Source organism: Rhinatrema bivittatum, chromosome 4 (genome assembly GCF_901001135.1).
Source record: "Rhinatrema bivittatum chromosome 4, aRhiBiv1.1, whole genome shotgun sequence".
In the NCBI taxonomy this organism is placed as follows: Eukaryota; Metazoa; Chordata; class Amphibia; order Gymnophiona; family Rhinatrematidae; genus Rhinatrema; species Rhinatrema bivittatum.
The window spans coordinates 45,550,598-45,694,776 of record NC_042618.1 but is presented as its reverse complement, the minus strand read 5'-3'; the positions used below and the strand labels follow the sequence as shown (position 1 = coordinate 45,694,776).

Genomic DNA, 144,179 nt, shown 5'->3' with positions numbered 1-144,179 from the left:
TGAGAACGTTTATAAACTTGTAAAATTGGATTGTTATCCTTAATAATTGTTTATGTATCAACCTACGGGTAATGTTATGATTACTATGTTGTATTCTTCAAGGAACGCAATACAAACCATAAATTCTTTTCTTTACCTTCCTACGCCAAGTTCTATTTACCTTCCTACGCCAAGTTCTATTATCCCTGTTACATGTAACTGCTTTTTCTGCACTGTTGTTTAAGTTTAAGTTTAAGTTTAATTTGCACTCCTGTTCTATGTGAACCAGCATGATGGGACTACCAGTCTTGAATGCCGGTATATAAAAAAAAAAACTTAAATAAATAAAGAAAGAAAGAAAGAAAAAAAAAAAGAAAAAAAAAAAAAGAAAAGAACTGCATTCTGTTTTTAGATTGGATTACTCTGGCTGTTTTGATTTTTTTATCTTCTGAATTTTGTAATTTTCAGTAAACTTTTCTTCTTATGTGGAATGGATTTTTATGGATGGGGAATAAGTTCTCAGTGAAGCTGCAGATGTACTCTGTCCCCGCTTCACAGAATTCACATCCTCTAACTCTGCAATGAGTGGGTCAGTGCTCAGCAGGGTTGGGATGAATGACCACCTCCCCAGTGGGAAGGGGAGGGGGTTGCAGTAGTATGGCTTTGTAAAAGGGAATTGTGGGTAACGTAGTCTCACAAAGCCTAGGAGCCAGGTAAATATTAATGAGGGTGTGGCAAGTGGAAAAGGCAAAAAGCCAACCGTAGAGACAGAAGCTGGAGAGAGAGCAGGGCTTGGAAAAGTCAGGCCCCTGCTACTCTGAATGAAAGGCAGTGCATCCAGAGAAGGAGAGGGTGGTCAGGGAGGACCTTAGAAGCTTAAGGTTGTCGCTCCAGGTGAACGTAAGCTAGAGAGGGTATTTATGTGCAGACCTTGAGGGCTGTAAACAAGTCAAGTTTTTTGGATATCCCTAATGAATATACAAGAGATAGATTTGCATGCACGCTGCCTACAATGTATGAAAATCTATCTCATGCATATTCATGAGGGATATCCTGAAAAGCTGATCTGTTTTGTGGCCCTTGAGGACTCAGAGTCAATACCACTGCTGAAAAAGTTAGGGGACCAAGAGCTAAAGACTGGCTCAGGGAAAAGGGAATCAATCACAAAAAAATGTTTGTTTTTCCCACGTTGGATGTAAAAATGGAGAACCAAAACTGCTATGTGACATCATCAGAAAGCACTGGAGTATTTTGTCAGAGTACAAAGTACTCCAGTGCTTTAGAGAAAACCCCATGTTGGTTTTTTCCTGCAGTTCCAATATCCGTGAGTGTGTGGCGAAATCAGCTCTGCTCGGCAGTTCCAGTGACGGCACTGAAATGCCCATGGCAGGAGGTACTGACCCTTGTGGAAAATGCAGCATGCGCTCCTTGACTTGGGGCGTGAATCAGGAAAGCGGTTTTGATTTAAAGGACAAGTTGCTTGGGATTCTACACATGGGGTGTTAGCTGATTGCTTGTCCATGCCACTAATTTTACATGGCAAAAGGACATGGATGATCCCTATTAGCCCAATTGAACATACGAGTTGTCTTAAAACTGGCAAGAAGGAGGCCCCCCTAGCGGAGCATTTTCTTCAGAATCATCTTGAATAGCACCTGACCCACATGGCGGGGATAGACAGCTGATTTTGTCTTGATGTGAGCAAAATTGGATTTTTAAATTTCAAACAGTATCTCCTTTGGGGCTGAATTGTGAAACTGAATGGGGCGTATAGCTGTAAATAAAAGATTTTGTTTACTGATTTTGTTTACTGTTTACTGATTCTGTTTACTGTTTCCGGATGAATGAATGACAATGAGTATAGGATGAAAATTAAACATCATTAAGTTGGTTTATGTTATGATGACATTTTCACAGCTAATTGGCCATAAGCTTCTTAAATCTGATTATTTGCGTCTCTCACTTTCTATGTAATTTTCTTGAGATGGAAGTTTGTGAACCAGTAATATGGACAGCAGAAAACACTTTGAAGTTTATAGCAGTGTAGACCACCAAACGTGATCATTTCGGGTAAGCAGAAAAGGACCTGATATTTGCACAAGGGAAGTACTGTTTTTTTTATTGCATTAAAACATTAAAAACAAAACATATTTTGGACTAAAATCAAGAGAACCCATTAAATGGCATTAAGATATTTAGTACTGAGCACCTATGATTGTATATAGTTAGCTTTAGCTAAAGGGCAGTACAATAATCTTGGCCTCTTGCTAACGCGTGTGAAGGTCCTTTTCTATATACATTTTTGTATTAGATATAAATATGGTGGAGGTTTGGTAATGAGTTTGCTTTGGATGTTCTTTTGAATTTTCAGGGGAAAGGGTGCCAGACAGCTTTAAAGAGGATTGAATATTATTGCTTAGCACAGTGTTTCCCAGCCCTCCTCTCCTGGAGGCACACCTAGCCAGTTGGCTTTGCAGGTTTGCCACAAGGAATATGCATGAGCTAGATTTGCATACACTGGTTCTCCAATGTATGCAAATCGATCGCATGCATATTTAATGTTGATATCCTGAAAACCCAATTAAGAGAGCCCCCACCAGCAGAGAGCTGGCAAACATTGGCTTAACAATTTGTGCAAGCCCGAGCGTAAGGCCTAATTCCAAAGATGAAACTGGATTGTGATATTTCCAGTCTGAGCAAGGGAAATAAAAAAAAAAAACCCCAAACCCCACAGTTCATGAAAGTTTGCCTGGATGGCGGCTTTTCTGGTGCTTTCTGACAACTACGGATCTGCATTTGTCGGTAAACGAAACAGAAGATTTCAACAATTTTCCGTTTTATTTCATTTTGTTTTTTAAAATGAAAAAGCAAACAAAAATAAAATAAAAAAATAGGGCCGTTATTGCTACAACCCCCCCCCCCCCCCCAACTCCCGGGCCCTCCCCAATCCAACTCTCGGATCATGTTACACAATTCTTCTTGGTGCAGGAGCGACCTCTAGGCCTCATTTACTTAAGCATTTTCTCCATAGACCCAGAATGGGAGAAAAGCTTAGTAAATCCGGCCCTCTGGTTGTTCCTATTAAAAACGATGCCAGCAGACTGAGGCTTGTGCCATTGAAACTTTTTGCCATACCAAATTGTGCTGGCCAAGCTCAGGCCCAGGCTGGTGCCATTTTGTTTGGCAAAAATGTACAATGGGACTGGCCTTGGCCTGCAGGCGCTGTTTGCCTCTGTGGCAGCTGCGGGGCAGGAGTGACTGGGGATTGCACCTACCCCATGAAGGCATTTTCAACAAGAGGGTCTGAGGGGAAGGGGTCAGGGGAGGATCGGGAAGGGACCGGGAGTGTAGTTTTTTGGCTCTAGATCCAAAATATTTGACTTTTTCATTTTTTAAATTTCTTTTTATGTTTTAAAAAATGAAAAGAAATGAAACCAATAAAACGAAAAAAAACCCCAAAAAACCAAACAACAAAAACCCCAAATGAAATACAAAATGAAATAAAATCAGTATCTGTGTGTGCACCTGCTAACAACAGGCTAGGGCAGGACATGAGCAGTGTTTTATCCCACGCTGTTATGCTTGGCTGTCCACGGGCTTCTCCCGCGAGCTGCTGCACTCACCCCCTCAGTCCAGGCCACTGCTGTCAACTCCTGATGCTGCCGAGCTTCCTCTCTCATCCGCTTGACAAGATGCCGCACTTCGATGGGGCAGGACGCTATTGATGTGCTTCGTGGCAGGACGCTGCTGACACTCAGCCAGGCCTCCCCTAGGTTCGTGCACGCTGACATCGTGATGCTTAAAGGGCCCACGGCGGGAAATCCCCTGCAGCACCCACTGATGACCTCACAGGCTCAGGCCTATAAAAGGCCTTCCCTCTCTCTACCTCGCTTCCTCAGCAACAGGTCTCCCTATTCCAGTAGTAGTGCATATTGCTCCGATGTCCTGTCTCCTGTTCCAGCGTTTCTGTCTTCAGTTCCACTGTCCCAGTCTTCAGTTCTTCACTTCCAGTGTCGGTGTCTTCAGTTCCTCAGTTCTTCTGCGTCTCACTCGCTGCCGGCCTGTTCTTCTCCTCGCCTTCCTGCTCTGCCTATCCATCCCGCCATTCCCTTCAGAATGATATCTGGTGTTGACCTCGGCCTGACTTCTGGATACTCTTGACTACCGCCTGCCACTGACCATTGCCTGCCTGACCTATGTCTACTCTGAGCCAGCTACCTTGACAGATCTCTCCGCCATCAACAGAGGCCCCCACCTAAGACCTGAGGGCCCCGGCACCCAAAGGCTCAACCTGAGCGGAATGTGGGCTGGTAAAGGTGAAGCTACAGCTGGGCCTGTGCTTTGTCTGGGTCCGCCTGCTGAAGTGGGGGCCTGCAGGGCTTCTCCCTGCAGGTTGCGTCAACCCTGCCTCAGCCTAAGGGTCCTCGAACACAACACATGCCTCTACTTCTAAACCTGCTGTTTCTGCTATCTGTAACCTCAGACTGCCTCAAGATTCAGACTCTGCCTTGTATTGACCTTCAATATTACTAAGTTGTAGTACTAAAGAGTGCTGGGCCCAGTGATTGGTTGCTTTTGTCCTCACCTAAATGTTGAGGTATGAAGCAACATACACTATAGAGCTACATGACGTACACAGCACTGAACAAAAAACACATAAAAAGGCAGTCCCTACTCAATAGAACTTATAATCTAACAATACAAACATAGAGGGCAAGAGATTTGAGGCATTTCATACAGTAAAACAATGGTTAAAAAAAAATGTTTATTAATGAGGCTAAAAGCAGACAATCAGGCCTAAGATTTAAAATCAGCCTTAACAAGGTGGGTCTTTAAATGGGATTCAAACAAGGAGAGAGAGTGAGAATGCCGCCCCAGCTCAGGAAGTCTATTCCAAGCACATGGTGCAGTCAGGTGGAAAGCACGGAACTGGGATAGAGGAGAAGGGCATAGATAGGAGTGACTTGTCTGATGAGGGGAGAGCACGAGGAGGGGTGTAGCGAGAGATAAGAGGGAGTGAGGAGCTGCAGAGTGAAGGCACTTGTAGGTGAGAAGGAGGAAGGCGGGAGCGGATAGGGAGCCAGTGCTGTTTCAGAAGAGGGGTTTTATGGGTGTAGCAACTTTGGTGAAAGATACATCACGCAGTTGAATTTAGGGTGGATTGTAGGGGCGAGAGGTGGCTCACTGGAAGACCCGTGAGGAGCAGGCTGCAATAGTCTAAGTGGGAGGAGATGAGAGAGTGGATAAGGATTCTAGTAGTGTGTTTAGAAAGGAAGGGATGGATTTTGGTGATGTTATAGAGAAGGAAATGGCACGTTTTAGCAGAGTTTTGGATATGTGTAGAGAAGGAGAGAGAGGAGTCAAAGATGACTCCTAGGTTACGGGCTGAGGAGACTGGGTGGATGACCGTATTATACGGAGAAACAGAGAAAAGAGGAAGAGGGGAGGTGAGCTTGGGGGGAAAGATAGGGTGAGGTGCGTTTATTGAACAGAAGAAATAATATCAACTGTGAAATAAAGAGGTAAATTGAATCTGCCAGGGAATTAGGTAGTACAGTTTCAGATCACAAATACTTTCCCGAAAAAGACTGAAATCTTAAAAATGTGATTTATTTAGGTATATTTTACTTAGAAATTAAAATGAAATTTAGTAGAAATAGAAAATATTGAAATAGCATCAACATTTGTCACAATATTATTGTAACAATGCAAAAGATCTAAGAAATGTACAAACTGTACTGTACTGAACAGTAGCACTGTTTGCACTGTTTCTTGATTCATATTTCTGATGATAGAAAAAAAAATAAACAACTTACTGTACATGGCAGACCTTTCTCTTCAGACTGGTAACAGAACTCAGGCATGCCTGGACTGGATTGGATTCCTGAATACCTATGAGGGATCCTGGAGAATTACCAATGTCCCTTGTCAAATGTGATTGGTTGTTGCCAATGACTATAAATCCAAGGCAAGAATAAATGCCTACACATTCGTAATGCAGAACAAATAGTCCAACAAGCAGCTGGGAAAAAAACCCTACATTTAATCTGGACGGCGCTAGTTCATCAATGTCTCCTCAAGATGGGAAAACCTCAGTGGAAAATTACACCCCTGATCGTCTAGTAACTGGTTGAGGTTTGCCACTCATTTTTCCTTCTAATAGAAGAAAAAGTATACAAACATCTCAGGATGGAGATAAATCTGCTTTCTTTTTCCTCTACACTGTGAATCTGTATTTTGTCTATAATGGAGTTTCATTTTTTTGCATTGGACTAGTAGAATGAACATGCAACTATGAAAGCATTTAAATATATAGAGGCCTCTGCATAAACTTGAATGTGCATGCTAAAAATAGCATGTTATGCAATAAAACCCTAACATGCATGTTAACATGGTCTGGAAAGCTATTAGCATGAGCAAGCTAAAATTCGAATGCCCAGTCATTTACATAAAGGAACATTTTATGCAACAGAGGGTTTAGAATGTTTAAAGCAAGTAATAAGTAAACAATGTTTTGTGCTATTTGCCAAGTGTTCACTAGTGGCACAATATTTCATGCCTGCCTCTGACCAGGTGATAACTTGCCAACATGTATTGTATGCTATTAAGAGGGCTCAGCTTACTGCAAACAGGAGGCCTGAAAAAAATGAAGGGCATGTACAGAAGATGGCACTGTAAATGTTACCCTTAATGATGACTACATCTGACCGCTCTTCTCTTTGCCAAACCAAAACACAGGCATTTTAAAGCACACATACACATATACACCCCAAATATTTCTTCTCATACAAAACAAAACTTCACAATGTACAAGGCAAAGAGGTTGCACCGTCTCCAAAGTATCAGCCTGATTTTTCCTGACCATTGCTGTCCTTTTCTGTAGCTTATTTATTTGATTTATATTCCACCTTTCTGCACTTTCAAAGTGGACTGCATTCCAGGTATTATAAGTATTTCTCTATCCTCAGAGGTCTGAGTTATTTACTGTACTGTGGTATTTTATGACGGGAAAGAAAAAGGTACCATGGGCTGCAGGAAAACACTGCGGAGGCATTCCCACAGTATCCCCCCCCCCCCCCCGCTGTGAAAAGAATCAGGGAGGAAAAGTACCATGGGGAAAGGAAAAGAAATCCATGCAATGGCGGCCTCACTTCTCCCGAGGCCACCATCTTTATAAAGGGGCAGCAGTGACCCTATAGCACTCCCCTCTCAATGTGGCAAAGCCTCCCCTGCCCACCCCATCACCACCTATAGAGGTGGCCCAAAAGTAAAATAACTGTAAAATATAGGGCCCAATATTCAAAATTAAATGTTTATTTAAGTTAAGCAGATAAGACTTATCTGGTTAATTTAAGTGGGATATTCAGCAGCACGGCGTCGGCTATGCTGCTGGATATCCGTGTATGAGCCTCTACGTAGCCGGATAAGTTATATCCTGCTCTGTAACAGATCTAACCTATCTGGATAACTTAACCAGATGAGTCTGAATATCAGCACTTATCTGGTTAAGTTAATTTGATAATGATAGGTGGTGCTTCCTCAATCCGCCCATTCTCCGCCTATTGACTATCCTGCTATCTACTTGGCTGGAAAAGTGTCTTGTTCGGCTAAGTGATGCTTGCTGAACATAGCCAGATATTCGGCAGCCACCATTAGCTGGATAAGTCCGACTTATCTGACTAAGTAGTGTTTCAATATTGGCCTCATAAACTTCTAAGCTCCGCAGTGACATCCCAGTCCCCCTACCCCAACTTCCCTGAGCTCAATAAAGCTCCTCCTCCCAGGCATAAGGCTGCCAACCTCTTCCGGACTCCCTACCCACCTTAGCCACCTCTCCAACAATACCTCATAGTATACTCTAGTAGGGCCCGGAGCGTGACTTTAGACCTTTATTTTCTGGACCATCTCTAGTGGCAGAGAGGGAGCGGGCAGGGTTCTCAGCCCACTGGGGAGAGCTTTGACACATTAGGAGGGGTGCTTTAGGGCCGCTGCTGGCTCTTTGAAGAAGCATCCCAGAGACATCGGGATGTGTATTAGCATCTCCCTGCCTCCAGGAAAAGTTAACCACGGCTTCCACAGTCTCTACGAATGACTGAGGATATTAAACTTTTTCGAAAGCAGTTGAAGGCCCATCTTTTTATTGAAGCATTTGGACCTAATTAAGCCATGGATGTTCACGTTATCTATTGTGTACTGTTTTGTTTTAGCTTGTGTATTTTAAATTGATGTTGATGTTATTATGCTCGCCACTTAGAACAATAGATTTATAATTTGCAGTTTTTAAAATGTATAAATAAATAAAATAAATAAAAGAGCTGTATGTGATGGGGGTGAAAGGCTGATGTGCAGGAGCCAAGAGAGGGATCTCAGGGTGATAGTGTCTGGCGATCTGAAGACGGTGAAGTAATCTGACAAGGTGATAGCTAAAGCCAGAAGAATGCTGGGCTGCATAGAGAGAGAGGAATAACCAGTAAGAGAAAGGAGATGATAATGACCTTGTACAGCTCCTTGGTGAAACTTCACCTCGAGTACTATGTTCAGTTCTGGTGCCCTTATTTCAAAAAGGATAAGGTCAGGATGGAAGCGGTCCAGAGAAAGGCGACCAAAATGGTGTGGGGTCAGTATTGGAAGACATGAGTAGAGGCGGAAGGATCTGAATATGTATACCCTGGCAGAGAGGAGGTGCAGGGGAGATATGATTCTTACCTTCAGATACCTGAAAGTTTTTAATGAAGAACAAATGTCAAATCTTTTCTGTTGGAAAGAAATCAGTAGAACTGATGAAACTTCAGGGAGGAAGACTCAGAACCAACATCAGGAAATATTTCTTCACAGAGAGGGTGGTGGATGCCTGGAATGCCCTTCCGGAGGAGGTGGTGGAGATGAAAACAGTGAAAGAATTCAAAGGGGCATGGGATAAGCACTCTGGATCCCTAAATGCCAGAGGATGGACATGAAGAAAAAGGTGCATGGGGGTAACATACTGGTGTGGCAGTTAACCCTTAACCAATAAGCCTTTCTACTTTTGATGCAACTCCAAAATTGCTCTCTGCTTCAACAGCAGGGGGAAAAGGGGACTTTGATTCAGACAGCAACCAACAAGGGTCCTGACATTTACAGTTTGGGAAACTGATAAGCATGGGGATAACCTGCACAGAGCAGCAGTTATTACCCTTAGCAGAAGGCATGAGATTACTACCCTTAACCAATAAGCCTTCGTGCTTTTGATGCAACTGCAACTTCACTTTCTGTTTCGATGGAGGGGGTGGCAAAAGAGAGGAATTTGGATTCGGAAACAACCAACAAGAGCCATGTCTTTTTTTACAGTCTGGGGTACTGATGTGCAGTCATTTAGGGAAAGAAAACACAGGACTTCTTCTATGGCGAAATCCATAAGCAAAGTATGTCAAGCAGCACTGACTGATACATGGGGGTAACCTGCCCAGTGCGGCAGACACCTCCATGGGAAGCTTGCTGGGCAGACTGGATGGACCATTTGGTTCTTTGCTTCCATCATTTCTGTGTTTCTATGTAAATACATAATTTCTGTGTGGTAGCTAACTTTTCAGAAAATAATGTGACTTACATAGAAACATAGAAACATAGAAATGACGGCAGAAGAAGACCAAATGGCCCATCCAGTCTGCCCAGCAAGCTTCACACACTTTTTTCTCTCATACTTATCTGTTTCTCTTAGCTCTTGGTTCTATTTCCTTTCCACCCCCACCATTAATGTAGAAAGCAGTGATGGAGCTGCATCCAAGTGAATATCTAGCTGATAAGTTAGGGGTAGTAGGGGTAGTAACCGCCGCAATAAGCAAGCTACACCCATGCTTATTTGTCTTACTCAGACTATGTTATACAGCCCTTATTGGTTGTTTATCTTCTCCCCTGCCGTTGAAGCAGGGAGCTATGCTGGATATGCTTGAGGTATTAGTTTATTCTTCTCCCATGCTGTTGAAGCAGAGAGCCATGTTGGATATGCATCGAAAGTGAAGTATCAGGCACATTTGGTTTGGGGTAGTAACCGCCGTAACAAGCCAGCTACTCCCCGCTTTGTGAGTGTGAACCCTTTTTTCTTCTCCCCTGCCGTTGAAGCAGGGAGCTATGCTGGATATGCGTGAAGTATCAGTTTTTTCTTCTCCCCTGCCGTTGAAGCAGAGAACTATGCTGTATATGCATAGAAATAGAAGTAACAGGCTTATTTGGTTTGGGGTAGTAACCGCCGTAACAAGCCAGCTACTCCCCCCTTTGTGAGTGCAGATCCTTTATTCCACATTTCCTCTTGCTGTTGAAGCTAGAACGATGTTGGAGTCACAGTAAGCATGTGTACGTTTATTGAATAAGGGTATTGTCTCCAGGCAGTAGCCATCATTCTGGTGAGTCACCCACTCTTCATTGGCGGCCTCTTGACTTTATGGATCCACAGTGTTTATCCCACGCCCCTTTGAAGTCCTTCATAGTTCTGGTCTTCACCACATCCTCCGGAAGGGCATTCCAGGCATCTACCACCCTCTCCGTGAAGAAATACTTCCTAACATTGGTTCTGAATCTTCCTCCCTGGAGCTTCAAATCGTGACCCCTGGTTCTGCTGATTTTTTCCTACGGAAAAGGTTTGTCGTTGTCTTTGGATCATTAAAACCTTTCAAGTATCTGAAAGTCTGTATCATATCGCCTCTGCTCCTCCTTTCCTCCAGGGTGTACATATTTAGATTCTTCAATCTCTCCTCGTACGTCATCCGATGAAGATCCTCCACCTTCCTGGTCGCCCTTCTCTGTACCGCTTCCATCTTGTCTTTGTCTTTTTGTAGATACGGTCTCCAGAACTGAACACAGTACTCCAGGTGAGGCCTCACCAAGGACCTGTACAAGGGAATAATCACTTCCCTTTTCTTACTCGATATTCCTCTCTCTATGCAGCCCAGCATTCTTCTGGCTTTTGCTATAGCCTTGTCGCATTGTTTCGCAGACTTCATATCATTAGAAACTATCACCCCAAGGTCCCTCTCCTGCTCCGTGCACATCAGCCTTTCCCCCCCCATCGAATACAGTTCATTCGGGTTTCCACTCCCCATATGCATGACTTTGCACTTCTTGGCATTGAATCTCAGCTGCCATATCTTCGACCACTCTTCCAGTTTCCTTAGATCCCGTCTCATTCTCTCCACTCCTTCCGGCGTGTCCACTCTGTTGCAGATCTTAGTGTCATCCGCGAAAAGACAAACCTTGCCTTCTATCCTGTCCGCAATGTCGCTCACAAAGATATTGAACAGGACCGGTCCCAACACCGATCCTTGCGGTACACCACTTAAAACCGCTCTCTCTTCAGAGAAGGTTCCATTTACCATCACACATTGTCTTCTGTCCGTCAACCAATTTGCAATCCAGGTCACCACCTCGGCACTCACTCCCAAGCTTCTCGTTTTATTCACCAGTCTCCTGTGCGGAACCGTGTCAAAAGCTTTGCTGAAATCCAAGTATATGATATCGAGCGCTCTTCCTCGATCCAATTCCTTGGTTACCCAGTCAAAAAAGTCAATCAGATTTGTCTGACAGGATCTTCCCCTGGTGAATCCATGTTGCCTCTGGTCCATCAATTCTCCAGACTGTAGATAGTTCACTATTCTCTCTTTCAGCAGTGACTCCATTACTTTTCCCACCACCGAAGTGAGGCTGACCGGTCTGTAGTTGCCAGCCTCCTCCTTGTTCCCACTCTTGTGAAGCGGGACCACCACCGCTCTTCTTCAATCACTCGGCACCACTCCCGTTTCTAGGGATCTATTGAACAGGTCACACAGCGGAGCCGCCAGAACATCTCTGAGCTCCCTCAATATCCTTGGATGAATCCCATCAGGCCCCATGGCTTTGTCCACTTTCAGGTTCTTTAGCTCTTCCCACACATTTTCTACTGTAAAAGGATTTTCATCTATTCCACTTCCCACCAGTTTTTTGTTGTGTAGAGATGGTCCTTCTCCAGGGTCTTCTTTAGTGAACACAGAGCTGAAGTATTCGTTTAATATTTCTGCCATTTCTTCGTCTCCCTCCACACATTGATCATTACCACCTTTCAATTTCACTATACCACTTTGGATCTTTCTCTTTTCGCTGATGTATCTGAAAAATGTTTTGTCTCCATTTTTTATCTCCTTGGCAATCCTCTCTTCCGCTTGACTTTTTGCCAACTTGATTAATTTCTTTGTCTCCCTCAGTTGAATCAGATATTCTTCTTTGTGTTCCTCCCTTTGGGATCTTTTATATATCTTGAATGCTGTTCTTTTAGCTTTAATTTTGTCAGCCACCTCCTTTGAGAACCAGATAGGTTTCAATTTTCTTTTGCTTTTCTTTACATTTCTAACGTATAGAGCAGTTGCCTTGGTGATTGCTCCTTTTAGATTGGTCCACTGCTGATCCACATCTCTCTCGTTCTCCCATCCTTTAAGTTCTTCCTCCAGGTACTTCCCCATTTCCTCAAAGTCTGTGTTTTTGAACTGTAAAACTCGGGTCTTTGTGGTTTTTTTCCCTATTCTTTTAGTGATATTAAACCATACCGTTTGATGATCACTGCTGCTGAGGTGGGCACCCACCTGGACATCTGAGACATTATCTGCATTAGTGAGCACTAAGTCGAGTATAGCTCCTTCTCTGGTGGGTTCCAACACCATTTGTTTGAACAAAGATACTTGCATGCCATCCACTATCGCTCTACTATTTTTAGTTTCTGCAGATGGGATTTTCCAGTCTACATCTGGCATATTAAAGTCACCCACGATCACCACTTCTCCCTTCTTACCTATCTTATGGATATCTTCAACCAGGTCTCTGTCCAGCTCTTCCTTTTGGTTTGGAGGCCTGTAAACCTCTCCAATATAAATGGATGCTCCGTCATCTTTTTTTAGGTCGAGCCATAGAGCTTCTTCCTTACCCCAACTTCCTTGTAGCTCAGATGCTTGGATGTTGTTTCTGACATAAAGAGCCACACCTCCCCCTTTTCTATCCTCTCTGTCCTTCCTTAACAAGTTATAGCCTGGTATTGTTGTATCCCAATCATGAGATTCTGTGAACCATGTCTCTGTGATAGCAACAATGTCCAATTGTGCCTCAGCCATTAGGGCCTGCAGATCTGGGATTTTATTTCCCAAACTATGAGCATTTGTGGTCATAGCCTTCCAGGTACTCTCTTTAAGGTTATTGCTTTTCCTGGACTCCTTATAAGATATTAGTTGAGATTTGCTATTCACTTCACTCTCTCTTTTTTTAGTTGTGCCACTGTTGACAGAGTTATTCATCTGAATTAGATTTTTCTTTTGGTTATGGATCATGAAATACTGCATGCATTGTGTCAAACAGTTAAGCCTGGTACAAGCTGGGTTAAGCAGGGCACTTCTGGATGGCTCCTTGCTTTTGGCCAATTGTTTTAAAAAACAGTCTTTATGCCCCAATTTTTGTTTGACCAACTTATTTATGCCAGCTAATTTCAAAACAGAGAGACTTAAACAGTTTACAAGCTGGAGAGCGATTTGGTATGGGGGGTGGGGTTTTTGTTTTTGGTTTTTTTTCTTTTTTCAACTTATGCAGCAGACAACAAAATTAACTTACTAGAGTAATATCTTACTATCAAGAACTGAAACACACACTATAATTAAAATTAAAACACACAGGAATTAAGAACAGAAGCTTTCTACACAAATTCTAAGCAACAGCAGATATACTTAGCTCAATGCAATAATCACTGCCTCCAAGAGAACACACTCTAACGTGTGCCCAGGACCACAATGGCTCTCCTTGCATTATTTGAGGCAAGCCATGATATTTTATTTACATAAACTAACGTATATATGAGCTGCTTTGCATGTATTTGCAATGTTTATGCATGCAAAGCAGCTCATTAAATACATGCATCTTTTTGGCAAAAATATTGCATGATATAGAAAATATCACATGACATCGCCATGACAATCATATCACATGATAAACAACGTTTTTCACACGTTGAACCCTTATTGCGGCTTTGTAAATATACCCCTAAATATGTACCTGAGAAAATGGTGGGGAAGTTAGAATAGAGAATAAGCACTGCAGGCATTCATGGGCTTGATCATGAACAGCAGTTTCTGTGGGGGTAGAGTGTACCAGCCCTCCTTCCTGGCTATTCAAGAACCCAGGAGGCCTTCTTCCAGGGGAGTTCCCCTCATTGACAAAGGGCAAGCCAGTGGAATTTTCACAGCCCACAAACAGGGCGGATAAGACATGGAAGAGAGAGAGAAAATGACAGAGCGAGGAGGCGGAGTCAGGCGAAGCACAGCCATGCAACCTTGAGCACTCCAAAAATACATCCTCCTTCATTTACAGAAGGCAGCTGTCTTTCCAAGGAATAGTTTACTGGAGGACAATGGTCTTTGTTTTCATGGACACTGTTAGTGTGGCCAAAGACCACTGTAGGCATTCAGATGCTTGAGGGGGAACAGCAGTATAGCCTCAAAAGTTCCATTGTTTTGGTTTGAGTGCAAAACGTTGAGCTTCTTTAAGGCGCTAGCAGACTGTGGTGGAACCATCGTAGTGCCTACCCTCCAGGGAGGTTGTAGAGGAGGAATTGACAGATGCTGGTGAGTCAGTGCAGCCAGATTCGTCCCTGGGTGAACCCCTTCCATGCTTCTTTCTGTTCCCAGCCATCTCCTTTCACACCTCTCTCTGAAGATCTTTACTGACACACAAGGCAGATTGTTCTAATATCATGTAATCGTGTCACTTTCCTACACTTCTGGAGCTCTGCTTTTCTTTCATCTCCTCTTTTGGAGTGCAGTAGTTCGTCCCTCTGCACTGATAAATAACACCAATGTGCCAGGCTTATTTGTCTACTCTTTGGAAGCAAGCCAAGGAGGAGCTAGGAGGAAAATAGGCCCTGGCTTCAATGAGGGCCTCAGCAACAGGTCCAGCTCCTGGTGAGTGCTTGTTGTCTTCGTCCTGATCCCACATTCCTGTGGTTCTCCTGCCTCCTGCTCCAGATCCTGCTTCTGCTCCAGCCCCAGTCGTAATTCCAGTTCCTGCTTCTGTCCAGCTCTTCCTCGTCCCTGCTTCCTTGGATTGATCTTCTGGCTCCAATCCTGCTTATCTCCTGGTTTCTGCTTGTCCACCGCCTGCCCTGATCTTCAGCCTGGTTCTTCATCTCTGCTTGTATGCTGCCTGCCCTGACCTTGGCCTGGCCTCCACCTTGTTTAGCCTGCTACCTGCCTTGACCCTTGGAACATCTGACCTGTCTCCTGCCTGCCGTCTGAGAGACCCGCGCCTAAGTCTTGCTGGCCCCGTCACCCAAAGGCTCAACCAGCGGGGAATGTGGGCTGGTATAGGTGAAGGTCCTGTTGGGTTCTCTCTCCCGGAACTGCCTCCCGACGTCGAAGACCACCAGGGACCTCCCCTTGGTGGTGGCAACAACCTCGTCTCGGCTCAAGGGTCCACCTTCCTTACATTTAGCATGGTAATGTTATTTAATTTAATTTAATTTAATACATGGCTTATATTTCACAATGCAGGGGGAAAAGCTTCCCTCTCAGTAAGTAACATGCTTATGCTATATAGCCAATGCATTTTTTAGTTTCTGTGTATGATAATAGCGTGACCACACTATCACTGCATTACACGGGAAATAGCATTTTTACATGCACATTTTATTTTTTACAAGGACATGCTAAATTTCTTTTAGCATGAGATTAATTGCATTAGGCACCACTTATTAATCCTGATTGAAATTAGGTACTGCGCTGATCTTATAGTATTAAGATAAAACATGTTCTTTTTGGCTAGCATTTTTATTTAGATTTTTTTATATTCTGTTTTTCAGAATACAGGTACTATAGATATTTCCCTATCCCCATGGGCTTACAATCTAATTTTGTACCTGAGGCAGCAGAGACTTGAGTTAAGTGCCTTGCCCAAGGTTACAAGGACCGACAGTGGGATTTGAACGCTGGTTTCCCCGGGGTTATAGCCCACTGTTCTAACCATTAGGCTACTCCTCCACTCCTATCTGTAAAAGAAGCAGCACGTTTAGAATTTTCTGCCAGCACAATTAAGAACTATTTGTAGATCTCTTTATCCTAAACCGCTCTGTGTGGGTCATTAGCAGAGAAATCATTGATTTGACACCTGACCATGCACTCTCTGGTGTTTCTCATTGGCTCTGAGTTCCCCCTTTTCATGCATCGCCTATAACATTTACCATTTGTTAACGAATATGCAACGCTTACAAAAGATAAATGACAGCTTGGGGGTCCACAGACAGAATGCATATTAATCACTGGTAGAGGACAGAGAAAATAAATCTGCCTTGCAAAGGTAGTAATTGTTCCTGTCTGAAAATGTTGAAGAAATGCACATATCTATAGCAGAAAACCATCTCATTAGTAAATCTGCTGCTAGAGATATATCCTGGTGGGAGCGCAGAGGCACAGAAAAAGAATATTAAAATGTTTATGAGCTTTATCATGGGGAGGATTTGTGGAAAATCCACCTATAAAATTGTGGATATTTTGCTTTGATTCCTGTGGACTTCATTCTTTTTTATATTTTTGAGACCCACCAGAGTCCCCCATGTACACTATGTCCATGTAAATTGGTACAAGTCTGATTGCATTTATTTGCAGACTTTGATTCTGAAGACTCTCAACTTGAGGATAAACCATAAATCTTGCTTATCAGGCCCTAATGGCATTAATGTTGTTGTATCTATAAAAATTTGTGACTGCCATAAAACTATGAAAAAATGATCTTTAGTAGAACGCAAGTACTATAAAGTATCCTGCAACACCTGTTCTGCAGAAGAGGACACTCTCTGTATCTTTACATAATAACATAGTAGATGATGATAAATAGAGACCAACTGGCCCATCCAGCCTGCCCAGTTATGTACCTCAGCTGCTTGGCTGCTTGTAGGATATCAAAGTCAGCTTTGCTATTTTCCTCTTTGGGTTTCTATCATCCTGAGCAGATGAGCATATAAATTCCTTTATTTAATCCAATACCCAGTATCTCCCCCCCCAGTCTTTTATTTAAAAGTTTTGTGATAATCACAACAGTTATCAAATGAGTGAAGCAGATGCCTGAACATCTGGGTGCCTACATGCTGGCTGCCAGAATCGACCCTGCTGGTTGGTTTCTGGGTAGTTGGAGGCTATTAGTATCAACCCGGTTACTCCATCCTAGCCTGCAGGGATGCTAGAACTGTGGCAACACAGCCTCCAAATACAGTAAGCATGGCCAGTCATATGAAGAGCATGCAGCAGGTCTGTGTAAGGTAGTAAAAAGGTACTGGAAACTGCTAGTTCCTTACACAAAGATAGCTAAGTGTATTCCCAAGACTCTTAACGTCAGAGCCAGGGGTATTTTACTTAAAAAATAAATATTGGCCTTTAACAGATAGTGAAAACATACACTTTAGCTGACTTTCATTTTGAACTACTGATGAGTATTTCACAAGAAAAATGTAGCAACAGACCTTAGGTTTACATCTCGTCTTTGTGTCCATTCAGGAACAAAGTTTAAGAGTTGGCACACATCAATTTCAGGAGGGAGATTTATCAAGCTGCGATATTTCCCCTCCCAGAGTCCTGTGGGTGCGCAGCTCAGCAGGATGCACACATGTGTCCGCACGTGTGTACACACCCCACTGGTCACTCACAGACACCCCACCCCCCCCCGAATGACTCAAGCATATTATAGATAGATTTTTTTTTTTTTACATGCCATTATCAAATATAGTAGTTCATTTCTGTTTAAAAATCATTTTAATATTACATCTACAGTTAAAACAGAATGATGGTACATACAGCCCTGCAATTTTAAATATTGTTCTCCCCCCACCCATGAAAAAACAGATGTAGCTGGGGTAAGGGGTTAAAGCTAACACCAGTGCCTGCTGCAAGAAGAAAATAATGAGCATGACAAATCCAGCAGTATAATTCATACAGCTATGCAAATAGGGCCAGTGAAATTTGCATAAATATTGTTTGTATGCAGCAATTAGCACTTGGTTAATATGCAGCTAAGTGGCAACATGCACATTTCCCAGAAACAATTTCCTTTTCCCGTACGTGCAAACTTGGTAGATGGCAAACGATGATAATAAAAAGTCTTCCTGCTGCAATGTTTTATTTCCTAGCAGGGCATACAAATACAGAACAGAAATGTAAAAGAAAATCGTGTGTAGCTTCCCGTGTGCTGGATTGTGTTGTCTTTGAAATAGCAGATGCATGCTTTGGTCCATATCTGTCCAATTTTAAATGCCTTTTTTGAACTGAGTATTCTGCCAGGGAAGCATAATTCAGATAAAATGTACTTTATCTCCATCACAGGACTCTGCAGCTCAGTTTGATGTTAACCATTTGCCAGACAGACAGTACATGGATTATAAAAGAAGCAAACAATAACAGCATAACTAGAAAATAAATTGTGTGATTATCTTTTTTTTCTTACGCTGTCTGACCTTTTAGAAGCAGAAAGGTTAAAAATAAGTACATGTACACAGCACTTCTTCAAAGGAAGAAGTGCTGCTCTTATATCCAAGTCTGCCAGAAGCCGAGTATGTGTGCTGGCGTAGTAAACTCCAAAATGATCTATTTGTTCTTATTTTGATTAATAAGAAAATGCACTAGCAAATTTATATGATATAAGGCAGTGACAGTAAATTCTTAGATGTAACAGGCTAGACATAAATTAATGCACATTTAGCAGAGCAATTTGCAGATGTTGGAGTACAGATGTGTAAAGTCCCAGCTCCCATTTGCAGATGTTGGAGTACAGCTGTGTAAAGTCCCAGTTCCCATTTGCATTAGAAGCGAACCCTAGTTTGAGTAAAATAGATAATAAAAATTAAATACAAGTAAATGCTGATCTAATGCTGATTCATAGACTTGGAGTGGCCTCTGGGCTGGTGCAAGGATATTAGATGCCGTGAGTGAACCATCAGCCATATGGGCTCCCCCATCCCACCCCCTGGCTTCCCAAACTGGATGATAAGTGCTGGCGCTGACAGCAACCGCTGACATGGCTGCTGTTAAACGTTAAGTTCTGTGTTCACCAGATAACATGGAACACTTCCCCTAGCAAGTGTGTACCAGAAACACCAACATTGAAAACATCATTCCAACCCTAGCACATGTCACACTATTCCACATAACTACAAAGACAACACCCAGATTCTGTTGAACATTAACATACATTCACCATCCTCACCACCACATTGTCTCTCATCAAGCATATTCATTCTTCCCGTCAAACTGTCAGTCATCACCTGACACATCCCACTTCCCCCCTTCCAGTCTGTCACCAGGTCAGGCGAAGATGCTGACACACTGAGATAACAATTCCAACACAGTCATCCAGAAACAACAAATCTCATCACCATATCGACTCCAATTGACAACAAACTCAAACACTTCTCCTACACGCTCACCATCCTCTTCACAGATAACCAATCCCAAGAAAGCACGCAGTTCCACCTTAACAATCCTGTTCCACCTGTCATTTTTGATGGGCTTTTCCATTAGTACTCAACAATAACAAAATAAAATAAAACATCATTCAAGCAAACTACATAAATATAATCCAGCAAACAGGCAAAGCACTTAGGGGCGGATTTTCAGAGCCCTGCTCGCGTAAATCCGCCCAAAACCGGGCGGATTTACGCGAGCAGGGCTCTGCGCGCCGAGAAGCCTATTTTACATAGGCCTCCCGGCGCGCGCAGAGCCCTGGGGCTCGCGTAAGTCCCGGGGTTCTCCGAGGGGGGCGTGTCGGGGGCGTGTCGGGGGCGGGCCCGGTCGTCGCGGCGTTTCGGGGGCGTGTCGGCAGCATTTTGGGGGCGGGTACAGGGGCGTGGCTACGGCCCGGGGCGGGGCGGTCCGGGGGCGTGGCCGCGCCCTCCGTACCCGCCCCCAGGTCGTGGCCCGGGATGCAGGAGGCCCGCTGGCGCGCGGGGATTTACGCCTCCCTCCGGGAGGCGTAAATCCCCCGACAAAGGTAAGGGGGGGGTTTAGACAGGGCCGGGCGGGTGGGTTAGGTAGGGGAAGGGAGGGGAAGGTGAGGGGAGGGCAAAGGAAAGTTCCCTCCAAGGCCGCTCCGATTTCGGAGCGGCCTTGGAGGGAACGGGGGTAGGCTGCGTGGCTCGGCGCGGCTCGGCTATACAAAATCCATAGCCTTGCGCGCGCCGATCCAGGTTTTTAGCAGATACGCGCGGCTCCGCGCGTATCTACTAAATTCCAGCGTACTTTTGTTTGCGCCTGGAGCGCAAACAAAAGTAGGCTATTCGCGCGCCTTTTAAAATCCGCCCCTTAAAGCGTAGCTCAGAAAAGCTTTACAGAAAAGCCAAACAGCAGCTTTGGCACATTATTTTCTCCTTTGGCAGTAGCAGCTCCATCATCACATCCATTGCTCTCTCTCCCCTCACCTTCTGTTCAGCACCCCATCTTTCTATTTCCCTTCCCTGCCCAGTATTCTCCTCCATCTCCCTTTCCCACCACAGAAACATTATCCTCTGTCTCTCTCTGCCTCCCTAGCATCCAGATCCCCCCTCATTACCTCCCTATCACAGCAGCATCATAGATTTTTTTTTGGCTTTTGCTGTTGCCTTATCCACTTATTTGGCCACCTTAAGATCATCAGATATGATCACCCTCAGATTCCACTCTTGTTTCATGTTTTCTTCTTTATTATGGAGCAAACTCTATTCGCTGTTGTAGCTGGAGGTGCTAGAGTAGGTCTTATGGAAAAGTTATATAAGGCAGAAAAAAAGATCCAGTGAGTATGAAGACGCCACCTAACATGTATAATTACAGTATGTACACTCTTCCTTTTTGTAGGAGACCAGCCAGGTGATAACCCTGATGCCCTTCATCCCAAAGGGCAAGGTGGTGCTCTTGGATACTGCCGCCTAGCCTGGAAGAGGACACCGAGGAAGAGGAATGAACAGCAGAGGAGCAATAAGTGACACTGCGTGGATACCTGAAGAAGGAGGAGAACCAGAGTACTTTCACTCAGTCACACATGCCAATGCTCTGGTGGCATGTAGCTGGGCTGGAGGATGGCAGTTCAGCTGAGAAGCATCTTGGCTTTCAGAAGGAAGAGGAGATACAGGCCACTCCAGCAGAGATGAGTGTAATAGACTTGAAATCTCGAGTGATGGAGGAGAATGGTGTCCTCAGGCATGATCTGCACGGCCTGTGGGATGTGGTAAAAAAAGAGATGCAGGGTATGTGGCAGGAGATGGTGAATGTATGGCAGGAGCTAAGGGGTGTTTGTGAATAAATGAAGGCAAGACAGATAGAGATGCTTCAAAGGAGCCCTGCTGCCTGCCTCTATGGTTGCAGCCCTCATTAGCTGTGGCAGTACCACTTCCCTGGATGGAGCTTCCCCGGGCCAGAGTGCCACCTGCCCTCTGGCCTGCTCCAACTATTCCTCCACCACTGCCCATAGTGGTTGTACCTCCACTTCTGCCTCCACCATCTGTAGCAAGGCAACCAGCAGCATCACCACCTTCATGACCTTAACCACCACCAGAGAGAGAGTTGTTTCCCCTTCTCTGAGGCCACAGGTGGCAGAAGAGGATAGGCCCACCACTGCTGCCAGCCGATCTTCACAGCTGCCTCTAGACCCCGCCAGCAATTATCTTGATGACTCACTGCTCCCAGGACCCAGGCCCTCCGAGGGTAGCATAAGCTGTAATAGAATCCTGCTGTGCAGGAGCACAAGACTTGGGCAGACCAAGACACAGAGCTTCCCCCACCATGAAAAAGAGGCTGGCCAAGTGAGGCCAGAAGTCTTTGAATTTATTCAGTAATGCATCTTCACTGCCTAAAATGACTCTGTGTCAGAGTGTTCCTTTCTTGTATTCCCTGCTGTTGAGTCTGGTGATGTATCTCCTGCAGTTCCTCCTGACTCAAGTTGTGTGCTTCTCATCCTTCTCCTCTTCATCTAGATGATCATCTAGTCCCTCTGGAGGAGGTAGGCTTCTGACTTTGTTCAGATTATGAAGCATGCAGCAGGCTAGAATTATCTCGCAGACCATAGGGGGCTGTTGAGAAGGCATCCTCTAGATCTGTCCAGGCACCGAAAACACGTTTTGAGTAGGCCAAAAGGTTTTCTCGATGACAGCCCTGGTCGGCCAGTGGACCCTATTGTAATGAGTCTCTGAAGCAGTCTATGGGTTAGCTAGTGGCATCATGAGCCAGGTTTTGAGTGGATATTTTGTATTATCTGACACTTGTAGGGGAGATCACAGAGAAGAGTTAGATATCCTTTAGTGTTAGGCAGGGGGCTAGTTCCCAGGTCAAGGTGGGAGTGGTCTTCTAGAGCTAATTTTGTAAGTCCATCTAAATATCAGGGAGGCCAACAGAAGAGGTTAGTTGCAGTGTAGTGGTAGTGGTAAATACATTCCTACCTAAAAGCCAGCTCCCAGTGATGTGGCCTTCTTGGAAGCAGTCATGAATTCCTGACTGAGAGAGGATGTAAGCATTGTGACTGTATCCCGAAAATCTGGGCATTACATACAGGATGATGCCCTTGGCATTGCCGACTACCTGTATATTGAGGGAGTGGAAGCCCTCTGCATTTGTGAAAGTTGACCTTGTCTCCCCTTATTGTCCTTATAGGGACCTGAGTGCAATCGATAGCCCCCAAGAAAGAGGGAAAGTGTCTAATGAAGTGAGAAATCAGTTATTATTTGTTGTTTTTGCTATCTGCTCTGAGGAAAAGATATATATTGGTTTTCTGAGAAATGCAGCCAGAAAGTGCTCTATACATATGGAGGTGGGAGACTGGATTAATCCAGCTGTGACCCCTAGAGAGATCTGGAAGGTACTGGTGGCCAAAAATACCAAGACGGTAGTGAGCTTGATGTGTACTGGCAAGGTTTGGATCCTGCAGGTGGAAAGGTGCAGGTCCTGCTCTAACTGTTGGCATAGATAAAGTATGGGTTCCTTGTTAAATCTGAACTGAATCAAGACTTACTCCTCTAACTGATTCTAAAACTATGCACTTCTCCTCTGTTCAGTCTGTCCCAGTTAACTCCCAGTACAGGCCTGTCTGTTCTAGGTACTCACTACTACACCCAGCCTGTTGCCATGTCCACTCACCCAGAAAAACCAGCCCGCCAAACATCAAGCGATAAATCACAACATGAAAGTTTGAAGTTGTATGTGTAAATGAGTATTAGTAAATGTACTAGCGTAGTTCTGATGATGTTCACATGTAAGTCTCTTTTAAAATAGCACGAGAGCCGTGGATTTGCTTACTGTCCCCCTTCCAGTCATTAATTCAAATTTGATCATATTATGATCACTATTGCCAAGCGGCCCCACCACCATTACCTCTCTCTCCAAATCCTGTGCTCCACTGAGAATTAGATCTAAAATTGCTCCCTGTCCTGAACCAATTGCTCCATAAAAATGTCATTTATTCCATCCAGGAACTTTATATCTCTAGCATGTACTGATGATAGATTTACCCAGTCAATATTGGGGTAATTGAAGACTCCCATTGTTACCGCACTACCAATTTGATTAGCTTTCCTAATTTCTCTTAGCATTTCACTGTCAGTCTCACCATCTTGACCAGGTGGATGGTAGTATACTCTTATCACTATAGTCTTCCCCGACACACAAGGGATTTCTACCCATAAAGATTCAATTGTGCAATTAGTCTCGTGCAGGATGTTTATCTGTTGGACTCTATGCCATCCCGGACATAAAGTGCCACACTGCCTCCAGGGTGCTCCTCTCTGTCATTGCAATATAATTTGTACCCCGGTATAGCACTGTCCCATTGGTTGTCTTCCTTCCACCATGTCTCTGAGATGCCAATTAAGGGCCAGATATTATAACATGCGTGCGGGCGTAGATTTGTTCGCGCAACCCGGCGCAAACAAATCTATGCCAGATTTTATAACATGTGTGCGCTGCCGTTTGCATGTTATAAAAGCCAGGGTCGGCGTGCGCAGGGGGGTGCAAAATTGTGCAACCTGCGCGCGCCGCGCCGAGCAGCCTGCCTCCGTTCCCTCCAAGGCCGCTTCGAAATCGGAGCAGCCTCGGAGGGAACTTTCCTTCCACCCCCCCGCACCTTCCCCTCCCTTCCCCTATCTAACTCACCCCCCAGTCCTAACTAAACCCCCCCCCTGACCTTTATTGATGAAGTTACGCCTGTCTCCAGGCAGGCGTAACCTGCGCACGCCAGCTCTCCATCCCCCGGCCCGGTGGCTGTTCCGGAGGCCTCGGTCCCGCCCCCGGAATGCCCCCGGGCCAGCACCCCGCCCACGGCCCTGCCCCCGGAACGCCCATGTTTTCAAGCCCCGGGTCTTACGTGCGTCCCGGGGCTTGCGCGCGCCGCTGAGCCTATGCAAGATAGGCTCAGTGCGCGCCACGGGAGGCAGGGGTAGGTTTTCGGGGGTTGAGCGCATATCTTATGCGCATGGTTCAGAGAGAAGTATCTTCAAAGGATACTAATGATGCATTAGAATTAGGGCATTCCGACAGTGAGGTTCCAATAATAAGAAAAGTAGTCCAAGTGCCTGTAACTAAAAACTCACCTGAGCTAAAAAATTCTAACTTATCCCTATCTATTAAAAAGCAGAATGAAAATACAAACAAAAAACAAACTTTGAAATGTTTGTATGCTAATACCAGGAGTCTAAGAAGTAAGATGGGAGAATTAGAATGTATAGCAGTGAATGATGACATAGACTAGGGGGTATCTTATGCGCGCAACCCTTTGAAAATCTACCCCCTAGACTATTGGAACCTCACTGTCGGGATGCCCTAATTCTAATGCATCATTAGTATCCTTTGAAGATACCTCTCTCTGAACCATGCGCTGCTGAGCGACTGTCAGCTTTCCCCTTTGTTCTAGTTTAAATGCTGCTCTATCTCATTTTTAAAGGTTAGCGCCAGCAGTCTGGTTCCACCCTGGTTAAGGTGGCGACCATCCCTTCGGAAGACACTCCTTCCCCAAAAGGTTCCCCAGTTCCTAACAAAACTGAATCCCTCTTCCTTGCACCATCGTCTCATCCACGCATTGAGAATCCGGAGCTCTGCCTGACTCTGGTGAACTGCGCGTGGAACAGGAAGCATTTCAGAGAATGCTACCCTGGATGTTCTGGATTTAAGCTTTCTACCTAAGAGCCTAAATTTGGCTTCCAGAACCTCCCTCCCACATTTTCCTATGTCGTTGGTGCCCACATGTAGCACGACAGCCGGCTCCTCCCCAGCACTGTATAAAATCCTTTCAAGGTGACGTGTGAGGTCCGCCACCTTCGCACCAGGTAGGCATGTTACCAGGCGATCCTCACGCCCACCAGCCACCCAGCTATCTACATTCCCTTATTGCCTTCTGTTTCTCAGGGCCCCAGACAGCACTTATCACTGGTGGATGACTGGACTGATACAGCATGTGTACCACTGTGGACCTTTCTCAGTGTAGTCCTCAAATTCTCCTAATTTAGGAGACTGCTTAGTTTGCTTTGTGCTTGGGCTGGCCTTGGCCTGTGACTTAGGAGACTTGAATTTTTTGTCTTAGGAGTTTAGACACGCCAGGAGGTGATATGCTTTATTCAGGGGAGGGAGGGAAATTGGTGGTCACTAGGGTATCAGTCCTTGCTGACAAAAGGGATGGTGCTCATGGCAAGCCTTAACTGACTTCCCTCCTGACTGGTGAGGGCACATTTGTTGCCTGGACATGCCAACTGGGGGGGGGGGGGGGGGGGAGGAAGAATCTAATAAAGCATAAAAAATGATCATACATTTCAAATACTAAAATAAATTCAATATTGATGAAATATCAATATTGCAACCCTTTTAACATTATCAAATTTCATAAAGGAAAGCTTCTGCTGGGATACTTGGTCATCCATGGATTTAATTAGGGAGCTCATTTTGATGGGGACACAAAAGTTATATGCATTCCAGGATCCTCAGTAGAAATGCAAACTAGGTTGTCAATGCAATCATAGTAGGGACTCTGATATCAATGCTATCATCCATCTGGGGACCAATGACCTTGCTAGAAATTGTATCCAAGCAGTACAGAAAGATTTCCAAAATTTAGGGAAGATGATTTAAATACATGGTAAAGACTATTGTCTTTTCTGAAGTATCATCTGCTCATGGAATGGGGAAAGGAAAGGCTAAGCCATATAGATAATTTCAATATATGGCTCAAAAAATGATGTAAAGAAAGTGGCTTTGGATACATTGGAGGCTGATGGCTGTGTTTGGAGCAGTAAAAGGCAGTAAGGTAAGGATGGCCTACATTTGACAAGAAATTCAGGACATATATTATCAGGCATTTAAACTAGAGGATGAGGGTGGCAGGAGATAACCAATGAAATTGCCATGTTTCCCCCAAGCAATACAGGAAGTGGGAGGAATAAATAACAAAATCAATTAGCTCAATATTTCACAACTTAGCAGAAGAGCAGAAAAGTGAATAGGAAGAGGAGCAAGGCAAAGGAAAAAATTAGAAAGCTATGACTTGAAATGCTTGCAGTCTGGGCAATAAAATCTCAGATCTGCAGGCCCTAACGATGGAGATGGACATTGTTACTATTACAGAGACATAATTTAGTGAGTCTCATGATTGGGCTATGGCCATACTGGGCTATAACCTGTTAAAGAAGGAGAGAGCATACAGAAAAGGGTGAGAAGTAGCTCTTCATGTCAAAAACAATATCCAAGCAACTGAAATGCAAGGGACATGGGGTATGGAAGAAGTGCTATGGACTGTCTTAAAAATAGAAGATGGTGCTTCCATTAACACTGGAGTGGTCTACAGGCCTCCAACTCAAATAGAAAAACTGGACAGAAATCTGGTCGAAGACATCTAAACGGTGGGAAAGAAAGGAGAAGTGTTGCTTGTTGGAGATTTCAATTTGCTAGATGTGCAAGAAGTAGAGAGATTGTGGATACTCTTCAAGGAGCTCTGCTCAAACAAATAGTGATGGAACCCATAAGGGAGGGAGTAATACTCAACTAGTTCTCACAATTGTATTTATTTAACAAATTTCTTGACCACCTGTCAACATTTACAAATGGGGATAATATCTCTAATGTTCAAACAGGTGCTCACCTGAGCATCAGTGATCAGATGGTATGGCTCAAAATAAAAGCTGGAATGAAGAGAAGTCACATGAAGATCAACATTTTGGATTAAAAAAATACAGATTTTGGTGAAATGGAGATGTGCCTTGAGGAGGAGCTAGAAGACTGGGAGAAGATGGGTGAGGTGGAACAACAGTGGACCAAATTAAAAGGAGCTATAATAAAGGCAACAAACCTTTATGTAAGAAAAGTAAACAAAAGAAAGATAGAAAAGAAATTGATCTGGTTCTCAAACCAGGGGGCTAAAAATATAAAGGCAAAAGAGCAGCGTTCATGAAGTACAAAGGTTCTTAAAAAGAGGAACACAAGGAAGCACATCTGGTGAAGTTGAAGGAGATAAGAAATCTGAAAAGCAAAAGGTCAAGCAGAAGAATGGATCACCAAAGAGGTCAAGTGATCCTCTGATATATCAAGGAAAGGAGGAAGGCCAGAGGTGGTAGTGTAAAATTGAAGGGAGATAAGTAGCAATATGTGGAGAAAGATGAGGAAAAAGCAGAAATATTAAATAATACTTTAGTCTGGTGTTCATTAAAGAAGACTCTGGAGCAAGACCAATGCTGATTGACAAGAACATGGATGTAAGTGGGGTAGATAAAACCCCATTTATGGAACAGATTATATGGGAAGAACTAGAAAAACTGAAAGTGGACAAGATCATGGGACTGGATGAGTACATCCAAAATTAAAAGGTAACTCAGAGATATGCTGGCAGGTCAGTTGAAAGACCTGTTCTATAGATCCTTGGAAATGGGAATGGTTCTACAAGATTGAAGAAGAGCGATAGTGGTCTTGAGGAAGTCAAAAAGCTTTATTGCATTTCTCTGTTCAATGTAGTGCAATATAGTTCTATTTAGCTAATAATGTTCTTTCCTGATTTATACTGTGCTTGCTATGAACAAAGATAAAAGCTATTTAGATTATAATAAGAATGAAAGATATGTAAACAAATTTGTACAAGATTGTACATCAGTAGACTTTTTTGGCTTTATGGACAAGATAAAAGATCATTATAATTGTTAGAAGATAGATTTAATGATGTGTGACCTTTTCCTTTCAATAATAAATTGTATTGTTCTTTTAGGTAATTGGAAATAGAACCTAGGTCAAGCTGACCTAGAACCTATGGTATTTGAATAAAATGCAGAAATCTAACTGAATTGGTCAAGTTAAGATAACATTCTTTTAATGTTTTGCTTTATCATGTTGACTTTGTGTTTAGAAACATTATAAAATACTGATTGTAATTACTGGATTTCGAGACTGCCCACTGAGAGCCTGATCGAAGTGTGGTTTTCTCCCATGTGATATTTTTTCTATGTAATTATTACATGTCAATTAAACTTGGCAGATTTGTACTGTAATAGATTCATTTTTATCTATTTTACAATTGTGGAAAGAATCATCAGGGCCTTTAGTAAACAGAAAATCTTAAAATCGCAACAGTCTCACTTCACCAAAGTGGCAGCAGAGAGGAGGCTGGAAACTATAGGTCAGTTAACTCTATCTTGGTGGTAGGAAAATTAATGGAGATTCTGCTGAAGAAAAGGATAGCTGTTGGACCTGAGGCAACATGGTTTCACCAGAAGAAGATCCTGTCAAATGAAGCTGATTGCTTTTTTTGTTTGGATGACTAGAGAATTAGGTCATGGAAGGGTGCTTGATGTGATCTACATGGATTTCAGAAAAGCTTTTGATAAAGTCCTGCATAGGAGGCTCGTGAATAAAATGAGAAACCTAGGAGTGAGTGCTAAATTGGTGGAATAGATTAAAATTGGTTGACTGCTCGGAGTCAGTGTGTAATAGTAAACAGAACTTACTATGAAGAGAGAACAATGTTAAATGGAGTGCCTCAAGGATCAATTTTTGAAATGATTCTGTTCAATATCTTCATGAGCAATATTACAGAGGCGATAGAAGGAAATGTCTGAATGGACATGTCTGAAAAAGGTAGAGAGTATGAAAAGAAAGCTTGAAGAGTAGTCAAAGGTTTGGCAACTTGGATTCAATGTCAAGAAATGCAAAGTCAGCATTTGGAGTGTGGTAATCCAGAAGGACTGTATGAGACGGGGGAGAAAGACTAATGTGCATCGACTAGGAGAAGGACCTTGGGGTGATAGTGTCTGGCGATTTATTTATTTATTTATTTATTTATTTATTTATTTATTTAACGTTTCTTTTATACCGATGACCGTTCGCACATCGCATCGGTTTACAGTGAACAAAAAACCATTGGGCGGAGCCCTTACAAATAACAGATAACATAGTAAACTAGGCAACATATAAATAATATTTGGGAGGAGCCCTTACAAGAAATACAAACATCAATGAGTAAATGCTATGGGGATATGCTATGGGATTGAACTATAACAGAAACTATATACAAGTTAGTGCACAGTACCAAGTTTGAAGGCAAAGAAACTGTTACGGCTGTGGCTGCTGTGCAACCGCCTCACCACCAGGGGTCCCTCTAGTGCTGGCTCTCCTGACAGGCCCAGTCCATCTCCTCTGTCCACTCTATGCTCTGGGTGTGCCCTTATAACCCTGCCTGACAGTTGCCTCGGTGCTTCGGCATCGAGCTCACCTGGGCTCCCTGCTCTAGCCTGCCTTGCGCGGCCTTCGGGCCTTTCCTTGCCTTGCCTTGCATGGCCTTCGGGCCTTTCCTTGCCTTGCCTTACCTTGCGCGGCCTTTGGGCCTTTCCTTGCCTTGCCTTGCCTTGCGCGGCCTTCGGGCCTTTCCTTGCCTTGCCTTGCCTTGCGCGGCCTTCGGGCCTTGCCTTGCCTGGCCTTCGGGCCTTGCCTTGCCTTGCGCGGCCTTTGGGCCTTCTTCCTTGCTTTCCATACCTGGCCTACGGGCCTTCGGTGTGTGTGTGGCCTACGGGCCTTCTGACCTGCCTTGCCCCGCTATTGGTGTGTGGCCTACGGGCCTTCTGTGTGTGTGTGTGTGGCCTACGGGCCTTCTGACCTGCCTTGCCCCGCTTATGGTGTGTGGCCTACGGGCCTTCTGTGTGTGTGTGGCCTATGGGCCTTCTGACCTGCCTTGCCCCGCTATTGGTGTGTGGCCTACGGGCCTTCTGTGTGTGTGTGTGTGGCCTACAGGCCTTCTGACCTGCCTTGCCCTGCTTACTGTGCCCTGACCCAGCCTGGACCCAGACACTGCTGACTGCCGCCTGCCCTGACCCAGCCTGTACTTAGACACTGCTACTTGCCGCCTGCCCTGACCCAGCCTGTACCTAGACACTGCTACTTGCTGCCTGCCCTGACCCAGCCTGGAACCTGACACTGTTTCTAGCTTCTTGTCTCTCTCCACCTGGAGCCACCCTGCTGGGTGGTGTTCACGACTCCTGACCGGAGCCCAAGCGTAACAGAAACAATGTGACAAGGTGGTGACAAAAGCCAGCGAGGGTGCTGGTCTGCATAGAAAGAGAAATAACCAGCAGGAAAAAGGAGGTGATAATGTACTTGCACAGGTCTTTGGTGAGGCCTCACCTGGAGTGCTGTTTTCAGTTCTGGAGATCTTAACTCAAAAAGGATAAGGATAGCATGGAAGTGGTCATGAGAAAGGCAACCAAAATAGTGCGGGGTCTGCATCAAAAGCCATATGAGATTAGACTGAAGGACCTAAATATGTATACCCTTGAGGAGAGGAGATGCAGGGGAGATATGATAGAGATCTTCAGATACCTGAAAGGAATTAATGATGCACAAACACCAAAACTTTTCTGCTGGTATGGAAACTGCAGGAATAGGAGTCATGATATGAAACTTCAGAACCAACATCAGGAAATATTTCTTCACAGAGATGGTGGTGGATGCATGGAATGCCCTCCCTGAAGAGGTGGTGAAGATGAGAACAGTAATTGTGTTCTAAAGGGCATGGGATAAACAGTGCGGATCCCTACAGTCTAAAGAATGGAAATGAAGTATGGGGTAACATGATAATTTTAGTTGCAAAAACATCTGCATGTGGGCAACTTGCATGGAGTGGCAGTTACTACCTTTAACAGAGGGCAAAGGGGTAACCTGCATGGAGTGGCAGTTTCTACTACCCTGAACTGAAGGCAAGGGGGTAGCCTGCACAGAGTGGCAGTTACTACCCAAAGCAACTTGCTGGGCAGACTAGATGGACTGTTTGGTCTTTATCTGCCATCATTTACTATGTTACTATATGTTACAGTCTTATTAAGAAATGTCTCCTGTCATACCAGATTGCATTTTGTTTAACCATTGCAATTCTTCTAAGTAGATCTAAGTGTTTGGCATAATAGCTAAAGCACTCCTTGTTCATTAGCTAGATGCTTAATTAAGACATAATTTTTAGCTGACTCTGCTAATTACGTCGCTAAAAGCATATTTGACTTGCCCCTTGTGACATACAATATTTTAGCTTTGATCTTTGAGCCTCATGTCATGTTTATATAAAATTTGATCCTAATGGATTTTACAACCCATAACTAAAATGGTCACGGTTTTTTGCTTTGAGACACGATTTTTGCACTAACTTAGCCAGTCCTTTGAGAAAGTGATGGCTGCTAGTTACGAAATGGATCTTATTTAATCTTTGCTTTTACATTTTGTTTCAAAATTCCAAAGGCAAATCTTTTTAGAGGTCCAAGTTCAAAGGCAAAAACTAAACTGTCAACCAAAGATGTTGCTGTGTTGAAGATGGAATTTATACAGTCAGCATCTTTCAATAACTTTTAAAATTAAGAATGAAAAAAGGCTGCAAAGTGTTCAGTTTTCTTGCCTGCAAAATTTAAAAACCAACATGAAAATCTCCCACTTTTTTCTTTTGTACATACATCAAACAATGATAAGTAATACTCTGTTTATAGGACCATTATATCAGATCCTTGGCTAATATGCCACTATTTAGTTAAATAGTATAATCATAGGTCTTGGTAGAGACTCTTGATTGATTTATTTATTTATTTATTTAACATCTCTTTTATACCGATATCCGTTCGCACATCGCATCGGTTCACAATAAACAAAAACTTTTGGGCGGTGCCCTTACATGTAACAGATAACTTAGTGAACTAGGAAAAATACAATTAACTTTTGGGAGGAGCCCTTACATATAACAAACATCAATGGGTAGATAGGTATTTTTCATCTGCATTTAAAATTTCCACTTATTTTAATATGTCTTGATTTACAACACTTCCATTTCTTTCCCAACACAGGGCTGTGTTTTGAAAGTCTTCATTGGGGGAAGAAATCATTGTTACAAAGTCAAAAACAGTAATAGCACAATGTCAAAATTGATTATGATTCACCAATAATGCAAAGGATATTGCAAGAAGTAGTATACAAAGACAATGGCTAATTTTAGCATTCCATCAGATTTTTGAGGAACAGACATGTGTTGCATATACTCGATAAAAATATAAAAGATTGGGTAGTGAAGTCAGCTTTGCTATCTGGTTCTGGAAAGAGTAGTATTAGATATTTGGGTCATCAACCATGTGGATGGTTAGTGTAGTAGGGCAAACAATGCACACAAAAACAACCACTACACTAAGTGAAAAAACTCCAATGATCCTAATAAAAATTGCTTAGAGGTCAATTTTAAAAGTGTTCTTCAAGCAAAAATGCCCAAATATGTGGGCCTTACATGAGTAACATGGATTTTAAAAAGCTGCAAAATACATGCGTATGTACTCGTGCGCGCGTGAGGAATAAAGGGGTGGAAAATGGGCAGGGTATGGGCGGGGAATGTGTGTTCCAGGGCAGGACCAAGACTTACACGCATAACTCCGGTGCCATTGGTTGGCCCTTGTCACATGGTAGCCCCTGTGACATAGTAAGGGCAAAGGCTATCGGTGCCATTTTGAATACCGGCAGCCGACAGCCTGAGTGCAGGAGATCGCTCCAGGACCCCCGCTGGACTACCAAGGACTTTTGGCAAGTCTTGGGGGGGGGGGGGGGGGGTCAGGAGGGTGGGGGTTTATTCATTAGTGATATGTTGTATTCGTGGGGATTCGCCATACGTTTTGTGACCCCCACAAATACAATGAATATGGCATATACTTTGCTGATTGCCAATACGTTGCAAATGAATGCACACCCCTACTGTAGATCTCAAGTTTTAGGGCTTATAGGACAGGGTGAAGGGTCCAGGTCAGCTGTACAGGATGAAGAGCCAGAGGGGTCTGAAAGTCCTCACTATTAACTGGACAAACTGATGGACTAATTGTAAAACTGGGAACGTGCCTCAGGTGAGAAAATTTTAAAATTCACCGACATCTGTGCGTAAAAGCCAACATGGTCCTGTTGAAGACACACGCGTGCTAGCTGTGCTTGAGTAACCTCTTAAAATTAGGAGCATATTTATGCACGTTTGGCGCATTTTAAAACATATCACGTAAGTGCACACATGATTATAAATTCTAGCGTATCCCCGCTTGAGTGCTGATAAACGTGTGTATGGGCATATGCACACTCATTTTAAAATTGGCTTCTTGGTAAACAAAACAAAGATGAACTAACCAACTGTCATAAAGATAGCTATCAGATAAATCTTATTAAAATGTTGTGACGGAGAAGGGAAAGCACTCATAAATCATGGCAGTCTCTCAATGGACCACACTTAGGGGCAGATTTTAAAAGGGTTACGCGCGTATATTATGTGCGTAACCCCGAAAACCCGTTCCTGCGCGTGCCGAGCCTATTTTGCATAGGCCGGGCGACGCGCAAGCCCCGGGATGCATGTAAGTCCCGGGGCTTGAAAAAATTGGGCGGGTTGTGGGAGGGAATGGGCGTAGCCAGAGGCCTTTCCACTGCCGCTCAGAGGCAGGCATAAATAAAAAAATAAAGGTGGGGGGGATTTAGGTAGGACTGGGGGGCGGGTTAGATAGGGGAAGGGAGGGAAAAGGTGGGGGGGGGGGGGGGGGCGGAAGGAAAGTTCCCTCCGAGGCCGCTCCGAAATTGGAGGGAACGGGGAAAGCCATTGGGCTCCCCTAGGGCTCAGCATGCACAAGGTGAACAAGTGTGCACTCCTTGTGCACGCACATGTTATAAAAATGGGTGTAGATTTGTGTGCATCGGGTTGCGCGCACAAATCTACGCCCGTGCGTAGGTACAAATATTTGGCCCTTAATCTCATTACCGTATTCTCTCTCCTCCACTCAAATCCTTATTTTTTGTTTATAATTTTTGCAATTAAGAAACCTATATACTAAAAGTTTTATTTATTAAATATCTTTTTTGTTATATATAATGACTGCTCAACAATATAGCTTTGTATATAATGCCCTAAGCAGAGTTCAATAAAAATCTGGCATCAATAAACACAAAAATTATGTTTAAACCCAATCACTGGCTGTGATTCGAAGATGCTTCTTCATCTGGGGTGTTTCACTCCATTGTATATTAAATTGCACATATCTTTTCCTCCCATTTTTCAGCTGTGTAGAGTTGAAATCTGGAAGTGATGTCAGACGTCCACAATATTCAAATGTGGATGAAAAGGAGTACATTTGGAGGGAAGTACTGGAAGTGAATGAAGATTCAGGATTCGACAACGTGGGAAATAATTTGAATATTTTTACGGTGAATTGCTTTGATATGAAGACTGGATTTCCTTAAATTTGTATTGGTAGTTGCTTTGAAATCTGATATATTTTTATGTGTGGATAGATGTTTGAATATTTTTGCCACCCTGGGTCTGTTGTGTGATGTAAGGTTATGTTATGGAGTGATTGTGTAGGAGCTGGATGTATGGGTTTTAATTATGATTTTAAATGAGTATGATTGTGGTGGTCAGATTTTGTTGTTGATATTATGTTGATAAGAGAGTTTTTTGTAAAAGAGTGTTAGGTCATAGATATGTTAAAATATAATTTGTGAAAAATTGTTAATGGATGATTTCTGCATACATATTTTGGAACATTTTGTATAAAAAATACCTGTACACCTCTATATAAAGAATACAGTATTTTGTAAAAAAAAATGATATTTAATAAAAATTGTACTTTTTAGATTTTGAAAAAACAGCAATATTTGCTTCCTTTCTTGTGATAGATTACTAAGCTGGGGAAGTAATCAATTTTATAATAGCCATATTTTTTCTTTTTCCATTGAGAGACTGCCATGATTTATGAATTCTTTCCCTTCTCCTTCACAATAGTTTTAAAAAGATTTTTCTAATAGTTATCTTTATGATAGTTGATTAGCTCAACTTTGTTTTGTTCACAAAAGACCGGATTTTCAAAGCTACGCGCGCACATGGACTCGCAGGCTAAATTTGAAACATTAGTACTGGATATTTACACTTCATGCTGTACAACCAAAAGGTTTACATGTTGAAATTGAATGGAACATTGTTATTTGAGGGTTTTATCAGTGCTATTTATGTTGACATGTGTATGTTTCTCAACTCTGGTGAGCAATAAAGTTAGTTGACTCCAGAAGCAAATCAGGATGGCAGAAATTAATCTTCGTTGCTCATTTCTGAAAAGATAGTAGGCTATGGAAATTCTAACTGCCAGTTCAAAAACACTGTAACAATATGGCAAAAAATATACAAACAAAGAATTTTAAGACATAAGTTGATGATGGTCTTAATTCTAAATTTTTAGAGCTTTAAGTGACAATATGGAATAAACGTTTCTTTAATGACTTCTGTGTCTCCTTTTTTAATCTAGTTTAAGTTTACAAGCAATAATTTGTTTCCACTGATGAAGACTTTAAAACATGAACCAGTGTCAGGGAAGCTTGGGAGGTGTTGCAAATTAAGGCCAGGATTCATCATTCTTCGGAGAATGATGAATCCTGCAAAATCGGGGAGTGGAGGCGGGCCTGCGAAAACCCGCAGCCTTCACACCATGGCGGTGCGCTGGCTGCTGGCTTTTGCACCGAATAGCGCCACCGTGAAAGGTGGTGCTATTTGGCACGCTACTGCCAACGATAATAGGGGTAATTTTCAAAGGAGTTACGCGCATAAATGTAACTACTATTGTAGCAATTTTCAAAAGCCATTTACTCACGTAAAGTGCACTTATGCGAATAAATCCTATGGACGATTCAATGGCATATATTGTAGCAATTTTCAAAAGCCCACTTACTCGAGTAAAGTGCATTTACATGCGTAAAACCCAGATTTACGCATGTAAATGCTTTTTAAAATCCGCCCCATTGTTAGTAACATTATTGCCGGCAGCAAAGACACTGCCAACTCTGCCCCCTCCCTGCCCCAACTCCTCCCCTCCCCCTAATTTGCATGATATCGCATGCGAAAAGGCTCTTTTCGCATGCAATAGAAGCTTATTGCACGTGATATGGCCGTATCACATGCGATAAGCCTTTGATAAATGACCCCTAAGACATTAAAATAAGTGGATATTTTAAAAATGCTGTTGCGGTCCTGGTCGCGAGGTTCGCAACCGGGTCCTTACCTCTTCCTTTCCCGGGGAGCCGGCAGCAGGCTCCAGTATTCGTCGGGCCTACTCGGGCCTCTCCGCGGTGGCATTTCCATGAGGGAGACGCCGCCGAGCTTCAAGTCTTGGCTCCACCCCCCATAGGCGTGCATGCGTGAGGGGGAGTCTTTTAAAGGGACTCTGGCGCGAAACCGCGGCCAGCCCCCGGAGATGACGTCAGACGCCGGCAGGGATTTAAACCCGGCGTCTCAATGAAGATCTTTGCCTTGCAACGAGGTCCACTCCTTGAGAGTAGATAGTTGCTGTTTCTGCTTCTTCTGGACCCTGCCTCCGTTCCTGCTTCTGTTCCAGCTCATGTTCCTGTCCTAGCTGTGGTTCCTGCTTCAGCTGCTGCTCCTGATCCTGCTTCCTCTCCGACTCCAGTTCCGCTCCTGCTTCAGCTCGCTGTTCCAGGTTCTAGCCTTGCTTCTCCTTCGGATTGTCCTCCTGGTTCTTGACTCCGGTTTTCTTCCTGTGCTCCTTGCCTGCCGCCTGCCCAGTACTTCAATCTTCTTCACGCTGCTGACCACCTTCCCGAGGGATCCACCTAGTCCCAGCGGTTCGGGTCCTCTCGGGCTCCTCCCGGGGGGACCTCGGGCTTCCAGGGTGAAGCTCTGCTGGTCTCCTGGCTCCAAGCCGCCTCCCGGCCTTCTCTCCACAGCGGAACCCTCCATCTCTTCTCCGCACGGCCGGCCCAAGGGTCCACCACTCTGGTCACAACACATTAGGGATGTGAATCGTTTTTTGACGTTTTAAAATATTGTCCGATATTTTTTAAATCGTCAAAAATCGTTAGTGCGATACAATAGAAATTCCCCTGATTTATCGTGAAAAATCGTTAATTGGGTTTGTGTCCACTAATGGGAGTTATTTGGGGGGGGGGGGGGGGGCGCGGGAAAACCAGCACACCAAAACAACCCCTAAACCATTTTTAAAGATGGCGCCGGCCATCCAGTGCTCCTACCATGTGACAGGGGCCGGCCAATGGCATGGATACCCTGTCACATGGTAAGGGCAAAGGGCCATCGGCACCATTTTTATTAGCGCAGTCGACGGCCCGAGAGCGGGAGATTGCTCCCCGCGCCCCCACTGGACCACCAGGTAATTTTAAAACGTTTTAAAGGGTCAGGGTGGGTTTATTGTTTATCGGATCAGGCGCAGTCGATAAAAAAAAACCAATCGGGCCGGACGATAAAAATTATAAGATTTGAATCGGAACTGGAACCGAACCGATTCCGGTTCCGATTCACAGCTCTACAACACATGCATGCAAAATTAAAAATCAATTGTCTCTTCCAGAACCTATGATTATAAGTTATATATATATATATATATATATATATATATATATATATACAAAAGAAAAATGTGGGAGATTTTCATATTGGTTTTTCAATCTTTTATCTTTTCTTAAAGTGGACTCATAGTGATTAAAAAATTTAAAAGTCAAAATTAGCCTGGTTGGAATTCAACTGAGTTTTTAGATTTGCTCTAAAACTTCCAGGGAAATCTGTCTTTTAGCCAATGAATTTGAAGAAGATTCAGAGGTGGAGATTGGCAAGTTTTGCTTTGGATCTTTGAAAACTCCCAAAGAGCCAACCGAATCCAAAGCTCCCAAAGAGCCAACCGAATCCAAAGCAAATTTGTAAAATCCTGCTTCGGGTTTCTTCAAAAACGTTTATCGAACCTTGAACCAAGCTAACACATTCAAGTGCGTTTTCTCCAGATTAATTATTCTAATTTAGTTTTGGTGGGTGTAGCACAAGAATATAGGTACTGTAATTCCAACTCTTTTTTTTTGCAGTCAGATTGCATCTTTTTTACTTCTGCCTCTGGCTGGCTCTTTATTGCATGCTGTCTTGATTTGTAGTGGCTTAGAGAAATGTTTATTTTTCATTTAAAATTATTTCAAAGTTCCTGATTATATGTTTAATTATCAAATAGAACATCAATATAATTAGAAAATAGAGCAGTGAACAGCAATCGTCCAAAAATTGAACTTTGCAATCAACACCAGTTCTAATTACTCATTATTTAATTCATATTGATGCAAATTTTCTGCTGAATGGACTGCAGTGCTTACTGATATACTCTATAGATATAGAGTGCCTAGGCAAAAGTACAGAAGCATTTTGATGGCAGGGATATCATTTGAAAGAGTCCTTATCCTTTTTACAGGTTCTGCCGTACATTAGCATTGCAACATTCACACCATAAATACATGGGGTGCAGAGTGCTCACAACTAGCCTGTGCAAATTCAATACCTGAACACATTTGATGACTTTATTTGACACATAATTCATTGGAGGGGGGGGGGGGGGGGGGGGAGGAGTAAATGGTGTATTTAAATAAACCTTTGAATATTACGGTTAAAAAAGAAGATACAAGGAGGACGGGGGAGGGCAGGAGTGCTGAGTGTGAACTGAAAAAGAGAATCTACTATGCGCAGTTACTCAAGTGGTTATGCTCCATGGATGGAACAGGAATAACTGGGCAGAGCAGACAAGCCTGCTGGCTTTTTTCTTTCATCATTTAGTATTTGTGGACTACACAAATGAAAGAAGATAACAAAACTGTCACAAAATGAAGAATATCCCCACACTACACTAACAAAAGTGAGTCATCACCATTCAATATTTATGTGTGCCAAACTACTTAAAATGCTGATAATGACACTAAAACTTCCAATCCATTATGCAGAACTGAAGATTGAATTTCTAAAAAGAAAAAATGGCAATCCCTCCCACCTTACTTGTAAAATTTAAACTTGCCAAACACCCAGGCCTGATGAGCAGAAAGATGATGTCTCTGTCTACAAGCTATTGTCCTAGTTAGTTAATTTAAGACCTCTGTGTTTTCCTGATGAAGGGCCATTTTAGAGAAAATAATGCTATGACAATTCTTTGTCCTTATTGCTGTTCCTTTGGGGGTACTCCGCCATTCAGAAAATTAAAATGTTGCTGCAAATGGTAAGCGCCACTGCTTCAGACAGCGCACACATTCCACAGTATAGATTATGGGTTCCTTAAGGATCAGGACATGTTGGCCTCACAATGTTACATAGTTTTCTATTAAAACTGAACTACTTCTGCTATGTTTGTCCATCAATTACTTGGCATTGTGTTAATTTTGATGTGGGCTACAGTTCAGCTCCCAAAACAAAGGGGCTTATACTACTAAGAATTTTTCTCAAAAATTTTCAAAGACTTGCCAAAAGTCCAGCGGGGGTCCGGGAGCGACCTCCTGCACTCGGGCCGTATTGCCGTATTGCAAAATGGCGCCAGCCATACGGCCATAAGGCCGGCGCCATTTTGCAATATGGCCCGAGTGCAGGAGGTCGCTCCCGGACCCCCGCTGGACTTTTGGCAAGTCTTGTGGGGGTCAGGAGGACCCCCCAAGCTGGCCAAAAGTCCCTGGGGGTCCAGCGGGGGTCCGGGAGCGATCTCCTGCGCTCGTGACGTCGGGGGACAGGAACCAAAATGGCGCCGGCGCTACCTTTGCCCTGTCATATGACAGGGCAAAGGTTAGCGCCGGCGCCATTTCTATTAACGCAGCCGTGGCCCGAGAGTGGAAGATCACACCAGGACCACCCCACTGGACCCCAGGTAATTTAAAACATTTTGGGGGGGGGGTTCAGGAGGGTGGGGGATTTATTTTAAAGGGTCGGGGTGGGTTTTAGGGTTGTTTTAGTGTGCCGGTTTTCCCGCCCTCCCCCTTCCCCTCCCCCCCTCCCCCAATTTACGATTTTTGACGATAAATTGGGGGAACTCCTATTGTATCGCGCCTCTAACAATTTAAAATATATCGGACGATATTTTAAATCGTCAAAAAACGATTCACATCCCTAGTATCTCTGTAGTGGTCTGATAACTGATTTTGGTAGTCCACGTAGGAGAGAGTTACAGTAATCTATACTTGTGAATATTAGTGCTTGTAAAATTGTTCTAAAATTTGAGAATGGTAGTAATGGTTTCAGATTTTTTAGTAGCATTAATTTTGCATAACCCTCTCTTACTTTTAATGATATATGTTTTTTAAAATTAAGTTCCCTGTCTACTATCAATCCCAGGTTCTGTACCGTGTCTGCTAATTCTATTTTTAAATTGTTTTTCAGTGTGATTGGTGTTTGTATTATTTCATCCTATTCACCCTTCTCATATCAAATATTGCCAGTAGCATTTTACTGATGCTTTATGGTCTATGTGAAATAATGTGGTTACTGGGTTAGTCAATGCATCTATGTAGAAACCATGGTCGACAGAGAACTTGTAGATGATACTGTTTTAGTGGATTAATTTAATAGATTTGTCAGGAGCTTTCAAGGGTTAAACTCCCTTCATCAACTTTCTGCAAAGAGAAATCATGGCAGGCTGTCTCCTTTTAATATATAGTTTGTTCGTATGTAGTGTTCTGCCAGCCCTATTGGTCCTGCAGAAAACTCCCAAGGTACTTTTTTGAAGCCAGGAGATAAGAGAGGATAACTTTCAAACAACTGCACATAGCAGCATATATTCGTGTATGTGGCTACGTGTAGTTAAGAACATAAGAACATAAGAACATAAGAAAATGCCATACTGGGTCAGACCAAGGGTCCATCAAGCCCAGCATCCTGTTTCCAACAGTGGCCAATCCAGGCCATAAGAACCTGGCAAGTACCCAAAAACTAAGTCTATTCCATGTAACCATTGCTAATGGCAGTGGCTATTCTCTAAGTGAACTTAATAGCAGGTAATGGACTTCTCCTCCAAGAACTTATCCAATCCTTTTTTAAACACAGCTATACTAACTGCACGAACCACATTCTCTGGCAACAAATTCCAGAGTTTAATTGTGCGTTGAGTAAAAAAGAACTTTCTCCGATTTGTTTTAAATGTGCCCCATGCTAACTTCATGGAGTGCCCCCTAGTCTTTCTACTATCCGAAAGAGTAAATAACCGATTCACATCTACCCGTTCTAGACCTCTCATGATTTTAAACACCTCTATCATATCCCCCCTCAGTCGTCTCTTCTCCAAGCTGAAAAGTCCTAACCTCTTTAGTCTTTCCTCATAGGGGAGTTGTTCCATTCCCCTTATCATTTTGGTAGCCCTTCTCTGTACCTTCTCCATCACAATTATATCTTTTTTGAGATGCGGCGACCAGAATTGTACACAGTATTCAAGGTGCGGTCTCACCATGGAGCGATACAGAGGCATTATGACATTTTCCGTTTTATTCATCATTCCTTTTCTAATAATTCCCAACATTCTGTTTGCTTTTTTGACTGCCGCAGCACACTGCACCGACGATTTCAATGTGTTATCCACTATGACACCTAGATCTCTTTCTTGGGTTGTAGCACCTAATATGGAACCCAACATTGTGTAATTATAGCATGGGTTATTTTTCCCTATATGCATCACCTTGCACTTATCCACATTAAATTTCATCTGCCATTTGGATGCCCAATTTTCCAGTCTCACAAGGTCTTCCTGCAATTTATCACAATCTGCTTGTGATTTAACTACTCTGAACAATTTTGTGTCATCTGCAAATTTGATTATCTCACTCGTTGTATTTCTTTCCAGATCATTTATAAATATATTGAACAGTAAGGGTCCCAATACAGATCCCTGAGGCACTCCACTGTCCACTCCCTTCCACTGAGAAAATTGCCCATTTAAAAGCCGGCGCCATTTCTACAACGCACCCGGAGGTCCGAGAGTAAAAGATCACACCGGGACCCTTCCTCTGGACCCCAGGTAATTTAAGGCATTTTGGGGGGGTTCGGGAGGGTGGGGGATTTATTGTAAAGGGTCGGGGTGGGTTTTAGGTTTGTTTTAGTGTGCCGGTTTTCCCGCCCTCCCCCTTCCCCTCCCCCCCACTGGACCCCAGGTAATTTAAGGCATTTTGGGGGGTTCGGAAGGGTGGGGGATTTATTTTAAAGGGTCGGGGTGGGTTTTAGGGATGTTTTAGTGTGCCGGTTTTCAATTTACACGATTTACACGATTTACACGATATTTAAAAAACCCAAACTGCGACGATCCGATTCCCTCCCCCTCCCAGCCGAAATCGATCGTTAAGACGATCGATCACACGATTCACATCTCTAATTCCTGAACCCTGCATATATTGCTTTTATTCACGATCTCAGTTTCTCTCCACTACAGCACAGCCATTGTGGGATCGCTGTTCCAGAGCCTGAGGGACTACAAGCCCAGCTGGGCTACATTCCTGCTCACTACCGCCGCCTCTGGTGGCTCTTCAATACTGTTTAATAAAAGATCTAACTGTGTGTGTGTCCTAAAGCTGAGCCTGACCTGTGGCCCCTCACGGGACTCCCCCCCCCCCCCCGTGGATGTGGTCAGCAGCCACAGAGTCCAGGGATCCACCCAAAATCCTTACAAACAATAACAATATGTTGCCACCAAGTTGTTACCTCTGAGATGAAATATCCACACATCTGGTGAGGCAAAGCACCTGCTTCTGTGTAGTAAGGATGGCAGGAGCTGATCCCATAACATCCCCTGGGATCTGATCCACTGAAGTTGCTAGGCCCAGGCATTGTCCAGTTGATCCCTTAGGGGCTCTTCTGGCTACTTAAACGATGTAAGAGTGACCCCATATAAACAGGTCTGCATTATGGAGCGTGAAAATTCACCTCTCTAATAAGGGCATGGAAAGTCTGTGTTTTCCTGCACCTAAAGGAATGTAGGTGGATGAGAAGGGCAAAGGTCTCAGTGGAGTCATTCGCTTGACCCACAGGACAATATCCAAGTAGCCCTAGAAAATTGTTTTATCCTCCACCATACATTTTCTGAATTTGTTATCCAACCAGGCCCAGCCTCCATATTGGTGGTGAGCTTTCATCAATGCATCCTGATTCTTAATGAGCTATGGGCTCTGGTCTGGTCAGGTTCTGGCAATAGCAACACTATAAAGGACGTGAAGGGCTGCTATCCAATTTTGGATATTTCTAAATATTTTTTTTACTTTTCATTATTATCCTTATTCTTTTTTTTATGTGTCTGGTTGATTATTTTGCTTTGGTTGTAACAAAGAGAATAGATCAATATATTCCCTTTGTCTTTGTCAGATTTTCTTTTTTTTTTATCCTGCACGGAATATCAGTGATTCTAGACATTTTTTTTGGGAGGGTGAAGCCTGTTGCTTGCCCCCTCCACTGGAAGCAGGGGACCATACCTCCTCTATCTCATCTGCTCTGGTGCTCTTATCTGCTTCATCATCCCTCCACCTGGATTTTTTTTCTTTTTTTAGGGTCTTAAATACCTCCTTCATGAGTTTCAGAAAAGAAGCCTTACGATTGCTATCAAAAGAGGTCAGAGAAAGTATCAACCCAGACGGTGGGTATTCACCAGAGTCTGATGATGATGGGATTGAAGAGGATCTGACTGAAGATTCGTCGTCGCTGGCTTCACATTCCTGTGCAGAGAGGCAACATCGGTGGACCCATGCCATAACCTTTTTCTGTTGCCTGTTTCCGGATGTTAGCCATCAGCTCCTCGAGGTCATCATTTTTACTGCTTCTGCCGCCATACCACCTGGGGCCATTTTTGGAATCTTTTTCGGAACCCTTTTTTGGGCTGCTTTCTGTGACTGGGGAGTCACTCTGCCCCAAGGGCTTCTTTTATGAGACCCCCTCGACCTGCAGGCGGCTTTGCAGGGCGTGAAGAGTTCTTGTTACCCCTGTCCATGGGCCCTTTCAGATGTGGCTTTCTGTTTTTTTGAGGAGGCTCCCCCAAAGCTAGAGCTTGGGGTTTCACTTAGCATGGGGCATTGTTGTGTGTCAAAACTTTTCTTCTTTTATTTTGTCTAGCAATCTGGAGAGGTGTGTAAAGGTATATATATTATTAATACATACACATTTGAAATATATATATATATATATATATATATATATATATATATATATATAAAATACACACACATTTCAAGAAGGGGGTGGGGAAGCAGCCTAGAAACGTGATTTTCTCTTTCTTTTTTTTTTCTTTAAACTATCAGGCCATTGCAGCATCATGTAAAGCTGTCTATATTTTCAAGGATTTTCTGGTTCTTGCAGCCTGCTCTTGGAGCTGGGGAAAGCTAAAGGAATCCCTTTTTTTTTTTTTGTAATTTTATTTGGCCCTCCCAGCTCACACTGTTGTAGGAAGTAGGCTTTTTTTGTATGTTTGTTTGTTTATTCTTGAGACCACTGGGGTCGGGAAAGCTGAAGGAGCCCAGCAGAAAAAAACCTGGCCGGCTTGGGCTGCAGGGGCAGCCACTGCTCTGAGGAACAGGAGGCCGCCGGTCCGTGCTCGGAAGAAGCCAAGCCGGGTCTTGCCACAGGCAGAACGATTTCCGACGAGCCTGCAGCCGGCACCGCACCAGAGGCAGGGATCTTGAGAAGGAAATCGCTCCCCTGCTCGAGCCGGCGGCTCTGAATCCCGGCCGCGGTGCTCAGCGCGAGACCGTCAGACGCACTCACCAGACCGAGCCGGTGCAGTCCAGCAGGGGCGGCCCGAAGAAGGCAGCAGCAGAGACGGGGGGGCTTGGCTGAGCCGGGAGCTGCGGCACAGGGTGAGTACCTGCTGGAGCCGAAAGGATGTACTATTTTTTGTTTTTCGATGTTCCGCTTTTTATTTTTTACTCCCGTGTGGTCAGAGAAGCAGGCAGGCAGGCACGGGCTGGCAGCAAAGAAAGAAGGAAAAGGCCAGGTCTGAGAGCAGGGGCCCTTTTCACCTCGTGGTCACTAGGCCCACCCAAGTCCAGAGACCATTGATCAGCATGGCAGCCTGGTCCCTGCTTCCCAGCCCTCAGGGAGCACTCTGGGCGGGGGCTCCGAGCCAGGCCATCACCCACCCTCCTAGGTAGCCCTGTTTGACCATGCGGCCGGCATCCATGTTTTGCTCTTGGTTGCATGGTAGGGGCAATGGCCTCGGGGACTTTTTTTTTTTTTATAATGAAGCCCTATATTTTTTTTAACAGTAACATACACTCGGGGCACATGCTTTGGTGGGATACAATTGGCCACTCCCCAGGGAATCGCTGACTAGCGCTGTCCGTGGTGCTGAAGTAAGGCTGACTTAACATTGCTATGGGCGCAAGCAGGTTATTGTGCAAGTTATTTCCAGCGTTCTGGGTTTACATTGGGATCTGGTCTTCTCTCTGTTCTTAGCAGGAATTGCCGCCTTTGGCACCCAGCTGAGACCCCGTTTTGCAGCCTCGGCCTGAACACCTGGAAGAGCCGCAAACCATGGCACTGAATACTTTCCTCTTCGCCCAGTGCATCTTCCACTGCCTGGCCTTCCTCTTCAGCTTCATCGCCGTGGTGCCCCTGGCAGAGAATGGTGACGACTTCCAGGGCAGGTGCCCGCTCTTCACCCAGGGCATGTGGCTGAGCGTAAATGTGACGGCTGAGCGGCAGCGCTTCACAGTAGACGAGTGGGGGCCGGAATCTGCCTGCAGGTTCAGTGTCTTTGCAGCACTGCTGGCTGTGCTGGTGGCTGCCGTGCAAGCCTGGCGGACACTCTTCCAGCTCTCCAAAGGCCACGATGAGTGAGTAGATGATGATGGCGAGAAGCCCACCCACATTGCATGCCTACTCCAACTGCGCTGCTCGCCTTGCGCTCCCGCCTCTTCTATGATTCAAACCCCCGCTCTCCCACTCTCACGCCCTCTGTGATTTACAGTCCCTTACCATGCCCCCTCATTCCTGCACTCCCTCCTCCCCTGTGTTTTAACCCTCATCTCTGCCTTTCACCCCCACCCTCCCACTCCCACTTCCTCTGTGTATTATCCCCTTGTTTCTCCCCTTCCCCATCCCTTCCTCCTCTCTGATTTACCTCCCTACCCACCCCTCATCCATGAACTCCTGCTCTCAACTCCTCTGTGATTAGCCTTTCCAGCTGCCCCATTTCACCTCTACCCTCCCACTCCCGCTACTGGTTTCTCTGTGATTTACCCCACTGCTGCTTCCTCTCTCCTGCTCTGTGATTAACCCATCCCTGTTGCTCCCTCTCACCCCCGCACTCCCACCCATTTCCTTTGTGATTTACCTCCTCCATCACTTCTTCTTGCCCCGCACTCCTATTCTGGCTGGACTGTGATTTAGTAACCCCCGCCCCACCCGCCCCACCCTCTCACCCCTGCACTCCCACTCTCACCTCCTCTGCTGTTTGCCATGAGCTTTGGCTTTCCTCCACCTTTCCTCTGTCCACTGTTCCCAAGCTCTTTTTTTCCACCCCAGTTGCCATTAGTTTGGTTTTAGACTGACAGAGTACAGCAAATAAACTCTACTTTGGCCTTTTCCACCAGTGGCAGAGGGTAGTAGGGCTACATAGGCTGGGCTACATGAAGCTAGGCTTGACCAGACCAAGGCAATGTTTCATTCCACACTTTTAGTAAAAAAGTAGAGTCATTTACTACTAAGTCAAGGTCCTGTTCAGACTGATACCTTCTTAAAAGGGGTTGACAAAATTTGCCATTGAATTGTGATCAAAGGAAATGTTAGGAGAGGGATAAAGTGAAAGAATAATTTTTTTGTAGTTTAATATGAAGGAGCCTTTTTGCTAGAAGCAACATTGAATAAATGCTTCATTATAGTCCAAAAAGATATTAGTGTTATTTGTCATAAAATATGTGCAGTTTTCCTAAGTCTAACCCTATGTTGCTGTCAACAGTTTATATAGTAAAGTCTAACCTTGACATTTTGTGTAGGCTACATTAAAAAAACTTTAGGAATGGGAAACACATCTCTGTGATTGGTTTTACTGTCTATGTTGTACCTAACAACTTAGGAGACAGTTTGTCTGTATTACATTTTTGTTTGTGTGATAATAATTGTTTTATGTTATTGTGATTCCTGGAAAGAAACATTTTAAATTGTACAATGCCTGCAGCATTAATTTGATCAGGCATGATTCAAATCGACTAAAATAATTTAATAAATAAGTAAAGATGAACTGGCGCATAAACCAGTTTACTATTCCCTTTTCTTGCAAACATATGACATACCCAAAATCCATCCCCCTTAATCAAGGGTTTTCAATCTGTAACTTAAATGTGACTGTCAACTGTTTTGTTTCAGAGATCTTTGCTATAGGCCACACCATTAGAAAGCTTTAATTCTTACCTGCAACAGTTTTATTGGAAAAACAGTTCATAAAATATTGTTACTTAAGTACAGTATGTGCTGGGATTTTGTTTTTAGTGATTTAAAGCATTTGGTGGGGCAATGTCCCTCTCTACCTTTCCCCTGAATGTGAACCCATTCTTGTACCATTTCTTCAATAACGTGTGGGTAAACTGCTGCTCCGTGCAGGTTACCCCCATGTGTTCTGTTAAGGGTAGTAACTGCTGCTCCATGCAGGCTACCCCCACATATCTTATTAAGGATAGTAACTGCCACTCTGTGCAGGTTACCCCCATGTTTCTGTTAAGGGTAGTAACTGCTGCTCCATGCAGGTTACCCCCATGTGTTCTGTTAAGGGTAGTAACTGCTGCTCCATGCAGGTTACCCCCATGTATCTTATTAAGGATAGTAACTGCCACTCTGTGCAGGTTACCCCCATGTGTTCTGTTAAGGGTAGTAACTGCTGCTCCATGCAGGTTATTACTCCATGTGTTCTGTTACGGGTGGTAACTGCTGCTCTGTGCAGATTACCCCCATGCAGAAATGTTACACCAACCCTTTCTTTATGCCTTTAAGGATCCGCAGTGTTTCTCTCATGCCCTTTTGAAGTCATTAACTGTTCTCATCATCACCACCTCTTCTGGGAGAGCATTCCAGGCAACCACCACTCTGTGAAGAAATATTTTCTGATATTGGTTCTGAGTCTTCCCCCCTGGAGTTTCATATCATGACCCATAATTCTACAGTTTCCTTTCCAGTGGAAAAGGTTTGAAGTTTGAGGATCGTTAATATCTATCATGTATCTGAAGGTCTGCATCATATCTCCGCCGCACCTCTTCTCCTCCAGGATATACATATTTAGAACTTCAGCCTCTCCTTGTCTTCTGAAACAGACCCCCCACCATTGTGGTTGCCTTCCTCTTGACCATTTCCATCCTGTCTCTATCCTTTTTAGATCTCCAGAACTGTACACAGTACTCTAGGTGAGGCCTCACCAAGGATCTGTACAAGGGCATTTTCACTTCCCTTTTTCTGCTAGTTATTAGAGATGTGCAATCGTTTATCACGAATTAGGCAATTACAAAGAAATTGCCTAATTCGTCCTGGTTCGGGGGCCCCGAAACCCGAAAAGGATTTTCACCGAACTTCGGGGAAAATCCATTTTTCGGGTTTGTATGGGGAGAGAGGCACTTTTTTTTTTTTTTTAAATTAAAAACCACCCCAAACATTAACTATAATAACACCCCCCCCATCCCGATCCCTCCCCCTCCCCAAGACTTACCAACCTCCCTGGTGGTCCAGCGGGGTCCCCCCGGGTGCCATTTGACCCTCCGTGGCGTGCCCAGTGTGCTAGTGCTAGCCATGCTCAAAATGGTGCCGAATAGCCTCTGAACTACTATGTCACAGGGGCTACCGGCGCCATTGGTCAGCCCCTGTCACATGGTAGGAGAACCGACCAATGGCGCCGAAAGCCCCTGTGACATAGTATGGGCAAAGGCTATCGGCGCCATTTTGATTATTGGCAGCCGACGACGACAACGCTCCCGGACCCCCGCTGGACCCCCCAGGGATTATTGGCAAGCCTTGGGGGGGTCAGGAGGCCCCCCCAAGCTGGCCAAAAAGCTTGCCAATAATCCCTGGGGGGTCCAGCGGGGGTCCGGGAGCGATGTCGTCGTCGGCTGCCAATAATCAAAATGGCGCCGATAGCCTTTGCCCATACTATGTCACAGGGGCTTTCGGCGCCATTGGTCGGTTCTCCTACCATGTGACAGGGGCTGACCAATGGCGCCGGTAGCCCCTGTGACATAGTAGTTCAGAGTGCTAGCCATTTTGAGCATGGCTAGCACTAGCACACTGGGCTCGCCACGGAGGGTCAAATGGCACCCGGGGGACCCCGCTGGACCACCAGGGATGTTGGTAAGTCTTGGGGGGGGGGGGGGGTGTATGTAATGTACTAAAATTAATTTAAATGCGTGGGATGGGGGTTTTTTTTAGCTTTGTTTTCCCGCGTCGGTTTTTGGCCCGGTTTCGGTTTTCCCCGTTTAGTTTTTTTTTTTTTCAAAAAAACTAAACGGGGAAAACCGAACTTTACCATAAAGTATCCGAGTCAAAAAATGACCTGGTAGCAAAACACGAAGCACATCTCTACTAGTTATTCCTCTCTCTCTATGCAGCCCAGCATCTTTCTGACTTTAGCTATCGTCTTGTCACTTTGCTTTGCCACCTTCAGATCACCGGACACAATCACCCCAAGGTTCCTCTCCAGCTCTGTGCATGATAGTCTCTCGTGCCCCCATCATATACAACTTTTTTGGATTTCCGCACCCCAGGTGCACGACTCTGCATTTCTTGGCATTGAATCTCAGTTGTCAAATCTTCAACCATTCTTCAAGTTTTCTTAAATCACTTTTTATTCTCTCTACTCCTTCAGGCATGTCCACTCTGTTGCAAATCTTAGTATCATCTGCAAAAAGGCAAACTTTTCCTTCTAATCCCTCCACAATGTCACTCACGAACATATACATTGTTACAAATAACAGACCATAAATTAACCTTGCCCAAACTAAACAATTCTATCCTGGGGTGGCCTTGCCTGAAAACACCAGCCTATCAACTGAATTTAACATCAGTGTTTGGTTTAGGATTGGCATTAGTATCCTAATCCTCTCCAAATTGCTGAATAGAGGAGCAGAGCTGTCAAAACTTTGCCTCTAATGCAGTCCTTCAGTGAGTTGATCATTGTTCATAGAAGAGCCAGAATCACTACCATGCAGGTCCCATAGGATTGTGCATCTCATAGGCTTGTCTAGACCGTTGAAGCCAGACTGGCCATAACACAGTGTTGAAGGACCCAGGGAAGAAATTGAAAAGCCAAAGGCAAAGCTATTGTAAATAAACTTAGCTATATCACGGGGGGCTATAGCATTAAGCTTGACTAGAGATGGTGCTAGTGACATCAGATTATCAGTGGGGCTGGTGGACAATTGTCCCCTTTGATCTCTTGGACTCCGACAAATGTGTCAGAACTTGCAGGGGTTCCAAGTACATGTGTCTGAATTGTACTGCATGCAAACTCACCTCCCCGAGCTATGGTTAAGATTTCTATTGTGCTCTAAATGGGAAGAACTGGATAACCTGTCAGGGTTAAAGTGCCTCTGAAGCATCATTTCATCTAACCATATGATGCCATGTGATGGATTTATCCTCAGACATGCTCTTCTTAAGTTTTATATCATAGTTTAACCAAGCCCATCCTCCATAGCGCTTGTGCATGCGCATGATGGTGTCCAAATATCATACCAAGTACGGACTTTGTTCTGGTTCCTTCTCCACTGTCATGCTCTTGAATATATGTAAAGATGAAATCCAATTATTAATGTATTTATAGATGCAGGGTTTTTTTCCCCTTTCTCATCACACCCAGCTGATTTGACCCTCAAGTCTCCATTAATCCCATCTTGGTCTTTCATGAGCAAGGAGAAAATGTTAATAAATTCCCCTTTCCAAATCTATTTAATTGTTTTCTGTATATTTATCCTACAAACAGAATCTTCCACAGCTCTAACCTTGGGAAACATAGCTGGAAAGTCTGCTTCTTTTTTTTGTCTTAGTCTTCCTTCTACTATGCTGATCCTCATGCTCCATTTCGCTAATCTTGCCTTTCTTGGCGGATTTTTCTTAATAAATGATTTGAGTGCATTTCTGATAAGAGTAGTTAATGCTAATTCTTCATTGCTGGAATCAGAGTCAGACCTATCTGACTCCAATGAAGAAGCAGGCTATTTTTCCCTCCTGTCTTGAGGAATGCCTCTTGTTGCTGCAAAGTCTTGAACATTTTGGCCTCCATGTCAGGCATCTTATCAGTGAGGTACTGCTGCATCCAGCTGGTTCCATGCTGTTTAGCTTGATCATGGAGCTTGTCAATAAGATCCTCCAGTTCTTTCTGCTCAATGGAATGCACTGACACCGTATAACATTTGGCAGGCTGAGGGAGCCTCCCCTGGTAACATGGAGATAGGTCAATGTTTCATGTGATCATTTTTTCTATGTCCTTTGCTACTGATGAGGCCCTGAGGCTTTTTGTTGACTGATGCTTTGGGAGACATGATTCATTACTAAGAAAATAAGCAAAATGCAAAGTACATACAGGAGTTCAGCAATCTACATCTCACAGCTGTCTTTAATTTCTTCTTTCCTCCCCCCCCTCTTTTTTTTAAAAATATAACACAAACCATAAGGAGTGCTGGAGAGAGAAACGCGCTGTGCACAGAGGCCTCCCTAGTTCACAGCCCACTGCTCCCATCACTAGTTGACTCATCCATCTTCTGAAATACTAACAAGCAGTGAATGTTATTCCCATCTCAGAAATATGTCTGCAGCCAGCTGTACCTGCATCTAATCCTAAATGAATGTGGACCCTACTACCCTTTTAGGATGGCTGCTACCAATATTTTTTTTATAAATGGTTGCAGCTAATATATAACCTACCCACCAAAGATGGCTGCTGGTGAAACAGATCCAACCCCGCAAAACATCATAGACCTCTATAATATGGCCACTGCCAATATAGTGTGTTTCTCCCAAAGTTGGCCTCTGCTGCATCATGTCAATTCCTTAGAGAATGCTGTAGCTGGTATGGTGACGACCTCTTCAAGATGGCCGTTGACAAAGCAGCACTGACCCAAGATGGCTGCCACACAATGAACAGATGCCAGCCCTCCGTGGAGGCCTCATGAGTCTGCTGGCCTTAGAAAGGCCTAATAAACAATAGAAAAAGGGGGGAGCATATCCTCCCTTCTACATCGTTTGACTCCCCACCATCCCTTGTGACACATTGCGGTGTTGACCCAGAGTGGTCACAAGTATGCAGGACAGAAGCATGAGCTCTAGAATCAAAGCTCTAGTCCTCCTCTATCATCAAGTGATCCATCACTGCCTAGTACCTGCCCCCTACCCCTGGCATGTGGAGCAGCAGCAGCAGAACCAATGGCCCGGTGGTTTCCTGCATAAATACCCCCCTTCCTACCAGATATAATACCCTTTTTACCCTTCAGGCTCCCACTGGCTGCCTGCTCTGATGCAAAGACTCGGCTCTGATGCTCAATGCCAAGCGTGCTGCTGCTGCTGCCGCTGAACACTTCTGTCCAAGGAGACCATCAAGGAAACTGAGATGTAGTACTGGAGGGTAAGGGGCAAGAGACAGAGAAGAGGGGAAGAAAACTAAAGCCACAAAGGAGAGAAAGAGGCCAGGGCTGGGCCGGTGGGCCTTTTAAATGGCTGCAGCCCAGCAGCCCCCTTTCTTGTATTCAGCAGGCCATTGGTTTGCCTTGATCTATGTACCTGCCCACCACCCACCACCCTGAATCCCACCCCTGCTGTTGCTGTCCCACCCTTATCTGCCTCGAGGTGCAGGTTGGTACAGGAGGGATGGGAAAGCCCTGCCTGCACTGTGACTTCAATCCCCCCACCCCCGCGATATGGGTTCAGCTTGGTACCTACCTTATTATTTGTATGCTGATAAGGAATGCACTGATGCCACCTTTGGTCACCTTTCATTGTTTCATGAAAGAGTAAATGCATGATTTTCCTAAAATATACGATTTTTCATCAAAAAATATGATGTTAACTTTTAAAAAACCCCATTGCATTAAAATCACCTTTTAAAGATACCATTGCCAAACTGGCTGTAGCACAGTGGCCAGTCATACCAATCTCAAGATCTCTTCTCTTGGGTCTAGAGGAGAGGGGAGGAGAGATCTGTGGCCATGGACCCTGGGGGATCCACTTCACATTTTCTGGGGGTTGCCACCAGTATTGGCTGGGTTTAAAGTACTGGAAAATAAAGAAGTAACAAGTTGTCAAACTGAACATTTTCACTTTGTTTAATTTCTAGCAAGCATGACCTTAGAATAGAATCCATATGCAATAATTAGATACTGTGTGCAGAATGAAGCACTGCATCCATTTTCCCCCCTCTCATTCTCTCTCTAAAGGCTTTATGAAACAGCAGGCAGCCATGGGCAGTCTGCATGATTTCAGTGTGGTTCACCACTCATTTTCATTGGATGGAATGCAAGAAAAATGTTTTATGGCTTTGTTGTTATCTATGGATAAACAAAATCAGAAACTCACTTTGTGTTACAGGTCTGAGTAAACATAGGTTTTCTAAGGTATGAGAGGCCGGGCAGAACGAGTTGAGAGCATTCCTTTGAACAACATCTTATAATCAGGCCAGGGTAAAATTGTGTGCATCCCTTCTAATTCCCTTGATCAGTTTGGTAATACTGAGGCTGATTGAAAAAAATGACCTCATGGCACTAATACTTTGATTATTTTAAAGATTAGTTTGACAACTAGTTCACTAATAACATTTTCTGGTGTCTGTGTACTGGTAATTAAATAAGAAGTATTAAAATAAGAAAGCAAATCTGATTCTTGGAGTGACTGAAGCATGTTATATTATGATCTTTGATGACCTTCGAAAAATCAGATTTGTGAAAGTAATTTGTCGTTGCCAAAAATTACCCCAACCTATCATTACTTTGCATAGAGCTGGCCACTAGTTTCCACTAGGGATGTGAATCGGGCTTCGGACGATTGAAAATATCGGATGATATTTTCAAAATCGTCAGAAATCGGGGGCTCCACCAAAACGATAGGAAAACCCCACGATATTGATCATGGGGGTTCTCTTATTGTTTTGGGGGAGGGCGGGAAAAATGGCTCCTAGACCCCCGCTGGACTTTTGGCAAGTCTTGTGGGGGCAGGAGGGTCCCCCAAGACTTGCCAAAAGCCCCTGGTGGTCCAGCGGGGGTCCAGGAGCGATCTCCTGCACTCGGGCCATCGGCTGCCAGTAATCAAAATGGCGCCGATAGCCTTTGCCCTTATTATGTCACAGGGGCTACCGGTGCCATTGGTAGCCCCTGTGACATAGTAGGAGCACAAGATGGCGCGGGCCATCCAGTGCTCCTACCATGTGACAGGGTCTGGCCAATGGCATGGATACCCTGTCACATGGTAAGGGCAAAGGGCCATCGGCGCCATTTTGATTAGTGGCAGCCGACGGCCCGGGAGTAGGAGATCGCTCCAGGGACCCCCACTGGACCACCAGGTACCTGTAAAAAGTTGTTTGGGGTGTCGGGAGGGTGGGGGAAGCTAAGGTATTAGTTTTAAAGGGTCGGGGTGGGTTTTTTGTTTATCGGCTCGGGCGCAGCTGATAAACAAAACCGTGATCGGGCCCGATGAAAAAAAAACCACATGTGAATCGGAAAAGGAATCCGAATCGATTCCGGTTCCGATTCACATTTCTAGTTTCCACAGAATTCTGTAATGTAATGCTGTCAATTAAGGTATACACCCTTAGAAGGAGAAAGAAGAATTTTTTTCTTTCTGTGTTAAGGCTTTGGCAGCTCTCCAACTTGCAACTGAACCTGCCTTGGGAGGAAGAGAATTAGCAAGCTTTCAACTATGTGTCAACTAGAAGAACATTCGGGCCGATACAGTAAAAATTGCGGGAGAGCGGGTGAATGCCCGCTCTCCCGGCACACACACAGGCCACTCTCCTGTGCGTGCGATTCAGTAAGTTAATTTATTTAAATTAGGGCCCGCAGTAAAAAGAGGCGCTAGGGACACTAGCGCGTCCCCAGCCGACGCTCAATTTTGCCGGTATTGGTTCTCAAACCCGCTGACAGCCACAGGTTTGGAAACTGGATGCCGGCAAAATTGAGCATCCAGTTTTCAACCTGCGAGCCGCGGGCCCATTTTAAATTTTTATTTTTTTATTTTTAACTTTTTTTAACTTTTGGGACCTCCGACTTAATATTGCCATGATATTAAGTCGGCGGGTGCACAGAAAGCAGTTTTTACTGCTTTTCTGTGTACTTCCCTGGCACCGGCAGAAATTAATGCCTATCTTTCGGTAGGCGCTAATTTCTTAAAGTAAAATGTGCGGCTTGGCTGCACATTTTACTTACTGTATCGCACGGGAATGACTAATAGGGCCATCAACATGCATTTGCATGTTGCGGGCACTATTAGTCTCGGGGGAGGGGGGCTGGACACGCGTTTTTGACGCGCTATTACCCAATAAGGGGTAATGCTAGCGCGTCGAAAATGCGTGTCCAAATGCCAGTTAACAGTGCGCTCCACCGGAGCGCACTGTACTGTATCAGCCTGTGAGTGAAGAAAGCTACTTTTCATGTTCTCTTAAGAGTATATAGCACAATACATCTGCTTGGAGCAGATCAACCTAGCTAAGATTTCAAATTGGTTGAAGTGCTAATGGAGCACAGTGACATAGCCATGGGTGGGCCTGGGTGGGCTGTGGTCCACCAACTTGGGGCGCAGACCCACCCAATCAGGGCCATCTGATGCCAGAAAAGTCCTGAAGAATGGTCCCTGTGGATCATGAAGAAGGAGAGGACCCGATGCCATCCTTGTGGTGGCAAAGGAGAGGGCCTGGTAAAGTAAGGCTGCTGTGGGATCCCATCCCTGCGGCAGTGAAGAAGAGGGCCTGCTCCATGAAAACCACTGTGATTTCATCAACGTGGTGGCGAAGGAGAGGACCTACTGCAGTAAGGCCACCTTAGAGCCCATTGATGTGGTGGCAAAGGAGAAGCCTTGTGCATGTGTGTGTATGTGTGTGTGTGAATGGGAACCTGGATGTGTGTGCGTGAGAGAATGGGAGCCTGGGAGTTTGTGTGTATGGGAGAGAATGGGAGCCTGGGTGTATGTGTGTGAGTGTGAGAGAAAATTAGAGCCGAGGTGTGTGTGAGAATGGGAGTCTGGGTGTGTATGTGTGAGTGGGAGTCTGTGTGTGTGTGTATGCATGTGTCAGAATGGGAGACAGAGTGTGTGTGGGTGAGAATGGGTATATGGATGTGTGTGAAAGAATGGGAGATTGGGGGTGTATGTGCATGAGAGAGCGAGTGAGAGCCTGAATGTGTGTGTGTATGTATGTGTGTGTGTGTGTGTGTGTGTGTGAGAGAAAGAGAGCTTGTGTGTGTGAAGGAGTCTATGAGAGAAAGCATGAGCCTGTGTGTATGTGTGTGTGTGTGTGCGTGTGTGTGCGTGTGAGAGAGAGAATAATGGAATACATTAGGAGGAGAAAGAAGAAACAGAAAGAGAAGAGAGACCCTGGAAAAAGAATTAGGAAAAGGCTGACAAGGGAGACATGGAAGAAAGAGACCAGGACCAAGTTAACCAATTAGAAAAATGAAAAGATCAGACAACAAAGATAAAAAAAAAAATATGTATCTTCAGAATTTTTATTGATTGGAATATGCCATCTTTGGAAAAGTGCATTTCTTAAATTTTCATATTTTGCTCTTTCTTTACAGTTCCACTGTTCAGAGTCTGGCTTTTCAGGCTTTCTATTTCAGTTTTGTCTGCATGTTTCTGTTTCTAATTTATAGTCCTTTATTTCTGTATTAGGTAAGGGTTGGTCTGTGTTCTCCATATGTGTGACTGAGAAGCAGTATTTCTGTAGAGGTTTGTAGTAGTCCAGTTTGTTTTACTACCCCAGTAGGTGGTGTATTAATGTTCTAGGGCTTGCATTGCTGCTTTTTCAGAAATAAGGTTGCTGTTATTTGAGTCCTAAGAGTCAATGCTATGATTGTATGGTGTGGCAAGATTTTAGGGGTCTTTTTTTTTTTTTCATAGAGGTTTGTTACTTCACAAAATGTTTAGCAGTGGAGGGATTTTTTTTGCTAAGGTGATTCCAGAGTTTGAATATATTTTTTTCTTGTTGAGTTGTAATGTAATCTTTCCTAGTTCTGTTCTGCATCTGTTCTTATGATTCTTATGATTCTTTCTATTTTATTGTAGTTATGATCTCTGCCTTTCTGTAAAGAGGATTCATGAAAGAATCCACTGATATTTATTACATGATTAATTGGATCTGATGTATGTGTTTTTTGCTTTTACATGATATTCTTTTGTATTTATAAACTGTAATAAATATAGAATAAATTAATACAGATTAATAAGGCATTTTTAATATTGGTAAGTGCTTGAAATGATTGAGTTAAAATATTTTAAAGTGTCATTCATGAATCATGACAGCTGTTGCAGACTATTTAGAAACCCATTGTAGGGTGCATGCTAAGATTTATCAACAAGAATACAACTAGTAGGGCTCAGACTTATATGCCTATGGCCCAGCCATGTTTACTTTGGGTCCACCCAAAAAATCAGTTCTGGCTATGCTACTGATGGATCAAATCAGAGAAAGAAGAGTTCCAGGTAGACCTTTCCATTCAAAGAAAGAGTAGCCTAAATAATTATGGAAGAATTTTAGTTAATTTTACATAGACACATTGATAAAACAATCAAAAGTATGAACATTTTCTATCAATATACGGGTCGCAAATGATAGATAAGACCGGACGGCTTGGTAGCACCAGGCACGTCGTCAAAAGGCTTGCTGATGCGATCCCGTTTCTATCTTAAAATCACATTTTTTGATACGTTTCAAATATTCTGATGGATGGAGAAAGACTCAGATATAGTACTAGTTGAAGCCGATACCTTTTGTTTGTGATTGAATGATTCATAATTAGATCGTTTTTGGCTCTTTGTGATTGTTCGGTTTAGAATTTTAGTTAATACATGTTAATCCTGCTTTGCTTTTGAGCACTCTGATTTTTTACGTTCATTATTATCTCAGGGAGTATTCTCCTACCCCATGACCAGATAATTAGAATCATGCATTGTCCAAATAGCTGGTTCTTTTTTTTCCATCCTCTTCACTCATGGTTAATCCATACAGTGACCTATTTCACTAAATGCCACTAAAATGGCATGAAAGTGTTGATCTCAAAATCGATTCCTTTCTATGACAACCCGGCAGCCATTCTGATTATTAAGACAGGAGAATACACTCTTCTGTATTAATTAGCTTTACTGTTTGACTTTATTAACTCAAGATGAAATATATTTTTTCACTTTGTAAGCTTGTCAAAGATGTTTGATGTGGTTGTGACTTGTATCTGAATTCTCAGGTATTAACCAACATCTGAAGATACATACAGATTCCTCACACTCTATCTAATCTACCAATTTATTTGTTTATTTTATTTATTCATTTTTATATACCGTCATTCGGTTCAGCCATCATAACGGTTTACAAAGTCAAACAAAAACAGATAAATTATACATAGTTACAAAAAGTACCTATCTATCTATCTATCCCCAAAATAAAAGGAACCCAAATTTAATACAAACTTATCAAATTATATAAAACACTTTATTAATACATTATCAAATACTATCAGTTTAAAAAGTGTACTTATAATCATTCACACCATTAACAAATACACATTAACATGTCCACATGAAAAATACAATAACATATAAAACAATGATGCATCCATATACATATTTCCAAACATTTTTATTATGTTACCTCAACAAGCAATAAGACCCACTTGTTTCACCAGACACAGCTTCTTCAGGGGGAAAAAATGAACCACTCCACTGATGCAACATGGCCAAACAATGATCCAAAAGATGCCTCACAGCAAGGCTGAAATCCAAACTACTACAGTTCAATTCAGCATGGTACCTCTTAACATGGACAATCACTGTTCATAAAGAATCTCACCGATGTTCCTAAAAATATATAGGAGAGATAACTGTAGAGAAAATCCTTATATCTTCTGTGGCAATTAAATAAAAGTGAATAAAAGAGCACACAGTTATATACGTTCAAAGTCACAAAAAAAGTAAATTGTAATATCATTCAAGAGACCTTCATAGACAAATGGGAGTACAAAACTCTAATTTAAAAGTGGTAACTAGTATCACTGAAATGAGCTGCCGTTCCCAATCTGTAATAATCATAGGTCTCAACAGTTCATCGCAAACTTGCAAAAAACATTTTTTTGTCTTTCTTTTTAAATGCATATAAAAGTCTTTAAATAATTGACACTTATCTCATTAGAAGTCAGATGAGAAAACGCTCATAGAGACAACAACCCCTAAAAATATTTACCCACAATTTTAACTCTTATCCTTAAATCCAATGAAACTACACCCATACTGCTCATGCTGAGGCTTACTGGCTCTCATGCTGCCATCCATTCAGTCAACTTTATGGCTTTATAATGTTTGTACACTCTCAAATCATGATCCCACTGGACCTACTCAGAGACCTAAAATCAAAATCAATACACATTTAGAAATATTGATGTATAACTCTCATGAACCAAGCCAACAAAGAACGAATATTGATATATAACTCTCATGAACCAAACCAATCATAACAGCACACCAACATACCGTGCATGCGCACTACTGCTAAACTGCCAGAATTTAAACCAACCAGTAAATTCAGGCTATATCAGTTGTTCTTGAGCTGTAAAAATTACACCCATTTAACTTCATGATCTAACCCCGTCATTTCCAATGTGTCCCAATTATAAATGAATCGTTGTTCTTTACGTATCAATAGTTGAGAGATGTCACCTGTTGTGTTTGACAGTCCGTGGGTCTACCTCGTGGACCACTACACTTACCTCCGGGCCTGAGCCATGACCAGTGCTGTCAAGGATCTCCCATGCAGCCGCGCGGCAGACCGCCATGCTCCACCAGATCCAATGCCTCTGATGTGACTCACAGCAGGACACTGCTGACACACTCTGTGGTCTCCCCTAGGCCACTCGCACCTGACTTCTCATGATTTAAAGGGCCCACGGCAGGAAACCCTCCGCAGCCACAACTGATGACCTCATAGGCGCTGGTCTGTGAAAGACCCTTGCTTCTCTATGGTCCCTGCCTCGGCAACAGGTCTCCCTACGTTCTGAGCATGAGTTGCCTCAGAGTTCCTTGTCTTCATTTCCCAGTTTCTGTGCTCTTGTCTAGTGGTCCTCCTCTTCATTTCTCAGTTCCTGCGTTCCTTTCTGGTTCTTGTCCTTCATCTTCAGTGTCTGTGGTCCTTCTTCAGTTCTTCAATGTGCCTTGCCTCCTATGTTGCTCCTTGCCTTCCTGTCCTGCCTCTCTGTCCCACCTTTGCTATGGATGGATACCAGGTTTTGACCTTGGCCTGACTTCTGGATTCTTCTGAATGCCACCTGCCACTAACCCTACCCAGCATCCTCAATGGATTTTCTGACCACTAGCAGAGGCCGCCACCTAAGACATGCCGGCCCTAGCACCCAAAGGCTCAACCCAAGGAGAATGTAGGCTGGTATACGTGAAGCTCCAGTTGGGCCTTTGCCTCATCTGACTCTGCCTGCCGATGGTGGGGACCTGCAGGGCTCCTCCCTGCAGGTTGCGCCAACTCCACTTCGGTCTAATGGTCCATGCCCACAATATCGTCACCTTGTCTAACATTCACCTGACAAATAACAAAGAATTTTAAATCATCCACCAAATACTGAGCAGCTATCTATTGGTGCTTGTTACTTACCAGTTTGGATCCAGCTAATAGGGACGTGCAGAGGGACCACATATGTTGCATTCGGTATTCGTATTCGTTGGGGGCAGATACATTGCATTCGGCAAGGGGGGCCCCCGATAAGTTCATGGTTCATTTTTATTCGTTTCCCAGCTAAAATTTAATTAACTACAACCCCCACCCTCCTGTCCCCCCCAAGACTTACCAAAACTCCCTGGTGGTCCAGCAGGGGGTCCAGGAGCAATCTACTGCACTCATGCCGTCGGCTGCCGGAATTACTATGTCACAGGGGCTACCGGTGCCATTGGTCGGCCCCTGTCACATGGTAGGAGCATTGGATGGCTGGGGCTTGTGTGCGTCGCCGGGCCTATGCAAAATAGGCTCGGTGCGTGTAACCCCCTTACGAGCGTAAATCCAGCTGGATTTACGCTTGTAGGGCTTTTAAAATCTGCCCCTTAATGTTTCCTGACTTAAGCACTTGAAGCAATACTCTCACCTAAGTATTATGTATCAAGTAGACAAACCTGTCGTAACAAGTTGATCCCATAAAGATCTATTTTTTTGCAAAGCAAAAATCGGATATTCTGCAAACATCTGGTCAACCTGAAGAATAGACCAATGTTTGTAAATTATGTTTTTAATATGTGTGGGATGATTTGAAAAAGGAATTGCACATACAAAATAGTCATAGGTAGTTTATTCCCAGTGATAACAAACTTTCTCTATTTGCATAGAGAGCTTGCTTATTTACTCTCTATATTAACTTATTTGTATATCCATGGTTCTTAAAGTGCATAGACAATTCACTAGCCCATGTTTGTAATGCATATCAATGAGCACAACCTCCAAAGATGGAGGAACTGCCCAAGTGGAATACTGTCCTTAAGATTAAGCGAGTGAAAACTAGTGTAGTGCAAAAGTGTGTTTCTATCAGTTTTTATTTCCTAAAAAACTGTGGTCAACAATTGATCAAACTCTTTATTCACTTCCACATCCAAAAATGAAATATGTACTTGATGATATTGAAATGCAAATTTCAAATTAACATCTTGGTGATTTAGTCATCCCGTGAATTCCAATAACTCCTGTATTGATCCTGACCAAATAAAAAATATATTGTCTATGAATCATTTTCATGTGACCACATGTTTTGCATACATGGAATCATAGACAAACTTAGTTTCAATGTCATCCATATATAAACACACTCACAATATTTGTAAGTATGTAAAGATTTTGATTTTAGGCCTTTGAATAGGTCTGGTGGAAAAGTGATGTGAGAATGTGCAAACATTATAAAGCCGGCAAGTTTCCTGAATGTTTGGTAGCATTATGTTATCCAGTAAGCCTCAGCATGAGTGGTATGGATGTAGTTTCATTGGATTTAAGGATAAGAATTAGAATTGTGGGTATATATTTTTAGGAACATTGTTGGGATTCTTTATGAACAGTGCTTGTCCCTAGTGTTTTACATAATTTGATGATAAGTTTGTATTAAATTTGAGTTCCTTTTATTTTGGGTATATAATTGTAACTGAATTCAACACAGTTGGTTCTGATCTATCTTAGGGGCTCATTCACACAGTCGTGTTAGGCATGGTGGTAAATGCTTTTACCATGCAATAAATGGTCTAATGCAGGGATAACATAAGGTATTTAAAATATCTCACATTACTCAATGAGCTGACTAGCCAATGCATGCTAATCTGTTCATTAATAGCCTAAACAATGCAAATCAAATAATGCGGCATGCCATAAAAATCAGCAAGCAGCGTTTTTTGATTTGAAGTTAGGTACAACTCAAGCTTTGTAGCGAGCTTTCCTTAGGAGCAGCAAGACACTACGCAGTACGCACGTCCCAATGTTTCAGGAACCTAGGGTTAAAGTTGCTACTGGGTCCCAAGTAATCCCTCTAAAAGTTAAGAAAAAACCCTGGGAGTCTCCATAGACACTCTGTCCCACTCCCTCGCCATACTGGAAGCAGCTGTAGTAAGAAAAAAAAAGTAAAATTGTTTTTAAATATCCCGGTCAGGCCTTGCCCTCAATCCCTCCCCATTAGCCCCTGGAAGTTGGGATCCCCAGTCCTCACCCTAGCCCATTCTCTGGATCCCCCCAGAACTTACAATTTTAACACTGGTGATGTAGTGGTGGCCAGGAGCCACCAGGCCTAAGCTCCAGGCTTGGTGGCCACCATTTTTCAAAGTTTATTACTGTTATTTATTTATTTATTTAAGAATTCAAATATTCCCCAATTCTATTTGATCCATTGCAGATTACAGAATACATGCATAATACATTTAAAATTAATACAATAAAACACAAACACAACAGATACAAGTCTGATCTGAAAAAATTAATATAAATTACCTCATAAAAACTTGTTCAAATAAAATACTTTTAACATTTTAATTAAATTTTAAATAATCAGGCTGACTGCGAATCTTGATGAGAATTAGAATTCCACAATGTAGGACCAAAAACTGAAAAAGCTTTGGTCCTTGTTACATTCATACTATAATCAGAAGATGAGCAATTTGATGATAAACATTGAGATGAAGAACAGAAAGACCTAGATGGAACATACCAAAAGACTTTGTCTTTCAAACATTGAGATTCTTGATAAAGGGCTTTATGAAGCAATGTAAGCAATTTAAAATGTACATGTTGAGGAACAGGCAACCAATGCAATTCTTTCAAATAAGGTGTCATTCTTTCTCTACAAGACATGCCAAAAGTAGTCCTGACAGCAGCATTCTGTACTAATCGCAAACCATGCATCAGATATTTAGGAAACACGATAATTAAAAGAATTACAATAATCTAAATTAGACATTATTAATGCTTGCACAACCAAGCAAAAGTCTTGGAGAGACAGAATATTCTTTAAAGGCCTGATCAGACACAATTTAAAGAATGCATTTATAGTAACTTTTTAACTTGAACATTCAATACTAATTTAGAGTCAATAATAACAACTAAATCACAAATCTCATCAGATAAAGAAAAACATCGACCACAGTAACAGGTTCTGAAAGAATAGGATGAGATTATTTACCCAGGTTTTTCACAATTTAAAACTAAATCATTATCAGCAAATCACTTCTTGACTCTAAAAAATGGCTTATCAAAAGTTGCAGCAGGGAATTCCCCAATTGTATCACTGGGCATATAAAGTTAGGCATTGTCCGCGTATATGTTATAAACTAGCTGCAGGGATGGTAAAAATTGTCCCTAAAGGATATAAAATAATATTAAAAAGAGTAGCTGCTAATGAAGAACCTTACAGAACTCCAGATATACAAAAATTGTTATGTTTATTGGTCCATGAGCTGCTCCTGTGAACTGCTGCACTCATCCCTGGTTCCGATGACCTCTAGCTCCTGACCCCGCCAAGCTCCTTGCTCGCCTGTTCAGCAGGATGCTGTGTTTCATTGAACCTGGATGCTGCCGATGCACTCCACAGAGGAAAGCTGCTGATTCCCAGCCAGGCTTCCATTAGGCAAGCGTGTCCGACATCACGATTCTTAAAGGGCCCATGGCAGGAAATCCCCTGAGGCACCCATTGATGACTTCACAGGCTCAGGCCTATAAAAGGCCTGAGCTCTCTCTTCCATGCTGCCTCAGCAACAGGTATCCCTAAGTTCCAGTGGTGCGTGTTGTTCCTGCATTCCTTGGTTCCAGTTCCTGTGTTCCTTGTCTTCATTCTCCAGTTTCTGTGATTCTTCTCTTCAGTTCCAGTGACCCTTGACTTCAACTTCAGTTCTTCAGCTTCAATCCTTTAGCTTCAGTCTTTGTCTCTTCACTGCATGTTTGTTCCTCTCTGTGCCTTCCTGCCTAGCCTACCTGTCCTACCTTTCCCTTTGGACAGATACTCTGTATTGGCCACTGCCATCTGCCACTGACCATTGCCCAATTCCTGGATCTCCTTGACTGCCACAGACCTCTGTCTGCCCTTGGACAAGCCTCTCTTATGCCTACTCTGACCCAGTTGTCCCAACGGACCCAATTGTCATCAGCAGTAGCCTCCACATAAAATCTGCAGGACCTGGCACCCAATGGTTCAACCCGAGGGGAACGTAGGCTGGTAAGGGTGAAGCTCTAGTTGGGCCTCTGCTTCATCTGGGTCTGCCTGCTTATGGAGGTGACCTGCAGGGTTCCTCTCTGCAGGTTATGTCAACCCCACCTTGGCCTAAGGGTCCATGAGTACAACAGATTGCTGAGGCCATGGACCTGGTGGACTTGACATCCCTGCAGGTCATCCCTGCAGGTCATCCCAGGTCTCGCCCATAAGCTACAAGTCCAGCAAAAAATCCTGGAAATCCTGGTGGCATCTATGGACTGGTTCTCCATATGGCTGGATGCACTCATCACCTCAGCGGCTCCACACCTCCTATGTCAGTGCTGTACCGCCCGTGGCCTCCAGTTGTCCCATACCGCAACTCCTGGCTCCATCCCAGTATACCAGGGACCCCAAACAATGCTGGGGTTTTCTGAACTAGTGCCAAAAGCATTTTTCCTTGCAATCACCATTGTTCCTGGTTGATTTGACAAAAATGACCTACATCCTCTCTTTATTGGATGGTATAGCCATAGTATGGGCCTCCCCCCTCTGGGAGCATAAAGACCCACTGCTGCACAATGTGCAACAATTTACCAAACTCTTCAAGATGGTCTTTGAAGAATCTGGTCGAATGGCCACCCTGGATTCCGACTTACTTCACCTTTGCCAAGACACCAGAACCCTGGTAGAATATGCCATAGAATTCAGGACCCTGGCAACAGAGCTCATCTGTTGAGAGGACTATCTCATCACCATCTTCCTTGAGGGTGTTTCTCCATGGATTAAGGACAAGCTTTCTTGAAGGATGATTGAACTAACTGGGAATATTGATCGCTGACTCTAGCAGAGGGTCCATGAGGTTTGCCTGCCTTGTAGAAACATTATGCTGCACCCCGGTTCCAATGGCTGCTGTCACCTCCGGCTCCTGCTCCTATGACCCTTAACCCTCCTGTACAGCCCATGCAGATGGGTCGCAGTCATTTGACCCCCAAGGAGAGGCTTTGCCATAGTCAACAGGACCTATGTTTGCATTGGGCTGGCCGGGGACATCTGCTGACCCAATGCCCGCTGAAGTCAGGAAACCCCAGCACCTAGGGTCCAATGGGGAGACAACCCTAGGCCTTACCATTCCAGTTCCCCAATTGCTACTTCCAGTGACCTTAGTGTTGGGTTCCATAAGCTTCACACTCAGACATTAGTGGATTCTGGTTCCAGTGGGAACTTTATCTTGAAGGAACTTGTGGACCAACTCCTTATTCCTGTAGTCTGGTGGACCTCCCCCTTGATAATTTCTTCCATCTACGGAGTCCGTCTTCCTGACCAGATCACCTTGACTACTAAGCCAGTGACCTTCATCAAGAAAAACTCAGCTTACACATAATCTCCAGGGCCATCCATCCCATAATCCTGTGATTACCCTGGCTCCAATAGCATCACCCGCAATTTGACTGGGCTACCTTCAACTCATCAGATGGGACCAAGACTGTATAATTTTCTGCAGGGGTGGATTGTGGGAAAATAGTGGCCCGGGGGATTCTTCTCCATACTGGCCCAAGGGTACCCAATTACACATACAATTTGGTGAATCACCAAATACAGAATAAAGGGACCATAAAATATACACAGAAATGCACAGACAAACTGAACTGGAAATCACAACAAGTTAGACTGTATGTAATGCAGCAATGGAAAAACAGAAAATACCATCATTCCTCATAAAATATCAAACAATAAAATCAAGAACTATAAAACATTAATCACAATAGGAAAATCATACTAAAAATATATATTTCAAAACTGCTGATGAATAGAACCTCCAGTAATTTAACTCAGGGAAATTTTCAAAAATGTGAATATAACACTAATAAAATATTTCAAAAAGAGCAGACATCAAATAATATTCAATAATTAAAATTAATAAGGATAGAAAAAATTCACGGTTCTCCATACCTGGGAACTTTTAATTCCAGTCACCTTGAGATGGTCATGAATTAGTTGTTCTCTAGCACAGTGGTTCTCAACCTTTTTTCTGTCGGGATAAACCTGACAGATGGTTCTTACATGTGTGACACACTGAACACATGACCATGTGCATCCACAGGAACCCCCCTGACCCACAATTATGGATGTAAAGCAGAATTATGACATTCCCCGTACAACTTACCTTACAAAAAATATATGCTGGTTCTTGTGTCAGGAACACAAACTCCAACTACCAGGCTCAATAGCCCTACTTATGAAAAGACAGCAGTTTATCACTAATGCATGTTCTCTTGAGAAAATAAAACAAAATAAGACTAATACAGTAAAATACCTCACCTCGGTCACATACACAGAACCAACCTAACATACTCCCAGGATCTGCAGTATTGTACATAAACTAATCCACACACAGTTACACTTGTATTATGGAATGCACTCAAACAGTAACAATCCTACCTATGAAAATTCAACACTACAAATATTAAATCAGGCCCTAAACACCAATGCACCTCCTATTAGGAAAACAGAACTAGCCAAGCAGCTATAGATCCCAACACAGAAATAATTGTATAACTATACTAATAAGCAGAATAAATGTTTCACAACAACTATGAACAGAATAATATCCAACAATTAAAAACTCATAAAAATTATTTAAAATTCTCCAAAAACCAATAAAATATTTCAAAACAGCAGACACATCACATAATATTCAGTAATTAAAATGGCAGTCAATCAAGAAAAATAAACTTAAAAAGCCACTTTTACTACCCCCCCCTCCAGCAGCTCTCCTAATCCTCTTCCATGCAGGCCAGTAGCAAACGCCAGAAGCAGTAGTGGCTGAAGCTCTTTACTCATGGTCCTCTTCCTTAGGGCACACAAACAATTTTTCTGTCTCTCACACAAACACACATACCAGTTACACCCCCATGACCAGTTTCTGTCTTTCACACACCAATCATCTCCCGACCAGTCTTTCTTTTACATACACACCAGTCACCTTCCCGATCAGTCTCTTTCTCTCATGCACACACACAGGCTTCCCACTTCCATGTTCTATCTTACATATACAGGCTTCTCACTGCCATGCTGTGTCTCACACACACCCAGGTTTCTTACTCCTATGCTAGCTCTCGCACATGCACAGGCTTCTCATTCCCATAATCACTTTCTTTTTCTCTCACACACACATACCTGTCACCCCAACATACCAGTTTCTGTCTCTCCCACACCAATCATCTCATGACTAGTCTTTCTCTTACACACACACCAATCATCTCATGACCAGTCTTTCTCTTACACACACACACACTAGTCACCTTCCCGATCAGTCTCTCTCTCTCATGCATACACACAGGCTTCCCACTCCCATGTTCTGTCTTACATATACAGGCTTCTCACTCCCATGCTGTGTCTCACACACCCAGGTTTCTTACTCTTATGCTAGCTCTCGCCACATGCACAGGCTTCTCATTCCCATAATCACTTTCTTTCTCACACACACACACTCCAATCATCTCCCTGACCAGTCACTTCCATTGTCTCTCCTATATACACACATCACCTCTTTGACCAGTTTCTCTCAATCACACACTTTACATGATTTAAATCAAATGCTCTCAGTTACACACAGGCTCTCAGTCACAGTTACACATGCACACTCTCAATCTCACATACATTCTCTCACAGACAGGCTGGCTTTCTCTCTCTCTCATTTCCTGCACCCCCCCCCCCCTGAGCACAAATGGTAGCTGCAGCAGCCTCTTCCTCTAGTCCCCGCATGCCAAGAAAGAAGAATCCCATCGGCCACAGGAGGCTAATTCTGCTGTCTCCTGTGCCGATTTCTGGCTGCTAATTTTGCTCTGGGCCCACACTACTGATCAGGGCCGTTGCTGCCGCTATTTTTTCATGCGGCATGGCTCTTTCTTCTTCCTGCGCACCCCACTGCACTTCACTTCCTGTTCTGGGCCAGGGGGGGCAGGTGCGGGAAGAAGAAAAGGCCCAGCCGCAGTTGCCAGCCTCCACTAACACTGCTGCTGGCACTTATGCCATTCTTCCACCATCACCACCACCAACCTGGGCTCTCGCGTTGGCCTATGGCCTCCTTTCCTTTTCTTTGACCACCACTGGCTTGGGTTCCGGCGGCGGCTCGTGGCCTCTTTTTTCCTCTCGGATGTCACAGTCCCAGGTTCTTGTGGCAACACTTGGGTTTCTCTTCACTTTTTTCAGCCACTGCCAGCTTGGGCTCCGACAGCGGCTCACGGCCCCTCTTTCTTTCTTCAGCCGCCGCTGGCTTGGGCTCCGGCGACGGCTCATGACCCCTTCTGCTTGGGCTCTGGTGGGGGCTCTGCCGCAGCCTTGCAAGCCTCTCTTCCGGCCCCACGTGGCTGTCTTCCGGCTATGGCAGGATGGCTCTGCCGTGACCCCGCAGGTTTCTCTTTGGGCCGCAGCGCCAGCAGACCCTCTTCTTGTCTTTGGCCGGGAAGTCAAAAAGAAAATCAGGTGATGGGAGTGACTGGCCCATCGGGGGAAGCCCGATCCCCCAATAGGGCAATCCGCCCCTGGTTTTCTGTCTGGAACATGTTGAATTCCTCACTGTCTGATCATGGCTATAACTCTTCCAGGACTTCCTCCACAATACACGAGATCCTGCCTCCTCACTGCACATATGAGCTCCTCCCAGACCCCAAGCCTCTGCATGGAAGGGTCTACCCCTTGTCACTTCCCAAGATGCAAACCATGTCTGACTATATCTGGAAAAACCTAGAACGTGACTTTATCCAGCCATCTTCTTCTCCAGCCAGAGCTGGATTTTTTTTCGTTGCAAAGAAGGACATTTCTCTCAGACCATGTATCAATTACCAGGGCTTTAAAGCTATCACCACAAAGGACCATTATCCCCTACCACTAATATTGGAGCTCTTTGATCACCTACAAGATGTAAAGATTTTCACCAAGCTGGACCTCAGGGGGGGCATATAATCTCATTCAAATCAAAGTGATGAGTGGAAAACAGCTTTTAACACCTGCAATAGACATGTCAAGTATTTGGTCATGCCCTTTTGGCTTTGCAGTGCACAGCAGTTTTCCAAAGGATGGTAAATGAGATCTTTTATGACTTACTATACACCTGTGTGGTTGTGTACTTAGACGGCATATTGATCTTCTTTCAAACTCTCAGTATCCACCAGCGAGATATCCGCACAGTCATACAACACCTACGGGAGAACAACCTATATTCCAGGCTGGAAAAATGCCTCTTTGGACAGCAGGAACTGGAGTACATTGTTTCTCATGGCCCCATCCGGTGGGAGTTCAGGCTTTTCAGAGATTCTTGGGATTTTCTAATTATTATCATCCCAAACTATTCCTCCCTGGCAGTCCCTCTTACTGCCCTTACCTGCAAGAGTGCCAATACCAAGGACTGGCCACCTGAAGCCATAAAAGCATTCCAGAAGCTGAAGGACACATTTGTGGATGAGCCCTGTCTACGACATCCAGACTCCAAGTGGCCCTTCTTCCTAGAAGTTGATCTCTCAACTTTGGGCATAGGGGCAGTTTTAAACCAACATTCTCCAGAAGGAATACTCTGCCCATGTTCCTTTTTTTCAAAGAAGTTCTTACCCATGGAACATAACTATGGCATTGGAAATCAAGAGCTATTGGCTGTTAAATAAGCACTTGAGGAATGGCACTATCTGCTGGAAGGAGCTCAATACCGTATCGCAATCTATATAGATCATAAGAACCTCGAACATCTTCATTCATGCAATTTGTGGGTGGAACCCATTAGCTTGCAGAAATGTTAACTTTTTACTTTCTTTAGCTTTGTAGTGAGAAATGTTATCTTCGGCTAGTAAGAGGTTCTTCAGCTTCCTCACATTCCTCTCATATTTATAAACTTAAGGAGAAATATTATAGAAGCTACTCCCAGTGAAAATCCAGAGTCAAGTGAGCTGAGTTAAGCCTTGACTGAGTTTGCCTATTTCATTTCAAAATTAATTTACTCATTCCTAGATTTTTGGTTTAGTTGCAATTAAAAAATATACTGTGAATTGTCTGCAAATGCCAGAAGTCTGAAAAATAAGATTGTAGCGTTTGAATGTATAGCACTGAATGAAGATGTAGATATACTAGGCCTCTCAGAGATCTGGTGGAAGTAGGATACTGTGACACCAGGGTGCAAATTATTATATCAAAATGATAGTCCAAATTCGTGGAGGGATGGTGCTATAAGTTAAAAATAGATTAAAGTCAAACAGGATAAAAGTCCTGCAGGAGACAAAATGCACTGTGGAGGTGATGGAGCAAGGACAGTATCTGAATTCAAGAAAGCATGGTATAAACACAGAGGATCTCTGAGTTTGTAGTAGGGACTGTAAAGCTGAATATTGGTAGGGTTGTACATTTTTCTGAAACAAAAGTATAAAACATGACGAATTAGCCCATTTTTTGTTTCATTTCAAATGACCCACAAATAAGTAAAAAAAAAATTTTTTTTCAATAATTTTTGGTTTTTGGGAAATAGTGTGTATTTTTAGCATATTCTTCACCCTATTAGCATATAGTGCATGTTATTTGGTGATAACATGCACTATTAGCAAATAGCACACACTATTTCACGAAAAGAAAATACACCCCCCCCCCCCCCCCCCCGAAATTAAAAACCTTGAAAATGAAAAATGAACAAAAAAGCCCAGAAAAGTGAAAAAGCAAAACAAAGATTAAAAAAAATTAGCATGCACATCCCTAATCATTGGTGAGGATGGGCAGACTAGAAAGGCCATATGTTTTTTCTGACATCATATTTCTATGCTTCTATGTTACTAAGACCTTGAAATGCGAACAGAATTTAGGGAAGCATACAAATTAGACAACACGATAATAATGGGAGATTTCAACTGGGTAAATGTCTCATTGGGATGTGCTAGGGAGATAATTTTTTAGGTGTCATAAATGACTGCTTCATAGAGCAGCTTGTTCTGGAACTGATGAGCAGGGGTACTAGTCTAGAACTAAACCTCACTGTGCTGCAGTATTTGGTGCGAGAGGTATCAGTGGTGGAGGACACTTTGCAATAGTGATCATAACATAATCAAATTTAAATAATCACTGAAGGGAGGAGATAAGGTAAACTACTATAATTAGATAGAATAAAATGGTTGAAAATGTTAATTTATATGTAGCATGGATGCTATTTAACAACACCATCTTGGTGTTAGGATTCGTGGGTTTCGTGGACCCTTGGCCTGAGGTGAGGGTTGGTACCACCTGTGGGGAGGAGCCCCACAGTTCCCCACCATCGGGAGGCGAGGTCAGCTGTAGCAGGAGATTCAGTAGTGTAGAGGAATGGAGCATCCTGCGTCATAGCCACGTGATTGTAGGTGTTAGTAGAGGGAGTACTGTGGGGGATCCCAAGGAGCGGGGTGAGAGACACAGTTCAGGGAGAACCCTCAGTATACTCGCAGAACTGGAGAGGCACGAACCAGAGCAGGAACCTCCGAGAGAGAGAAGCACTGGGCAGGCCCCGAGGAGTGGGGAGCGCGGGATAGGAACTTCTGGAGGTCCATAGCAGAGAGTGTCCCGAGGGGCGGGGCTGCGCAGCAAGAGAGGTTCTGGCGAAGCCCGAGTGAATCTCTGCAGTAGTGATGAAAGCAACCCCGGGAGCGGGGCTGCACACAATGGAATCTCCGACAGAGAAATGAAGGCACTACCCCAAGGAGCGGGAGTGCCAAGTAAAGTCTTTGAAGCAGAACATAAGCGCTACCCCGAGGAGCGGGGAAGCGCAGGCATAGTCTCTGATGTAGAACGTAGGTGCTACCCCAAGGAGCGGGGAAGCGCAGGTACAGTCAGAGGTGTAGAATGAAGGCACTGCCCCGAGGAGTGGGGGAGCACAAGTCTAGACTCCAAGCAGAAGGTAGTTCCGAGGGACGACCCTGAAGAGCAGGGAAGCCGGTAGGCAGGAGCTCTGGGAGGCACAGGGCTAACCCGAAGAGCGGGGGAAGCCTGGAGACTAGGTCTCCCAGAAGGGCGCAAGCAGAGCCCCCGAGGAGCGAGTACCCGAGCCAGAGTCCAGAGGCAGGTAAAACCAATACAGTAACTATGTGTCCAAGGAGCCATGAGCAGGTATCAGTAGCGAAAGAACTCATTGCCAAGTCAGCTAGCAAGGGGCGAAGGCGGTGCTTAAGAATCCCAACCTAGTGATGTCATCAGTCAGGAACGCCCCTGAGGTTCCCACCATTGGGTCTTCAAAGGAGGGCCCAGTGGCACGCACGCGCCTAGGAAGGCCCGGAGTCAGCTTGGATGGCAGCAGCGTCCTGATCGCCATGAGGAGTGCTGGGAAGAATGCAGCAGTAGTGGCTAGCCTCAGCCACGAGTAGGCCCGGAGAAGAGAGCCGAGCAGTAAATGACGTGAGTTACATTGGTCGCAGCCGTCTGCGACTGATGGTCATAACACTTGGAAACCCAGTCTAGATGTATTCCATGTATTTAAACAGATAGAAAGAAGACCAATCAACTGTCAGCATGGTTAAATAGTGAGGTGAAAGAGACTATTTAAGCCAAAGGATATCCTTCAAAAACTAGAAGGTTATTCCAAATAAAGTAAATAGGAAAAAACATGTTACATATAAATCATTAACAAGGCAGGCTAAAAGAGAATTTGTAAAGAAACTTGCCAGAGAGGCGCGCTACTCGTCGCGCGCGCATGTACACCCAATTTTATAACTTAGGCACGCACAAGTTATAAAATCAGGGGTCGTCTTGCGCAAGGGAGTGCACAATTGTGCACCTTGCGTGCGCCGAGCTGTGCTACCTTCCCTCATTCCCTTCCCCACCCCTTCCCCTAACCTTTCCCCCCCCTAGCCCTACTCTATCCCCCCCTGACTTTTATCTTACCTTTTGTGCCTGCTGGCAGCCTGCCGGCACGCGATCCTCCAACACAGTGGCAATGGCCAGACCACCCCTTTAGTAAAGCCCTGGGACTTACACGCGTCCCGGGGCTTTATGTGCATCGCCGGGCCTTTTGAAAATAGGGCCGGCGTGCGTGTAACCTTTTGAAAATCCGGCCCAAAGATTTTCAAGTATGTTTGAAGTAATATATTTGAGGAGTAAAAAGAATGCTCAGGGAAGATAAGGCCATAGCAGAAAACTAAATTATTTCTTTGCTTTGGTCTTTACTCAGGAGGGTGTTGGGGAGATACCTGTGCTGTAAACATTTTTTGAAGGTGATGATTCAGAGGAAATGAATCAAATCACGGTGAACTGAGATGATATAAAAGAGCAAATCGACAAACTAAATAGTATCATATCTCCAGGATTGGATAGTATATACTTCAGAATTTTAAAAGAACTCAAGAATGAACTTTCAGACTTATTAGTAACTACTCATTCAAAACTGCTACAACAGTGAGGATTGGAGGGTGGCCTATGCAACTCCATTTTTAAAAAGGGCTGTAGGGATGAGCCAGGAAACAAACAACTGTGAGCCTGACATTGGTGCCAGACAAATTGGTAGAAGTTATTCTGAAGAACAAAATTCAGAAGGTGTTTGATAAAGTCCCTTATGAGAGATTCATCAGGAAATTAAAAAGTCATAGGTTAAGAAGCAATTAGGGATGTGAATCGTTTTTTGATGATTTAAAATATCGTCCGTTATATTTTAAATCATCAAAAATCGTTAGAGCCGCGATACAATAACAATTCCCCCGATTTATCGTCAAAAAATCGTAAATCGGGGGAAGGGGGAGGGGAAGGGGGAGGGCGGGAAAACCGGCACACTAAAACAACTCTAAAACCCACCCCGACCCTTTAAAATAAATCCCCCACCCTCCCGAACCCCCCCAAAATGCCTTAAATTACCTGGGGTCCAGAGGAAGGGTCCCGGTGTGATCTTTTACTCTCGGACCTCCTGTGCGTTGTAGAAATGGCACCGGCGCTACCTTTGACCTGTCATATGACAGGGCAAAGGTAGCGCCGGCGCCATTTTGTTTTTTTGTCCCCCGACGGCAGGAGCATAGGAGATCGCTCCCGGACCCCCGCTGGACCCCCAGGGACTTTTGGCCAGCTTGGGGGGGCCTCCTGACCCCCACAAGACTTGCCAAAAGTCCAACGGGGGTCTGGAACGACCTCCTGCAGTCGAATCGTGTTGCCGTACGGCCGGCGCCGGCCATACGCCGTATGGCCGGCGCCATTTTCCGTAAGGAAAAACGATTCGCCGTCCTGCCGTCGGGGGACAAAAAAAAACAACGCACAGGAGGTCCGAGAGTAAAAGATCACACCGGGACCCTTCCTCTGGACCCCAGGTAATTTAAGGCATTTTGGGGGGGTTCGGGAGGGTGGGGGATTTATTTTAAAGGGTCGGGGTGGGTTTTAGGGATGTTTTAGTGTGCCGGTTTTCGATTTACACGATTTACACAATTTACACGATATTTAAAAAACCCAAACTGCGACGATCCGATTCCCTCCCCCTCCCAGCCGAAATCGATCGTTAAGACGATCAATCACACGATTCACATCTCTAGAGGCAATATTCTATTGTGTGGACTGGAAATGGGCTGAAGGATAGGAAACAGAAAATCAAACTGAATGGTGATTCAATGGAAAAAGGAAACAGTGGAATGCCCCAATAATCTGTTCTAAGACAGATGCTTTTTAATATATTTATAAATGACCTAGAAAAAAGAGTGATGAGTGAAGTGATCAATTTGCAGGTGACAAAAAATTATTCAGAGTTGTTCGATCATGAGCTGATTGGAAGAAATTGCAAGGGTACCTATCAGGACTGAGGGATTGGGCATCTGAACAGCAAATGAAATTTAATGTGCGCAAATGCAAAGTAATGCATGTAGAGAAGAATAATGCAAACTATATGTATATGATGCTGGGTTCTATATTAGGTATCACCACCCAGAGTAAGGATCTTGGAATATTTGGGGACAATAGTTTGAAATCCTTGGCCCAGTTCATTGGCAGTGGTTAAAAAGGCAAATAAAATGTTAGATATTATTAGGAAAAGAATGGATAACAAAATAAAGGAAAGGCTAAACAGATTAGGGCTCTTCAACCTAGAGAAGAGACGACTGAAAGAGGTCATGATAGAGATCTACAAAATCATGACTGGGGTGGAATGGGTAACCAGGAAACAGCTAGTTACTCTTTCAAATAGTACTAGTACTAACGGATACACCATCAAGCAAATAGGCAGCCTATTTAAAACACATTGGAGAAAGTATATTTTTTTTACTCACTGCACAATTAAATTGTGGAATGTATTGCTGGAAGAAGTGGTGAAAGCAATTAGTACAGCTGGGTTTAAAAAGGGTTTCGACAAGTTCCTGGAGGAAAAGTCTAAACACCATTGTTAGCTGTGTAGACTTGGGAAAGCCACTGCTTATCCCTGGTTATGAGCAAGAAGAACTGGATCTATTCTGTTGGATCCTGCTGGGTATGTGTGACCTCTCTTAGCCACTATCAGAGCCAGGATGATGAACTTGATGGACCTTTTGGTCTGATGCATTTATGTTTCTTCTGTTTCCCAAGCATACTCACAGTTCTGCTGCTCTTATTCTTACATAAGTTTAATTACTGCTGAAGACAGCATGGGTTACCAGACAGTTTATTTCTTCACAGACTTAATGGCACCATTCCAGTCATCAGCAAAGCAAGATGCAAGATATGATATCTAATGGGTTTTGAAGCATCTATATTAAAAAATAAATATTGAAACAATTACACAGTCTACAGTAAAAGCGATGTGTACTTTACAGTATGAGGTTATAAATAGTGTACTGTGATTGCAGTGAGCACACTCAAGTCTTCAGTGGAGACTTTTTTTTTTTTAATAATTAGCAGTACTATTTCATTACAGAAACACATTGTGACTTTAAAATGGTTTTTAACACTTTCAACCCAGATTGAAAACATTATAGCTTGATTCCATCCCTTTGTCGCTCTGGGGGCACAGCCATTTTTAATGGTAGGGGAGCCATGCATTAGTACTGGGAAAAGCACCCTCCATGGCAGACCCCTTAAAGCTGGCCCTGCTTGGGAGCCACAATAACTTCTGCAAACATTCACTGGTTCCAAACTGGCTGTGAATGTGGTGGAAATGTCTGGCATTTAGCCTGTTGAAAGAGACCTCAAAATGTTAAGGGTGAAGTTATTTTAAGTAGTATTAAAGTTGAAAAGCACTAGAAAATCCATGCATAAGCCTGGTTTCCTCCCTTATACAGCATGTGTTGGAGTCTTCAGTCTGTGATGGAGTTCTGTTTGCAGGGCCAGTGCAAGAGTATTTGATGCCCTAGGTGAACCTTCGGTCATTCACCTCCAACTTATTTATTGAGGGCAACTCCAGCACAGATAATCCGATGCACTGCTTTTTGAGTGCTTCTGCTTCTTTGATGCAGACTTCAACAACTCCAATGAGTGATGCCGCGTCTTCTTCGATGCAAGACATCTTACATTACTTGCCCCCGTGGCTTTGGCCTTAACTGATGGCGGACTCTTAGAGGGGCTCCTGCTCAACTCTTTCCCTGGTACAGCAGATGATGCTGCATTGCAGGAAGAGGAACTTCTGTGATGCCGAAGAAATTTACACAACTCCTCAATGTGAATCGCTCTGGGACATTGGGAGTTCAGGGACATCTGCCCACAGGTGTAACAATTCTTCTGGTCATGCTCCTGCCCAAGACATTGATAACGGAATTTATGGCCATAAGTGAGAAACAGTATTTTGCCACAGATACAATTTTTGAATCCACTCACCATTCCCTTCTTCTTCAGACCCAACATGTTGAGGAGGCAGGGCCCTCAGAAATGTTTTTTTTTGAACACTGAAAAGTTCTTTTATAGGTGCTGCAGAGGCAGTGAGGCAACTATTAATTGAAAAAATGAAGAAAAGTATTGAATTTAAGAAGTCGCAGTAAACTTTGATAGGAGAGAATGAGTACATGTCTGTGCATGTGCTCAGACAAAAAATAACTGTGGAGGCTGATGGAGCAACACCCACATGGGAATTCCTGCACATGCTCATTAGAACTCAAAACTTTTACAGCTTGGAGAGACAAGTATGTTTGGTGTCGCCAAATGACGACACCACATGTAATGGCTAATTCAGCCTGCTTATTGTCAGAAAAACATATTCTTTTATGTCCTGCTTGCACACAAGTTTACCCAGACTGAGAGGAGGCATTCTTGGGGCAGAGTTAGGGAGAATTTGGACTTCTATACTTTTTGTATTTTCAGAAGTATGAGAGTAAAGTTTCTTGAAAATTTTCTACGCAAATATTATCAGGTGTTATTGGTGGGATAATTTTCAAAGTGGACCTATACACATAAGTCTGCTTTGAAAATTGGTGTAACTTATGCACAATTTAGCCACCTAATTTTTCTGGACTGTTACAAAATTATCCCCTTAAAGCTTAGATTCCATTATGTCAATGCAAAATTGATTTAGCACATTTCTAATAACTTGGTTTTTTGCTTCAAGATTAAGTAATGTTTGACAGCTAAACTAAATAAATAAAGCTAACATAAATAAATGTACTGTAGTTGCTGTATTGGGCATGAAACCTTTTTGATTGTAGAAAAGCATGTGTGTATAACTTGGACAAGTGATACTTTTCACAACTTTAAAAACTGTGTTAATTCAACTCTTTTTCTGTATGAGACCCCCAAGACCGCACTTTATCTGAGGCCAAGGGCCCAATGCAGTCAGCAACTGCATGGACTGGCCATGTCCCATGGCTTGGAATGAGATGATGACCTGACATTTCTGCCTGACTCATCAAGCCATGCTCAGGGTCAACTGGACAAGGTTATGTCATTGTCATTGTGAAACTGGAATTGCTTCTAATCCTGAAATGGTAAGCTAGTGTCATAATGGCATTATTATTATTATTTTAAAAAATTATAAACCGCAAGGTCTACCATTCTAGGCAGTTATGATTCATGATGCCACTTTGTGAGCAAGGATTGTAACTACTGTTCAGAAAAAATATACTGTACACACTATGATCCCTGTTTCTTTTTTTCCCCCCCTGGGCTTGAGATATTTCCCAGTTCATGACTCTCTATGACTTCAAATATACTTGAAAGATTTTTGATTTCTAGAAAAAGCAGCTATTGGCTACTATACAATGTTCATCCACATGTGCTGTCTACTCTCTTTTCAGAGGCAAAGATGGGAAAGTTGGCGAGCAGTCCAATTCAGCATCAGAATTTACCTTTTGTTTCCTACGGAGACATCAGTATCAGCTTTCCTTCCCCTAAAGATGTTCCATTTTGTGCAAAGTCCTGCTGTGAACAGAAGACACCTTCTTCTTCAGCAAATTCTTTTCTTTTGCCATGAAAAAACAGGGAGATTCACTCGAAAGAGGCCCAGAATATTCTGTAATAACTCTCAAAGGATGAAGCAATCTGAATGAAACAACGTGCAGTGGAGCTTCAAACAAGCCTGGATGCCCCCGCGTCGGAGCAATGAGGTAGGCGCTGAACAGCTGTCGCAACATTTAATCTCCATTTGCGACTTGCGGGTGCATACCCCCATACTCCTTCACTCAGTCATTCGACTTCTCATCAGGATGGTGTGTACAGTATTGAGCAGCACATCTTCTTGGTGCGAACCTATTGGGTCACTGATGTTACCTGGACATTTTTGAACAGTTCATTAATCAGCTGGATGACCCTTAAGTTAACGGAAGGTTACTTTCAGCAAAATGGAGCAACGTGGCCCACATCGGCAAAGAACATAGCAGAAATTGAGTCCTTTTTCGGCAACAGAGTAATTTCAAAGGGGCTTTGGCCACCACGGTCGTCGGTTCTGACACCACCAGACTTCTTCCTTTGGGGTATGCTCAAAGGAAAAGTCTATTGGAACAAGCCTCGCACTGTGGAAGATTTGAAGGAAAACATCTAACGTGAAATTGCTGCTATTCCTCCCGATATGCTCGCAGACATGTTCAGCAACATGGAGTGCTGCGTCGAATTGTATCTGGCGGAAAACGGCAATCACTTCCAGCACCGCATGTAATGCAAAAGATTACACATATGTCAAGGTATGTAGTGTATTTTTTGGTTCAGATTGCTTCATCCTAATGGAAGTTACAACAGAATATTTGGGGCCTCTTTCGAGTGAATCTCCCTGTATATTAATTTAAGGATTTGACTAATAACTAGAGTCCAATACTAGAGAGTCTCATATTACTTTCTTCATTTTTTCTTGGTGCTCTCCTGAGTAGATTATCTGAGCATGGCCAATAAAGTCACGTCATTACAGTCTAGGATGGAAGATGCCAAAACAAAAGATGGTATGCGAATGGGTCTTGGGGAGAAGTGCTAGCAATCAAGACTTTATTGCCTGACAACCTTATCTCAAAATCTTCTTGGATCAACTATAGTGAAGGCAGCACATCTTGACTATTGCAGTCATGTGTCTCAAACTAAATGGAGCTTGGAGTCATTGGAAGTTGATCCTTACTATTGAAAAGAAAAAAAATCTCAAATAATGAGCTCTCTGGGTATACTGGAAGTATTAATAAATAAATAAATACTTGTTTAAGAATTGACTTTTTTAATATAATGAGATTTTAATATTTCATGGTTTAGCTCACAAAAAGGCATTAATAATTTTTCAGTATTGTAATCATTTGCATTTCATTTCCATTGGAATGAGCGCTCACCCTGTTGAAGTTGAAGATATTAATACTTTGAGTACTTTTAAAGACATAATTTTAGAGATGGTTACATTAATATTTCATGTTTCTGTAACTTATTCTAAGGGTATTTGTATGAAACTCATAGTTTACTGAATACAGTTTATTTTCAGCTGAATTTGCTCTAAACTGAGGATTTTGAAAAGATCACAGTAAACAGGGCTCTAGGCTAACTGGTGCCCTGTGCAAAACTAAAATTGGCATTCCTTCCCCATCCCAGTGAAAAATACTGGTTTCATTCATGCCACTGCCCACAGCCTCTCAAGAGATTTCTCCAACTCCCATCCCCCTGATCTCTACCCTCTCTTCCCCTAACTCCTCCCCACTTCTAGTAACAAATTTAGGTTTTTTCCACCCTTAGCACTGCTGATGCCGTTTTACTACCTCAGTACTCTCCTCCCACTCATAACTTTGGGAAACACTAATGAAGTCTGGGGTCTACACAGAATGGGACAGAACCCCAATATAAAGCTGCACCTTGAGTTAGTAGACATATATTTTCTCCACAGAAACTCCTCCAACAATGGCTGCAGAGCAAAACTTGGAGGTTCTCCCTTCATCTCACCATAGAAAACAAAATATTCATATTTTGGTGTCACCACAATAACAGCAACACAAACTCCCTCCACTACCAGGAACTACCAAAATGTCGCTCAGTACCAATATTGCAAATCTGTCATATAAAAACAGCACTAATTTTCAGGACTCATACAGCAACTACCCTAAGTATGAAAAGGCAACAGACCTTAGAATACTCCTCTGATTGGAAAAATAAAACAGGATTGCTACAGAACCTTATACAGAAGCTACACTGAATTGTGCCACACTCACAGAGCACAGATAAAACCCCAACAAATACTAAACAAGCGACTAAAATTAGACATAGAAACAAGCAAACAAAATCTGGAATGAAAATCCCCAAGAAGCTAGACTCTGCATGCAGTTCAATGCCAAAGAAATGGAAACAGAAATGCATTTCCTCCTATATTGTGCAAAATACAAAGATATCAGAAATGTACATTTCCAAAACTGACATATTTGTTTCATTAAAGTGAAAATAAAATGCTTTTTCTACCTTTGTCGTTGGGACATTTTATTTTTTTAATCATGCTAATCCTCATCTCTTCTTTTTCTGCTTTCCTGATGTTGGTCTAGTAACTCCTTTTTCAGGGTCTCCTGTCCATTTTCTATTTCTTCTCTCTCCTTCTGTGTTCATCACTTTCTTCCCTATATCTTTCTCTGACTGATCTATCACTATCATCTTATTTGTACCAATTTCTATCTCTCTTTCTGCTTCACTATGCAATCATAGCTAGATTTCATACCTCCTTCTCCCCCTCTAGTCCTATCTATCCCGATCCTATGCCTCCCAGCTCTTCCTTCTGTTGCCCCCTCTCAGCCCTTTATCTTGCCCTTCCTGGATTGCTCTCATCATCATCTCTGGATATCTGACTCCCTTGTCCTTTACCTCAGCAGCTGCTTCCTTTCTTGCTCCCTAAAACCTCCTCCCATCCCTCAGTTTACAACGCCCCTTTCCTTCCATTTTCCCCTCTGCCTTCTCCCTTTGCCTTCTCCTCATCTTCTTCACCTTCCAACCTATCTTCCTTTCTATCCCTTTCCCCTCCCTCTTCTTCCATCCTACCCATTCACCTGTAGTGGGTGGAAGGATAGTGGTTTTTGTCTTGTAGTCTAAATCTCTTAATCACACCAAGAAAATAACGATACCTGACTATGTCTTATGTGAAACTATGAAAAGCTATATTCTCTATATAATGTGTAAACAAAACAGGTGCTTATGAGAACACCTAAGACAAATAGCAAACAAAATAGGATATATACTGTACTAGCAACTGTACCCGTTCTATACCCAGGCAGCGAGCCTTTTTATTAGCACATATGCTCTTGCATGGAAGCGTTAGCTGAAAAGGAAAAACTAAATTGTTTTCACCCAGGGCAAGGGACGTGGAGGCACATTTGCTAAAGCCAGGGCTGGCAAAGTTTATTTACCAAGCTGTCTCTTGCACTCCCCCACACCCCCTCTCCTCTCTCACACACACATTCTCTCTCACCGGCATCCTCCTCCCCTCATATAGGCTCCCTCTCTCTGAAACCCACACACAAGCATCCCTCCACCCACCCTCTCTTACCTCCCATGCTCTCTCTCACACCCTCCCCACCCCTCTCTTACCAACCATGCTCTCTGTCACCCCCCTCTCTCACACACACATTCTCTCCCACCGGCATCCCCCCCATGCTTTCTCTCACATCTTCTTGCTCTCTCTCACCCTCCTCTCCCTGACACACATTCTCTCTCACCGACATGCCGTGGGGCCCACGCCATTCACGGCGAAGATGAAGGCCCAGTGCGCCATTCACGGCGAAGATAAAGGTCCGGCATGCCATTCACGGCACACGGGGGCCTTCCATTTTCGCCTTGAGTAGAAAATAGCAGCGGAGACCCCGGCATGCCACGAACGGAGCGTGTCCCATGGCACACACTCTGTTCGCGGCGAAGATGAAGGCCCGGATGTGCTGATCGCGGCACATGGGGGCCTTCCCTTTTCACCATGAGCGGCATGCTGGGCCTTTATCTTTGCCGTGAATGGAGCCTGTGCCGCGCGACAGGCTCCGTTCGCGGCATGCCAGGGTCTCCTCTGCTATTTTCTGCCTGCCCCGCGATGGCCGCTGTCCTTCCAATTTTGAATAGTCTTCCGGCGAGGGAGGAAATCGGCGAGGTGAGGGAGGAAATCTGTGGGAAGGAGGAATTCTGCGCAAAATCTGCATTCCGCAGTAGCACTGAATTCCCCCAGGAGTACCTCTTGTAGCTGGTGTTGTGACATGGCCGGCTGGTGTTGTGACACGGCTGGCTCATACATGTTCCCCAGCCACCATCTATCGGCGGGCTGGGGAACATGTGCGAGGACTGAATGACACACTACCAAGCCTGATATATTATAGCGCCATCTATCGGTGGGCTGGGGAAAATATGCAAGCACTGATGGACACACTACCAAGCCCAATATATTATAGTGCCATCTATTGGCGGGCTGGGGAACATGCGCGAGCACTGACAGACACACTACCAAGCCCAATATATTATGGATATCAGCTCAATAAGCAAATAATAGGAAAATAATTTTATTCAAAGGCCTAGTGACAAGCTACACTTTCCTGAAAGTACACCCTTCAAAACTCCTCAGACAGTGTAGCTAAGCACATTCATTTTGAGGAAGGCTAGACCCTTTGTCATTGTTTTGCTAATCTCTCTCAGAATAACTCTTTGGCAGAAGTCCACCCATCCTCATGTGTGTCAGGGTTATATGCCTTTTGGAATGGCACATGTGCTGTGGGCATCTCTTTGTGTAGCCCTTCTTGATATATTATCAAATTAACTGATAAGAAAAACTTACTGCTTATGTTTCAGGACCACTGGAAAAACTTACTGCGTATGTTTCAGGACCACTCTAAAATGGTGACTTTCTTATCTATATTCCCTATTTTTCATATATTTTACTATGTGATTACTACCTAACATACGGGCCGATACAGTACAGTGTGCGCCGACGGAGCACACTGTTAAACCTCTATTGGACGCATGTTTTCGACATGCTGGCATTACCCCATATTCAGTAAGGGGCCGAAAACGCGCGTCCAACCCCACCCCCCCCCCGAACCTAATAGTGCCCGCAACATGCAAATGCAAATGCATGTTGATGGCCCTATTAGGTATTCCTGTGCGATTCAGAAAACAAAATGTGCAGCCAAGCCGCACATTTTGCTTTCAGAAATTAGCGCTAATTTCTTCGGGCACCGGGAAAGTGCACAGAAAAGCAGTAAAAACTGCTTTTCTGTGCACCCTCCGACTTAATATCATGGCGATATTAAGTCGGACGTCCTGAAAGTTACCAAAAGTAAAAAAAAAAAAAATACATTTTGAAGTCGTCCCGCGGCTCGTGGGTCAAAAACCGGACGCTCAATTTTGCCAGCATCCGGTTTCCGAACCCGTGGCTGTCAGCGGGCTCGAGAATCGACGCCAGCAAAATTGAGCGTCGGCTCAACCCGCTGACAGCTGCCGCTCCGGTCCCAAAGGAGGCGCTAGGGATGCGCTAGTGTCCCTAGCACCTCCTTTAACCTGTTTTTACCGCTGGGCCTAATTTGAATAGTGAATCCCGCGGACTTTACTGTATCGGCCCGATATTCTCTAAAATTAACATAATCTATTGAACATCCAGAATCAAAATAATAATATTTACATTAATATAATTCAGATAGAAACACTACTATTAAATCACTATAAAAGGGCCTGTAATTAATTCTTAATAGAGAAGTTTTATTAAAATTAATCTGGGTATATGCCAGGTGTTTTCAGCTTCAACTTTTGCAAAACTACTTGTACCTGTAGCTGATTGCCTCTGCATTCTTGGTTCCTGATTTCTGTTCTTGTGTCTCGTCTTCGTGTTCTTGGTTCCGCTGTGTGTCTTCAGAGTTCCTGTGTCTGTTCCCAGTCCCTCCTCTGTCTGGCCTTCTCCTGAATTCCTGTCTTGTGGTCCATCGTCTGTCTTCAGCATCCTGCCTTGTTTTTCTGTCTTGCCTCACCCCCTCGGATTGGACTCCTGGCTTGACTTTGGTTTGGATTCCTGGCTCGTCTTTGGTTTGATTCCTGGCTTGACTTCACATTGCTTCTGAATGCTGCTTGACCTTCGCCTGTGCTGTGACCACTGCCTGCTCATTGCCTGATCGAACCCTGCCTATCAAGACCTCTGCCCGGACCTCAACACTGCATAAACTCCACCTCCACCTGCCCCTGACCACAGCCTGCACCAGTCTCTGCTGTCTACTCCAGCTACTGATTAGACTATCTCTGTTCCACTCCTGTTGGCCTACTATACCTTCCGTGATGGACTCATCTCTTCCCAGAGGCCAGCCTCTAAGTCCAGCTGGCCTCGGCACCCAAGGTTCAACCTAAAGGGAACGAGAGCTGGTACTGGTGAAGTTCCTGTTGGGCCTCTGCTCCAGCCAGCTCCACCTGCTGATGTTGGGGACCTGCAGGGCCCCTCCCTGTGGGTTATGCCAACCTCATCTCGGTCCAAGGGTCCACTTTTGCAACAGATTGCCAAGCCCATGGACCCGGCGAATCTCTTAGGCCTCCAAGACATTCCTGGCCTGGCACAGAAAATTCAGCAACAGCAGCAGTTCCTTTAACTCTTGGCGGGCTCCATGGAGAGGCTCAGTGCCCGCCTTGATGCAACTGCAGCCTCAGCTGTCTCTCCACATCCTGCAGTGCCTCCAGCTCCACAGGCTGTGCCCATATTACGATTACCGATTCCTTCCCAGTATGCAGGAGATATGAAACAGTGCCTTGGATTCCTGAATCAATGCTTTATGCATTTCTCACTATAGCCAGCACAGTTTCCCAGTGACATTGTCAAGACCACCTTCATGTTCTTCCTTCTGGATGGGAAGGCCTTGGTCTGGGCCTTTCCCTTGTAGTAGCGTGTGGATGCACTGCTACAAGACTTGCAACAATTCGTTAAGGCCTCCAAGCTTGTGTTAGATGAATCTGGCCGGCTGGCCACAGTGGGTTTGGATCTTCTACACCTCAGTCAGGGCAATCGGTCCTTAATGGACTATGCCAGTGAATTCCAGACCATGGCTACAGAGCTGGACAGGAGGGAGGACAGCCTTCATAATATCTTTTTGGAAGATCTGATGTCTCGGATGAAGGATGAACTAGCTGCTCGGGAACTCCCTGAGACCATGGACGCACTCATCGACTTGGCCAGGAGAATCGATCGCTGCCTCCAGTAGCTTGTCCCGAAGTTGTGTCCTTCTCGTAGGCAATTGCTGCTGGCCTGTCCTTTTCACACCCTCTCTATTCAGTACCAGTGACGGCCCTCACTGCCGCATGGTCTGCGGAGCCCATGCAGCTAGGACAGGGACATCTGTCTCTTAAGGAAATTCTCCACTGCTGCCACCTGGGGCTCTGCTACTACTCTGCTGGGACTAGGCATCAACTGGCACACTGCCCTCTGAAGCCAGGAAACTAGCAAGCCTAGTATCTAGTGAGGAGGTGATCCTAGGCTTTACCACTCCAGCCCCTCAACTAACCCTTCCAGTGGCCATGTCCATGCACAGTCCTGAGTTTCCCACCTTAGCACTAGTCAACTTGGGCACTGCTAGTCATCTCCTCCATACTTGGAGAGCTGCTTTTTGGACAGATTACCTTGGCCACCACACCTCTGTGTCTCCGCACTGGCATTTTGCATGTAGAGAATATCATCTTTCATATAAATGACAAGGCAGTACACTCCATTGTGTTGGGGCTGTCCTGGTTACAACTTCACTCTCTTCACTTCCACTGGTGAGCTGGGGGCCTATTGCCACAATTACTATTTGCAACATATTGAGCCCCCTCCAAGCCTGCCCCTGGCAACAACCTTGATTGGATTGCCTCAGTATGCTGAGTGCGCTTACGTGTTCTTCAAGAGGAAGGCGGGGACACTGCCTTCTCACTGAATGCTCAACTGTGCCATCAATTTGCTACCAGACACAGAACAGCCACGAGGAAGGGTATACCCCTTATTGGTCCCGGAGACCACAATGATGTCTGGAGAACTTAGAGCGGGGCTTCTTTAGGCCCTCAATGTCTCCTGCTGGGGCGGGGTTCTTCTTTATGTCCAAGAAGGATGGCTCTTTACGGCCATGTATAGATTACAAAAAAAGACCAATCCCCACTGCCACTCATTTCTGAACTTTTCTTTTTATTAATTTCAACAAAAATAAGCAGGACACAACCTTGCTTCAGAAAACAAAAATGGTGTATTAAGGAAAAACAACAGATTATACAAATAGAAAAATATAATCAAAGATACATCACTTTTCCATAAGGTAATTCCAGAAGGGCCAGAAAAAGAAGGGGGATAAAGGAAACCATGAAATAGAAACAGACTTAACGTGTTACTGCAGACTTATTTTTATGGATCATTAGACCTATCATTCCCAGGTAAAGAAGATGGAATACTCCTGGAATTGATGAGGGACTTTAGCTGCTCTGGAAGAAAGAAAACAAAAATTTAATTTGGAGAATGAATAACACATTTACATAGATATCTTAATACAAATGAGAACCCCAATGAAATAATCTGTGATCTTAATGCAAGAAAATCACGTCTCCTTTCTTGAGTGGCTCTCGTGAAGCCTGGAAAAACACGTACTGACTTAACATAAAATAAATTAGAGATATTCTTGAAATACCTCTTCATAACTTTGCTCAGTTCTTGTTCTGATATAAAGGAAACAAGATGGCGGCATGAACCAGACGTGGTTTAAATGTTCTCCGGTTTCTTTTGATTTTACCTTAACAATGCTGTCTAAGCAAAATGAAAGGGTTCGTGTCTTCCCTTTGGACACTTCTCTCCCTCATGGGCAGCATTTAATAACATCCTACTTGACTGGTGTGGCAGCAAACGTGGGGGAACCAAGGCCCACTGCGATGTCCGGTGAGGGAGCACTGGAATCACCTGGGAAAGTGACACTGAGTCCCCCAGATCTTCGACTCCCGCTGGCTCTGACTGTCGCCGATCTCACACTCGGACGTGCAGCGTAGGGAGATGACCTTACCCATGTTTCTGCAGGGGGAGGTTGGAGTTGAGCTCTGTTTGCATCATCTCTGCTCTCCTCTAGCTTGCCGGAGGGCTTGTTTTCCTCTGATGTTGTTCCTTGTGTGGTTTCCTCTTCTACAGTTGAGTCTCAGGAAGACTGGGAGAGGATTACAGCAGCATTGGTGAGAGGTATTCCAGGAGCAGTTTCTCCTGGGATATCGGGTGAGTTTTACCATCCTCCACCCAAACCAGCCGTGGTCACTCTTGATGCCCTTTGGGACTTAATATTAGGATTTGGAGGCTCTATGAAAGAATGCCAAACTAAGGGCCTCATTTTCTATAGCTATCGCAGGCTTGTGCTAACTGCGCAAGCCTGTGATAGCTTGCAAAGGTTGTGCACACCTGCGCTACCTAAATCGGGGCAGAGTCGGCCCTGGAAGAGGAGGAGTCAGGGCGTCACTGGGGCCGACTCCGCGAAGACGCTGCGGACGGCGAAAAGGTAAGTGCCTTTTCGTGTCCTATTTCGCGCCCAATAGCTACACCTTCTATGGTGGTGCTATTGGGTGCGAAACCGGCAGCGATCGCACCGCCGTGGTGCGATTGCTGCCGGCTAGCGCAGGACCGCCCCCCCGTGTTGACCCCCCTGCCCCGATTTGCGCGATTTTCTAAAGTATCGCAGGCCTGCGATACTTTAGAAAATGAGGCCCTAAGCTTGATACTCTTACTACAAACGTGAACTCTATAGTGGTTAAATTTGAAGATCAAATTCGTGATCTTAAATCTCAGATATTGGCATCAAAGGCATCTGTTTCTCAAATTCAGTCCTGCAACTTTTAATTGATTAAAGATTATGGTAAATGTTCTCGCAGATTGGAACTTTCAGAGAACCACTTAAGGCATTTAAACCGCCGCTTCTTGAATTTTCCTAAAGTGATGGGGGAAGACCCCTATCATACTTTGAAGCAGTTTTTTCTAGAAATTTTGAAGTTTGAAGCGGACAAAGTTCCTTCAATTAATACATTTTTTTTTCTTCTGGGAACTAGTAATGGGACATTATCTCGAGATGAACACCCTGATGCTATTGCAAACTTAACTCAATTTCATGAGGACTCTACAGTTGAGATTTACATTTCCAAACTTTTTGAGTGCCTCCAGGAGTCTAGAGTGTTTATGAAGTTGGACCTCTGAGGGGCCTACAACCTAATTCGGATTAATCAGGGGGATGAGTGGAAGATGGCGTTCAATACGTGGGACGGCCACTCTGAATATTTGATGATGCCCTTTGACCTGTGTAACGCCTCCACGGTATTTCAGAAAATGATGAACAAAATCTTTAGAGTCCTCCTGTATGTCTGTGTCATTGTGTACATCGATGATATCCTCATCTTCTCAAAGGACCTTACGTCCCACCAGTGGGACATTCGCTAAGTCCTCCAGAGACCACAGGCAAATCAGTTATATGCAAAGCTGGTCAAACGCCTCTTCAAGAGGGAGAGTCTACCCTTTCTAGACTACTTCATTTCCAGCAGGGGCTTCTACATGGATCTGGACAAGGTCAAGTGTATCCAAGACTGGCTGCAACTCTCTGGTCTTCACGCCTTGCAAAGATTTGTAGTCATTATAATGGATGAAAAGTATAACTTGAAGAGTTGATTTATAAAACACAAATCTTTAGTGATGTCAATTTTACTATGAATACCTCAGAATATTTCTGTAATACCAGTCCCCCACCTTCTGAAACCCACCCCAATTCAAAGTGCCCTTCTATAGTGGTACATATATAGAGAGTGTCAGAGTGACTCTATACAGAGGTGCACTCTCTCTCTTATTAATTAATTAATTTATTTATAACTTTTCTATACCGAAGTTCAAATAACAGAGTTAATTATCACTCCGGTTTACATTGTAACCATAAAACAGTGACAAAGTTGTCTTACATAGAACAGGGGGAGAGAAAAACTTGGATACAGCTTAAGCATGGGGAGTAACGTGTCAAAACTGGTAAGAACTGATAAGAGTTGGCTTTTTGGGGTAACAAGGTATTCCGAGGGAGGGGGGAGGAATGAGGGATTGGAAGGGGGTTGGAAGGGGGGTTGGAAGGTGGGGGGGGGGGGGGAGGGTAGCGGAGGGTTACCATAGATTTAATGAAACTAATATACATATATTAAATAGCTTAGTCAGCAGAAGAAAAAGTGCTTAGGCATCTGAGCTTAGGAAGAGAAGGTCCGTGGAGGATGAGGCAAGGACAAGTGTTATGGGAAGGCTTGTCTGAATAGTAGCGTCTTAAGTCTCTTCTTGAATGTAAGAAGAGACTTGAATGTAAGAAGAGACTTGCGCTAAAAATATTTTTGCCATATTTTTTTTATTTTTTTATTTTTTATTTATTATTTTATATACCGACATTCATCTCAATTGAGATATCACACCGGTTTACATTCAGGTACTGTAGGTATTTTTCTATCCCTAGAGGGCTTACAATCACATATTAATGTGAATATGCATTTGCATTGCATTATTTATCTTGTGCGTTAGGGCACATCGCAAAATAATAAATGACCCTGTAAGTTAAGTAGACCTAAGGTATGCGGTCTTATTTAAAGAGTTTTAAATTATGTGGTCTTAAGTTAAATGGTTTGTATATTTTTTAATTCAACAATGGATAGTAAAATTGTGTCACACTAAGAAATCCTAAATTAAATGATCTTAAGTGTATATTTTTTTAAATCAGCATTAGATGTTAAAATTGTGCCAGGCTAAGGGCCTGATTTACTAAAGCTTTTCTTCCATTCTGTGTCTATGGGAAAAATGCTTAGTAAATGAAACCTAGGGATGGTAACTTTCAAATGAGTGTGCGGGCGCACAAATACATGTGTGCATCGGCATGCCCCCAGAGAAGTGGCCATTTTATAACATGCGCACGCACATGCATGCATGTTATAAAATAGCCTAGGCGTGCGTATGTGTGTGCCTAATTTTAAGCTGGTGCATGCCCAGCAGCCTAAGTCATCTTACGCTGCACAGCTGCCTGTATTTTAAAACAGACGCTCATCCAGCCGAGGACCAGTTTCATCAGTTCATCCACCAGTTTGCCCAATGTTCTCCTAGATCCTCCCAAATTCCCTGTTTACACAGCCTGCAGTCGCCCCCCCCCCCCCCCTGGATGCCTATTGTTTTTCTTTTAATTTACTCCTTCATAGCGGAGATAAAGTTACGAGGCACTGGACCTAGGTGCACAACCATGCCGCAAATCGCTTGGCCCCACCTGGGAATGCCAATGCCCTGCCCACACCATGCCCCTTTTTTCTTCTAATGCGAGATGTGCACATAGACGCTTGTGCATACATCTGCCCACTTTATAAAATAGAGCGGACACACACTGGTGCTAGATGCACGTCCATCTTCTGATTTCAGCTTGCATCCAGCTTTTAACATTTACCTCTAAGTTAGATGATCTTAAGAAGTCTTAACTGACATGTTCTTTTAGCTTATGTTGATGTACTTTGCTGATATTTTAAATGTTAAAATTGTGCCATACTAACTTCAGAGGTCTTCAATAGTTTTATGACAAGAGGTTTTTTTGTGGTCCTATGCTAAGTGTACATAAGTTAAATGGTCCTTAATCGACATCTTATTTTAGTTGAATCCCACATAGTAGGATGAAAGTGGTTTCTTAAGAAAAAAGCAAGATCTTGTATAATGACTTCTAAAGGGCACTGACTGATTCCGCATAGTTCAATTAAAATTTTAGGTGTTCGGGTCTGCTGCAGTGTGCAGGATCAGAAACCTAACTAGAAATTGGTTGATTGCCCAGGGAGAGCTTAAAGTATAAAGAATAAGTTCCACTCAGAAGTAAAGCAAAATACTGTCTGGGATATACATGGTCTCTGCGCTGCAGCTGCCTGGATGTGAATAAAAGAATCATCCCTGTCAGAGCCCTCTTATCACCCATGATGTGCTCTGAAAACTCAGTGTGCATAGGACACCAAACACAAAAGTTATTGGGCGGGGGAGGGAAGGGGGAACATTGTGATCCCATAAGCTTTCTGTCCCTTTGCAATGCAGGATAAAAGTAGTAACATGAGACAAAGCACAGAGACAGCCAAGGACTATTTTTAGTGGAAATGAGTGTGGTGCTGTGATGACTATCTCAACCAGAATGGCTCTTTCCATGAAATGGAAAATCTAATTTGAATGTCCAATTTTTTTTTTTAAGAATAGCTGAATAGAGAAACTGCTATTGGGAGGGCCAGTTTTTCACCAAAAGATTGCATCTCCTACTGTTAGGATTGCTGTCCTGGTGGGTGCTTCTGTAGACTCGGTGAAATGTGGACAGCCAAACAAATTGCTATTGATGATTTAAAATCCTATCTCCTTATGTGAAACAACAAAAAAAACAAAACAACATAAGAGAGCTTAGGTGATGAGGATAATGAGGATCTAGAAGAATAATCCTTCGTTTTGCCAGCTGTAGTAGGCGTTATTAATTAAAGAAGCTGTCTTGGGAGACCACTTATCTTTGGTATATGCTCAATGCATGATATTCAGAGAGAGTGCTGATGCTGTGTTTCAGCTGTTTATGACTTTCATTTTTCTTTCCCTTTTTATTACAGCTCTTTCTTTTATGCCTTCCTGAATCTGCTGATCAGCTCCTTTGTGGTTTTTGTCATCTTTATTGCTAGCACTATAGTGAGTGTTGGATTTAACATGTGGTGCGATGCTATTACGGAAAAAGGAAGCATGCCAAACAGGTTAGTAGGGAAGAGAATGCCATTTCCTAACCGGAAACCCTTTTTCAAGCTGGGTATTTTAAGATAAAATCTGAAATATTGCGCAGCCCCCTCTGCCCCAGCTTACCTTAACCAATGCATACGAAATAACAGGTCTTGCTTCTGATTTGCTTTCACATTGCTAAAAACAAAACTAGGAAATATCGCAGAATACTTAAACGTAAATGGGTGTGAAAATGTCTTAATAGTTTCACCAGTTTTATGTTTTCAGGAACGATCTCTAAATCAAAAAATTCTTCATTGTGGACATTGTTGCACAATCTAGAGAATAATCAAGCAATTTAAACCATTAGACTTTCAGGGCCTGATTTTCAAAGCCGTTTGTGTGTTTTTATTCTTGTAAATGGCTATTATACAATAGCCTGGGGCTCTGTTTGTGTAAAAATATGCATATTTGTAACCCTTTTAAGGACATACTTTTATAGGAACTGCAGCGAGGCATTCTGGGGGTGGAGCTGGAAGTTCCCTGCCTTCTTTTTGATTTTAAAAAGTTTGCACGTAAGTTAGCCCTCATAAGTTACGACCTCCAAAGAAGAGGTGTAACTTTATGCGGGATAATCTGTGTGTCCTTAGGCACTTATGTGCAAATCTTCAGAGCCAACTTATGCGCAATAAGTTCACTTTAGAAAATTTTAGGCAAAGTCTGGGGGCAAATGAATGATGACTTTACCTGATCGAACTCAGAGGGCAATTTTCAAAGGGTGAAACAGTGCTTTACTCGCAGAAATGGGCTTTTAGAAAATTGGCCACCTGATGTGCCGGTAAAATAATGGCACATAAGGCCGGTATGGATCCACTTTCTCTTGCAGTGTGAAGAGGTGGTGTTGGGGAGGGGGAAGGGGGCTTTGGAATTACACGCACACTATTGCAGTTCTCACAAATAAACAGTAGCCAAAATAAACTGAGTTGCATGAAAGAAAAGTGGTAAAAAATAAATAAAATGAACATTTCGCATCATGATACTGAATTATTAGGCAGACCAGTGGAATGCATTATCAGATGCCACGCATCATTACATCAAGCGACATGCTCTAAGCAATATTATTCACAGAGCCCAACTTTCAAACCTAACCGCAGTACAGCTGTAAGTGGAAGTGTGGGGAACAAGTGCGAGCATTTTATAAACTGTGTGGAGCGAGATATTTTCATGCACAGATCACCTTGAAAATTCACTCCTTGGTTTGGAAATTGCATAAGCTTGTTCTAGTTTAGTGGCATTTGCCCTCAGAATTTATATCCAAAAATAAAACATTTATTTTAAAACCAGTAACCTTTCTGATCAAGATATTTTACAACATAATTTTGACAGAACAAATAAAACATGCATTTTAAGGGTAGAAAACAAACATTTCTGATCAGTGTCTTTCCAATATCATTTTTAAATGATATTTTTTGGTTCAGTAGGTTTCTTTCTTCTCTAATCAGACTGGTACCATGAGCCTTCTTTCATAATTATGCAGTTTTTTCTTTCCTGTTTCATTAACCCCCCCCCCCACACACACACATACTACCACCACCTAGTCCAGCCATTGCAGTGATGGTCCCTGGCCAGGGGCCACAGACCATGGCACCCTCTAGTGTCCAGTCTGCACCTAACTCTGGTCAGTAGGTGTCACCCATTTAGTTTATTTAAATTCTTATATGCATCACAATCTCCAATTAAAACACAAGTTGTTTACAGTAAAAAATAAGAATGTTTACATACAATTAGCACATAAATTGCTGAAAACCCACATACCCAAGGGCTGTGAATGCTGCCTTTGTGGTATCTCCAGCCCCTGTTGACCCAGGGACCAGAAGACCTGATCTGGGAGTCACACACAGGTCCTGTGCATGGAAACACATAGCATGGCCACTGAACCATGTAGCTGGCCCTCCAGTATCATTTTGTTAGCTATTGCCCACATTCCTGCTACAGACAGTGATATCTGCTTGTTTTAATTTATTGTGACAGATTTCTTTTTCTGTTGAATCTCTGAAGTACTTTTATTTTCTGTAAATACTTTTTTCAGCTGTGAAGAATTGCAAGACATAGATCTTGAACTCAATTTAGACAACTCTTCCTTCTATGACCAGTTTGCCACTGCACAGGTAGGGTCACTTCTAAAGAGGAAATATCTGACAAAAAAATATTTTCAGAACACTTGTATTGCTTATTTTATTTCCTCATGCATCTACAAATCCTTGTGTATTGTAATAAAAAGCTTTCCCAAATCTGAAAACACACTGGAAAAATTTGAATAGCTTATTTTAGAGACGGCCACCATTAAGGAAAAATAATTTTGGTAATGGATCTCATTGTGCTGTACCCTATTAGTCACATTTCTTTTAACTTACACAGACTCTGCAAGTAAGGGAATAGCATGCTGCCAGTTCTACCCACTTTAATTTAAAAAAATAAAATTGAAATGGTATATTCAGGAACTAAGAAGGGAGAAGAGTGCAACATATAGGGCCAGATCTAATGAACAGGCAAAAGGAAAGCAAACAAGAATGCCCAACAGACCTCAGGGTTTTTCACTGCTGTTCAGCACCATGGCCTGGACAATTCCTGTGACTGACAGACAGACCGACCAACTGTCAAACGCTCACATTAAAATCTACAGGGTTTTTCACATTTTTTAAATGTGCAAAAATTGACTGAAAACCTGCAATTATGTTTGCTTGAACAATTTTGCTCAAGGCTATCATATGCAAGACATTTTAGAAGGGAAGAACTGTAGGGTGGGGGGAGTGGGTGTCATTTACTGGAGATGACTATATTTTGGAATTAGGTGATAGTCACCACAGTGGTTTTTCTTGCATGACATTTACCGTGGAATTTTTTTTTTCTATGCAATTTTGTTTAATCTTTCCCAGAAATGGCAGAAAATGGGATCCTCGAGGAAAAGATGCACTATTTGAAAATTGCACAAACAGACCTGCAGGATATTTTGCAACTTCATTGGCCCGATCATTATCTTTGGCCCTTATTCTTATTTTTCATTTTGTGAAACACTGGGATCCAGTGGCTCCCCATTTGTCCATCACAATTGCTCTGTGCTTGGTTACTATGACGTTGGAGAAACAGCTTGAAATGAGAGAGGCAGCAGGGATGCTTTTCTTGCAGCAGTACAAGATTTTACAAGTTGTCTTTTAATAAGCTGAAATTAAAATACATGTGCAACTAACTGCATGATTCATGACAGACACTTCTTATTCTGTGAAAGTTATTCTATCGTTTTATATTCCTGAGGGGCAAAACAAATAATTTTAATTCAATGGGAAATAGTTTGGCATAAGTGTTAAATATTGTATAAATCAGATTCTTTGTAACTTGTGGCAACTTTTATCAGAAATATCCAAAACTGAGACTGCTTATGCTTCATTTCAGATGAAGAGGCTTGTGCTTGACACTCTGCCTTGGCAGATGAATAAGTATGATTTGCTTAGAGTATGGATGAAAATGTTCAGCTCATCCCAAGAGAAGAGGGAATAAGATTTATAATCAGCACAGAGGAGGTGATCATTAAGCTCTCAGACAAAAACTACCTCAGTGTCACTTCCCGTGCCGTAGCCAGATTGAGCATGGCTAAGATTAGCATCATTATTATTGGAGAGACGTAAGGCTGATGCTTCTGGTAGCATTTCCGAGGAAAGGGGAGTTTGAAAATGCTGCGATGATTAAATGGAAAATCTTGTTGATGGGAATCTTTTTTTTTTTTTTTTTTTTTTTTTAAGAATGGGAAATGCCAGTAAATTAAAACGGGCTAAGGAAAGAACCGCACGCACAAAACAATTAAATAATTCGAATTTAAAGGCCATCTTTGCAGATTTCCAAATAAATACCCAGCCAAAATAGGCTGCTGTTCATTTATTTTGGGCTTGATTTACAAAGGAAGTAATTTTCAAAAGGATTTAACGTGTGTAAAATTGTTATGGTATATGCTACCTTTATATGTGTAACTCCTTTGAAAATTACCTCCTACGGTTTTTTTTTTCCCACATTGTGCCTACTGGAAAAAAATCATAGTGAATCAGGCCCTTTGCATTGGAATGAGAAGGCTACTGAATTACTTTGTGGTGTTCATATATGAACCTTGCCAATTTTTTTTTCTTTCTTTTTTTTTTCTAGAAGTAAAAGTAAATGCTTCCATTAGGGCTTGGAAACTGTTGCACGTTTGTACTTTTCTGTTCTTATTTAACTATAAGCATAGACGTTTGCTGTAAATTGTGATGCCCATCAGTAGCTGTGCTGTATTTTGTCTTGTCTAGTTTGGCCTTTGGGCGGCCTGGCTGACTTGGCTGGCAGTTACAGTCCTCGCGTTTCTGAAGGTCTATCACAACTACAGGCAGGAGGATCTACTGGACAGTCTGATCCATGAGAAGGAGCTGCTGATTGGAAGATCTGCCTCCAGAACGTCTCTGCAGGATGAGAAGAGCGGCGTTATTTAACACCGGGGTACTAGTCATGCTGCACTGCAGTTTGCCTTTTGTCGGCTTTCCTAGTTGATTAGTCTGAAGATCGTTGCTGTAAATTTTGCTTAGCAAGCAATTCCTCCAATTAGATAAAGTTTGGAAGGCACACTTTCTATAATTTCAGATATATAGTAATAATTGTGAATATAGGCTGAACCTTACAATGTGCCACTGAAGAAAGTACTTTCCTTTCTGATGATAGTAAAACTTTGCTTTATCTTAGGGATGCATTTTCATTTTTAATGACATAGGCAACGTCAACGGCACTGCCTATTTCATGTCATATCATTTCTAAACTGAAACGATAGAAACAGTCAAAACCTGTGTTTTTAAAATTTTTCGTTTAGTGCACACTCTTTCGATTTGGGATACACTATTTGAGTTAGCACGCACTATTGCAAATAGGGTTCATTAAATGAAAAATAGTGCGTGCTAACTCAAAATAGTGAGCACTAAACTAAAAAAAAATTTAAAAAATGAAAGAAAACCTAACGAAACCAAAAATAAAAACTGCTCTTTTATGATTTAACAAATATTAATCAAGGTTTGTGCTTTTGTCCCTCTGGTTTGATTCACTATAATACAGATTGAGCAGTGTGCCTGACCAAAGACATAGTAGCTTTAAGACGTTAACAAATCCACACATGAAATGTTTGATTTGTAGCATAGTATGCAGGTACAAAAGAACGTAAGAACATAAGGCTTGCCATACTGGGTCAGACCAGGGGTCTGTCAAGCCCAGTATCCTGTTTCTAGTGGTGGCCAATCTAGGTTACAATTACCTGGCAGGATCCCAAGAGGTAGACAGATTCCAAGCTGCTTATCCCAAGAATAAGCAGTGGATATCTGCAACTCTACCTTAATAATTATTAATGGAATGTGCTGTCTTTTATTATTTTAATTTTGTTTCAATTTAGTGTGCACTAATTTTTTTAGAATATACTAGGAATGTGCATTTGTTTAAAATGAATGCACAAAATGGGATGAATGAGGCCATGGCACAGGATGCACCTGAGACAGGTGCCTCAGAAAGGCCAGAGCTGCTAGTTTTAAACAGGTAAGGGGTGAGTGGGTGTCGTTCTTGCCCTTTGTAATGCCTCTAGTCCCCACAGAAGGGGTAAGTGAAGGCCAGGGAAGTTCTTTGCACTTGGCCCCAGTGAATTTTTAGAGGGTGGGAGAGCATTACAGGAGCCTAAGGAGGCCCTGGCTGGGCCCAACTAAAGCCCGCCTGGTAGGTTCAGGCCCCCAGGAGATTTTGGTTGGTGGAAGGAGAGTCAGAGGGGCTCCAGATAGACATGTTTTGATTTTTTTTGTTTGTTTTAGGTATTTTTTGGTTATTTAAGGTATTTTTCGGTTTGGCAAATGAACTGAACCAAAAAAACATTAAACGAACCTAAAAACCCCTCCATCAAATTAAAAAAGCAAAACAAAACCAAAATGAAAATCTTGGGCCTGCACATCCCGAGTGCACACTAAACAGGCTAGTACACACTAAATCAAAGTAGTGCACGCTGTGACGGTAACTTTTAAAGTGGCGCATGAGTGTGCATATGCGTGCATTTGTCAGCCAGTGCCCAGGGATGCAGCCATTTTATAACATATGCACGTATAAGAACATGTTATAAAGTAGCCTGACTGCACGCACATGTGTGCACAATTTTAAGTGGACGCAAGCCTATGAGCGCAAATGCCATTTCTACCACATAAGTGGGGGGATTTTAAAAGACATGCATGCATGCTGACGCCATTACCAGTTTTCCCAGTTCGTTCCCAGTTCAACCAGATAAGGGCTAGGACTTCCAAACCCCTCTAGTTTAATAGCCTCCCTTCCCCTGTTAGTCCCAAATTTAATACCCCGCTGATCTGCCTAGATGTTTTTGTTTTACAACTTACATGTCATCCATAGCAGAAGTAAAGCTATGCTCAAGGGGACCCCGGCGTGCACCAGTGTGCATAAGTATTTATGTGCAAATTTCAAGTTTGAATCCAGGAACATTCTTGCACTGCCCAGACTACACTTATGCCCCACCCATTTCTAATACTTCTCATTTATACGCGCAGCGGCAAGTATGCACGTATCCAACTGGCTTTTAACATCCGCACGGTGCACACAAGCCCGACTTATATGTGTATCTCCCGGTTTTGTCGTGCGCTAGGTTTTTAAAATTCACCTTTAAGTGGGATTTAGTGTGACTCAAACAAAATGAAAAAAACCTGACAGGAATGAACTTCCCCTCTCCCCCCAAAATGTTTTGGCTGCACACCCCTGTGCCCAAGTATGGTTAATTTAGCATTTTGTTCTATGCCCCGCCCCTTTTTATGTTTCGCTTTGCCTGTCAGTCAGAAGTACTTAACATTTTCCTCATGGACACAAAGGGCCTGAATGGACTATGGCTTTTTCTCATTTTGTGTCTAGAAGAGAAAACCTTGGTTCATGAAAGTAAAATGGGAAAAACATTTTGGCACATCAGCCCCAGAGTGTGTCAAATGCGGTGTTTCCTACTGCTGCATGAAGTGTTCACAGGACCGTTCAAATGCTAATATATAATTCAGAGCCCTGCTCTTTCATATATGCAAATTAATCCTTCCCGCAGATCCATACAGTAATCTCTTTATAGATGATACAGCAAGCCATTATAAGGGATGTGGTTTCATTATATTTCAAAGAAATGAAAACACAATAAAAATTAAAAGCAAAGGCAATTTTGCTTTCTTTCCATTTCATTTTGTACTCAAATGAAGCAGGACACTCCCTCTCTTCCCAAACGCTGAGCACCCTTGGCGAGTTGAAGGGGAAGAAGCAATCCCCCAGTCGCTTTTGCCCAAACCGGGTCTCTGTTTCAAAATGGCACCGTTTTGTTGTAGAGTGGTACACAGCGGCAGACTCACGATGTCGGACCGGCCCAGGTATTCGCCGCCCAGGCCGGCCCAGGACACGTCATGTGGTCTGCCGAGCGCGGCTCTGTCACGGCCGCGCACGGCAGACCACGTGACTGGAGCGATCGGCCCACCGGAGGATGCCCGATCCCCCGATAGGCCAATCCGCCCCTGGTGGTACAGCTGGGCTTCCCTAGAAAGGTAACCTGTGAGCCGGGAACACAGGGCGACTGCTGAAGTTGGTGATGTGTTAGAAAATTTGCTGCTGCCATGCGATCGACCATGTGAGCTGCCTCCCTAGCCTGACCTCATCAAAAATGGCTCCTGTGATATGGCAGCACGTGCAGCTTGAGCCAGTCTTTTGAGGATGACATCGGGCGATGGGAGGTAATTCAGAGCGTCGGCAGCCCAGAGGAAAAGCAGCGCTTTCCATTATCAGTAACTGGTGCCGGCAGTCAGGAGCAGCTCAAGGCAATCTGCTGTCTGATGCGAGGGCTAGGATGAGATGGCCCCCACCCCTACCAAGGTACTCCCAAAAGGATACACTCTCCAAGAGACAGGTCCTCACCATCATATCACCAACTCAGCATACTAAAAAAAAATAAATAAAATTCAGATTCTGGTGTCACCTCTGCAACAGCCACACAAACGCCTTCTGCTACCAGAAAGCTTGTGAAGTAACAAAACCCCTTTGAAAAAGACACCCTGAATCAATACAGAAAACATGCCAGACCATAGCAAGCTAACTCTCAGGGCTCAAGCAGTACCTGGGAAGACTTAGCACTACACATCTTACTATAGGCCCTAGAATACCAATGCACCACCTTCTACTGGAAAAACCAAAACAAGCCAGATAGTACATGCCAGCAGAATCCCTCACTTCATTCACACACAAAAAAATGCAAACTGATCCAAATTAAGGGACCACAAATTAAGAACAGCAAATTGCAGACAAAAACTGAAATGGAAACCCTGAGAAGATGCTCGAACTGGGCAGTCCTCTGTAGACACAGAACCTCGTGGTTTGAACAGGGGGCGTTTTCAACGCGGGGCTGCAGGAGGAAGAAGGTGCCCGTATTTAAGCTGCAACACGATGACTTAGAGGTGCTGACTGGGACAGGGTAAGAGCAGGGGATGAATGAGACTTGGGGGGGGGGCACAGAGGAAAGCAGGACGCAGCGATAGTGACAGTATGTAAAGTTGGTGGTGCACGGCACACCCCTTTTTAAAGCTGGTGGTGCCTGTGCACTACTCTGCACCGTGGATGCTATGCCCCTGCTCCACACAATAAGACAGCACCAGCTTCAGGGCCAACTGGCACCATTTCAAATTGGCATCCCAATTAGACAGTAGTTTTAGGGGATCACTTCCACCCATAGATGGGGGTAAGTGTGGTTGGGGGTAGGATTCTGGATGAGAAGGGTGCACTGTTGGGGACCTTTGGTGGAAAGGGTGGCAGCAGAGGGGTGGGGAAAGGGTGGCTGCAACATATAGATGAAACGAAACCAAACAAATGAAATGAAAAAGAAAACAAAACAAAACCCAAAACTAACATAAGAACCGCCGTACTGGGTCCATCAAGCCCAGTATCCTGTTTCCAGCAGTGCCCAATCCAGGTCCCAAGTATCTGGCAGGATCTCAAATAGTAGATAAGATCCAATGCTGCTTACACTCAGGGATGAGCAGTGTCTTTCCACAAGACTACCTAGTTAAAAACTATTTATGGATGTACTGTATCTTCCGGAAAGCTTGTCCAAATCTCTTTTAAACCCAGTTAAACTAGCTGCCTTTACTACATCCTCCGACAATGAATTCCAGAGCTTAATTGCGTGTTGAATGAAAAAATATTTTTAACGTCATGGTGTTTCCCCTTGTCTCTGTATTTTTTAATAGTGTAAACAACCGATTTGCACTTACTCATTCTACTCCACTCATCATTTTATAGACCTCTATTATATTTCCCCTCAGCCATCTTTTCTCCAAGCTGAAGAGCCCTAACCTCTTTAAGTCTTTTCTCACAGGGGAGCCGTTCCATCACCTTTATCATTTTGGTTGCCCTTCTCTGTTCCTTTTCTAGTTCTGTTATATCTTCTTTGTGATGTGGCAATCAGAATTGTATACTGTGTGCTCTAGATGAGGTCAAACCAAAGAGCGTCACAAAGGAATTAAGGTACTCTTCATTTTATTCACTGAGCCAAAGATTTCAAAATATTGTCCACAATATTTTCTGGATGGTGACTCCTAAAATGGAACCTAACGTTGTGTAACTACAGTCTGGATTATTTTTCCGTATGCACATTACTTTCTACTTGTCCACATTAAATTTCATTTGCCATTTGGTTGTCATGCTCGTAGTCTTGCAAAGTCCTCCTGCAATTTCTTAAAATCCACTTGTGATTTAACAACTTAGGATAATTTTGTGTTGTTTTCAAATTTGATCACATTGCTTGTTGCTCCCTTTTCCAGATTATTTATAAATATGTTAAAAAGCACTGTCCTTGTACAGATTCCTGAGGCACTCCACTATTTACCTCCCTCCACTGAGAAAACTGACAATTCATATCTACTCTCTGTTTCCTATCTTTTAACCAGTTCACAATCCATAATAGGACATTGCCTCCTATTTCATGGTTTTTTAATTTTCTCAGGAGTCTCATATAAGGAATTTTGTCAAACGCCTTCTGAAAATCCAGATACACTCTTCACTGGCTCACCATTATCCATGTTTATTATCCCCTTCAAAATATGTAGCAGATTGTTGAGGCAAGGCTTCCCTTGGGAAAATCAATGTTTTCTCTGTCCCATTAAACTGTTTATCTATGTATTCAGTTATATTGTTCTTCAGAACAATTTCTATGATTTTTCTCAGCACTGATATCAAACTCACTGGTCTATAGTTTCCCAGATCACCCTCAGAGTCCTTTTTAAAGATTGGCATTGAATTGGCCAGCCTCCAGTCTTCAGGTACATAAGCATTTTGAATAATAGATTACAAATTACTAGTAACTGGTCTGCAATTTCATTTCCTAGTTCTTTCTGAACTTTGGTTGTACACCATCTGGTCCAAGTGATTTGCTACTCTTTAGTTTGTCAATTTTCCCTATTACATTTTCAAGGTTCACCATAATTTGTTTCAACCCCTCCAAATCATCACTATTGAATACCTCAGCAAGCTCCTCAGTAAACAATGAAGCAAAGAAATTAGTCTTTCTTTATCAAAATAGTATTGTTTATTGGTGTTAGCAGGCAATGAACAACCAATCGCGCCCAGAAATGTCTGAGCAAACAAAACAGTATTACAAAACTTAGGAAACTGTTACATAGGAACTTCAGCAGTTATGAGTCACCTGAAACACCATTAACTTTGTATAACCCCTCAATACTGCTACCCCATCCCACTCCCCCAACCCCCCCCAAGCCCAGCATCCATTCCACAGTCATACACATTCATACTAACACTAATGAAACCCCCCCTCCCCCCCTTGAGCGGCCCAATCAGCCCTGTAGCCATGAGATCGTAAATCATCTTGCAAGTCTTTGGGTAGGGCTAAAACGCAGGCATCCCAGCATGCACAGTAAGCCTTATCCGGTTTCCGGTGACCCAGGAGGAAGTCCATACGTTCCAGTTGTGCCAAGTCAGCCATGCGACGAGCCCAAGCGAGAAAAATTGGTGCACTGTCCGGGACAATCCAATCCGCCAGGATCGTACGACACGCCAGCATAACCGCCACTCTTTCGAATTTCACTTTGGAGCGCCTATCCAACACCGAAAGTGGGAGAGAGCTGCACAATAGCACCCTCCCCGTGAGTCCAACGGTCACTCCCAGGCAAGAGCCAAGTACCTTCTCTATGGCTGTCCAAAAAGCTCGAAGCGTTAGGCAGTCAAATAGTCTATGGAGGAGTGTTCCAGGGTGTAATCCGCATTTGATACACAGTGGCGTAGCGGTCAACCGCATCTGAGAACGACGAACATCATCACAGTACAACCAGTGTATAATTTTGAACTGTACTTCCCGTAGGCCAATATCTGGAATCATGTGGTGTAAATGAGCAAAAACCTCAAGTAACTGAGCGCCCGTAACTGAGGAATGTAGAGCATCAGACCAACGGCCCGCCAAATATGCTGTTCTGTCCATGCTGCGAAGGTTCTGTCCCAACTTTCTCCAACCAGTAATAGTGTTGGCGAGATAAGCATTGTCAAAGAAAGTGTTGGCAAATTTGAGTTCCAGTACTAAGTCCTCGGAAGTCCACGCACAGGAGCGAATATAGTGTTGGGCCTGAAGAAAAGCATAGAACTGCTTGGAGGGGATGCCATACATGCGTTGTAGGGTCGCAAAGTCCAACAAGTGTCCAGAAGCATCATCAAGCAAATGATACACAAACAATATACCCTTATTCTCCCAAGACTGAAATATAGCCTTACTGTCCTGCCCCGGTAAAAATTCTAAATTGCGTACAAAGGGAATAAGCAAGGATCGAGCACCAGGTCTGGCAGCGAGCCGTCGCCACCATCCCCAAGCTCGAATACAAGGAGACATTAGGGTGACAAGGTATGAGGCAGCACAACGTATCTGGGCACGAGACTGCATGAGGCTCAGCGGCGAAATGGGGGCTGCCATACTCGATAGCATGCCAGATGCACATAAGCGGTAAGTTCCTGTGAGCCATTCGCCCACAAACCTCAACTGACATGCAACGTTATACAGGCGAAAATCTGGCATGTTAAGCCCTCCCCTGGCTCCTGGTAGCTCCAGAGCTGAGTAAGTCAGTCTCGCCCGTTTCCCCCGCCACAGAAATTTTTGTAGACTGGAGCGCAAACGACCAATATCCACCCCCCGTAGCCAGCAAGGTATCATATGGAGCAGGTAGAGTAGTTTGGGCACAAGGACCATTTTAACCAAGGCACAACGCCCCAAAAGGGATAGCGGGAGAGGGGTCCATAAGGCTAGCTGCGCTTGTAGCTTATCAATACAGGGAGTGATGTTTAAGGCATAAAGTTTTTTTAAGTCCCTTGGAACTTGCACCCCTAAATATTTAAGGCCGGACTTAGCCCATTGAAAGGGAAAGGGACCCCCCCATGTAGTTGGAAGATGCTCATTAAGAGCTAGCGCCTCTGACTTTGCGTAATTGATATGGAGGCCCGCCACTGGTGTAAACTGAGTAAACAGTTGAACAATAGTCGGCACACTCTCTCGGGGCCTTCCCACGAATAACAAAATATCGTCGGCAAAAAGCGCCAACTTCATGGGATGACCGCCCACACTGAGCCCCCAAAACGCCTTCTCACCCCGCAGTTGGCAAGCCAAAGGCTCAATCGCCAACACAAAGAGGAGGGGCGACAATGGGCAGCCCTGTCGTACCCCACAGCGGATGGGGAAATGTTCCGTGGGCAGCCCATTCAATAAAATGGTAGCACTCGGATTTTGGTATAGCACGGACACCCAGCGCAGGTAGGGGCCCGTGAATCCATATTTGTTCAAAGTCCAAAATAAATAGTCCCACGATATAGAATTGAAGGCCTTTTCGGCGTCCAGACTCAATATCAGGGCCTCTTCCCGGGGTTGGTAACTAAGAGCGGCAATAAGACGACGAACATTGTTCACGCCCTGGCGACCTCGCACAAATCCAGTTTGATCAGCATGTATCATTGTGGGGAGTATACCTTGCAGACGGGCAGCGAGAACAGAGGAGAGAATCTTAATATCGACATTGAGGAGGGATATGGGGCGGTAAGACCCCACTTCCAAAAGATCCTTCCCCGGTTTAGGAAGAACCACTATGACCGACCTATTGGCAGTATCGGGGAGGGGGGGACCTTCGAGCATGCTATTATAGTAAGCTTGTAAGGGAGTCAAGATAGGGAATTTCAGGATTTTGTAATACTCAGACCCTAACCCATCCTGACCCGCTGCCTTACCCAGCTTAAGGCCTTGGATAACAGAATAAATTTCTTGAGTGGTAATAGGACGATTCAAGGTGACAATGTCGTCCGGCTGCAGTGTCGGCCAGGATTGCCCCCCGAAAAAAGCCTCCGCACTTTCCGTACGCATAGGCTTCTCTCCGTACAGCAACCTATAGTACTCTAAAAATCTGGCCGCTATGGCTTCGGGACTCATTCTATGTACGCCCAGACCATCCCGGATCCCCGAAATGGCCGTTTTGGTCTCCCGTGGCCGGACTAAAGGTGACATTAATTTACTAGATCTATTACCATATTTATATAATTGGTACCGGTAGTACCGTAAAGATTTAGACACGCGCAAATGTAAGAGATTGTTGAGGGCCTTACGAGCCGCGTCTAGGGAAGCCTTATCGTCAGGTGTCACAGTGCCCATATGCTGAAGCTGGGCTGTTTTTAAGTGGTCAGTAAGCCTAAGGATCTCCGCATTCCGTAGTCGATTCTGTTTAGCCACATAGGCAATTATGACCCCCCTCATCACCGCCTTCCCCGCTGCCCACACCGTCTCCGGGCCCACGTCCGGGGTTTGGTTATGAGTCACATATTCTACCCAGCTGTCTTGCAGATATTTTTTGAACTTATCATCGAGATAGAGATCAGGGCGCATGCGCCAGGAAAACGGTAGGTGAGGACGGCGGCCCCAACTCAGGGTAAGAGAAATCGGGGCGTGATCAGTTAATACTATGGGTTCAATGGTAGCGTCCACCAGCTGGGGAAAACAGCGCTCCGAAAGCAACAAATAATCCAATCTGGAATAGGTGTTATGTGGGTGAGAGTAAAAAGTAAAATCCCTATCTTGAGGGTGAAGCACCCGCCACGCATCCAAGAGCTGCAGCTCCTGGCATAACAAATTAATGCCCTTAACTGCATCTGCCGGGGAGGGCAGCTTGGGAGGCCGAACATCTACAGATTTATTGGCCACTACATTAAAATCCCCACCCACGAGCAGGCTGTGATCCGGAAAATCCATTAACAGACGTATGAGACTCGCAAAGTACCCTGGCGCATACACATTAGGAGCGTATACATTGCAAAATACAACTTTCTGTTGATAAAGTGTCCCCGCTACCAGGATATAACGGCCCTCTGTATCGGGGTAAGAGTGTGTGAGCTGGAATGGCAAATTCCTATGTATAAGAATAGCCACTCCCCTCTTACGCCGAGTAAAAGACGAGTAATAGCACTGGCCCACCCAGTCTCGCTTCAATTTAGCGTGCTCCGCGTCTCCCAAATGAGTTTCTTGTAAGAACGCCACCTGTGTCTTCAGGCGTTTAAACATTGTATGTAATTTAGTGCGTTTTATTGGGGAATGGATTCCATCTACATTCACTGAAACCAATTTAACCTGCGCCATTGAGGTGTATAGGAGGGATACTGAAAACCTCAGGCCCCGTAGGGCACCGATGGACATTTCGTAAAGACATCCCGCAGCCACCCAGCCTCAGCCACGGGGAATAGAACCAGCAGAAATTCACTAGACATGGCCCCACTAGGAAGGAAACACACGACCCAAGGCACCGCTCAAGTCCCTCCCAATAATCCCCTCCCCCCGTAACACATTCACACCCATTCATACCAACACTTCCACACTCAAACTGCATACTAACACCACCAACTCCCAGGAGTAGGGCCCCCGCTGCTCCCTTGCCATCGGGGTGCCATACCCCCAGCCCCGCTCTCCCCCCTCCACCCCCACCAACAGCCAGTATACCATATCTGCCCTTCAAGCACAGCCAAATCAATACCATCAAGTGAATAATGATAATGAGTCCCAGCAAGTCCCGTTGAAAAAACCTGAACAAGCCTTGTGCCGGGAAAAAAAAGGCAAAATAACAGGATAAAACAGGACTTCCAGCCTCGTGAGGCCGGTTAGTAAACCGATGAATAGATGCATGTTCCGGCCAAAATGGAAGTGCAGCACATAATCCTATAGTGGAAACCCCTGCCTCCAAGGTTTAGCGCAATGCCGCCACATCTCCAACCAAGGTGTCCTGATGTCATTCTACAGCTCCCGACGGCAGAGAAGCAATAAACCGATCCGCTTCCTCTTTGGAGGTGATGAACCGGGTTTGGTTATTGTGGTACACTCTGAGCTTTGCAGGATACAGTAAGGCAAAACGCATGCCACGTCGATGAAGCTCCGTGCATGCGGGGGCCAGAAGCTTCCGTTGCGCCGCCGTGCCCGCGGAGAAATCATTAAATAGTAGCAGCCGACTACCGGAATGTTCCAGGGTCTCCCGCTGCCGATATGCCCGTAATAGCTGAGTTTTATGACTCCAATTAAGTATCCGGGCCATGACGGGCCGCGGCCGGCCTTGCCCGTCGCGCAGTGGGCCAACCCGGTGCACGCGCTCACACTGTAGGCCGCCTGCTAGTTGCTCTAAGCCCACCTGTTTGGGGAGCCAGTTCTCCACCAGGGATTGAAGCTCCTCATCTTTTACAGCTTCGGGCAAGCCAATAATTTTTAGATTGTTCCTTCTGCCCCGGTCTTCTTGTTCCTCCATCTTCACGATCAGTTCTTTTTGTCTGGCCTGCAGCTCCTCCACGTGGCGCTCCGAGGCAGCCAGTTTGTCCCCCAGGTCAGACAAGGTAGTTTCTGCCGCCTCTAAGCGCTTAGAGTGCCCTTCCACTGCCGATTTTATGCCTTCAATAGAGGTTTGTAATTTGATTAACCGGCTGTCGAGCGCCTCCGTGACACTTTGGGAAATCTTTCGTAAGGTTTCCTCCAAAATTGCCGCCAGAAGAGGCTCCGCTGGGCTTGCCACCTCCGCCATTTTAGCTCCTCGTGGTTTGTGCGGTCGGCGTTCTGTTCGGCCCCTAGTGCCGGTCCGGCGCATCCCCTGCCCGTTGGGGTCTCTCAAAAGAGGCAGCGGCACTTCCCGTGGCCGTCGGAGGAATCGAGGGGCAACAGTAAGCGGCTAATAGATAATAACGAACGGTTAATGGAGAGCGGGGCCGCGGAGCTCAATCCCCCTGCTTCCGTCTCAGGCTACGTCATCGCCGGAAGTCCAAATTAGTCTTTCTACTATTCTCTTGTCTTCTCTAAATGCCCCTTTACCTCTTGATTATTGTATCTAATGGCTAACCAACTCCCTCACAGGTTTCCTTCTTCAGATGTATTTGAAAATGTTTTTATTATGTTAAATAATAAAATGTTTAGTACAAATCCTTAGAAGTTATTTGAGATATGTGTGCATCAGTTAGTCTATACTAGTACAGAAAAAAACAGTTATGAAAACATGTGGCAGCTTCAATTAAACACTTGATAGTGAAGAACAGAGAGCATTATATTTTATACATTATGCTCTTTTACTTCACAGAATTACATGGGTGTGGCCTTACGGGATCAGAGATGATGTCTGCTAGATGCAACTAATTGCTTAATTCAGTGTTCTTTTTTTTTTGTATAACCAGTCTCATTGACTGCATTTGATTAAGATGACAGCAGAAAAAGATTAATCGATCCATCCAGTCTGCTCAGTTATTGCTGTCCTCAAGGATATATCCCTGTTGTCAGTCATACAGTGTGACTGCTTCCGAGTTATCTCTCCTTATCCAGGATACTTTTGATCACCTTCCTTATTTATACTTTTCCATCTTGGGAATATGGGCATACATGAACCCCTACTTAATTCACACGCAACATCTCTCCCTTCCTATGTCTAACCAAAAGAATCTAAATAGGAGGCAATACTATCATAACTATTGTCTGAACATCCAGCCTCCAAGGTCCCCAGCACAGCCTGCCAGCCAACTAAATGAGAGCCTATGTTTTTGCTAGGACATGTTAGGATGTGCAGAAGAAACAATTTCATTTCGGTTCGGTTTTTCGTTTCATTGGAACCCCAATTCATTTCATTAGTTTCATAGCAAAAAAACCCCAATTCGTTTATTTGTTTCATTCGTTTTTTGTTTGCCATCAAAGTCAATGGGGAAGTATTTGCAGCCTATTTTGGGCTGCAGAATTGGGGTTTTCTTATCAATTTGGATGAAACTTCTGGGGAGCAATCATCAGAATGTGAAAAGAGCTCCAAGGTACTTAGACTGTGGCAAAATGGTACCCAAAGTGGCATGAATAGCCTAAGGCACCGTAAAGGGGCAAGGACCAGGAGTGACAAGAGTGCTTTAACAGAGGTGCAAAGCAGCAGCGAGAGTGTAAAAAACACACCACAGCTTCAAAAGAGAGCACCGATAACAGTTGCATGAACACTCGAAGGCAGCATGAGAGGCAAAGTGGCAAGACAAGTGGCATCAACATCCTACAGCACAATAAAGGGGGAACATAGCAAGAAGAAAGATTGTCAGCAAAAGCCACAAGGCACCGATAAAGGGACAAAGCAGCAGAAAGACTAGCATCAACACACTGAGGAACCATGATAGTGACAAGAGCACCACAAGGAGTAGAGTCGTCTAGTGTATGGCAGCAAGGCAGAGTGGCAGAAAGTTGATAGGGGCAAGATGGGCTGGCATAGTGGAGGTAGTCAGGTCCCTGTGGTGTTGATAGGGGCAAGACAGGCAGGTAGACTGGAGGAAGTCAGGTCCCTGTGGTGTTGATAGGGGCAAGACAGGCAGGTAGAGTGGAGGAAGTCAGGTCACTGTGGTGTTGTTAGGAGCAAGACAGGCTGGCAGAGTGGAGGTAGTCAGGTCCCTGTGGTGTTGATAGGGGCAAGACAGGCTGACATAGTGGAGGTAGTCAGGTCCCTGTGGTGTTGATAGGGGCAAGACAGGCAGGTAGAGTGGAGGTAGTCAGGTCCCTGTGGTGTTGATAGGGGCAAGACAGGCAGGTAGAGCGGAGGTAGTCAGGTCCCTGTGGTGTTGATAGGAGCAAGACAGGCTGGCAGATTGGAGGTAGTCAGGTCGCTGTGCTGTTGATAGGTGCAAGACAGGCTGGCAGAAAAGTGGTAGTCTGGTCCCTGTGTTGTTGATAGGTGCAAGACAGGCTGGCAGAGTGGAGTTAGTCAGGTCACTGTGGTGTTGATAAGGTCCAGACAGAATGGCAGAGTGGAGGTAGTCAGGTCCCTGTGGTGTTGATAGGGGCAAGACAGGCAGGTAGAGTGGAGGTAGTCAGGTCCCTGTGGTGTTGATAGGGGCAAGACAGGCTGGCAGAGTGGAGGTAGTCTGGTCCCTGTGTTGTTGTTAGGAGCAAGACAGGCTGGCAGAGTGGAGATAGTCTGGTCCCTGTGGTTTTGATATAGGCAAGACAGGCTGGTAGAGCGGAGATAGTCAGGTTCCTGTGGTGTTGATAGGAGCAAGACAGGCTGGCAGATTGGAGGTAGTTAGGTCCCTGTGGTTTTGATATAGGCAAGACAGGCTGGCAGAGTGGAGGTAGTCTGGTCCCTGTGGTGTTGATAGGTGCAAGACAGGCTGGTAGATTGGAGGTAGTCAGGTCGCTGTGGTTCTGATAGGGGCAAGACAGGCTGGCAGAGGAGTGGTAGTCAGGTCGCTGTGCTGTTGATAGGTGCAAACAGGCTGGCAGAATGGAGGTAGTCTGGTCCCTGTGGTTTTGATATAGGCAAGACAGGCTGGTAGAGCGGAGGTAGTCAGGTCACTGTGGTGTTGATAAGTGCAAGACAGGCTGGTAGAGCGGAGGTAGTCAGGTCCCTGTGCTGTTGATAGGTGCAAGACAGGCTGGCAGAGGAGTGGTAGTCTGGTCCCTGTGTTGTTGATAGGTGCAAGACAGGCTGGCAGAGTGGAGGTAGTCGGGTCGCTGTGGTGTTGATAGGAGCAAGACAGGCTGGCAGAGTGGAGGTAGTCTGGTCCCTGTGGTTTTGATAGGGGCAAGACAGACTGACAGAGGAGAGGCTGTCTGGTCCCTGTGGTGCTGATAGGAGCAAGACAGGCAGGTAGAGTGGAGGTAGTCAGGTCGCTGTGCTGTTGATAGGTGCAAGACAGGCTGGCAGAGTGGAGGTAGTTAGGTTGCTGTGGTGTTGATAGGGGCAAGACAGGCTGGCAGAGTGGAGGTAGTCAGGTCGCTGTGGTGTTGATAGGGGCAAGACAGGCTGGCAGAGTGGAGGTAGTCAGGTCGCTGTGGTGTTGATAGGAGCAAGACAGGCTGGCAGAGTGGAGGTAGTCTGGTCCCTGTGGTGTTGATAGGAGAAAGACAGGCTGGCAGAGTGGAGGTAGTTAGGTCACTGTGGTATTGATAGGTGCAAGACAGGCTGGCAGAGTGGAGGTAGTCAGGTCGCTGTGGTGTTGATAGGGGCAAGACAGGCTGGCAGAGTGGAGGTAGTCAGGTCGCTGTGGTGTTGATAGGGGCAAGACAGGCAGCTAGATTAGAGGTAGTCAGGTCGCTGTGGTGTTGATAGGTGCAAGAAAGGCTGGCAGAGTGGAGGTAGTCTGGTCCCTGTGGTGTAGATAGGAGCAAGACAGGCTGGCAGAGTGGAGGTAGTCAGGTCGCTGTGGTATTGATAAGTGCAAGACAGGCTGGCAGAGTGGAGGTAGTCAGGTCGCTGTGGTATTGATAGGTGCAAGACAGGCTGGCAGAGTGGAGGTAGTCATGTCACTGTGGTGTTGATAAGGTCCAGACAGAATGGCAGAGTGGAGGTAGTCAGGTCACTGTGGTGTTGATAGGGGCAAGACAGGCAGGTAGAGTGGAGGTAGTCAGGTCCCTGTGGTGTTGATAGGGGCAAGACAGGCAGGTAGAGCGGAGGTAGTCAGGTCCCTGTGGTGTTGATAGGAGCAAGACAGGCTGGCAGATTGGAGGTAGTCAGGTCGCTGTGCTGTTGATAGGTGCAAGACAGGCTGGCAGAGGAGTGGTAGTCTGGTCCATGTGTTGTTGATAGGTGCAAGACAGGCTGGCAGAGTGGAGGTAGTCAGGTCACTGTGGTGTTGATAAGGTCCAGACAGAATGGCAGAGTGGAGGTAGTCAGGTCCCTGTGGTGTTGATAGGGGCAAGACAGGCAGGTAGAGTGGAGGTAGTCAGGTCCCTGTGGTGTTGATAGGGGCAAGACAGGCTGGCAGAGTGGAGGTAGTCTGGTCCCTGTGTTGTTGTTAGGAGCAAGACAGGCTGGCAGAGTGGAGATAGTCTGGTCCCTGTGGTTTTGATATAGGCAAGACAGGCTGGTAGAGCGGAGATAGTCAGGTTCCTGTGGTGTTGATAGGAGCAAGACAGGCTGGCAGATTGGAGGTAGTTAGGTCCCTGTGGTTTTGATATAGGCAAGACAGGCTGGCAGAGTGGAGGTAGTCTGGTCCCTGTGGTGTTGATAGGTGCAAGACAGGCTGGTAGATTGGAGGTAGTCAGGTCGCTGTGGTTCTGATAGGGGCAAGACAGGCTGGCAGAGGAGTGGTAGTCAGGTCGCTGTGCTGTTGATAGGTGCAAACAGGCTGGCAGAATGGAGGTAGTCTGGTCCCTGTGATTTTGATATAGGCAAGACAGGCTGGTAGAGCGGAGGTAGTCAGGTCACTGTGGTGTTGATAAATGCAAGACAGGCTGGTAGAGCGGAGGTAGTCAGGTCCCTGTGCTGTTGATAGGTGCAAGACAGGCTGGCAGAGGAGTGGTAGTCTGGTCCCTGTGTTGTTGATAGGTGCAAGACAGGCTGGCAGAGTGGAGGTAGTCGGGTCGCTGTGGTGTTGATAGGAGCAAGACAGGCTGGCAGAGTGGAGGTAGTCTGGTCCCTGTGGTTTTGATAGGGGCAAGACAGACTGACAGAGGAGAGGCTGTCTGGTCCCTGTGGTGCTGATAGGAGCAAGACAGGCAGGTAGAGTGGAGGTAGTCAGGTCGCTGTGCTGATGATAGGGGCAAGACAGGCTGGCAGAGTGGAGGTAGTCAGGTCGCTGTGGTGTTGATAGGGGCAAGACAGGCTGGCAGAGTGGAGGTAGTCAGGTCGCTGTGGTGTTGATAGGAGCAAGACAGGCTGGCAGAGTGGAGGTAGTCAGGTCGCTGTGGTGTTGATAGGTGCAAGACAGGCTGGCAGAGTGGAGGTAGTCTGGTCCCTGTGGTGTTGATAGGAGCAAGACAGGCTGGTAGAGTGGAGGTAGTTAGGTCACTGTGGTATTGATAGGTGCAAGACAGGCTGGCAGAGTGGAGGTAGTCAGGTCGCTGTGGTGTTGATAGGGGCAAGACAGGCTGGCAGAGTGGAGGTAGTCAGGTCGCTGTGGTGTTGATAGGGGCAAGACAGGCAGCTAGATTAGAGGTAGTCAGGTCGCTGTGGTGTTGATAGGTGCAAGACAGGCTGGCAGAGTGGAGGTAGTCTGGTCCCTGTGGTGTAGATAGGAGCAAGACAGGCTGGCAGAGTGGAGGTAGTCAGATCGCTGTGGTATTGATAAGTGCAAGACAGGCTGGCAGAGTGGAGGTAGTCAGGTCGCTGTGGTATTGATAGGTGCAAGACAGGCTGGCAGAGTGGAGGTAGTCATGTCACTGTGGTGTTGATAAGGTCCAGACAGAATGGCAGAGTGGAGGTAGTCAGGTCACTGTGGTGTTGATAGGGGCAAGACAGGCAGGTAGAGTTGAGGTAGTCTGGTCCCTGTGGTTTTGATATAGGCAAGACAGGCTGGTAGAGCAGAGGTAGTCTGGTCCCTGTGGTGTTGATAGGAGCAAGACAGGCTGGCAGAGTGGAGGTAGTCAGGTCACTGTGCTGTTGATAGTTGCAAGACAGGCTGGTAGAGTGGAGGTAGTCAGGTCACTGTGCTGTTGATAGGAGCAAGACAGGCTAGCAGAGGAGTGGTATTCTGGTCCCTGTGTTGTTGATAGGTGCAAGACAGGCTTGCAGAGTGGAGGTAGTCAGGTCGCTGTGGTGTTGATAGGGGCAAGACAGGCAGGTAGATTGGAGGTAGTCAGGTCGCTGTGGTGTTGATAGGTGCAAGACAGGCTGGCAGAATGGAGGTAGTCTGGTCCCTGTTATTTTGATAGGGGCAAGACAGGCTGGCAGAGTGGAGGTAGTCTGGTCCCTGTGGTTCTGATAGGGGCAAGACAGGCTGGCAGAGGAGAGGTTGTCTGGTCCCTGTGGTGCTGATAGGAGCAAGACAGGCAGGTAGAGCGGAGGTAGTCAGGTCGCTGTGCTGTTGATAGGTGCCAGACAGGCTGGCAGAGGAGTGGTAGTATGGTCCCTGTGTTGTTGATAGGTGCAAGACAGGTTGGCAGAGTGGAGGTAGTCTGGTCCCTGTGGTGTTGATAGGAGCAAGACAGGCTGGCAGAGTGGAGGTAGTCAGGTCACTGTGCTGTTGATAGGTGCAAGACAGGCTGGCAGAGTGGAGGTAGTATGGTCCCTGTTGTTTTGATAGGTGGAAGACAGGCAGGCAGAGTAGAGGTAGTCTGGACCCTGTGGTTTTGATATGGGCAAGACAGAATGGCAGAGTGGAGGTTGTCAGGTCGCTGTGGTGTTCTTAGGGGGAAGTCAGGCTGGCAGAGTGGAGATAGTCTGGTCCCTGTGGTGTTGATAGGAGCAAGACAGGCTGGTAGAATGGAGGTAGTCAGGTCGCTGTGGTGTTGATAGGGGCAAGACAGGCAGGTAGATTGGAGATAGTCAGGTCGCTGTGTTGTTGATAGGTGCAAGACAGGTTGGCAGAGTGGAGGTAGTCTGGTCACTGTGGTATTGATAGGTGCAAGACAGGCTGGTAGAGTGGAGGTAGTCAGGTCTCTGTGCTGTTGATAGGTGCAAGACAGGCTGGCAGAGTGGAGGTAGTCTGGTTCCTGTGGTTTTGATGGGTGCAAGACAGGCAGGCAGAGTGGAGGTAGTCTGCTCGCTGTGGTTTTGATAGGTGCAAAGGGCAGGCAGAGTGGAGGTAGTATGGTCCCTGTTGTTTTGATAGGTGGAAGACAGGCAGGCAGAGTAGAGGTAGTCTGGACCCTGTAGTTTTGATATGGGCAAGACAGAATGGCAGAGTGGAGGTAGTCAGGTAGCTGTGGTGTTCTTAGGGGGAAGTCAGGCTGGCAGAGTGGAGATAGTCTGGTCCCTGTGGTGTTGATAGGAGCAAGATAGGCAGGTAGAGTGGAGGTAGTCAGGTCGCTGTGTTTTTGATGGGTGCAATTCAGGCTGGCAGAGTGGAGGTAGTCTGGTCCCTGTGGTTTTCATAGGGGCAATACAGGCTGGCAGAGCAGAGGTAGTCAAGTCGCTGCGGTGTTGATAAGTACAAGACAGGCTGGCAGAGTGGAGGTAGTCAGGTCACTGTGCTGTTGATAGGGGCAAGACAGGATGCAGAGCTGAAGTAGTCAGGTTGCTGTGCTGTTGATAGGTGCAAGACAGGCTGGCAGAGCAGAGGTTGTCAGGTCGCTGTGCTGTTGATAGGTGCAATATAGGCTGGCAGTGTGGAGGTAGTCTGGTTCCTGTGCTTTTCATATGGGCAAGACAGGCTGGTAGAGTGGAGGTAGTCTGGTCCCTGTGGTTTTGATAGGGGCAAGACAGGATGGCAGGGCTTAGGTAATCAGGTCGCTGTTCAGTTGATAGGTGCAAGATAGGCTGGTAGAGCGGAGGTAGTCTGGTCCCTGTGGTTTTGATAGGGGCAAGACAGGCAGGCAGATCGGAGGTAGTCAGGTCGCTGTGGTGTTGATAGGAGCAATACAGGCTGGCAGAGTGGAGATAGTCTGGCCCCTGTGGTGTTGATAGGATCAAGACAAGCTGGCAGATTGGAGGTAGTTTGGCCCTGTGGTTTTGACAGGAGCAAGACAGTCTGGCGGAGTGGAGGTGGTAGGGTCGCTGTAGTGTTGATAGGGGCAAGACAGGCTGGCAGTGCGGAGTTAGTCAGGATGCTGTGGTGCTGATAGGGGGAAGACAGTCTGGCGGGGTGGGGGCGAAGGAAGACAGGGCCTCCTGCTTTCAGCACGACTGTCAACCGGGCATAATGTCCACCCGACCCGTCTTGAAACACGGCCCAAGAAGCCTAACACGCGTGCTAGGACCTGAAAGATGATGAACTATGCCTGGGTGTAGCCGCAGCGGGTGCAGATCATGGTGGTAGTAGGAAATATTCAAACAAGAGCCCCTGGGAGAGTTCCCTTTCCTTTGTGTAGGACAGGGCTCCCTGGAATGGGCTCGCCCCAAAATTTTGGTGGTTCTGTTGGCGTCTAGGGAGCTCTTGCTGGTCTTTGAAAATCTGGGGGACGTAGCAGATATACAAACGAGAACTATGAAGGCCGAAGCAGAGAAGGTTTCCATTTGAACAGCGGTTCAACATGGGTCAGCCGGTACTAAGAGATAGGCGAGACCTGGGGAGAGTTCCTTTTCCTTTGAGCAGGAAAGGGCTCCCTGGAATGGGTTTGCCCCAAAAGTGTGGTGGTTCATAAGAACATAGGAAATTGCCATGCTGGGTCAGACCAAGGGTCTAGTTGGCGTCTAGTGAGCTCTTGCTGGTTTTTGAAATTCTGGGGGACATAGCAGATATACAAATGAGAATTTTGAAGGCCGAAGCGGAAAAGGATTCCATGTGAACAGCGGTTCAACATGGGTCAGCAGGTACTAAGAGATAGGTTAGCTCTGGACAGAACGCAGAAAGGTAGCCAGCGCAACCTCCTTTTCCTCTCTGACTACGACCTCAGATCAGACATGGCGACCCGGTGAATTGACGGAAGGGCAGCACGAGGAAGATGAACTTGTTCCAGCTCTTCGTAATTCAGTTGATTACTGCTTCCATACTGCGCAAGGCGGGGAGAGAAACGGATGGACCTGCGACTCTTAGCAGTTGATCACTTGGCTCGTGCATCAATGAAGAACGCAGCTTTTGAGGCCTCGACGCCCTCCCCAAACAGAACGCGGAAAGGGAGCTGGCACCAACTCCTTTTCCTCTCCCACTATGACCTCAGATCAGATGTGGCGACCTGCTGAATTTTAGCATATTACTAAGCGGAGGAAAAGAAACTAACCAGGTTCCCTCAGTAACGGCGAGTGAAGAGGGAAGAGCCCAGCACCAAATTCCCATCAATCCGGTGGGTGCGGGAAATGTGGTGTACAGAAGACCGCCTCCCCAGCGCCGCTCAGAGGCCCAAGTCCTTCTGATTGAGGTCAGGCCCTTGTAGTGAGGTATAGAAACATAGAAATGACGGCAGAAGAAGACCAAACGGCCCATCCAGTCTGCCCAGCAAGTTTCACACTTTTTTTTTTCTTCTCATACTTATCTGTTACTCTTGGCTCTTGGTAACCTTTTGGTTCTATTTCCCTTCCACCCCCACCATTAATATAGAGAGCAGTGTTGGAGCTGCATCTAAGTGACATATCTAGCTTAATTAGTTAGGGGTAGTAACCGCCACAATGACAAGCTACACCCATGCTTATTTGTTTACCCAGACTATGTAATTCAGTCCTTGTTGGTTGTCTGTATATAGATCCACTTTTCTTCATTTCCCCCTGCTGTTGAAGCAGAAAGTTATGCTGGATATGCATTGAAAGTAAAGTATCAGTCTTTCTCCCCTGCCATTGAAGCAGAGAGCTATGCTGGATATGCGTGAAGTATCAGACTTTCTCCCCTGCCGTTGAAACAGACAGCTATGCTGGATATGCGTGAAGTATGTCTTTCTCCCCTGCCGTTGAAGCAGACAGCTATGCTGGATATGCGAGAAATATCGGTCTTTCTCCCCTGCCGTTGAAGCAGAGAGCTATGCTGGATATGCATTGAAAGTGAAGTATCAGGCTTATTTGGTTTGGGGTAGTAACTGCTGTAAAAAGCAAGCTACTCCCCGCTTTTTTGTGAATGCAAATCTTTTTTTCATGGAAGAACAGGCACAGCGTTTAGGGTCAAGCCCTTGTAGTGACATAAGGGCTGGAAGGACAGGTACAGAGTTTGGGGTTAGGCCCTTGTAGTGACTTAAAGGCTGGACAGACAGGCACAGCAGTTGAGGTCAGACCCTTGTAGTGACGTAAGGCCTGAATGGACAGGCACAGCAGTTGAGGTCAAGCCCTTGTAGTGATGTAAGGGCTGGACAGACAGGCACAACGATTGAGGTCACGCCCTTGTAGTGACATAAGGGCAGGACAGACAGTCACAGCGGTTGAGGTTAGGCCCTTGTAGTGACTTAAGGGCTGGACGGACAGGCACAGCAGTTGAGGTCAGGCCCTTGTAGTGACGTAAGGGCTGGAACAGACAGGCACAGCAGTTGAGATCAGGCCCTTGTAGTGGCATAAAGGCTGGACAGGCAGGCACAGCATTTGGGGTCAGACCCTTGTAGTGACGTAACTGGATGGACAGGCACAGAGGTTGAGGTCAGGCCCTTGTAGTGACGTAAGGGCTGGACAGACAGGTACAGTAGTTGAGGTCAGGCCCTTGTAGTGACTTAAGGGCAGGATGGACAGGCACAGTAGTTGAGGTCAGGCCCTTGTAGTGACTTAAGGGCAGGACGGAGAGGCACAGCGTTTGCCGTCAGGCCCTTGTAGTGATGTAAGGGCTGGACAGACAGGCACAGCGGTTGAGGTCAGGCCCTTGTAGTGATGTAAGGGCTGGACAGACAGGCACAGCGGTTGAGGTCAGGCCCTTGTAGTGACTTAAGGGCAGGACGGACAGGCAGAGCATTTGCCGTCCGGCCCTTGTAGTGATGTAAGGGCTGGACAGACAGGCACAGCGATTGAGGTCAGGCCCTTGTAGTGACTTGAGGGCTGGACAGACAGGCACAGCAGTTGAGGTCAGACCCTTGTAGTGATGTAAGGGCTGGACAGACAGGCACAGCGGTTGAGGTCAGGCCCTTGTAGTGATGTAAGGGCTGGACAGACAGGCACAGCAGTTGAGGTCAGGCCCTTGTAGTGACATAAGGGCTGGACGGACAGGCACAGCATTTGGGGTGACATAAGGGCTGGACAGACAGTCAAAGTGGTTGAGGTCAGGCCCTTGTAGTGACTTGAGGGCTGGACAGACAGGCACAGCAGTTGAGGTCAGACCCTTGTAGTGATGTAAGGGCTGGACGGACAGGCACAGCGGTTGAGGTCAGGCCCTTGTAGTGATGTAAGGGCTGGACAGACAGGCACAGCGGTTGAGGTCAGGCCCTTGTAGTGACATAAGGGCTGGACGGACAGGCACAGCATTTGGGGTGACATAAGGGCTGGACAGACAGTCAAAGTGGTTGAGGTCAGGCCCTTGTAGTGACTTGAGGGCAGGACAGGTAGGCACAGCGGTTGAGGTCATGCCCTTGTAGTGACTTAAGAGCAGGACAGACAGGCACAGCGGTTGAGGTCAGGTCCTTGCAGTGATTTAAGGGCTGGACGGACAGGCACAGTGTTTGGGGTCAGGCTCTTGTAGTGACATAAGGGCTGGACGGACAGGCACAGCGTTTGGGGTCAGGCCCTTGTAGTGATGTAAGGGCCGGACAGACAGGCACAGCGATTGAGGTCAGGTGCATGTGCTGATATTATCTGTTGCATATGAGGCAGTTTGAGCTGCTGCAAGGCTTTAAATTGCTTTTATCCATTTTACCATTCACAGGGAAAATTTGGAAACCCAAGCAAAAGCATGTTTATTTTCAAAAACACTAGCATTTCCATCAACTTGTTGTGCCCGTCAGTCGCAGATGGCTGCGACCTCTCATGCTCATCTCTTTTTCTGCTGCATCTTCATTCCTTGGAAGAGTGGGGCCCTCCGCCAGCCACTGCCGACCAGCCTGGCATTCCCGGGATGGTGTGTGTGCTGCCGACCGCCATCGTCAACCAGAGATCACTTAGTCACGCGCAGGCGCGCTTGGGCCACTCTTGTACACATCATGGCGGGAACCTCAGGGGCGTCCCCCCTGAATGACGTCATCTGCCTCCGGTACTTAAACTAGTCGGCCCTTCACTGCTACGAGTTAGCAAGAACTTCCTTCCTGCTGAGTTCCACTCCTTGGACTTCCGTTCCAGATTCTTCGTTGGCATGAGACTGCTCTCTGTATACAAACTGTAGATAATCTATCTATCTATATCTCTATATATTTATATTAATATATTTAGTGTATACATTTGTAAAGTATGACTTTGAAACACTATTATATGCATGACTAGCTTGATAAATTGTTCATTTTAGCTTCATCTCTGTTCTTTGGCATCAGCACAGATCAAACCAAAGATAATGGAACCCCCACTAATATTCTTTAGATAATCTCTGAAAATTAAGCTGAGTATATGTTAACCCATCTCAGATTGCAATGTTCTTTAGAATTGCAAGAGTGCATGCATATTCTCCCCAGCTTCGAAACCTTTTGCATATTTGTTGCCTTTGCCTTTCCAGCCCTGGATTTCGGTTAGCAGGCAATTGAAGCACAATTTGTGCGCTGTGGCAAACGGCCGTAGAGCAGAACAGGCCTGCTGAGCAGATTCTTGAGAAAAAGGCATTTTACTCTAAACTCGTGTGGCAATATGTGCAGGGCCTTATGTACCCAGGCAGAGCTCACCGTAATCTGGAATCTCTAATGGTCCATGCATCGTAACTGCACTTATATTTTTAAATAATCTTTCCACCGAGGTTGCTCATTTGACTGCATTTCACACTTGAAGGGCCTATGCAGTAAAGGTTTTCTCTTATTTTGTGTCAATTGGAAAAAATGCCTAGAGGTGAATTTTAAAAGCCCGACAGGTGCATCGATTAGGGGATGTGCGAAGAAGGGCCGGGCAAATTGTAAAAGCCGCCGAGACATGGGCATCTCTCCCACAGCACGCACAACTGGAAAGTCTGCAAAAAAGGGGCGGGGTGTGGGTGTGGTTGGGGCGGGAAACGGGCAGTTTGGGGCGTGAACCTAAGATGGACGCTTAAAGATGACCTGGCATGCGCCGAGGCCCATCTGCTGTGTAACTTAACTTCCGCTGTGGATGCCATGCAAGTTAAAATTTAATGAAAACCTGGCAGATCTGCAGGGTTTTAAGGGTCGCGGCAAACTGGGGGGGAGTGAAGGCTATCATACCAGGGGAGTTGGAGGACCTATTTCTGAACTGGGCGAACCGGGGCCGAACTGGGAAAACTGAGAATAACGTTGGCACGCACCCCTTTTAAAATTCCACGATTGATGCGGCAGAAGCTGGATTTGCGCGCACATGTGTGCGCCCCCTTAAAATTTGGCACACATGTACGCACAGCCAGGCTGTTTTATAACATATGCGCATGTACATTATAAAATGGCTGTGTACCTGGGCATGAACTGATGAATGCGTGCAAATGTGTGCCCGCGCGCCAGTTTGGAAGTCACCGTCCCTAAGAATAGGACTCCGAGTCTTTTTTTTTTTTTAACGAAAAATAGCTTTTACAGCATACTTGGTGTTTCTCCTAATGATCAGACCGAGCTGATTTTTGAGGTATAAAAAGCCTTTGACAGTTATAGAATTAAGCAAGTCTGGCGTTTCATAACCAGAATGATGTGACAGTGATGGTCTGTTAATTAAAGCTGCAGGAAGAAATGTCATTTTTATGTTTGCAAATAAACAAGTCTTATTAGTCTAAATAGACACACACTATATTCCGTCTGTCTACACACATATCCATGCAAAATAAAATTACTTGATGTCTTTAAAATAAAACTTTATATGTATCTATAAATATATAGATAAATATAGACATCTATCTATCTATATATATATATATAGTATATGCAGTACATATTTATGCAAAGCAGAAATGACAGCTGATTGTAGACACTAAGCAAAACCACCTTCTCCTGTATTTATTATTAAAATGATTGTATTTTTTTTATGTGGGAATGCTTAACTTTCTTTCAGACTGATCTTTTATTTTCTGTAATATTAATATAGATATATTAATCATTGAAAATTATCAAGCTAGCTATCTCACGCGAAAAGGGACTTTTCGCGTGAGATAGCTAGCTTGGGGTGGAGTCTAGGCGGATTCGGCCCCGGAAGAGGAGGAGTCAGAGCAGCACTGGGGACGACGCTGCGGACACATAGCTGGCAGCGAAAGGTAAGATTCCTTTTCGCCGCCAGTTTTGCAGGACCGCACCCCGCTTCGCCCCCCGTTACCGCCGGATTCTCTAAGGTCTGCGGCCTTAGAGAATCCAAGCCTAAGTTAGCCGGATAATTGTAGACCTGCTTCAGAGCAGATGTAAAATTATCCAGCCTTGTGTGGCCAGATAATTAGCTGCTTAATTGGATATCTTCAAAAGATACCTAGGTAAGTAGCACTCTTTAAAAAAACCCACAGTTGCAGGTATCCCAGCCAATTCCCACCACACCCACTCACTGCAAAGGTTCAAGCCCACCTGTTGTTCAGGACCCCTTCTACCCCTTGAAATGTCTAAATTTAAAAGATACTGGTGCTGGCCGCCCACAGCCCTCTAGCCTTTTCTCTCTCTAAACAGACCTGAAAAGTTTGCCTCCTTGCTTCACAAACTCCCTCCCACACACCACCTTCCTCTCCTCGAAGCCTTCCCATCAACCAAGTAGCTAAATTGGGGCCCCCAGTATTATCAGCAGAGTAATTCTAGAAGATTCCAGGGTTGCATTATACTGCAGTCCCAGGATTCAAATGGGGGCAGTAAGTTTGAAAACAGAGAAGGATGGAAAAATGTTAACATTATATAACTGTGCATTAGGTCAAACATACATGAGCATCTTCCCTCCCTTTTTATATTCTTAGAAGTTGATGTTCCTAACAATCCCCTTCTCAACAACTCCGCACATGTGCAGTTCATTAAAAATCTAGTCCCAGTTTGTCACACAAGGCCAATAAATGATCCCTGGACTAAGGCTTAGTTAATATATCTGCCTTCATGCTTGCTGTGGGGCAGTATTTCAGTTTAACCAGTCCCTTTTCATGACATCATCCCTCAGGTAATGTATTTTTGTGTCCACTTCTTTCATGTTTGGTGTTAGGTTTTGTAGGTTTCATGGACCCTTGGCCCGAGGTGGGAATTGACTCTCCCTGAGGGGAGGCAAGGTGGAATGGAAACCCAGGCAACTGGACCATAGCTGTGGCCCAGAAGTAAGGAGGCGTAGATGAGTTGTCTGCGTCACAGCCACGTGATCGCAGACACCTGCACTGAGGCAATACTGCGGGGTGCCCCGAGGAGTGGGGTTTGAGAGAACAATCCAAAGTATTGCAATGTCTAGCAGGTCAGGAGACAGGATAAACCAGAGGAAGGATCTCCAAGGCTGAGATGCAGAGCAGGCCCGAGGAACGGGGAAGTGTGGAGACAGGCTCTCTGGTGTAGTAACGCTGAGACTGCCCTAAGGAGTAGGGACGCGTAGAGACAGGATCTCTGGAGTAGTAGTGTTGCTAAGATGACCTCGAGGAGCAGGGAAGTGTAGAGACTGGAGTAGTAGTGCTGGGACCACCCCGAGGAGTGGGGAGGCGTGGAGACTGAATGTCCGGTGTGGTAATGCTGAGGCTACCCAGAGGAGCGGGGAAGCGTAGAGACTGGAACTCCAGTGTGGCAACGCTGAAGCTACCCCAAGGAGCGGGGAAGCGCAGAGACAGGATCTCTGGCAAGTCGCGCTGAGGCTACCCCGAGGGGCGGGGCAACGCAGGACAAAGTCCCGGATAAGCAGCGCAGAGCAGGCCCCCGAGAAGCAGGTACCCAGAGCCAGAGTCCAAGGTTGAAGAGCAGGGATCCAAGGCAGGAACCGCAGGTCCGGAGAAAGGTATAAGCACCACAGGAGCTCAGGGAACTCGTTGCCAAGTTGGTTAGCATAGGCCAAAGGAGGTGCTTAAATATCTCAGACTTGTGATGTCATCAGCCGGGGACGTCCCTGGAGTTCCCGCCATAGGGCCTTTAAAGGGAGGCCCTTTGGCACGCATGCGTGCCTGGGGAGGGCCAGAATTGGAATGTAGGTCGGCGGCATCCCAGTCGCCACGTCGAGTCCCAAAAGCCAGGAGGAACGCGGCAGTAGCGGCAAGCCACAGCCACAAGCACACCAGGAGTAGAAAGCAGGGCATGACATGATGTAAGTTGGGTTGGTTGCGGGCAGCCGAGGCTGATACTCATTACATTTGGTCTGAGTTGTTTTGTTTCTGCCGTTTTGATAACCCTTGATTGTCTTCAAAAATTAGCCCTGGTGTGGGTTGATCAATCCGAAAGTCTGAGAATGACTTGTACAGCCATGCCGGTTCTCTGACAAGTTGATCTGCCGCACAGAACTCGGCCTTTGTGGAAAACAAAGCCACAACTGTCTGCTTCTTGCTCCACATGATAGCTGCACCTTTGTGAAATAAGACGTATCCTATTGTTAATTTTCTATCCATCCTGTCCCCTCCCTAGTCTGCAACCACATAGCCAGTCAGCTCTGAACTCTCAGTGGCTGATAACTTTGGTTTTAAGTTCATTGTCCCTTTCAGGAACCTTCCCAGCCTTTTTGCTGCTGTCAAGTCTTCCTGTGTTGGATTAGTCATTCTTCTTCTTGAGTAGACCCACAGCAATGGCTATGTCAGGTCTGGATTCTGTTCCAATATTTAGAAGTTTTTCAACTGCTGTCCTGTAACGATTATTAATAGTGAGCCTTTTTTGACTTCTACTTCCCTTTGTTTATGTGGGAGTGTTAGTTTTGTTGGCTTCAGGCAAACCCAGAAAACCTATAAGATTTTTGATCTTTTGGCTTTGGTTTAACAGGTAACGTCCATCTGTATCCTTTTGTATCTCAATCCCTAGATACTAACTTACATTTCGCAGCAGTTTTACTTCCACTTCTTTGCTTAAACAGTCTATGATTTCTGCAGTGTTGTCATTCTTTTCATAGCACACAATTAGATCATCTACATAACACAAAGGGGCAGATTTTAAAAGGTAAGCGTGCGGTGTACATTTGTGCACGCTACCCGGTGCGCACAAATCTACACCCGATTTTATAACATGCGTGCGCAGCTATGCGCAGGTTATAAAATCAGGGGTCGGCGCGCACAAGGGGGTGCACACTAGTGCACCTTGCGCGCGCCGAGCCCTCGGGGAGACCAGCTGGCTTTCCCCGTTCCTTCCGAGGCCGCTCCGAAATTGGAGCGGCCTCGGAGGGAACTTTTCCTTGTGTGTTTGCACATTGCCTTCTGCATCATATTTAGGGCCTGTGTCTATGGGAAAAATGCTTAGTAAATGAGGCCCTTAGTTTCAAAACTCAAACAGCATTCTAACGCTTGCCTGCCTTTTGGCAATTTAGTCCATGTCCATGTCTTATTATTATGAAGAGCCTCTCTTTCTTCTTTCCCTGCATTTATTTCTCCATTTTTCTGCCTGAACAGGAGGCATGTTCTCAACGTCTTTCCATGATGTCGGGTCAGGCACACCCTTTTCTCATCTAGTGCAGCACATGCGTTCTGATGGATTTCCTTTATTTTATCTTTTAGAGCTGCTTAGCTTTGGCTCTGGTTCTACAGGTGCTGTATCTCCTTTGGGCTGGTTATCACTGACATGTTCCTCAGGTTCTGAGACTGTGAATTTCTCTGAGAAAAAACATCAGCATTTGCACATTCCTCTTCTAATAAGTCATTATCACTGGCAGCAGTATATGCCTCTGCTTGCATATTAGCATTATCAGCCTCTTGCTCAGTAGCTTCTTCTTGCTCTCTTGAGTAGAGCCACAAGCTGATGGTGGATCTTGCTTTTTTATTTTATTTCATATCCAAGGCTTAGTAATTCATCCTGGTTCATTAACATATTCCACACTGCATATGTTTATTTCTGTTGTTTTGAGATCCAGGATTCTGTAACCTTTAATTCCTACTGTATATCCCAGCATGATTCCCAGTTCACTCCTGCATTGAGGTTTGTTTCTTTTTGGGAGGGGGGAATATACACATATGCTTTGCAGCCAAACACTCTCAGATGAGAAAAATTAGGATTGCATCCATTCCATAGCTCATAAGTTGTTTTATTTGCACTCTTGATTAGCAGGTGATTCTGAATATAGGTGGCAATACAGATTGCTTCACCCCAAAAGTCATCAGATAACTGTGCATACAAAAGTTGACATCTAGTCATGTTTAGCTAGCTCAGATTCTTTCTTTCTGCTTGCCTATTCTGTTCATGGGCGGATTGGCCTATCGGGGGATCCCGATCCCCGGTGGGCTGGTCACTCTGGTCACGTAGTCTGCCGAGCGCGGCCATGACAGAGCTTGACAGACCACGGAGTATCTCCTGGGCCGGCCTGGGCAGAAAATCTCTGGACTGATCTTTACCCAGAATCCACCCCTGGCTATAGCTTATAGTCTTTTCATGCTTTATGCCTTTTTCTCTTAGAAATTCCTCCATTTATTTGCTGCAGAATTCCCCTCCATTGGCCTTTCTAAATTTCCTAATTTTTCTCTGAGGTTTATTTTCTAAATAGGCAAAGTAATTTTAAAAATTTTCAAAAACCTCGTTTTATTTGACAACTCATAATGAACATGCCCACAATGTCTTTGCTATAAATTGATCCTTCTAAATCCATGTAGGCAAGCCTTAACTGAAATGCACCTGTCTCCAGCAGTTCAAGTACATTTGCATTTGTTTTTATTGCTTTTAACATGATCTCCCCATCTCTTTTTATAATGCATTCATTGTTCTTGAGGTGGATTTTACAGCCTCTTTCCATCATGTTGTAAAGTCTTTTTAAATGATTCCCACCCAGTTTAGGGGTCCTATAAGCATCCATAAACTCAACAGTTCTAACTTACCCCTCATCTAACTTGGATCTGTCCTTTTTCATAGGCTTCAACAGATCTCCCTCTCTGTTAGGCAAATCTCTGCTCTGAAGAATTTGTATAAAAAAGTAACTGCACTTTCATTGCACACATGTTTATATGAGGCACCTGAATCCAGATAATTTTTATACTTTGTTATCTTCATTAGGGTGTTTTCTATCTTCAGTAAACATTGGTCTGCTAATATCATTATTGACATTTTCCTTTTCACTTTTGTTTCAACCTTGCTTGCAGTTTGGAGCCTTCCCGTCCTCCTTCTTTTCTTCAAAGGGTTTTATTTTGCTGCTTGTAGAATATTGACTTTATTTAATTTGCATTGTGCCTTTTTGCATGACTTCTCTCCTTGCTTGGATAAGACACCATATCTATTGTTTCTGTTTTAAAGACATTATGAGCCCTTTCTGAGCTTTTCTGCTTATGTAGTTGCCTGCATGTTTCAAGTTGAGCTACTGCCTGTTTCAGTGACATTTCAGGCAGCAGACTAAAGAGTCCTATAGCTTTCAGACAGAGCGGCGTATAAACTCCTTTATGAACCCATCTGGCAAACTGACATCATTATTTTAAAGAGTTTTTTGCATTGCTATAAACTCTGACACATGTGTAGTCAGCTTCCCCCTTTCTTTTAGCTTTGTGTTTAACAGTCTTTGGAAAATTAAAGAGGTTAAAACCATAGACACTTGTCCAAAAGTCTCCTTAAGTGTTTGCCACATCTTCTTCCTTGTAGGCATATGCCATCACTCCTTCCCTATAGCTTTAAGATGTCATCATCTAAGTGCAGGATGATTTCTGCCTTAAGCTTGGCTTCATGCCTTTCTCACTGCTGTTTGGCCTCTCTCTCAGCTGGGCAGTCTTGTTCCAATGCATCCATAAAGTCCATTTCCTTGAAGAGGGCTTGCATCTTGGTTGACCATGCAGGGTAGGATTTTCCCATCTTCTATCACAAGGTCTTCCATTTTAGCTCGAGCCATGTTGCCAAAAATTGTTTAAAATTCGTATGGAACTTTCTGATGTGGCTAAAACACGTTCTATGTTTAAGACGTGTTACAATCCAAAAATGCAGCTAGTCACTAGGTGTCTGAGCGAATACCCAGTGTTGGAGGCTGTAGTTCAACCTTTGTATTTGAAGCAAGTAATCCAGAAGAAAGAATGCACATGCCATTCAATAGTAAATTAGAAAAAGAAATGTTTGGTATTTTATTTGAGGTGCAAAACAAGAATGCCTGCTCTCTCTAGTAGCTGCAGCAGAGTTGCAGCGCAGATCAGAAGTGAAACTGAAAGCAGCAAACAGGAAACAAGCAGAGAGAGAGAAAAAATGGGTCTTATGACATCAGCTCAACCTCTTGTCCAATCACAAGCAGTAAGTTTGAAACAGAGGAGGAAAAACTTTTAACATTACCTTATTTTACATAACTGTACATTAGTTCCAATAAACATAAGAACCTTCCCTCCTTTTTTATACTCTTAGGAGCTGATGTTCCCAAAACCAACAACTTTAAACTGATTTATTTTTGGAGTGTAACTCAGTTCAGAAATTAATGAAGTAAAACATCTGAGACATTTATGGTACTGTTTCTTTAAATTTATACTTTGGCCTAGTTACAGAGTCAGGTTTTCCATTCCTTGGATCAGCTGCGGCTGGAGATGCTACAGAGGGAGTCCTGGTTATTGCTTAAGAGTGATACCTAATGGCCATATGCAGGGCCCATGATTGCAGAGTTATGGAAGGAGCCCTGTTGCATGACCCCTGGCCCACGACTATCGCTGCAATGATCAGACCTGGTACTTTGTAGGTGGTGGTAGTGGTGGGTGGGGTATAAAATAGGGGCAAAAGAATTCCCGGATAGTTGTGAATGAAGGCTCATGGAGGAAGAGCCTAGCCCTGGTTCTTATTGAGTTGAAAGTATAAAGGGGTTGGAGGAAACTGCGAGCTAAAAAAAAAAAAAAAAAAAACAAAAACCCAAAAACTTTACATCAATGAAAAATATTGTATCTGTCTTACATTTTGTTGCCAAGACCTTTTAAAATCATATTGCGCCAGTATGCTTCATGTTCCTAGGGTATGTTGTAAGTATTCTTCCAATGGATTTTTAATAAGCTAATGCCTGTAAATAATCTTACTGCTTGTTTCCTAAAGCAAAAGGTGATTATATGTAAGGATGTTTTAACTATGTTTGTCCTGTGCATTTATCTCCCTAGGTGCTGGGATTTCTGTTCTTGCAGGCCTGTTAATTTTACTATTCTTCTATAAAATGGTTATTGCAGGTAGAGGATGTTTTGTGATTTTTGTTTTATGCCACAGGATTGATGGTCTCTAGTTTTTAGAGGATGTGCATGCATTATAGCTATGGAGCGGCCTAGGGTTAGACAGTACTGGTGTTAATAGCTTTTATTCTGCCAGTGTGTTCCTGTACATATTCAGTATTGTGTGGAAAGTGCTGTCATTAGCTTTTGAATACTATAAAAGACAAATGAAATTATGCAACTGATTTACTCCAGAATAAACAGTATCGATACACTTCTTTTCTATTCCTAGTGCTTGTTTTACTGAAAACGGTTGTCTGTGTCACTGTTGGGTAGTCCATTTTGACTGCTCATTTTAAAAAATATCACCAGCTAATGGATTATTGGTGTCTGCCTCTGTGACGTGAGTGGTAAAGTCAGGTCACGTCCCAGTGGACAAGGAGGTCCAAATCATTAAAATGCCATTGTACTTGATGCTACTTCGTTCTTTATTTAAAAACAATTTGTAACCAGCACAATCTGCAGTTAAAGGCAAGGTACATAAAACCATCCATAAAGCCCATGTGTGTGTAAATAAACATTACAAACAGGGGATTCCCAATAATCGATCAGTAAAACATACTGCCTCACGCTTTTGAATTACTGATCTCAGTCCAGATTGGGAGATCCATTGCTCTGGATTACTTGGTCAAGTACCACGCTCAAACCAAATGCTTGTTTAAAGAATAAGGATTTTAACTGTTTCCCGAAGGTCTGGGTACAAATCAGAGCCTGTAAGTGCTCTGGGAGAGACTTCTAGGGCGATGGACTGGCCACCATGAAAGTTCTAACAAGGCTCATACCATGGTTCATATCATGACTAGTTCTTAGTCTCATTACAGGAGGCTAGACTGACACAAAGAACGAATTGTCTTGTAACCTCTGGATTCCTACCCAAAATAGGGTTGGTGCACATGGGTGAGGTGAAGTGCTGCCACCTATTTTGTGCGTGAATGGATGACCTCAGCTTCTGCTCGTCACTGAATTTACTGCAGATTTAACAGTGTTTGCAAGATTATTTTCAAGAGCAAAACAATTTAGAAACAGATTAGATACTTTACCTTGAGATGAAACCTTGTGAAAGCGAGCATTTCATGGATGGTGTAATTGATTACCAATAAACATACTGGGGTCAATATTCAAGAGCCATTTTGGCAGATAACTCAAATGTTATTGGCAAATGTGGTATATTCAGTCACTTATCCAGCTAAATTAGCACTGGAGGCACTGGCAGCAAGGCTGGGAGCAAGGCAGAGGTTCTCTCATTCCTCGCTCAGATCAAAAAGGTATTGGGTGGGATGGGGAGGATTCGGGGAGGAGGACCTGATGCTAGGATTCTTCTTGTGGGTGGGGACAGTCCAATTGTATGATTGAAACTCGGGACCAGGGATCAGGGACTCGGAGCTGGCATACAATGCCGGACAATTTTTCAATCTTTAAAAAAGATTTGTGTGGGGGGGGGGGGAAGGAAACAGGTAGGAGAATACGGCCTGACAGGGCCTAAGTATCATGCTTTGGGGAGGGGTAAGAAGGGGAATGACCACCCTCTGTACTTTTATTTAGGCCTGGATTTATCAACATGCGCTAAATATCGCATGCGATAGGAAAAGGGGCATGTTTTATGGTAATAGGCTGTCTATCGCAAAGTGCGCTATCACACAGGCGATACAGTAAAAATCGTGGGAGATTGCCCCTAGTGCCTCTTTTTGGACAGGAGCGGCGGCTGTCAGTGAGATTGACAGCCGACGCTCTATTTTGCCGGCATCAGTTCTCAAACCTGCTGAGAGCCACAGGTTTGGAAACCGGACGCCGGCAAAATTGAGTGTTCGGTTTTCAACTCGCGAGCTGCGGGCCGATTTAAAATTTTTTTTTAAAATTATTTTTAACTTTTGAGACCTCCGACTTAATATCGCCATGATATTAAGCCACTTTCCCAGTGCTGGCAGAAATTAACGCCTACCTTTGGGTAGGCGCTAATTTCTGAAAGTAAAATGTGTGGCTTGGCTGCACATTTTACTTTCTGAATTGCACGGGAATAACTAATAGGGCCATCATCATTATTAGTTTTGGGGGGGGGGGGGGGGGTTGGACGCACATTTTCGACGCGCTATTACCCCTTACTGTTTGCGTCCAAACAGTGTGCTCCGCTGGAGCGGACTGTACTGTATCGGCCTGTTAGCGCTTCACATAGGTATTAGCACAAACTGCAATAACTTTTTTGCATTTTGTGATAAGTGCCAGAATTGTTGTATTTCCGAGAGAGAGAGAGACAGACACTAGCTATAAGGCCTTCATAGTAGTTAGGTATTTATACCTCTATATGAGGTCCACCTAGTTACTCGAGGAGGGTTTAGGGGCCACTTTGACATTCAAAGTGAGACGTACGAACAGAACAGTGCTTTCTTGTGAAGATTTGATGATCTTCAGAGTGAGGAAACTCAACCAAAGATGAGATTTGTGCAATGTTCTCTCAACCTAGCTTGATGTTACCCAGGTAGAGAGTCCAGGTAGGTTGTGGCACTTACTGCAAAGTGCGAAAAGTTATCACACTCTGCGGTAATACCTATACGATAGCACACTAAGCTATTACCATAAAATGTGCCCCTCTTCCTATCGCATGCGATAGTTTGATGAATCTAGACCTTAGTTAGCTATTGACAGTGCTATTTAGCTGGATGTATTTAAAGATATCCCGATTAAGTAGTACATTATCTAGCTGGTTAAGTAGCACATTATCTGGCCGGATAACTAAAAACCTAATCAGGTATGTTTGAATATAGCGGGTTACGTTTTTAGTTATTCGGCTATGTAGCTGGATAACTTTAGGCTGGTATATTCAGCAGGATGTTTATCCCACTGAATAGATGGAACAAGTTATCCAGCTTACTTTAGCCAGATAACTTGTCCATTAATCCTCCTACTGAATGTAGACCTCACCGTGATTTAAATTATATAGGCTTAATATTTGAGAATAAGGCTTTGAGCTGGCTTGATGGCCAAGTGTAGGAGACCTAGATTTAATTCCAGACATGGAAAATGCTCAGCAGGGGCTAGGAATGCTGCAAAGGAAGTATTCACTCCTCTTAGTGGACAATCCAGTGGGAGTACTGAGAGGAGAGGATTACCTTGCTGGTGGCTGAAAAGAATCAGCAAGTACTGCATGGGGAAATTTTTAAAACTTAAAAGTATTGGGGAGAAGAAAAACTATTGGGGTATATTATTTAGTGTGTTCGTGTGGCTGTATTGAATAAGTAGTCAGAAAGGTAGGCATTAGGCAATAAACAGAAGAGATGATAGAGGAGATGTGATAGAGGTCTACAAAATCATGAAAGGACTTGAACAAGTTAATGTAAATCGTTTATTTACTCTCTCAGATAATTGAAGGACCAGGGGGCACTCCATTAACTAAGCAAATAGCAAAAATTATTTTTCACTCAGCGCATAGTTAAGCTCTGGAATTCATTGCCAGAGGATGTGGTTACAGCAGTTAGTGTACCTGGGTTTAATAAAGGTTTGGATAAGTTCCTAGAGGAAAAATCCATAAACTGCTATTAATTAATAAGCAATAGTAGCTTGCGATTTACTTATTGGGTACTTGCCAGATACTTCTGACTTGGATTGGCCACTGTTGGAAATGGGATACTGGGCTTGATGGACCCTTGGTCTGACCCAGTATAGCATACCTTATGTTCTAATGTTCTTATATAAGAGGTTCCCAGCCATTGCACAGGAGCAACACCTAAGCTACAGAGGAGAAGAGGTTGGGAGCCTCTTCCCCTTATCATAAATAGTAAACTATTCCTATTCTGTGCCACTGGTTGGACTCCAGTAGCAAAATTAAAAGATTTTCAGCATTGAGAATATGAAATAATTTACTTTAGTGATAACAAAATGAATTATATTCTAAGTTTTATATATTTTGTTTATATAAATGCAGTGCAATCATTATTTCTCAGGGATCCTGGTTGACTTTGAATGCCTTGCTATCCAATGCAGAAGACTGCCACTGCAAACTTTTCATGACAGGTGTTTTTGCAATTTTCACAGGGGTAGATTTTCAAAGGTATGCGCAGATGTACATGTGCGCGCATGTTATAAAATCGGGGGTCGGCAGCGCAAGGGGGTGCACACTAGTGCATCTTGCACGCGCCAATGCTCATAGCCTTTCCCCGTTCCCTTCCCCCTAATCTAACCTTCCCACCCCTTCCTCTAACCTATCCTAAACCTCCCCAAAATTTTAACTTACCATCTGTGCCTGCCTCTGGGCAGCTGCAGGTTGCGCGCGCCGGCAGCCTGCCGGCATGCGATGCCCCGGCAAAGCGGCAAATGGCCTCGCTCCGCCCCCGGACCGCTCCTTTTTTAAAGCCTTGGGACTTAGATGTGTCCCGGGGCTTTACGCATGTTGCCGGGCCTTTATAAAATAGGCCTGGCGCGCGTAACCCCCTCTACACACGTAAATCATTAAAAATCCGGCCCACAATTACTTTTATAGCTAGAAAATGTATGCCCATTCCCAGATGTTCTACTTCCTTTGATACTAGAACAGACCAGCAGTGGTTGGCTACAGAGTATTGGCTGGAGGTAGTTGCACAGAAGTACAAGTACCAGGTTTTCACCAGTACAACTCTAACAACTTACCATTTCTCATAAATAAGAACAGTTTTGTGCTCTTCTTGATCTTGTATTGAAAAGTGTAATTAAAATAATAATTTAGCGCATCCTTTGCCTTTTGTGCTATGATTAAAGACAAAATGTCTGAATATATATGACTAGGAGGATTCTCTTCCAGTGGTTGTCCTTAGTTCCAAGCCACAATTTTGGGCTAATATGTAATGTGGTCCATCCATCCCCATCTCCAGTATGTGATCTGTTACTGGTGTTATCAAAAAAATTAATGTGGATTCCAAGCTATTAGCTCTTCTCATTGGTAGTCGCTAAAACAAATTCATCCAGGCCTTCTCTTTGTGTCTGGACAGCTTTGCGTCTATGACTGACTTTACAGTTGCCATTATGCAAATAAACCATGTGTTGGCAAACCTTTATTTTCGGTGACCCATACCACCAAGCTTGAAGAGCCATATTCACAATTTTTAGTTTTACAACAAGTGTAACGTACACATGATTGAGAGAAGTTTGGAAAGTCCGCGTGTTTAAGATTCACACATGGCTTGTGGCTTACAGGTTAAATATCATTTGTCCATTTACAATGGTCCCACAGGATAAAGCTAGAGCATTATTTATGTATTTATTTTTAACATTAATCCGCTTTGAAGTGGCTGCACCAGTCAGAAAAGGCGGAATATAAATCAGAAATTGAATTAAATCTCATTTTCTACAAAAGGTATTCAGTTTCTCCAGGTGCTTTAAAGCGCACCCCTTGCCCATTATATAAATTTCGTGACTAGGGAATAAAATGTCTTGTAATGCAATTATACTTTTGGTGTATGTGTGTTTGTAAGCACCGTCTGCTGCTCTGTTTCCTTCATATTATCTTTTCCACTGTTATAGGTTTTATTTTCCATTTATAGCGAAGACGACCAGATGAGCTAGATCTTTCTGTATGCATTAGGATGCTGTTATCGGAGCTATTCATTTGGAAATGGTAGTAAAACATGGTACATCTCGCTGAGTGAATTGCATTGTAATCTGCTGTATACAGTATCTGGCTATTGAAAAAACAGTCTTCAGAAAAGTATTGTTCAAAATAGAATGATTTGTTTTTCCAAGGCGCTGTGGGAAAATTAAGATGCTATGAATATATAAAAACATGTTAGCCAATTATTGCTGTGATATAATAAAATATATAATTATGAAATGAAGCCTATTAACAGCAGAGCTGGTGACCACTACAGTAATGGAACTGCATTTTTTTTGACTCCATCATAAACGCTTGATTGCGGCATTATGCAAAGCTGTAAACTGCAGTTGAATACACACGGAATAAATACATGGTTCCTAACTGAATACAATCTATAAGTAAATTGAAGGAGTCTCCTGCTATCTTAAGACATGCAAGCAAAACTGGTGGGGTTTATGACTGAATCAACTCCCAGGATTAAACTAGTGACTTGATAATTAACCTAGCACTCAGTCCTGCTTTGTATGATATTAGACAAATACTATTTACTGTTTCAATGAACTTTAGTGCTCATTTCCAGACATCTGATCTAGGAGAAAGCTTCTGAAGTGGGATCCACATGGGTGATTGTAGTATTTCTGAGGTGCAATAAAAGGTAGAAATCCGTTGTCAAAAGAAAGCTGTCTTTCTTTGTTGATTCACTGTAAGCATACTGAACATGCAAACAAAAAAATATTTTGTATGTACAATATCAGTTGTTTTTCTCCAGGGTTGTTTAACATTTCTGATTCTACAACAAACAAAAGAAAATATAAAAAGGAGGATCAGGAATTGGAATGGGTACAACCAATGACATTAGAAAGAATTTGTGTACCATTAATTGAAATATAGGTCGATGCTATATCGGGCACTGATCCTATTCTTATTCAGATGATTTTAACACTTCAAAATTATGCAACAGGTGTCAGTTAACTGTTGGAGTCAAATACAGAATAAAGAGCCAATAAGCATAAAAGAGCATAAAGCATAATAGAAATGTGTAGACCAAAACTGATCTGGAAATCACAACAAGCCAGATGCTGTATGCAGTGCAACATTACCATTACTCATAAAACATCAAACAAGAAAATCAAGAAATATAAATCATGTATCATATTAGTAAAATACTATTAAAAGAATAATATTTCAAAACATCTGGAGACTGATATTCAAAGTGCATTTAGCACTACTTAGCCGGATACATGATGGCTGCTGAATATCCAGCTATGTTCAGCAGCTGCCACTTAGCCAGATAAGTGACTTATCCAACTAAGTTGAAAGCTGGATAGTCAGTGGGCAGATTGGGGCAGCACTTCTTATCTGATTATTTTAATTGGATAAGTTAGACCTGCCATAGAGCTGGTCTAACTTAGCCTGATATAACTTATCTGGCTAAGTAACAATGTTTTTGTGGATATTCAGTGGCATAGCAGTATTGCTGGATATCTTATGTAAGTTAGCCAGATAAGTTATATCTGGTTAAGTTACATACCCAGATATCTTTCAATATTGGGTCCCTGATGAATAGAACATCCAATAAATAAAAATATATTATAAATTTCTCAAAACACTAATAAAATATTTCAAAACAGAAGAAACATCAAATAACACCTAATAATTAAAACTAATACGGATTTAAAAAATCTCCTTCGCTCCATACCTGGGGTCTTTTGATTTCCAGTCACCCTGAGATTGTCATGAATTGGGGGAGAGGGCTTTATCCTCTCTCACAAACATACATTTACACATGTTCATTTTCACACACACTCCATCTCTTTCACATACACATGCCCTCTCTCCTTCACACTCACACATATACAGGCTCTTACACACGCACGTATTATAAGGCCAAAGTAGAAAGGATTCTGTGCACACTTCAACATGTATTTTCTGTAGGCAAAACTTGCTGCCGATGCAGCAAAGAGTTTTGCATGCAGAAAACACTTATTTCCAAATGGGAGTACTGCTTAGCGCCCTTGCATGGAAATCCCGTGCAAATGAGGGCATTAAGCATTACCTCACGAGACAGAGAGACTGTATCTGGCCAGTGTGCCTTTTTTAGTGTTGGAAATTTAACCCCTGGTTAGAGCTGGAGTTAAGTTTCCAGTGCTATAAAAAAAAGTGCAAAAAGTTAAATAAAAAAACAAAACTCTCTGGGTAAGTGCCTGTATCCGCCACCACTTATCTGCTAATAACTGATTTATTCATCTATCTGACAGCGAGAAGCAGCTGCCACATAGCCAACATTAGTCAATACTTATAAGGCTAACTGGCATGTCTCACTGCTACTTAGCCAGATAAAATACTTCCCGTTGTCCGCTGTCAGATAGACAGATGAATCAGAATTTATCCATGTAGTGGCTACCGCTACTTACCTAGGTACCCTGTCAGGGATGCCTCCACCCACTTCCCTAGTTAAAATGTGTGTTCAACCTGAGCCGGATGCACATTTTGTTACTCATTTTTAAACTCTCAATTCATTAGCATATCATTGGCTTATTACATCAGGAGTTAAAAAAAAAATCTTGGCATTAAGAATGTGCTCTGAAAATCAGCAAACATTTTACTAGCACTATTATTGCATCGGGCTGCAAGTGGTGTGTGCGTACATGTGAGAGTCTATATGGGACACATAGGCTCTCTCACACACATGCTGGAAGTGGGTAAATACTGGCAGCCGACGGTCCGAGTGCAGGAAGTCGCTCCCGGACCCCCGCTGGACTTTTGGCAAGCCTTTTGGGGGTCAGGAGGGTCCCCCAAGACTTGCCAAAAGACCTGGTGGTCCAGCGGGGGTCCGGGAGCGATCTCTTGCACTCGGGCCATCGGCTGCCAGTAATCAAAATGGCGCCGATAGCCTTTGCCCTTACTATGTCACAGGGGCTACCGGTGCCATTGGTCAGCCCCTGTCACATGGTAGGAGCACAAGATGGCGCCGGCCATCCAGTGCTCCTACCATATGACAGGATCCGGCCAATGGCACGGATACCCTGTCACATGGTAAGGGCAAAGGTCCATCGGCGCCATTTTGATTAGTGGCAGCCGACGGCCCAGCAGCGGGAGGACGGCCCAGAGCGGGAGATCGTGGGAGATTGCTTCCGGGACCCCCACTGGACCACCAGGTACCTGTAAAAAGTTTTTTGGGGGGTCGGGAGGGTGGGGGAAGCTAAGGGATTACTTTTAAAGGGTCGGGGTGGGTTTAGGGGTTATTTTGGTGTGCCGTTTTTCTCGCCCTCCCCAAAAATGATAAGGGAACCCCCACGATCAATATCGTGGGGTTTTCCTATCGTTTTGGGGGAGCCCCCGATTTCTGGCGCCATACTGGCAGTCGATCGCCTTTGCCCTTACTTTGTCACAGGGAGCGACGGTCGCTCCCTGTGACAAGTTAAGGGCAAAGGCGATCGGCGCCATTTTGAAACCTCCAGCACCGGCACCGGCACGATTGAAGGGATGGCTCCCGGACCCCCCGCTAGACCACCAGGTACATGTAAAAGGTTTTTGGGGGGGTCGGGAGGGTGAGAGAAGCAAAGGGGTAATTTGAAAAGGGTCGGGGTGGGTTTTTTTTTTCGGGCCATTGGCGCCTTTTTATCAGTGGTAGCCAAAATGGCGTTGATGGCCCGAGAGCGGGAGATCGCGCCGGGACCCCCCCCCCCCCACTGGACCACCAGGTAACAACATTTTGGGGGGGTTCGGGAGGGTAAGGAATTTCTTTTAAAAGGTCGGGGTGGGTTTAGGGGTTGTTTTGGTGTGCCGGTTTTCCCGCCCTCCCCCAAATAATTCCCGTGCCCTATTTAACGATACAATATAAATGCTCCTGATGATAAATCGTGGGCATTTGTATTGTATCGTGTACTCTAACGGTTTAGAACGATTTTAAAATTATCGGACGATAATTTTAATCATTCAAAAACAATTCACATCCCTAATCATTACTGTGGACTGTAAAAGTCGAGTTCCAGCAGACTATCATCTGAATCCAATTCCCCTCTTTCCCCCTGCCATCGAAGTGAAGAGTGATGTTGCAGTTGCATCTCAAGCATCACGATTAAGGGCGCAGTGCCAGGCCAGTTCGCGGATGCCACCGATAACCTGGCGCCGCATTCTGAGCGCAGAAGGGGGGCCTGCAAGAGTGCACTCACCTCCGGCCCTTGCCCTGGCGCATGGCAGCGATCCCAGGTGTGCTGCATTGGTGTGCATGATTGGTGCTTTGTTGCTCTTTTCTGACGCTTCGAGTGGCATAGGCTTCAGTCCTTATTGCCAAGGAGCCTGGTGCACTGAGACTTGGACAGCAAGCTGGGTAGCATCTAGAATTACATCAATTATTACCTTCCTAGAGTTGTTCCCAATGGTGGTATCGATGCACATCTGGGGTGAACATTTGGCCAACCGGAAGGTAATATTCTGGGGTGATAACCTGGCAGATAATTGGCATGCTGCTGAATGTGCTATTGTGTTAGAGCTCCTGAGGGTGATGGTGCTGAACTGCTAGCAATTGAATGTTTTGGTGTAGGCGAAGTATATCCCTGGATTGCGCAACAAGATTGCCGATTGTTTTTCTCGTTGTAAATGGTAAGACGTCTGGAGACTGGCACTGGATGCTGAGAGGTTGGGGGGTGGCACCCGTGCCAACACACCTCTGGAGAATTTGGAGCAAGGATGCGTTTGACCTGCTGTGCCAGTGGTCACACCATCTACCCGGTGGGCTTATCTGAATGGCTTCAAAGAAGTCAAGGATTTCCTAAATGCTGTGAGATATGCGTTTGGTCCCTCCTTACTTGAATACATAGTGCAAGCTTGGCAATGAGGCACATCCCAGAGCATGGTCTAGGACAATTTGGCGGGTTATGCATTTTTCATCAAGGCGCAGGGTTGGTCAAATCCAGTCAGAGACTTCACGGTAAAGCGAGCCTTTCTGGATGGGCAAAGCTGAAACCCAGTGTGCCTGATGGGAGCAGGCCTATCCTGCATGCACACCTCCTAGTGTTGTGACAGGTTCTCCCGTCAATGGTCACCAACCAATTTGAATTAGCCTTGTTCTGGGTAGCATTCTCTATTGCTTTCTTTGCTGCCCTGAGGATAAGCTAGTTGGTTGTGGCAGCAAGCCATAGACAGGAATGCTCTAGCTTCCTGGCCAGAGACATTTTGATCAGGGAAGCCAGCCAGGCTGTCATTGCAGATCAGGTGATCCAAAACAGACCAGATGGGGCATGGCTAATCAGTAGTCCTGATGGTGGTCCTGGGATTGCCCACCTGCCCTGTTGCAAAGACCTTGCTTTATGTTTCCCTTAGACCTAAGAGAGCAAGTGTATGTTAATTCTTTCCCACTAAGCAGATATCAATTGTTTGCCATCTTGAGGTGCACCTTAGAGGCAGCTGGAATGCAAATGGACCAATTCAGAACTTACTCCTTCCATACTGGAGCTACATCAAGCACTGCCGCTTCTGGTTTCCCTGGTGCTGCCATACAGCGAATTGGCAGGTGGAACTTCCCCACTTTCCTGTCTTACATTAGGCAGGCAAATGGCTCTCTGGGCCTGTCTGCACCCTAGTGAGGCACATTTGGTTGAGTAGGAGTGTGCTGGTATGGGACAGGGGTAGGGGGGGGGAGGGTTTTGCTTGAGTAATGCACTAATAACTGTATCATTCTAGGTCTTCATTGGCGATGATATGGATTATGGAACACTCGTTCATGTGTTCGGCAAAGAAAGGTGCCTTCAGCTTGCACCTGGACTTTGCTGCTTACAATTTGTTCTTACAGTGGTTGGGCAAGAAAGGAATGTGATGGAGCCAACTCATCCCTCTTCTGCTGTGGCAACTGGCCAGATCAGCTCCTCCTGAGGTGCACATCATTCACTTGGGGGGCAATGATCTGGGCTTCATTTCTGGCTGTGTACTCCTAGATACCATGAGGAATGACATTGCGCATATCTCGTCCCTAATGCCCTGCACACGGATGGCCTGGTCTGAGATCATCTCTCGTCGCTGATTCCTGGACTCACAGCTTTGGGGGCACTGGATGCCAAAGCTCAACAAACAAATTGTAAACTTTACTGAGTGCCATGGTGGTTTGCACATCAGACATGATTGGGGCTGTGGTGAATGTGAGGAACAGTTCAGGAAGGATGGCATACACCTTGCGGACATGGTGCAAGACCTGTTCCTGAACGTTTGGAGGAGAGCCATCCACAGGATGTTCCTAGATATTGAGTATTTGGATCACAGTGTTGTTTGGGGAGGGGGCTACCCGGGCCCTATGGCAGGGGTACCTGAGCTTGGAGGGAGGTAGGGGTTTCTGATTGGAGGCAGATCTTTCAGCCTTTCCTCATAAGTCTCCTGATACAGACACTACACCATTTTGGTCGCCTTTTTCCAAACTGACTCCATCCTGTCTCTATTCTTTTTGAGATACGGGCTCCAGAACTAAACACAACACTCCAGGTGATGCCTCATCAAGGACCTGAACAAGGGCATTATCGCTTCCTTTTTCTTACTGGTTATTCCTCTCTCTGTGCATCCCAGCATTCTTCTGGCTTTATCTATTGCCTATCCTTGTCACAATGCTTTGTTGCCTTTAGATCGCCAGACTCTATTACCACAAGGGCCATCTCCTTGTCCGTGCACGTTAATCTTTCACCCCTATCACATACAGCTCTTTTGGATTATTGCACCCAAGATACATGACTCTGCATTGAATCCCAGCTGCCAAATCTTCAATGATGCTTAAGCTTTCTTAAATCATTTTTCATTCTCTCTACTCATTTAGGCATGTCCACGCTGTTGCCGATTTTAATATCATCCACAAATAGACAAACTTTACCATTTCTCTCTTCCACATAATGCTCACAAAGATATTAAACAGAACTGGTCCCAAAACTGAGCCTTGTGGCACTCCACTTAACACTGTTTTCATTGTAAATTCCATTTACCATTACATGCTGTGTCCTGTCAGTCAATCAGTTTGCAATCCACTCCACCAGCTTGGTACCCATTCCCAAGCTTCTCATTTTATTCATGAGCTTCTTATGTGGGACTGTATCAAAAGTTTTTCTGAGATCCAAGTAAATCCTGTTGAGCGCTCTTCCTTGATCAAATTCTTTAGTTACCCAATCAAAAACTCAATCAGATTTATCCGACAGGACCTTCCCCTGATGCATTCATGCTGCCTCGGGTTCAGCAACCCGCCAGATTGTAGATAGTTCACTATCCTTTCCTTCAGCAGAATCTCCAATAATTTTCCTACCAATGAGGTGAGGCTAATCAACCTGTAGTTTCCAGCCTCCTCTCTGCTACAACAACTGCCCTTCTCCAATCTTGCGGCACCATTTCCGTTTCTAGGGATCTATTGAACAGGTCTTTCAGTGGACCAGCTGGCACATCTCTGAGCTCCTTAGTATCCTGGGATGTAGCTCAACCAGCCCCATAGCCTTGTCCACTTTAAGTTTTTCTAGCTCTTCCCATACATTCTCTTCTGTAAAAGGAGTTTTGTCAATCCCACCCCAATCTATGGTCTTTTTAACCAGCAATGGTCTTTCTCCAGAATCTTTTTTAGTGAACACCAAACTGAAGTATTTGTTTTATATTTATTCTTTGCACATTGCTCTTTGTCACCTTCAATTTAATTTTACCACTTCAGGCCTTCCTTCTTTCTCTGATATATCTGAAACATGTTTTATCAGCTTGTTTTACCTCTTTGGCAATTCTTTCCTCCACTTGACCTTTTGCTGTCTTTCTTCTTTCTTTGTCTCCCTTAGTTTCATCAGGTATTCTTCAATGTATTGCTCTTTTTGTGATACTTTACACTTTTTGAATGCTGTTTTTCATGCCTTTATTTCTTCAGTCTCCTCCTTTGAGAACCAAATTGGACTCCTTTTCCTCTTACTTTTTTACTTTTCTAACATATAGACTTGTTGCCTTTATAATAGTTCCTTTTAATTTGCCCCCACACACACACATATGCAATCTCTGTCTCTCTCTGTTGCGTGCATGTGCAGAACACACACACATGTACAGGCTATGCCTCTCTCACACAAACACACACACACATACGTAAAGTGTCTCTCTCCTCTCTCACACACAAAAGACACACACATGCAGGCTCTATCTCTCAAAAACACACACACACATTGACTCTTTCTCTCATACACACATGCACAGGCTCTATCTCTCACAAAGATACTTGTGAGCGCTCTGTCATACATGCACATACACCACACACATACACACATGCAAGGCTCTGTCTCTCTCATTACAAACACACATGGGCTCTTTCTCTCTCTCACACACTGTGCAAGCTCTGTTCTCTCACACAGATACATATAGA

At 44.4% G+C, this 144,179-nt stretch overlaps 1 protein-coding gene across 1 annotated transcript; it reads left to right on the top strand.

The window, feature by feature from the left end:
- The first annotated feature begins 45,759 nt into the window (after window positions 1–45,759).
- Window positions 45,760–98,015, top strand: TMEM179 (transmembrane protein 179). Its single transcript, XM_029597408.1, has 4 exons — window positions 45,760–46,061; window positions 93,000–93,137; window positions 95,189–95,267; window positions 97,431–98,015. Exons 1-4 carry the CDS (start codon window positions 45,760–45,762, stop codon window positions 97,608–97,610), a joined length of 699 nt encoding a protein of 232 aa, XP_029453268.1. The 3' UTR covers window positions 97,611–98,015.
- Window positions 98,016–144,179: the final 46,164 nt, after the last annotated feature.

Coding starts and splice junctions, on each gene's coding strand:
- TMEM179 (XM_029597408.1), top strand. CDS start 45,760: ATGGCACTGAATACTTTCCTCTTCGCCCAGTGCATCTTCCACTGCCTG. Junction 93,138..95,188: donor AAAGGAAGCATGCCAAACAG/GTTAGTAGGGAA, acceptor TACTTTTTTCAG/CTGTGAAGAATTGCAAGACA. Junction 95,268..97,430: donor ACCAGTTTGCCACTGCACAG/GTAGGGTCACTT, acceptor TGTCTTGTCTAG/TTTGGCCTTTGGGCGGCCTG.